At 45.6% G+C, this 121,896-nt stretch overlaps 3 protein-coding genes across 3 annotated transcripts; 1 reads left to right on the top strand and 2 right to left on the bottom strand.

The window, feature by feature from the left end:
• Positions 1 to 220: 220 nt before the first annotated feature.
• On the bottom strand, positions 221 to 74,476 carry LOC142582698 (ammonium transporter Rh type A-like). The gene is made up of 11 exons (XM_075692649.1): positions 74,296 to 74,476; positions 64,092 to 64,227; positions 52,879 to 53,062; positions 44,120 to 44,270; positions 29,166 to 29,310; positions 28,261 to 28,424; positions 26,571 to 26,708; positions 22,370 to 22,503; positions 21,716 to 21,897; positions 20,225 to 20,385; positions 221 to 975 (listed from the first exon to the last, which is right to left on the bottom strand). The coding sequence occupies exons 1-11, from the start codon at positions 74,338 to 74,340 to the stop codon at positions 907 to 909; spliced, it is 1,509 nt and encodes a 502-aa protein (XP_075548764.1). The 5' UTR covers positions 74,341 to 74,476; the 3' UTR covers positions 221 to 906.
• A 5,587-nt stretch (positions 74,477 to 80,063) lies between these two features.
• Hdc (histidine decarboxylase) lies at positions 80,064 to 115,624 on the bottom strand. The gene is made up of 16 exons (XM_075692648.1): positions 115,503 to 115,624; positions 109,771 to 109,804; positions 104,488 to 104,660; positions 104,268 to 104,381; positions 102,773 to 103,030; positions 101,832 to 101,975; positions 100,669 to 100,735; positions 97,292 to 97,454; positions 96,079 to 96,149; positions 95,899 to 95,918; positions 91,985 to 92,083; positions 91,099 to 91,200; positions 86,635 to 86,866; positions 85,503 to 85,748; positions 84,171 to 84,209; positions 80,064 to 82,239 (listed from the first exon to the last, which is right to left on the bottom strand). Exons 2-16 carry the CDS (start codon positions 109,796 to 109,798, stop codon positions 82,070 to 82,072), a joined length of 1,926 nt encoding a protein of 641 aa, XP_075548763.1. The 5' UTR covers positions 109,799 to 109,804; positions 115,503 to 115,624; the 3' UTR covers positions 80,064 to 82,069.
• Positions 113,800 to 120,600, top strand: LOC142583556 (acetylcholinesterase-like). Its single transcript, XM_075694043.1, has 3 exons — positions 113,800 to 113,878; positions 117,554 to 119,030; positions 120,420 to 120,600. Exons 1-3 carry the CDS (start codon positions 113,800 to 113,802, stop codon positions 120,598 to 120,600), a joined length of 1,737 nt encoding a protein of 578 aa, XP_075550158.1.
• Positions 120,601 to 121,896: the final 1,296 nt, after the last annotated feature.

The raw sequence follows: 121,896 nt of genomic DNA, 5'->3' as shown, positions 1-121,896 counted from the left end.
AATGCTTCAGTTTCAACACCCGGTATATCTGAGAAGACGCAATACGCTGATCGTTGCGACAATAGCGAATTTTGTAGGGCCGCAGAATATTCGGGGGGTCGGACACTTCTTTTTTTTCATAGCTTTGACAAGTTGCCAGCTTTTATTAGAGCTGTTACCAGTTAACATGACGGAACCCCCCACAGAACCAGGATCAATCTGACGAGAAACGAAGCAAGACTAAACAGAGCAAGTATTTTAATCAAATATATTGGCAATGACGCCTTCGTTTTTTTGCACACTCAGTGATAGTCATTCAGGTCGAAGTCCTTTCGCTCGCTTTCTTTAAATTCGCTTACTTGTGATGGAATAATGATTACACTAGTGACATATAGGTGGAAGTAACAAATGACATAGCGAGGTAATAATTGACAACAGAAATGATGGCAAGACACATGGCGGCAACTTCCGGCTGTTCGCATGCAAGAAAAAAAAAATATGTCTGGCGTCTCTGTTCGAACAGTTTCATCGCATTCAAAACGCTTGTATGTTTGAAGCGTGTATGTACAGAACAACACTCAAAAGCGATGTTAACTTATACGAAGACCTTAAAAAAAAGAACTACGAGATAACAGTAAAAACAGAACACGTTACTCCTCTTTATCAAAATATAGCCTCCGTTGAAAGGTATAGTGCCCGTCTTCCTGTACATCACGTCATTTTATGTGTTCGTGTACAACTACACATAATAGGTGCGATCGAGTTTCGCGTTTGCGTATTTTTACAGCGAGTTGCAGTACCATACCGTCGTGGACCGCAACCTGCACCTTGGTAACACATTTCGTACGTTCGAAGCCCATTCCTCGCACGACTGGCTCCAAGTGGAGCCTCTCTCGTATATCCGCGGCTTCACGAGGTATAGTCTATTTATTGGGCTGGCGGTGCGTCGTAGGCGCCGTTGAAGTGTGCCGGCAGCCGAGCTCTCGTGGCGCTATCCTGCATGTGGGAAAAGAAGGTGGGGCACGTATTTGCATCGGTGATCTCTGCTCAGTTCGGAACGCGCCAGTCTTATCTGGTAAGCACTTACGAGCGGACAATCATGCGTCCCGAGTGTAAAATCAATCAATCAATCAATCAATCAATCAATCAATCAATCAATCAATCAATCAATCAATCAATCAATCAATCAATCAATCAATCAATCAATCGAGTAAGCAAGCAATGCCTACCAGAAAAGCTGCACTCGCAGACAACTTTCTGTGGCAATGAAAGGAATGCAGATTTTTTGGGCCAGTTGGTTCGTTGCAATTATTGAGGTCAGCGCTGGATTCACACGGACAAGAAATACGACAGGGCGTGCACTATAAACCTTCCTATCGATAGTCAGGATAGCTAGTCAGGTAGCGCACTTCCTGTCGTCTATCTTGTCCGTGTGAATCCAGCGCTATGACCTCAATTAAAGAAAGTAAACCTGCGGGGCTTCTGCACTTGTGCTTTTAACTACCACGTTTGGTCTCCTGGAACAGATACGGAGTCGGCGTATAGCTTCTACGTGCGTCTATTTCGCATTTGCCCAAATATGGGAGAGAAACACAAAACTAAAGTCAAATTTAACGCTGCCGTAGAATATCTGTTTATTTGCCTTTCGCAAATAGATTTTTATTTTTTTTCTCTCTCCCAGCTTAAACTAAACGGGAATGTGGGACTTTGTTTCAGGCGTCCTGTGACTCGTGCGCGCTTTGCCTCCGTAGCTTACCCTTCATCTTTAGAGAAAGCTGTGCGCGAGCGTAGCAATAACCCTCTAACTTGGCGCTCTTTGGCCACACTTGGACATTGCGCCACAAAACACGAAATTTATCATCATCGTCAGAAATGACAGATACAAGCTGTGATTTGCCAACGGCCCGTTCATTAAAGGTATCGTCTCAGGCTGTATTTTAGTGCTTTCAAAACACAACACGGCATTGATGTAAAAAAAAAAAAAGATCGTTTGCCCGAAGGGCGAAGCACAGAAAACGTTAGCAATGCCTAGAGTAATACTATACATGGTTTAGAACACACTGAAAGGCATATCCCTTATAACCCGCCGTGGTTGCTTAGTGGCTATATGTTGGGCTGCTGAGCACGAGGTCGCGGGGTCGAATCCCGGCCACGGCGGCCGCATTTCGATGGAGGCGAAATTTAGGTGCGCGTTTAGGAACCCCAGGCGGTCGAAATTTTCCGGAGTCCACCACTACGGCGTGCCTCATAATCAGAAAGTGGTTTTGGCCCGTAAAACCCCATAATTTAATTTTAATATCCCTTATAGGGACCGATTATGGATATGATCCCAGAGCTTGCTTACGGCAAGGACTGATGTCAGGGAGGAGCTGTCTGATCCAGTTTACTGATTAACTTTGGTCGAACAAAGAATATCGCTGGAGGCAATGTTCAGACAATGGCGCTTGTCCTTCCTCAGCAGCGTTCATGCGCATTGGCGAGCAAAACTAGAGAGACCATGACATCAGCGAAAAATTAAAACATCTAGCAGAACCGCGCAACCTGGAATTGTCTGTGGATTGCGTTGGTCGAACAGGCAAAAGTACACGCCGATTTACGCGTTGAATAAACGGAAGTGCGTAGATTCAGTTTTTCTGACAAAACGTAAGCATATATAGCCAATGAAAGCGACGGTGCAGACAGCTGTAATCACTTCTCTCAAAAGCGCTGGTTCGACAGTTTACATCACTTTCCATGCTAATGGAAATGCTTGCACCGATTTACAGGATGAATAAACAGAAATGAGCTGATTGACATTTCAGATTAAAAAAGGTCAGCCCGATAAGATGTCCGCGCATACAGATGTATAATCACTTCTCTCAAAAGCGCTGGTTCGACCGTATACATCACCCACCTGGCTCATAGAAGTGAAATGCAAGTGCTTACATCAATTTACGGGATGAATAAACAGAAATGAGCTGATTGAATCTTCAGACAAAAAATGTAAGCCAATAAGATGTCCACGCAGACAGGTCAATAATCACTTCTCACAACAGCGCTGGTTCGACCGTATACATCCCCCACCTGGTTCATGGCAGTGTAATACAAGTGCTTACATCGATTTACGGGATGAATAAGCAGAAATGAGCTGATTGACTTTTCAGACAAAAAGGTAAGCCAATAAGATGTCCGCGCTGACAGGTGTATGATCACTTCTCACAAAAGCGCTGGTTCGACCGCATACATCACCCACCTGGCTCATGCATGTGTAATACAAATAATTACATCGATTTACGGGATGAACAAACAGAATTTAGCTCATTGACTTTTCAAACAAAAAAGGTAAGCTTATAGCTCAATGAAATGTCCACGCAGAAAGGTGTATAATCACTTCTCTGAAAAGTGTTGGGTACTTCAAATGCATTACCCCCCTTGGTCATGCAAGTGTTATGCAAGTGCTTACGCCGATTTACGGGATGAATAAACAAAAATGAGCTGATTGACTTTTCAAACAAAAAAGGTAAGCTTGTATCCCAATGAAATGTCCGCACAGACAGATGTATAATTACTTCTCTGAAAAGTGCTGGGTACTTCATATGCATTACCCCCTTGGTTATGCAAGTGTTATGCAAGTGCTTACGCCGATTTACGGGATGAATAAACAGAAATGAGCTGATTGACTTTTCAAACAAAAAAGGTAAGCTTATAGCCCAAAGAAATGTCCACGCAGACAGATGTATAGTCACTTCTCTGAAAAGTGCTGGGTACTTCACATGCATTACCCCCTTGGTCATGCAAGTGTTATGCAAGTGCTTACGCCGATTTACGGGATGAATAAACAGAAATGAGCTGATTGACTTCTCAAACAAAAAAGGTAAGTTTATAGCCCAATGAAATGTCCACGCAGACAGATGTATAGTCGCTTCTCTGAAAAGTGCTGGGTACTTCATATGCATTACCCCCTTGGTCATGCAAGTGTTATGCAAGTGCTTACGCCGATTTACGGGATGAATAAGCAGAAATGAGCTGATTGACTTTTCAGACAAAAAAAAAATTACCGACGATTACGTTACTTCCTAATGCGAAATTTGAGCGCAGCAAATAAGCTGTTTCACCTTTTCGATAGATTGAGGCAAAGAAATCGAGCAACACATGTATGCGCTATCACAGAATTTTTTTTTTATTTTTCACACGTATTCCTTTAACAAAGACTCCACTAGGTAAGCTTCTGCTTCGGCGGCACGCACCTCTGGATTCTGACGGCGACGGCGCTGGGCCTCTGCTCTGGCAGCTCGTTTAGCAGCAGCAGCAGCAGCAGCAGACGGAGGACTTCCATCGGTCGTCTCGCTCATGGCTCAGAAAGAACTGGCAGATAATTTCGCAGTGGCGAACGGCAGCGGCAATTTCGGCTCGGGCGGTGCACATATACAGATCCGCCGCCACCGATCTGGCTCTCTGATTGCCACCGCACAGGGCGAACGGCAGCGGCAATTTCGGCTCGGGCGGTGCACATATACAGATCCGCCGCCACCGATCTGGCTCTCTGATTGCCACCGCACAGGGGTTGCATTGGAGGAGGAGCGAAGAAAGGAATTAAGTTCGAGCCGGCGCTTTGACAACCGGAGACTCGCAGGAAGAGGGGGGAGGGGGGCGGCGTGTACACCCAGCGGCAAACGATGGGGGCAGAAGCGCGCGCAGCAAGCGGACAACACGATAAAGGGAGGAGGGAAGAGATAGCAGCGACTGACTGATGCCGCTGACGCCGATAGTGAGTCAACCCCAGCTGCGGAGTTGGTTTCAGGGACAACGCCGCCGATGCCGACACAAACAATATGATACCCTCGCTTCCGCAGCGCTAAGAACCAGGTCTAGCCGTGGGAAGGTGGTCACGTATTCGTCGACGTGCCGGGGCCTACGTGAAATAACCGGCGCGTCGGCAACTGAAGAGCACCCTATCCGCCACACAAGAACAGGGGGGGGGGACCCTTTCCTCCTCTTTCTGCATGGCGGCGACGGTGTTCTATGCAGTCACGTTATCTTGACTCTCTAGCGGCGTCAGCGGCATCCAGCGGTATCAGTCGGTCGCTGCTAGCGCTGGGGGGATGAAAGGGGGGCGGAGCTGGTTACGAGGCCGACGACAACGCCGACGACGACGCGAAACCCAGGAACGGACGCCAAAGAGCTGCGCTCTAAAAAGGTAAGCTTATAGCCCAATAAAATTTCCACGCAAACCGGTGTAATCACTTGTCTCAAAAGCCCTGGTTCAGCCGTATCCATCACTCCCCATGATACAAGAGGGCTTACAACGACTCACGGGATAAGTAAACAGAAATGTGCCCGTTGTCTTTTCCGACATAAAAGGTAAGACACTCGCCATGTACGCGCTGACGCCCATTTACGCGAAGAATAAACGAACAGGCACAAAATAATTTTGTCGAAAAAATAGGAAGAAAGGGAAGGCAATAGCCCATGAAAATATCGTCTTAGCCATTTCAAATAAGTTCTCGAGAAATTGCTGGTTCTTCGTTTACATCACTCCCAGTGCATGCGGCGCGGACGCCCATTTACGCGATCAATAAACGAACAGGCGCAGAATAATTTTGTCGGAAAAATTAAATAAAAGGTAAGGCTATAGCCAATGAAAATATCGTCTGAGCCACGTCAAATAAGTTCTCCAGAAAGCACTGGTTCTACGTTTATATCACTCCCCACGCATGCGCGGACGCCCATTTACGCGATGAATAAACGAACAGACTCTAAAATAATTTACAGCCTAAAAATGAAAAAGGGTGTAAATGTCTCCATAACTCACACCCTTAGGGTGTCCGTTATATAGATAACACCCTAAGGGTGTGAGTTATAGACACATTTACACCCTTTCTCACTTGTTAGGGTGTAAATTATTTTACTGTGCAGGCGCAGAATAATTTTGTCGGAAAAATTGAGAAATGGTTATGCCCATGAAAATATCGTCTCAGCCACTTGAAATAAGTTCTATAGAAAGCACTGGTTCTTCGTTTATATCTCTCCCCACGCATGCGCGGACGCCCATTTACGCGATGAATAAACGAACAGGCGCAGAATAATTTTGTCAGAAAAATTGAAAAATGGTAAGGCTATAGCCCATGAAAATATCGTATCAGCCACGTCAAATAAGTTCTCGAGAAAGTACTGGTTCTTCGTTTATATCACTCCCCACGCATGCGCGGACGCCCATTTACGCGATGAATAAACGAATAGGCGCAGAAAAATTTTGTCGGAAAAATTGAAAAATGGTAAGGCTATAGCCCATCAAAATATTTTCTCAGCCGCTTGAAATAGGTTCTCTAGAAAGCACTGGTTCTTCATTTATATCACTCCCCACGCATGCGCGGACGCCCATTTACGCGATGAATAAACGAATAGGTGCAGTAAAATTTTGTCGGAAAAATTGAAAAATGGTAAGGCTATAGCCCATGAAAACATTGTCTCACCCACTTGAAATAAGTTCTCTAGAAAGCACTGGTTCTTCGTTTATATCACTCCCCACGCATGCGCGGACGCCCATTTACGCGATGAATAAACGAATAGGCGCAGAAAAATTTTGCCGGAAAAATTGAAAAATGGTAAGGCTATAGCCCATGAAAATATTGTCTCAGCCGCTTGAAATAAGTTCTCGAGAAAGTACTGGTTCTTCGTTTATATCACTCCCCACGCATGCGCGGACGCCCATTTACGCGATGAATAAACGAATAGGCGCAGAAAAATTTTGTCGGAAAAATTGAAAAATGGTAAGGCTATAGCCCATGAAAATATTGTCTCAGCCGCTTGAAATAAGTTCTCTAGAAAGCACTGGTTCTTCATTTATATCACTCCCCACGCATGCGCGGACGCCCATTTACGCGATGAATAAACGAATAGGTGCAGTAAAATTTTGTCGGAAAAATTGAAAAATGGTAAGGCTATAGCCCATGAAAATATTGTCTCAGCCGCTTGAAATAAGTTCTCGAGAAAGTACTGGTTCTTCGTTTATATCACTCCCCACGCATGCGCGGACGCCCATTTACGCGATGAATAAACGAATAGGCGCAGAAAAATTTTGCCGGAAAAATTGAAAAATGGTAAGGCTATAGCCCATGAAAATATTGTCTCAGCAGCTTGAAATAAGTTCTCTAGAAAGCACTGGTTCTTCGTTTATATAACTCCCCACGCATGCGCGGACGCCCATTTACGCGATGAATAAACGAATAGGCGTAGAAAAATTTTGTCGGAAAAATTGAAAAATGGTAAGGCTATAGCCCATGAAAATATTGTCTCAGCCGCTTGAAATAAGTTATCTAGAAAGCACTGGTTCTTCGTTTATATCACTCCCCACGCATGCACAGATGCCAATTTACGCGATGAATAAACGAATAGGCGCAGAAAAATTTTGTCGGAAAAATTGAAAAATGGTAAGGCTATAGCCCATGAAAATATTGTCTCAGCCGCTCGAACTAAGTTCTCTAGAAAGCACTGGTTCTTCGTTTATATCACTCCCCACGCATGCGCGGACGCCCATTTACGCGATGAATAAACGAATAGGTGCAGTAAAATTTTGTCGGAAAAATTGAAAAATTGTAAGGCTATAGCCCATGAAAATATTGTCTCAGCCGCTTGAAATAAGTTCTCTAGAAAGCACTGGTTCTTCATTTATATCACTCCCCACGCATGCGCGGACGCCCATTTACGCGATGAATAAACGAATAGGTGCAGTAAAATTTTGTCGGAAAAATTGAAAAATGGTAAGGCTATAGGCCATGATAATATTGTCTCAGCCGCTTGAAATAAGTTCTATAGAAAGCACTGGTTATTCGTTTATATCACTCCCCACGCATGCGCGGACGCCCATTTACGCGATGAATAAACGAATAGGCGCAGAAAAATTTTGTCGGAAAAGTTGAAAAATGGTAAGGCTATAGCCCATGAAAATATTGTCTCAGCCGCTTGAAATAAGTTCTCTAGAAAGCACTGGTTCTTCATTTATATCACTCCCCACGCATGCGCGGACGCCCATTTACGCGATGAATAAACGAATAGGTGCAGTAAAATTTTGTCGGAAAAATTGAAAAATGGTAAGGCTATAGCCCATGAAAATATTGTCTCAGCCGCTTGAAATAAGTTCTATAGAAAGCACTGGTTATTCGTTTATATCACTCCCCACGCATGCGCGGACGCCCATTTACGCGATGAATAAACGAATAGGCGCAGAAAAATTTTGTCGGAAAAATTGAAAAATGGTAAGGCTATAGCCCAAGAAAATATTGTCTCAGCCGCTTGAAATAAGTTCTCTAGAAAGCACTGGTTCTTCGTTTATATCACTCCCCACGCATGCGCGGACGCCCATTTACGCGATGAATAAACGAATAGGCGCAGAAAAATTTTGTCGGAAAAGTTGAAAAATGGTAAGGCTATAGCCCATGAAAATATTGTCTCAGCAGCTTGAAATAAGTTCTCTAGAAAGCACTGGTTCTTCGTTTATATCACTCCCCACGCATGCGCGGACGCCCATTTACGCGATGAATAAACGAATAGGTGCAGTAAAATTTTGTCGGAAAAATTGAAAAATGGTAAATCTATAGCCCATGAAAATATTGTCTCAGCAGCTTGAAATAAGTTCTCTAGAAAGCACTGGTTCTTCGTTTATATCACTCCCCACGCATGCACAGATGCCAATTTACGCGATGAATAAACGAATAGGCGCAGAAAAATTTTGTCGGAAAAATTGAAAAATGGTAAGGCTATAGCCCATGAAAATATTGTCTCAGCCGCTTGAAATAAGTTCTCTAGAAAGCACTGGTTCTTCGTTTATATCACTCCCCACGCATGCGCAGATGCCCATTTTCGCGATGAATAAACGAATAGGCGCAGAAAAATTTTGTCGGAAAAATTGAAAAATGGTAAGGGTATAGCCCATGAAAACATTGTCTCAGCCACTTGAAATAAGTTCTCTAGAAAGCACTGGTTCTTCGTTTATATCACTCCCCACGCATGCGCGGACGCCCATTTACGCGATGAATAAACGAACAGGCGCAGAATAATTTTGTCGGAAAAGTTGAAAAATGGTAAGGCTATAGCCCATGAAAACATTGTCTCAGCCATTTGAAATAAGTTCTCTAGAAAGCACTGGTTCTTCGTTTATATCACTCCCCACGCATGCGCGGACGCCCATTTACGCGATGAATAAACGAACAGGCGCAGAATAATTTTGTCGGAAAAATTGAAAAATGGTAAGGCTATAGCCCATGAAAATATTGTCTCAGCCGCTTGAAATAAGTTCTCTAGAAAGCACTGGTTCTTCGTTTATATCACTCCCCACGCATGCGCGGACGCCCATTTACGCGATGAATAAACGAATAGGTGCAGTAAAATTTTGTCGGAAAAATTGAAAAATGGTAAATCTATAGCCCATGAAAATATTGTCTCAGCCGCTTGAAATAAGTTCTCTAGAAAGCACTGGTTCTTCGTTTATATCACTCCCCACGCATGCGCGGACGCCCATTCACGCGATGAATAAACGAATAGGTGCAGTAAAATTTTTTCGGAAAAATTGAAAAATATGGTAAGGCTATAGCCCATGAAAATATTGTCTCAGCCGCTTGAAATAAGTTCTCTAGAAAGCACTGGTTCTTCGTTTATATCACTCCCCACGCATGCACAGATGCCAATTTACGCGATGAATAAACGAATAGGCGCAGAAAAATTTTGTCGGAAAAATTGAAAAATGGTAAGGCTATAGCCCATGAAAATATTGTCTCAGCCGCTTGAAATAAGTTCTCGAGAAAGCACTGGTTCTTCGTTTATATCACTCCCCACGCATGCGCGGACGCCCATTTACGCGATGAATAAACGAATAGGCGCAGAAAAATTTTGTCGGAAAAATTGAAAAATGGTAAGGCTATAGCCCATGAAAATATTGTCTCAGCAGCTTGAAATAAGTTCTCTAGAAAGCACTGGTTCTTCGTTTATATCACTATCCACGCATGCGCGGACGCCCATTTACGCGATGAATAAACGAATAGGTGCAGTAAAATTTTCTCGGAAAAATTGAAAAATGGTAAGGCTATAGCCCATGAAAATATTGTCTCAGCCGCTTGAAATAAGTTCTCTAGAAAGCACTGGTTCTTCGTTTATATCACTCCCCACGCATGCGCAGATGCCCATTTTCGCGATGAATAAACGAATAGGCGCAGAAAAATTTTGTCGGAAAAATTGAAAAATGGTAAGGCTATAGCCCATGAAAACATTGTCTCAGCCACTTGAAATAAGTTCTCTAGAAAGCACTGGTTCTTCGTTTATATCACTCCCCACGCATGCGCGGACGCCCATTTACGCGATGAATAAACGAACAGGCGCAGAATAATTTTGTCGGAAAAATTGAAAAATGGTAAGGCTATAGCCCATGAAAATATCGTCTCAGCCGCTTGAAATAAGTTCTCTAGAAAGCACTGGTTCTTCGTTTATATCACTCCCCACGCATGCGCGGACGCCCATTTACGCGATGAATAAACGAATAGGTGCAGTAAAATTTTGTCGGAAAAATTGAAAAATGGTAAATCTATAGCCCATGAAAATATTGTCTCAGCCGCTTGAAATAAGTTCTCTAGAAAGCACTGGTTCTTCGTTTATATCACTCCCCACGCATGCGCGGACGCCCATTTACGCGATGAATAAACGAATAGGTGCAGTAAAATTTTTTCGGAAAAATTGAAAAATGGTAAGGCTATAGCCCATGAAAATATTGTCTCAGCCGCTTGAAATAAGTTCTCGAGAAAGCACTGGTTCTTCGTTTATATCACTCCCCACGCATGCGCGGACGCCCATTTACGCGATGAATAAACGAATAGGCGCAGAAAAATTTTGCCGGAAAAATTGAAAAATGGTAAGGCTATAGCCCATGAAAATATTGTCTCAGCAGCTTGAAATAAGTTCTCTAGAAAGCACTGGTTCTTCGTTTATATCACTCCCCACGCATGCACAGATGCCAATTTACGCGATGAATAAACGAATAGGCGCAGAAAAATTTTGCCGGAAAAATTGAAAAATGGTAAGGCTATAGCCCATGAAAATATTGTCTCAGCCGCTTGAAATAAGTTCTCTAGAAAGCACTGGTTCTTCGTTTATATCACTCCCCACGCATGCACAGATGCCAATTTACGCGATGAATAAACGAATAGGCGCAGAAAAATTTTGTCGGAAAAATTGAAAAATGGTAAGGCTATAGCCCATGAAAATATTGTCTCAGCCGCTTGAAATAAGTTCTCGAGAAAGTACTGGTTCTTCGTTTATATCACTCCCCACGCATGCGCGGACGCCCATTTACGCGATGAATAAACGAATAGGCGCAGAAAAATTTTGTCGGAAAAATTGAAAAATGGTAAGGCTATAGCCCATGAAAATATTGTCTCAGCCGCTTGAAATAAGTTCTCTAGAAAGCACTGGTTCTTCGTTTATATCACTCCCCACGCATGCACAGATGCCAATTTACGCGATGAATAAACGAATAGGCGCAGAAAAATTTTGTCGGAAAAATTGAAAAATGGTAAGGCTATAGCCCATGAAAATATTGTCTCAGCAGCTTGAAATAAGTTCTCTAGAAAGCACTGGTTCTTCGTTTATATCACTCCCCACGCATGCGCGGACGCCCATTTACGCGATGAATAAACGAATAGGCGCAGAAAAATTTTGTCGGAAAAATTGAAAAATGGTAAGGCTATAGCCCATGAAAATATTGTCTCAGCAGCTTGAAATAAGTTCTCTAGAAAGCACTGGTTCTTCGTTTATATCACTCCCCACGCATGCGCGGACGCCCATTTACGCGATGAATAAACGAATAGGTGCAGTAAAATTTTGTCGGAAAAATTGAAAAATGGTAAGGCTATAGCCCATGAAAACATTGTCTCAGCCACTTGAAATAAGTTCTCTAGAAAGCACTGGTTCTTCGTTTATATCACTCCCCACGCATGCGCGGACGCCCATTTACGCGATGAATAAACGAACAGGCGCAGAATAATTTTGTCGGAAAAGTTGAAAAATGGTAAGGCTATAGCCCATGAAAACATTGTCTCAGCCATTTGAAATAAGTTCTCTAGAAAGCACTGGTTCTTCGTTTATATCACTCCCCACGCATGCGCGGACGCCCATTTACGCGATGAATAAACGAACAGGCGCAGAATAATTTTGTCGGAAAAATTGAAAAATGGTAAGGCAATAGCCCATGAAAATATTGTCTCAGCCGCTTGAAATAAGTTCTCTAGAAAGCACTGGTTCTTCGTTTATATCACTCCCCACGCATGCGCGGACGCCCATTTACGCGATGAATAAACGAATAGGCGCAGAAAAATTTTGTCGGAAAAATTGAAAAATGGTAAGGCTATAGCCCATCAAAATATTGTCTCAGCAGCTTGAAATAAGTTCTCTAGAAAGCACTGGTTCTTCGTTTATATCACTCCCCACGCATGCGCGGACGCCCATTTACGCGATGAATAAACGAATAGGTGCAGTAAAATTTTGTCGGAAAAATTGAAAAATGGTAAGGCTATAGCCCATGAAAACATTGTCTCAGCAGCTTGAAATAAGTTCTCTAGAAAGCACTGGTTCTTCGTTTATATCACTCCCCACGCATGCGCGGACGCCCATTTACGCGATGAATAAACGAATAGGCGCAGAAAAATTTTGCCGGAAAAATTGAAAAATGGTAAGGCTATAGCCCATGAAAATATTGTCTCAGCCGCTTGAAATAAGTTCTCTAGAAAGCACTGGTTCTTCGTTTATATCACTCCCCACGCATGCGCAGATGCCCATTTTCGCGATGAATAAACGAATAGGCGCAGAAAAATTTTGTCGGAAAAATTGAAAAATGGTAAGGGTATAGCCCATGAAAACATTGTCTCAGCCACTTGAAATAAGTTCTCTAGAAAGCACTGGTTCTTCGTTTATATCACTCCCCACGCATGCGCGGACGCCCATTTACGCGATGAATAAACGAACAGGCGCAGAATAATTTTGTCGGAAAAGTTGAAAAATGGTAAGGCTATAGCCCATGAAAACATTGTCTCAGCCATTTGAAATAAGTTCTCTAGAAAGCACTGGTTCTTCGTTTATATCACTCCCCACGCATGCGCGGACGCCCATTTACGCGATGAATAAACGAACAGGCGCAGAATAATTTTGTCGGAAAAATTGAAAAATGGTAAGGCTATAGCCCATGAAAATATTGTCTCAGCCGCTTGAAATAAGTTCTCTAGAAAGCACTGGTTCTTCGTTTATATCACTCCCCACGCATGCGCGGACGCCCATTTACGCGATGAATAAACGAATAGGTGCAGTAAAATTTTGTCGGAAAAATTGAAAAATGGTAAATCTATAGCCCATGAAAATATTGTCTCAGCCGCTTGAAATAAGTTCTCTAGAAAGCACTGGTTCTTCGTTTATATCACTCCCCACGCATGCGCGGACGCCCATTTACGCGATGAATAAACGAATAGGTGCAGTAAAATTTTTTCGGAAAAATTGAAAAATATGGTAAGGCTATAGCCCATGAAAATATTGTCTCAGCCGCTTGAAATAAGTTCTCTAGAAAGCACTGGTTCTTCGTTTATATCACTCCCCACGCATGCACAGATGCCAATTTACGCGATGAATAAACGAATAGGCGCAGAAAAATTTTGTCGGAAAAATTGAAAAATGGTAAGGCTATAGCCCATGAAAATATTGTCTCAGCCGCTTGAAATAAGTTCTCGAGAAAGCACTGGTTCTTCGTTTATATCACTCCCCACGCATGCGCGGACGCCCATTTACGCGATGAATAAACGAATAGGCGCAGAAAAATTTTGCCGGAAAAATTGAAAAATGGTAAGGCTATAGCCCATGAAAATATTGTCTCAGCAGCTTGAAATAAGTTCTCTAGAAAGCACTGGTTCTTCGTTTATATCACTCCCCACGCATGCACAGATGCCAATTTACGCGATGAATAAACGAATAGGCGCAGAAAAATTTTGTCGGAAAAATTGAAAAATGGTAAGGCTATAGCCCATGAAAATATTATCTCAGCAGCTTGAAATAAGTTCTCTAGAAAGCACTGGTTCTTCGTTTATATCACTCCCCACGCATGCGCGGACGCCCATTTACGCGATGAATAAACGAATAGGTGCAGTAAAATTTTGTCGGAAAAATTGAAAAATGGTAAGGCTATAGCCCATGAAAATATTGTCTCAGCCGCTTGAAATAAGTTCTCTAGAAAGCACTGGTTCTTCGTTTATATCACTCCCCACGCATGCGCAGATGCCCATTTTCGCGATGAATAAACGAATAGGCGCAGAAAAATTTTGTCGGTAAAATTGAAAAATGGTAAGGCTATAGCCCATGAAAACATTGTCTCAGCCACTTGAAATAAGTTCTCTAGAAAGCACTGGTTCTTCGTTTATATCACTCCCCACGCATGCGCGGACGCCCATTTACGCGATGAATAAACGAACAGGCGCAGAATAATTTTGTCGGAAAAGTTGAAAAATGGTAAGGCTATAGCCCATGAAAACATTGTCTCAGCCATTTGAAATAAGTTCTCTAGAAAGCACTGGTTCTTCGTTTATATCACTCCCCACGCATGCGCGGACGCCCATTTACGCGATGAATAAACGAACAGGCGCAGAATAATTTTGTCGGAAAAATTGAAAAATGGTAAGGCTATAATAGCCCATGAAAATATCGTCTCAGCCGCTTGAAATAAGTTCTCTAGAAAGCACTGGTTCTTCGTTTATATCACTCCCCACGCATGCGCGGACGCCCATTTACGCGATGAATAAACGAATAGGTGCAGTAAAATTTTGTCGGAAAAATTGAAAAATGGTAAATCTATAGCCCATGAAAATATTGTCTCAGCCGCTTGAAATAAGTTCTCTAGAAAGCACTGGTTCTTCGTTTATATCACTCCCCACGCATGCGCGGACGCCCATTTACGCGATGAATAAACGAATAGGTGCAGTAAAATTTTTTCGGAAAAATTGAAAAATATGGTAAGGCTATAGCCCATGAAAATATTGTCTCAGCCGCTTGAAATAAGTTCTCTAGAAAGCACTGGTTCTTCGTTTATATCACTCCCCACGCATGCGCGGACGCCCATTTACGCGATGAATAAACGAATAGGTGCAGTAAAATTTTGTCGGAAAAATTGAAAAATGGTAAATCTATAGCCCATGAAAATATTGTCTCAGCAGCTTGAAATAAGTTCTCTAGAAAGCACTGGTTCTTCGTTTATATCACTCCCCACGCATGCACAGATGCCAATTTACGCGATGAATAAACGAATAGGCGCAGAAAAATTTTGTCGGAAAAATTGAAAAATGGTAAGGCTATAGCCCATGAAAATATTGTCTCAGCCGCTTGAAATAAGTTCTCTAGAAAGCACTGGTTCTTCGTTTATATCACTCCCCACGCATGCGCAGATGCCCATTTTCGCGATGAATAAACGAATAGGCGCAGAAAAATTTTGTCGGAAAAATTGAAAAATGGTAAGGGTATAGCCCATGAAAACATTGTCTCAGCCACTTGAAATAAGTTCTCTAGAAAGCACTGGTTCTTCGTTTATATCACTCCCCACGCATGCGCGGACGCCCATTTACGCGATGAATAAACGAATAGGTGCAGTAAAATTTTGTCGGAAAAATTGAAAAATGGTAAATCTATAGCCCATGAAAATATTGTCTCAGCCGCTTGAAATAAGTTCTCTAGAAAGCACTGGTTCTTCGTTTATATCACTCCCCACGCATGCGCGGACGCCCATTTACGCGATGAATAAACGAATAGGTGCAGTAAAATTTTTTCGGAAAAATTGAAAAATATGGTAAGGCTATAGCCCATGAAAATATTGTCTCAGCCGCTTGAAATAAGTTCTCTAGAAAGCACTGGTTCTTCGTTTATATCACTCCCCACGCATGCACAGATGCCAATTTACGCGATGAATAAACGAATAGGCGCAGAAAAATTTTGTCGGAAAAATTGAAAAATGGTAAGGCTATAGCCCATGAAAATATTGTTTCAGCCGCTTGAAATAAGTTCTCGAGAAAGCACTGGTTCTTCGTTTATATCACTCCCCACGCATGCGCGGACGCCCATTTACGCGATGAATAAACGAATAGGCGTAGAAAAATTTTGCCGGAAAAATTGAAAAATGGTAAGGCTATAGCCCATGAAAATATTGTCTCAGCAGCTTGAAATAAGTTCTCTAGAAAGCACTGGTTCTTCGTTTATATCACTCCCCACGCATGCACAGATGCCAATTTACGCGATGAATAAACGAATAGGCGCAGAAAAATTTTGTCGGAAAAATTGAAAAATGGTAAGGCTATAGCCCATGAAAATATTATCTCAGCAGCTTGAAATAAGTTCTCTAGAAAGCACTGGTTCTTCGTTTATATCACTCCCCACGCATGCGCGGACGCCCATTTACGCGATGAATAAACGAATAGGTGCAGTAAAATTTTGTCGGAAAAATTGAAAAATGGTAAGGCTATAGCCCATGAAAATATTGTCTCAGCCGCTTGAAATAAGTTCTCTAGAAAGCACTGGTTCTTCGTTTATATCACTCCCCACGCATGCGCAGATGCCCATTTTCGCGATGAATAAACGAATAGGCGCAGAAAAATTTTGTCGGAAAAATTGAAAAATGGTAAGGCTATAGCCCATGAAAACATTGTCTCAGCCACTTGAAATAAGTTCTCTAGAAAGCACTGGTTCTTCGTTTATATCACTCCCCACGCATGCGCGGACGCCCATTTACGCGATGAATAAACGAACAGGCGCAGAATAATTTTGTCGGAAAAGTTGAAAAATGGTAAGGCTATAGCCCATGAAAACATTGTCTCAGCCATTTGAAATAAGTTCTCTAGAAAGCACTGGTTCTTCGTTTATATCACTCCCCACGCATGCGCGGACGCCCATTTACGCGATGAATAAACGAACAGGCGCAGAATAATTTTGTCGGAAAAATTGAAAAATGGTAAGGCTATAATAGCCCATGAAAATATCGTCTCAGCCGCTTGAAATAAGTTCTCTAGAAAGCACTGGTTCTTCGTTTATATCACTCCCCACGCATGCGCGGACGCCCATTTACGCGATGAATAAACGAATAGGTGCAGTAAAATTTTGTCGGAAAAATTGAAAAATGGTAAATCTATAGCCCATGAAAATATTGTCTCAGCCGCTTGAAATAAGTTCTCTAGAAAGCACTGGTTCTTCGTTTATATCACTCCCCACGCATGCGCGGACGCCCATTTACGCGATGAATAAACGAATAGGTGCAGTAAAATTTTTTCGGAAAAATTGAAAAATATGGTAAGGCTATAGCCCATGAAAATATTGTCTCAGCCGCTTGAAATAAGTTCTCTAGAAAGCACTGGTTCTTCGTTTATATCACTCCCCACGCATGCGCGGACGCCCATTTACGCGATGAATAAACGAATAGGTGCAGTAAAATTTTTTCGGAAAAATTGAAAAATATGGTAAGGCTATAGCCCATGAAAATATTGTCTCAGCCGCTTGAAATAAGTTCTCGAGAAAGCACTGGTTCTTCGTTTATATCACTCCCCACGCATGCGCGGACGCCCATTTACGCGATGAATAAACGAATAGGCGCAGAAAAATTTTGCCGGAAAAATTGAAAAATGGTAAGGCTATAGCCCATGAAAATATTGTCTCAGCAGCTTGAAATAAGTTCTCTAGAAAGCACTGGTTCTTCGTTTATATCACTCCCCACGCATGCACAGATGCCAATTTACGCGATGAATAAACGAATAGGCGCAGAAAAATTTTGCCGGAAAAATTGAAAAATGGTAAGGCTATAGCCCATGAAAATATTGTCTCAGCCGCTTGAAATAAGTTCTCTAGAAAGCACTGGTTCTTCGTTTATATCACTCCCCACGCATGCACAGATGCCAATTTACGCGATGAATAAACGAATAGGCGCAGAAAAATTTTGTCGGAAAAATTGAAAAATGGTAAGGCTATAGCCCATGAAAATATTGTCTCAGCCGCTTGAAATAAGTTCTCGAGAAAGTACTGGTTCTTCGTTTATATCACTCCCCACGCATGCGCGGACGCCCATTTACGCGATGAATAAACTAATAGGCGCAGAAAAATTTTGTCGGAAAAATTGAAAAATGGTAAGGCTATAGCCCATGAAAATATTGTCTCAGCCGCTTGAAATACGTTCTCTAGAAAGCACTGGTTCTTCGTTTATATCACTCCCCACGCATGCACAGATGCCAATTTACGCGATGAATAAACCAATAGGCGCAGAAAAATTTTGTCGGAAAAATTGAAAAATGGTAAGGCTATAGCCCATGAAAATATTGTCTCAGCAGCTTGAAATAAGTTCTCTAGAAAGCACTGGTTCTTCGTTTATATCACTCCCCACGCATGCGCGGACGCCCATTTACGCGATGAATAAACGAATAGGCGCAGAAAAATTTTGTCGGAAAAATTGAAAAATGGTAAGGCTATAGCCCATGAAAATATTGTCTCAGCAGCTTGAAATAATTTCTCTAGAAAGCACTGGTTCTTCGTTTATATCACTCCCCACGCATGCGCGGACGCCCATTTACGCGATGAATAAACGAATAGGTGCAGTAAAATTTTGTCGGAAAAATTGAAAAATGGTAAGGCTATAGCCCATGAAAACATTGTCTCAGCCACTTGAAATAAGTTCTCTAGAAAGCACTGGTTCTTCGTTTATATCACTCCCCACGCATGCGCGGACGCCCATTTACGCGAGGAATAAACGAACAGGCGCAGAATAATTTTGTCGGAAAAGTTGAAAAATGGTAAGGCTATAGCCCATGAAAACATTGTCTCAGCCATTTGAAATAAGTTCTCTAGAAAGCACTGGTTCTTCGTTTATATCACTCCCCACGCATGCGCGGACGCCCATTTACGCGATGAATAAACGAACAGGCGCAGAATAATTTTGTCGGAAAAATTGAAAAATGGTAAGGCTATAGCCCATGAAAATATTGTCTCAGCCGCTTGAAATAAGTTCTCTAGAAAGCACTGGTTCTTCGTTTATATCACTCCCCACGCATGCGCGGACGCCCATTTACGCGATGAATAAACGAATAGGTGCAGTAAAATTTTGTCGGAAAAATTGAAGAATGGTAAATCTATAGCCCATGAAAATATTGTCTCAGCCGCTTGAAATAAGTTCTCTAGAAAGCACTGGTTCTTCGTTTATATCACTCCCCACGCATGCGCGGACGCCCATTTACGCGATGAATAAACGAATAGGTGCAGTAAAATTTTTTCGGAAAAATTGAAAAATATGGTAAGGCTATAGCCCATGAAAATATTGTCTCAGCCGCTTGAAATAAGTTCTCTAGAAAGCACTGGTTCTTCGTTTATATCACTCCCCACGCATGCGCGGACGCCCATTTACGCGATGAATAAACGAATAGGTGCAGTAAAATTTTGTCGGAAAAATTGAAAAATGGTAAGGCTATAGCCCATGAAAATATTGTCTCAGCCGCTTGAAATAAGTTCTCTAGAAAGCACTGGTTCTTCGTTTATATCACTCCCCACGCATGCGCGGACGCCCCTTTACGCGATGAATAAACGAACAGGCACAGAATAATTTTGTCGAAAAAATTGACAAAAAGGTAAGGCTATAGCACATGAAAATATCTTCTCAGCCACGTCAAATAAGTTCTTTCGAAAGCACTGGTTCTCTTAGTGGCATAGCCAGGGGGTGAAACACCGGCCAGGTGCCGAGCTCCCGCATCACCGAAAGATAGTCTATGTTTGCGGCTTATCTTGCACCCCAACACTCCCCCTCCCCAAACAATCTTTCCCTGTCCCCGTTGTCCCCCTACTGAACTAAATTTTGTGCTACGCCACTGCCTAGGCAGGAACGAAAACATTTTTTTTCGTGGCCACCTGGTGATTAATACTTTTGTTCGCGACTGTATAGACACACACGTATACATAAACACCGCTAAATAAACTATTTCGTACTTTGATGCATAGACAAGTAGCCTTGCCAAGCATGGCTGCAGCGATATTCCTTGTTCGACCACTCTTGATCACTTCAAGCCTCCATTCTTTCCCGCGACCTTTCCTCGTGTTTAACCTTATCCCTCGGGTTGAAATTTGGACCTTGAAATTCCATGTCGCAGACGTGTCTAATTCAGCATGCATTATGCACTGGAGTGTACACGGCGGTTTAAAAGTGGAATCACGACGTTGGTATCGCACACGTTCCCACCGGTTGCTGTTCGACCATGGCGATCTGGTTTCCCTTGGTAGGCGGTCTGGAGGCGGCCTCATCGGCGCCGGCAGTGTCGGCCTCCACTTCCCACGACGGACAGTCGTCGAAGAGCTCGTCCTCCTTAGGAGGGTCCAGCAGCGGAAGCCGCATCACCAACCCTGCGTCGACCCAGTGGGAGACAATGAGCTTGCCTGTCAGGCCTGTTTTCACGTGTAGCGCAAATTTTCTGCCCACCACACAGTTTCGGTAGCGGTTTTTGCGGAAGGAATGAGCCTTGCGTGTTGTGACAACAGTGAACTTAATCATTTCGGAGCGCACAACGGTGCGACACACTAAGGACGGAGATGACAGAGCTTTTGCATGAACATAATGATATGAACTTTAGGGCTGTGCGAATGTTCGAAACTTTCGAATAGGCAATCGAATTGTCACCATTAGTAAATGCGAATGTTTTCCCAATATCTTCCGAACATTTTACAAGGTGACCTGCGCAACATGAATCATCGAATTGGAGCAAAAGTGCGGTTTATATGTTCTCCCCCGCGGGCGTGGTATAGACATGAAACATGAGAAGTTGCGTAGTGGAGCAGGCTATACTAGGTAGCCATACTTTATTGGCTATACAGCGATCATTCGCGCTTTCTGAAGAGTCCTCTGCCTGCGAAGGAAATACTTGTTTGTTCCTAATTCTCCATTTATGCTTTTAATAAACGATCGTTCATAACCTACTCCTTAATGAAAGAAACTTGCTAACTTTAAGTATACTAGCATGTGAAAATTGTGATAACTGGTATTCATTATTAGACAAATATTGGAGAACTCTTCGATCCAATTCGATTCGCTTCTGGCAGTTCTCGATTCGTATAGAATTCGGTTTCAAAAATCCCTATTCCCACACCCCTTATGAACTTAGGAGACCTTTAAGAAGAGAATTTCTTTTTCGAGAAACGACATGCATGTCATGATGCTAGTTTCATTAATCTAATGTAATTTGCCTCTATGTTCTTTTGTTTTGTCATGCCTTATCTCGATGAGGTGGTCTTGCTAAGACGTAGATAGCACCCGTGGACATTCCTTCCAGCGGAGAACCTTTATGCTGTCGTATAGATAACATTTTATCTGTGCCCACGCTCCATTGTTAAATCTATCTATCTATCTATCTATCTATCTATCTATCTATCTATCTATCTATCTATCTATCTATCTATCTATCTATCTATCTATCTATCTATCTATCTATCTATCTATCTATCTATCTATCTATCTATCTATCTATCTATCTATCTATCTATCTATCTATCTATCTATCTATCTATCTATCTATCTATCTATCTATCTATCTATCTATCTATCTATCTATCTATCTATCTATCTATCTATCTATCTATCTATCTATCTATCTATCTATCTATCTATCTATCTATCTATCTATCTATCTATCTATCTATCTATCTATCTATCTATCTATCTATCTATCTATTCACTGACCTGTGAGCAGGCCTCCGACAACGGCAATGGCGAGCGTGGACGCCATGGCGGCCAGCTGGTAGAGCGCCTGCGTTCCCGCCGTGCGCCCTTCTCCCGCCACCACCTCGACCGTGTAGTAAAGCACCTGGCTCAGCTCGGTCGAGTTCTCCGGGGGCGCCCGTGCCGGGTACAGCGTGTACAAGCTGCAACGGGTTTAGTTTTGATTCAGTTTTAATTTTCGCTAATACACTCCGTTATACATGTGCAGTATAGATGAAATTGGAGGCAAAGTTACAACTGTGAGGCCTTCATTCTGTGGTTTTGATTGTACGCTCATGCTTCTCACTACTCGTTGTGATGTTGGCACTGTTTTCGTTACCATATTCTGAATTTTTATTACACTTTCAAGGATTACCTTACGTGTCGTCAGAAATTCCTAAATTCCCAAATCATGAATTGATGTATTTGTAGCCAGATTAGCTAATAGCACTTAGTAGGTTAGGTTGGAAACCAATTTGTGAAAGCATGCTGATGTAAAGATGGGAAACAGCAATTAACGCCAAGTGGCTTTGCTGCAATTTCAAAAGTCCGTTTTCAACGCTATACTTCCTGAATAAGTGTTATTGTTTAGTGCATGTATACAGCGTGTGCTATATGCGTTGCGACCGCGTGTACCTGTAGTTGTACTCATCCTCGGTGGCGCTGGCGGCGATGACGGCACTGGTGATTCCTGCCAGAATTCCGGGCATGCCGTGCAGGTTGTTCACGCCGCAAGTGTCATGGATCCTCAGCTTTCGGGACAATAGCGGCTGCAATTAAGTTCAGGATGTACACACCTCACTGTTAGTGTGAGCTCCATATACTCATCAATGTAAGGGTTAATATAAGGCCAGTGAATAACTATTGCGGAACTTACTCGGAATTTGTTGGGCGGATAACTTCCTATCAGAAAAAAATGATGCCGGACGGGATTTTCTTCAACTTCGCGCCCAAATAACGGCACTGATTACGTCGCAGCAATGCCACGAATTTTTTAGTTTTTTAGTGCATTCGGGGTGCTTTATGTGCAACAAGAGTTTAGCAAAGCTTCGAGCCTGATCTTTATCTTCAGATTGAGCGTGATTGTGCTTATCATTGCGAGAGCAATTATACGTGCATCCCAGACAAATTTTCGTCGTCGTCGTCGTGATGTTCCGTATCAAGTTTAGCTGCGATAGCACTGCACTTGGACAAAAGCTCCGCGCGACCAGGAGGTGGCTGCACCGTGCTGGCCGTTCGCGTTTGCGCCTCCGGTCATCCGGCAAAACGCCCAGTCCGCTTGCGTTTCCCGTAATACCGTACACGCTAACTCTGTCTATTGGCTTCGTGCCTCCTTGCTCCACTCGCCGGCACGGGCACCGGCATGGGTGCCACAAGTATACAAGTGGCTTGGTGCAGCTAGCAGCGCTATGTTGCGCGCAGGCCTTGCAGGTACAACACTGTGCCTTCGAAAGTATCAAGCGTAAGAGTGCAAACGTTCTGCAGAGACTACAGAGGTATGCGATGCGCACCGAAGCCGCGAGGAAGGAGGCCAAGCGACGGGCCGACGAGATACGCGCGGCAGTGGAGCGCGGGCGAGAAGACGGACGGCCAAGCGGACGGCAGCCGAACAGGTCGCTGAGGCCAAGCCATCAAGCAAGCGCTCATTGGGGCACCGCCGCTTGCGGGACGCGGACGCGTACTTTCAAAAACACTTTGTCAAAGCTCAATGTGTTGCGGCGACTGCGACCGGGTGTCGCAGCTCGCTCCTTTGGCGGTCCTGAGCTAGCGTTTCCGCGGCAGGACGTGAGTTCGTTCGGACTTGGCGCCTCGTGCAATGGAGAAATGCATCGCATTGACTTAGATGATCATCGAGGATTGTTTCTGTCGTAATTCTTTTGTAAGGACATTAAGCGACATGCTGTTCAAGCGGGGATAATTTCTAGTTATCGAAGGTTTTGCAAATTTGGAAAAATCCACTGAGACGGAACGTTGCGAGCTTAAAAAGACGTGCAGGCACTTCAAGCATTCTGTACGGCGCCACTCGAGGAGCAGGCTTAAATTTTGAGGGTGGGAGATTAGACGATGGCGAGGAATGTTTGTCATAACGACGGCATGTAAATCATCATTTGCATAAGAATGTGATTATCAGTGGGCAAGCAAGAGGAGACTCGGGTTAGAGCCAACATTTCCCATGGGAACTTGTTTTCGTCCGGGCCTCAACTGCAGTCTGCAAGATCACATAAACCTTGGTGCGGGAATATGCTTGTCGGGCTTTTGTTCATATTTACGGTCAAGCAATTTTTGCTTGTTTTCCCGACTCATCTACCCAGCTTATGCTAGCCAAGCTACTCGAAGAAAGAAAAAAGTATATCACGGGCGGTATACGATTACATGACCCACGGTGGTCGATCGTCAGACCTCGAGATCTGACGACCGAAAACCGCAGGCCTTTTAGTCGTAGCCTGCACTGTGACTTTTTTAATCTTCTTTCTTTTCTGGACAGATTGGGTAACGTTAGCTCGGGCACCTATACACTCACCTTTAATTGTCATTTTCAAATGGCATTGACAGTCCTGCCATCGGTAGTGTGGTTCAGTTTGCTTAGAAACTGATTAATAATTTAGAAAATAACAATGAACGAGGTGCCGAAACCGAAACGGGTAGCTGCTTCGTGTGACTTCTACGATGAGTCGATGCGGAAATGATGAAGCTCATTAGGGCCCAAGACCAGACCTCTCAAATCTTGGCAGTCCAGAGGGCTCACGAGAGGGCCGTCAGGTTTCACCTGATGGTCCCCGAGTGGGCCTGGCTAGGTTACGTTGAACTTACAGCGTTTATTGTGGACAGAATAAAGTTGTTTCACTCACTCACTCACGTCAGATCCTACACTGCCGCAATCTAAACACCTTGTAAACGTGGTGCCAATTAATGCCAAAAAAGCGAAGCTAAGGATATCTTCTGACGATACGGGGAGCTTTTCCAGCTCTTTCGGGCGAGACTTCGACGATTTGTCTGACATTGTGAGTGCTGGAGGATCGCCATTTGCTTTTGACCCACCGCTGTCGCGCGAGGCAGCCAACGAGCCCCACGCTTAACTCAGTGTGGTGCGGCAAGAGGAAGAGAAGCACCGGTCCTCAAGTTCAAAACGACGATTGTCGGCTGTCTTCTCGTAGCAGAAGGATCCAGCTTCGTCCTTTCTGGGCGAAGTGGTGGTGTCGACTTTGACGTCACAAACACAGGGTGGCCAACAAAAGGTCATACATTCGTGGGAATGAGTCGGGAACATGCAGCCAATCTTTAAAATTCATGTTCAGGAAAAATAAATGACTTGCGGTCATAGCGTTCGCCACAGATAAACAGAGTGCAAAAGAGAATGCATATATGTGAAATTCTGTTAAGATCTATGGACGTGGAAAAATCGCCGGAGTTGATCTTTAAGTCACCCGCAATCAGTCCTACCGGAGAGGCGTAGAGAACAGAGCAAGATTTCAGACAGAAATAACCGTGCAAGTACGCAGTCAAAACTCAAACAGAATAACACACATTTGTTCTTGACCTTCGAGACAACGTGCAACGTGTGTGCCTCGTGAATGTCATCGAAGGCCGTTAACACTAAAATGATTTGGCCGATAGAGACGTATCGGCTAGTCGTTCGCATCACTTTTAGTGGAATCGTTGCGAAGGCTCATCATTTACTCAGTTCCCTCGCATTCCAAACTAGGTCGACAACGCTCTTCAAAATGCGAAGTTTTAAAGAATTCATTACTGCGTGGACATTTGTCCTGAGCGCGGTGGTCCTGCGTGTCCGCAATCGTCTGAGACTTAACGGAGAGAACGATGGTCCTCAGAAACTTCATTCGGTGCTGGAAAACGCTATCTTATTCACTTGCGGCGGCCTCTATGCCTTTCAACTTTTCCTGGTACTGATCATCAGTATCGACGACAATCTAATCGATACTGCGTGCGTGCTGTTCGTGTTCGTCTTCATTAGTTTAAGGCTTTATTCACGAAGGAAGAAAAGCAAAACACAACTGATTCCTTATTTCAATATGGCATAGTTGGTTAGTTTATGCTTGCTTATGCGTTGTTGTTTATGAAAAGAAGAAACATGAGAAGGTATATCCGAGCACCTAAATGTGTTCGCCAATAATGCAATAACACATACATGAAAAACAAGGGGGAAATGAGAAGCATACAAACATTACACATGATAACACAACCACAAGCACGCTCTGATCTGATCAATCGCCTGAAGAACAATCCAGCACTTAACAAGCAGCCACCGCACAGACACATCGGAACCAGACCGAACAAATTGCTCTACACGGAGTGGTTAAATGTGGAAACTAACATCGTTCACAAGCGGGACACCAATCACTTCTGTTTCTTTTGTCGGGATAACAAATAGTAACATGCGTAGATACGAATATCTATGCTAGTTTTTATCTATACCAGAAGGCCCACCAGAATGGACCTCTCTCGCTTTCTCTCTCCATAATATATATATATATATATATATATATATATATATATATATATATATATATATATATATATATATATATATATATATATATATATATATATATATATGATCTGCAGTAATCTTTTCTTCATTTCTTGTATTGTGGCAAAATAATTTAGTAACACCACTCAAATAATTTATCTTTAGTGCGCCTTTACTGTAAAGTGTGTGTGCTCACACGCGCACTTTAAAAGTTACAAGTTAAAGGTTGCGCGTTTCTATTGGCGGTATACGTACAACACAAGAACCTCAGGCAGCCGTAGCTCTAAAAACTGAGGGGCCTGAGTTCGCGTTAATGCGGCATATAGCCATACACGAGTATACACCCACCGTTACGAACTTGAAGCCGAAGACGGACAGTGCCCCGGCCAGGGAACCCAGGATGAGCGCGCCGTAAGGGTGCAGCATCATGTCAGCCGTGGCGCCCACAGCGACACCGCCGGCCAACGTGCAGTTCTGCACGTGCACCTGCACGCAGGTCGAGTCATGTCGAGTCATGTCGAGTCATGTCGAGTCATGTCGAGTCAGGCTGATCACTGCCACGACAGGTTTTTCAGCGCCAAGCGCTTCAGAGGCTCTTTACTCACACCACTTAAATTACTGTCCTTCCTTTTCTACCACGATGCTCTTCCGCATTTGAATAAAAGCTTCAAGCAACAATCAGCACAGGAGTTTGCGTATTATCTCTTCTTTGTGGCTGCTTTTTGTTATACAGGGTGTCCCAGCTAACTTTAGACAGAGTTTAAAAATATGCGAATACCGCGTAGCTGGACGGAACCAAGGTAACATTGTTTGCTGTCGCTTGGAGATACTTAAATTATATTTTTCAATTGGCCTAATTAGATAAATAGTCTTAATTAGTTAGTCAACTTCGCAAATATTATAGTTAGGTGAAAAGTACGTGTCAATTAGAATATTGTAGAGCGACATTAAAAACTACCGATACAGCTTTCTGTTGCTCGATGCGTCCTACATAAAAGTGTTTTTTCCGAGCGTGAAAGAAGACCGCAAATGCACTAAATATTGCCGCGCGCGGACGCACGCGCGCATACGCTATGACCCTTTCGAAGCGCTGTATTTTGAAGTTATAAACCAGCTTGGTAGTTCTGCCTTGTACGAAAGCTTATTCGCCTATAACACACTGTCCATTCTGAGCGAATGGCTGGATGGGGCCTGAGTGGAGAGGAGGAGGGAACTATAGCCTATGAGCCACTTATAAGTATGTCTTCAAAACACGAAAATTTAGCTAGATGTATACAGGCTGACCTAAAACCTTGTGCCAGTGCGACTGTGAATAGCTGAGTATTATTTTAATTTTATCTCCTTATCCGTTCTTCCCCTTTCCCCTCCCCAAGTATAGGGTAGCCAACCGGGTACGTCTTTCGTTAACCTCCCTACCTTTCCCTTTCCGTCTCTCTCTCTCTCTCTCTCTCTCTCTCTCTCTCTTATACCAGCGAATATTTGTACGCTCTTGTGAGGACGACACTGCGTTTCCGCTGTCTTGATCCGATGCAGAGTCAAAACAGCTTACCTTTCAAGGTGGTTCAGTCCTATAAGAGCCTATATTTCAGCGTTGATGAAATCGCGTCGTTATACGAGCTTATTTCTGCTTAGAGTTAATGCAAAAGTTCATAGTGATAAAATGCCTGGTCGTTATGTGCAACATACGATTATATTTGGCACCGTTATAAAGCGATGGCATTGTTAGTAACGCGTCGAATACCCCGATAACGCGAGACACTTTCTATCGTGATCGAGACCGATCGGTATCGAACGTGTCTCGTGTAAAACGTGTCTGTGATGTGATCTAAAGTGTCTGTGTGTGCGATCTTAGCAGTACAACCATAGACTATACAGTCGTGTCATACCAAATAGCCCCCGCCGAAATACTTCTATATGTTATTATATCTGGTGCACTTATAAGTGTTACATTGTTGTTAACCCGTTTAAGATATTAGGATAAGGCAGTGTTACGCTTTCAAACTCTATACGAATGTACTTCGACTCGGTAGGTACTTGCCATCGTGAAGCGGTTCTTCGGGTCGACCAACGCCGACACAGCGTATGAAGTGATGGTGCAGGCCACTAGCGCCAGGAATGTGTTCAGCACCGCGCGGTGCCTGGCATCACCGTATGCAGCCACCGCATTGAAACTGGGCCAGAACACCCACAGGAAGAGCGTTCCTGCGCGCGCGAGAAAGGAGATAAAGGAAGGAGTGCCTTGAGCGATTCGCAAGCTCGGAGGCATAGGTCTGTGATGACGCTGGGCTCGAATCAAAGCTAGGTTTGGTCTCTGAATGTTGTCACAACCTACAATTTTGACTTACCAGTTAAAACGCTCTCGTTCTTTGAACTAGCAGCATGTTGTCACAAAGACTCATCCCACGTTGTAATCACAAAAGAGAGCGTCCTAAACCGTGCTTATACGGTTTTATCATTTTAACTTTTTTGTATTCTATTTTCATTTTTCTCTCGCGATAAGGTCCAGTTGGCAGAGTTCACAGGTCATAGCCTCTTATCTACTCACGTGAGTTATACAAGAACGTTCACCCACAAAGAAATGCCCGCTCGAAGCCGTTCAGTGGTCAACAATGCAAATTCGTGGAGTAGTTGTTATAGGTTGCTAATTAAGTCGCATATACATGTTTTCTTGTGCCTTTAGCTGATCAAAGTTTTCTAGAAAGCATTTTTTATAGATATGCTGCAACAGAGCTTTCTAGAAAGTTTGAGAAATAGTATTTGCCATGGTACACGAATTGACTACTCGCACGTGTTATTGTTTCAGGTATCTCGCAACGAGACCATCAGTAAGACGATAACACAATCGGATTTGTGAGACGTGCGACGAGATCATATTACTTTTCTTGTCGTTTCGTCATAGTTAATTGCTTGCCTTTTTATATTTCATTTTCGGTAGTGCCTCACCGATCATGGCGAATATGTCCGAGTGGTAGACGGAGCCCTCTTTGCGGTGATCGCAGTGCTCCTTCCTGTTCAACACGAACGACACTGCCAAGCCGAAGTAGGCGCCGAACATGTGTAGGAAGATGGAACCGCCGATGTCGACCGCCTGCGAGTGTTTGCACAATAGAAATTTCGGCCATGCCGTACGTGACCGTACGGCATCTTACCCGACCCTACGGTAACGCGGTAATCTGCTGCGTTGTACTTGCTGAATTTCACCGGATTGAAAGGTTTACTGCATACGGCCAAGTTTATTACTGTATAGTAAAATGCCATGGCTAGAATTCTATAGTTGCTGCTCCGTAGAGACATATAAGGAGTACTAAGTTCCACATATCTTGTCCTTCGCCCTGACGAAGTCCCCTCGTCGAAGGTACCCTCGTCCTGGCCTGATGAATCTCCTGTTGGGCCATTGTTAATTACTTAAAATCTCCATGTACCTCTAAATCCTATGTCTTGTATGGACGTCGGACACATCCTGAGCCGTGCAATACCGGTCTTCAAGTAGCATAGGATCTTTTGCAACGCAGTAGCGTGCGGAACCCACTAAGTACAACAATCGCTTAGCGTTTCACGAGTACATTTTACGCAGTGCCAAAGGCCCCAGAACCACAAATGCACTACTGAGCAATGAAATTGCATAAAATAATGAGTAAGCAACCAGGAGATTAACAGCATTCAACACACACGAGCACGTCATAAACGCACTATAGAAGTGCCACCACAGGCACGAGAACCGGAAGCCCGGTCTAGTATTTGGGACGATCACCGCATCCTAACATGGGGAGGAGCCCATACGCCCTTTGATATACGTATATATCTATATATACGTAGATATGTATATATAATATATGTGGCATGCCAACTTTCACATAAACCCACTTTTAAGGCCGCATTTCTGCTTCGTATACTTTCGCAGCGTTGCGAGTTTCCCAACTGCTATGCGTACGGGGCAGAGGTCCACTCCCTTACGCGTCCGGGCGCCAACCACTTGGATTTTGTTTTTGTTTTTTAGTTAGTGCTCGGAAAGCCTGCGCGGTGTCAAGCTACGGCACGCGCCGTGGAGGCGCAATATACAGATCCGAAGAGCGGATTCGGAGAACTCGGTCTTGTAAACACCGAGTTCGGATTCCGCCGACGGTCATAATTTGTTCCCGCAGACAAACCTCGAGCGAGACTTGTATGTGCGGTGTTGCGACATCATCTTCCAAATTCTTTGCCGGCTGGAGACGCCGCCGCGGATTGGAATGGCCTATAGCGATATTGACCATGTGTTGATTGCGTGCGGGGCAGCGGTCCACTCCTCCACGCGTCCTGGCGGGAACCGCTTGGATTTCCTTTCCGTTTTTGAGTTCTCGGAAAAACCGGCGTGATCTCGTGCCGTGTGACGAGTCACGTTCTGCGCCGTGGAGGTGCGGTACGGACGCGAAGAACAGATTCGGGGAGCTAAAACCGAGTTGTTAAAAAAAAGTTGTTAAGACCGAGTTCGGATTCCGCCGATTGTCATAATTTGTCCCCGTAGACAAACATCGAGTGAAAACGGTGTAGGCAGTGCCGAGACGTTGTCTCCCGAGCTGTATTTGCTGGCTAGAGACGCAGCCGAGCATTGGAATGACCTAGCGGTAACTTGTGCGGGCCTAGCGCTCCTCGCCGACGGCGCTACTGACTATACGCGGGAATGCGAGAGGGAATCGTCGTTGCAGAAAGAGTGAAAATAGGGGCGCTATAATGTAAAGCTATTCCAAAATTTTCTGTTCCCATTCGCCAATCAGCCCTCCACGACTGGTAAAAAAAAATTACGGCCAAACTCAACTTCGCCTGTCTGCCACGCAACGCCACGAAAACCGCGATAGCTCCCCATCTGAAATGAAGTGTACACACTGATTAGGCATGATTAAACAGAACGAAAAGTTATTATTCCTGATTCGACGCCTTTCCGCCATTAGCTCTCTGCTATTGGTCAAAAGTTTTCGGGCTGCGCCCCCCTCAGTTGTCTGTCACGCGACGTCACAAAACCACGAAAAGTCACTGTGTCAGAGTGACGTGTACGGGTTAAAGATGCATTAAAATGCCGAACAAAACTGATTTTATTTTTCTGAATAGCCAGAGACAGCCCCGTTCCGAAAGGAATAGATGATGACTGCCCGCCGATCGCTCAGGCACTCGCTGCTCGCACTTGCCTGTGAGCATGAATTTATTTCCGTACAATAAACATTTTGCATCGCAGTAAAACGTTATCGAGCCCTTTCGGCACGTATGCGACATCGCTCTGCCAACTCTTCCTTGCTGAGGATCCGTTTTAGCGGCATTCTTAACCTCCTGTTGAACGCCACCGTGATTTTCGACCAGTCACCGCAAGCGAAGGGAAAGCAGACCAATCGCCGACGCCGGCACCACCCTCTTCACCCACTTATCTATTTTCACCACGTTGGCTCGGCCCCATCGAAACCCTCTCCACTTTAGCGTGTTGCTCGCCTCTTGTCAGCCGATTTGATAAAAGAAATCGCTCAGCGCATACAATGGGCCTTATAACGTAAAACTATTCCAATATGTTTTTATTCCAATCTCCTGACGTCAAATTTGCGTAACCGCCGACGCAAGCATCTAGCGGTTACCCACAGGGTTGTCTGAACAGACCAATCAAATGCTCTTTTCATCCATAGAAGGTCACTTTTGTTTGCTTGAAAAACGAATAACATTGCCTGCACTGAGCGGCTTGTCGTATCTAATTGGCTCACAAGAGGCGAGGAGCATGCTCAAGTGGAGAGGGATTCGATGGGGCCGAGCCACTGCACTGAATATCGATAACCGGATGAAGAGGGTGGTGCCGGCGTCTGCGATTCGTCCGCTTTCTCTTACTTAGCTTACGGTGGCTCGTCGACAATCGTGGCGACAGGCAACGGAACGTTAAGAATGCCGCTATAAAGAATCATCAGCAAAGAAAAGTTGACTGAGCGAGGTCGTAAACGTGCCATAGTGCCCATAGTGGTTACACAGCCATGCAAAAAGTATTATTGTACGCAAATAAACCCATGCTCTCGGCAGGTGCGAGTAGTGAGTGCCTGAGCGATCAGCGGCAGCCATCTTTTATTCCTTTCAGAATGGAACAGCCTGCGGCTATTAAAAAATTTCAGTTTTGTTCGGCATATTAATGTATCTTTCACGTGTACACGTCACTTTGACGCAGTGAGTTTTCGCGGTTTTGTGGCGTCGCGTGACAGGCAGGTGAAGTGGGTGCAGCCCGAGAACTTTTGACCAATAGCCGAGGTGTAATGGCGAGAAGGCATCGAATCAGAAATAACTATCTTTCTTTTGTTCTTTGCAGTCATGCATAATCAGTGTGTTCACGCCATATCAGATGGGGAGTTACTTCGGTTTTCGTGACGTCGCGTGACAGACAGACGAAGTGAGGGTGGTTAAAAAAAGTTGCTGGCTGATGGCGAAGGGATGATTGCAGAAGTGGAATAGAAAAGTTTGGAATAGCTTTACGTTATAGCGCCCAATGTTATTCGTTTTGGAAGAGAACAAAAGTGACCTCCTATGAACGAGGAGAGCGTTTGAATGGGCTGCTCAGACAACGCTGCTGTTCCCCGCGCGATGCTCACGTCGGCGGTTACATAAATTTGACGTCATGTGATTGGAACAGTTTTACGTTATACGGCCCGAGGTTTATTTTCCAATATTTTCATTTTTAAGTGTGAGCCCATACCTGCGGATTGTGGCCTACGAAAAATTTTACTGTCATTGGCAATTGCATATTTAGGACCAGCCAACAGCGCTACCGCCCTTTTTTTTGTCCGTCTGACCTATGTTAATCCGGGTGATACCTTGGCCCTTAGTTTGGGCAAAATTGTTGATAGATCAGTGAGGCTCAGTATAATGTAAGTAAAAAGGAGTCTGGGCTCTAACAGTCATTGAGACAGTTGAAGAATCAGACAGTTCTACCTCTAATGATCAAGTTGTAATTCATTTGCTTTACGTCTCATGTATCTACGTACAACCGTTTACGTTTTTACACCCCTGAGCAAACGTATACGGACCAGGGATTGTGCGATAAAGCTCATTTTCTCCTGTGTTGTGTGAATTCAACTTGAAATTAAAGATTGCAGTCCAATTTCCGCATTGCCAATCTTCTAGTGCATTCGTCAGTTTCCATTTATACGTGTTAATTTACGAAGAAATTCTGTTCTTTCGGCAACCCTGTGGTCGATACACATTTGCTCGCGGGTGTAGGCAGAAGCTCAAAAAGTTTTCTTAAGTGTGTAACGGACGCAGAAGAGCTGTGTCTGGTGCCTCTTCTTCGTATGTGTTTGTTGCGCTGGATTAAGCATTTCGAAGCACTGAAGCGCATTTTCTTTGTTATTCAAAAAGTGACACGTTTGGATTTTTTACAGCGAAGCTGTAGTATACCTCTACCGTCCAAGGAAATTTTCGTGTCGTAAGCAAAAAACTCCCCATACGTAGGCCGATCCTGGAGGCAGTGCAATGCCGGGCCGACCCGTGGCGGAGGTGAAGCAGGCGTTAAGCACTCCCTATACGTGGGCCTATACGAGGGTGCAGCGGTGGCGTAGACGTGTGACATCCGCCTCGCGTGCAAGAGGACCGTGGTTCGAATGCCTAATGACCTCAAGCGTGTCGGAATCTTGGAAGAACGCTAACATAATCCTAATCCATAAGAAAGGGGACGCCAAAGACTTGAAAAATTATAGACCGATCAGCATACTGTCCGTTGCCTACAAAGTATTTACTAAGGTAATTGCAAATAGAATCAGGAACACCTTAGACTTCTGTCAACCAAAGGACCAGGCAAGATTCCGTAAAGGCTACTGAACAATAGGCCATATTCGCACTATCAATCATGCAGGTGATAGAGAAATGTGCGGAATATAACCAACCCCTATATATAGCTTTCGTTGATATACGAGAAAGCGTTTGATTCAGTCGAAACCTCAGCAGTCACGGAGGCATTACGGAATCAGGGTGTAGACGAGCCGTATGTAAAAATACTGAAAGATATCTATAGCGGCTCCACAGCCACCGTAGTCCTCCATAAAGAAAGCAACAAAATCCCAATAAAGAAAGGCATCAGGCAGGGAGATACGATCTCTCCAATGCTATCCACAGCGCGTTTACAGGAGGTATTCAGAGACGTGGATTGGGAAGAATTGGGGATGAGAGTAAATGGAGAATACCTTAGTAACTTGCGATTCACTGATGATATTGCCTTGCTTAGTAACTCAGGGGACCAACTGCAATGCACGCTCACTGACCTGGAGAGGCAAAGCAAAAGGGTGGGTCTAAAAATTAATCTGCAGAAAACTAAAGTAATGTTTAACAGACTCGGAAGAGAAGAGCAGTTTACGATAGGTAGCGAGGCACTGGAAGTGGTAAGGAAATACATCTACTTAGGACAGGTAGTGACTGCGGATCCGGATCATGAGACTGAAATAACCAGAAGAATAAGAATGGGCTGGGGTGCGTTTGGCAGGCATTCTCAGATCACGAACAGCAGGTTGCCATTATCCCTCAAGGGAAAAGTGTATAACAGCTGTGTCTTACCAGTACTCACGTACGGGGCAGAAACCTGGAGGCTTACGAAGAGGGTTGTAATTAAATTGAGGACGACGCAACGAGCTATGGAAAGAAGAATGATAGGTGTAACGTTAAGGCATAAGAAAATAGCAGATTGGGTGAGGGAACAAGAGCGAGTTAATGACATCTTAGTTGAAATCAAGAAAAAGAAATGGGGGCAAGGGCAGGACATGTAATGAGGAGGGAAGATAACCGATGGTCATTAAGGGTTACGGACTGGATTCTAAAGGAAGGGAAGCGTAGCAGGGGCGGCATAAAGTTAGGCGGGCGGAGGAGATTAATATGTTTGCAGATACAACATGGCCACAATTAGTACATGACCGGGGTAGTTGGAGAAGTATGGGAGATGCCTTTGCCCTGCAGTGGGCGTAACCAGGATGATGATGATGATGATGATGATGATGATGATGATGATGATACGTGGGCCGTTACCAAAGGTAGTGCAATACCGGGCCGAACCGCGGTGGAGGTGAAGCAGGCGTTAAGCACACCCTATACGTGGGCCGTGGAGGAATTAGAGGGCAGTAAATGGTATATAATAGGGCTCAGTGAAGTTAGGAGGACAAAAGAAGCATATACAGGGCTAAAAAGCGGGCACGTGCTGTGCTACTGGGGCTTAGCGGAGAGACGAGAACTAGGAGTCGGATTCTTGATTAATAAGGATATAGCTGGTAACATACAGGAATTCTACAGCAATAACGAGAGGGTGGCCGGTCTTGTTTTGAAAATTAATAAGAGGTACAAATTTGAGGTCGTACAGGTCTCATTTTTGACTTAGGTTGTCAATTTTTTATTAAAGATTGGTAAAAATCAAAAATTTTCGGCAAACTAAACTATCAAGTTTACAACTGTGTGACTCATCAACGAAACATGATAATACAATTCTGTGAACTGCACTTAATAGTACATCTAAAGTGGAACAAATTAGTATGTTACACATGAATCTCAAAAAAATTAGTAACATGGAAATACAGCTTTTGCAGAACCCTTGTAAACAGCGTAACAAATTTACGTAAGATGAAAAATGACAAATCGAATTTGTCCGCTTTCAATGATTTATTGTATGCCGTTCCCAGAACCGTGATATCTGTTCTTGATACAGAGCTATAAATTTTTAAGCTTCGTGCTTCTATGTTCTTCAAACATCCGAACATTTAAAATTCTTGTAACAAAATTCACGCCCTAAATCGAAATTACGCTTCTAACAGTCACTAGAATTTAACTTTCTCTCACAAATACAACAAATTTAATTAAAATCGGTCCAGGGGTTATCTCAGAAAAACGTTTTTTGCGTTTTACGTGTATTTGAATAGGCCGCGTCGGAGTTGGGGCCGAGCTAAAGCTTCCTCTTGAGCACTCCCCATACGTGCGCCGATACCGAAGATAGTGCAATGCCGGACCGACCCGCGATGGAGGTGAAGCAGGCGTTACGTACTCCCAGTACGTGGGCCTATCCCGAAGATAGTGCAATACCGGGACGGCCCGCGGTGGTGGTGAAGAGGGCGTTAAGCCCTTCCCATACGTGATCCGATCCCGAAGTGCAATGCCGGGCCGACCCGCGGCGGAGATGAAGCGGGCGTTAAGCACTCCCCATACGTGGGCCTATCCCGAAGATAGTGCAATACCGGGACGGCCCGCGGTGGTGGTGAAGAGGGCGTTAAGCCCTTCCCATACGTGATCCGATCCCGAAGTGCAATGCCGGGCCGACCCGCGGCGGAGATGAAGCGGGCGTTAAGCACTCCCCATACGTGGGCCGATACCGAAGTAAGTGCAATGCTGGGCCGACCCGCGGCGGAGATGAAGCGGGCGTTAAGCACTCCCCATACGTGGGCCGATCCCGAAGTAAGTGCAATGCTGGGCCGACCCGCGGCGGAGATGAAGCGGGCGTTAAGCACTCCCCATACGTGGGCCGATCCCGAAGTAAGTGCAATGCTGGGCCGACCCGCGGTGGAGATGAAGCGGGCGTTAAGCACTCCCCATACGTGGGCCGATACCGAAGTAAGTGCAATGCTGGGCCGACCCGCGGCGGAGATGAAGCGGGCGTTAAGCACTCCCCATACGTGGGCCGATCCCGAAGTAAGTGCAATGCTGGGCCGACCCGCGGTGGAGGTGAAGCGGGCGTTAAGCACTCCCCATACGTGGGCCCATCCGTGCAGCGGTGGCGTAGAGGTAGAACACCCGCCTCGCGTGCAAGAGGTCCGTGGTTCGAATCCCGGTGCCGGCAATTTTCCACCGGATTAAAAAAAAACAATCCGCGTGTTGATAAAATTGCACAAACAGGCCTGGAGTGTGGCCTGATCCCGGTGACCAGAACCGGTAACGCACTCCCTCACCAGAGCAGGGTTGGCCACCCTGGTGCAGTACTTGGCCACAACCTCCTATGAACACAGCAATCAAACCCCGGCCCTTAGTCCCCAGCAGCTGCGAAGCAACTGACCACGGCGGCGGTCAGACCTGCGACGCAGCAGAGGGTGCTAAGAATCACTGGCTCCGGACAGGCCGCCATTGGAATATGAACCTGGCAACGTTTAACGCTAGAACGTTATCTAGTGAGGCGAGTCTAGCAGTGCTATTGCAGGAATTAGAGGGCAGTAAATGGGATATAATAGGGCTCAGTGAAGTTAGGAGGCCAAAAGAAGCATATACAGTGCTAAATAGCGGGCACGTCCTGTGCTACCGGGGCTTAGCGGATAGAAGAGAACTAGGAGTCGGATTCCTGGTTAATAAGAATATAGCTGGTAACATACAGGAATTCTATAGTATTAACGAGAGGGTGGCAGGTCTTGTTGTGAAACTTAATAAGAGGTACAAAATGAAGATTGTACAGGTCTACGCCCCTACATCCAGTCATGATGACCAGGAAGTCGAAACCTTCTATGAAGACGTGGAATCGGCGGTGGGTAGAGTGAAAACTAAATACACTATACCAACGGGCGACTTTAATGCCAAGGTAGGCAAGAAGCAGGCTGGAGACAAGGCAGTGGGGGAATATGGCATAGGCACTAGGAATAGTAGGGGAGAGTTATTAGTAGAGTTTGCGGAACAGAATAATATGAGGATAATGAATACCTTCTTCCGCAAGCGGGATAGACGAAAGTGGACGTGGAGGAGCCCGAACGGCGAGACTAGAAATGAAATAGACTTCATACTCTGCGCTAACCCTGGCATCATACAAGATGTGGACGTGCTCGGCAAGGTACGCTGCAGTGACCACAGGATAGTAAGAACTCGAATTAGCCTAGACCTGAGGAGGGAACGGAAGAAACTGGTACATAAGAAGCCGATCAATGAGTTAGCGGTAAGAGGGAAAATAGAGGAATTCCAGATCAAGCTACAGAACAGGTATTCAGCTTTAACTCAGGAAGAGGACCTTAGTGTTGAAGCAATGAACGACAATCTTCTGGGCATCATTAAGGAGTGTGCAATGGAAGTCGGTGGTAACTCCGTTAGGCAGGATACCAGCAAACTATCCCAGGAGACGAAAGATCTGATCAAGAAACGCCAATGTATGAAAGCATCTAACCCTACAGCTATAATAGAACTGGCAGAACTTTCGAAGTTAATCAACAAGCGTAAGACAGCTGACATAAGGAAGTATAACATGGATAGAATTGAACATGCTCTCAGGAACGGAAGAAGCCTGAAAACAGTGAAGAAGAAACTAGGAATTGGCAAGAATCAGATGTATGCGTTAAGAGACAAAGCCGGCAATATCATTACTAATATGGATGAGATAGTTCAAGTGGCTGAGGAGTTCTATAGAGATTTATACAGTACCAGTGGCACCCACGACGATAATGGAAGGGATAATAGTCTAGAGGAATTCGAAATACCAAAGGTAACGCCGGAAGAAGTAAAGAAAGCCTTAGGAGATATGCAAAGGGGGAAGGCAGCTGGGGAGGATCAGGTAACAGCAGACTTGTTGAAGGATGGTGGACAGATTGTTCTAGAGAAACTGGCCACCCTGTATACGCAATGCCTCATGACCTCGAGCGTACCGGAATCTTGCAAGAACGCTAACATAATCCTAATCCATAAGAAAGGGGACGCCAAAGACTTGAAAAATTATAGACCGATCAGCTTACTGTCTGTTGCCTACAAAGTATTTACTAAGGTAATTGCAAATAGAATCAGGAACACCTTAGACTTCTGTCAACCAAAGGACCAGGCAGGATTCCGTAAAGGCTACTCAACAATAGACCATATTCACACTATCAATCAAGTGATAGAGAAATGTGCAGAATATAAGCAACCGTTATATATAGCTTTCATTGATTACGAGAAAGCGTTTGATTCAGTCGAAACCTCAGCAGTCATGGAGGCATTACGGAATCAGGGTGTAGATGAGCCGAATGTAAAAATACTGGAAGATATCTATAGCGGCTCCACAGCCACCGTAGTCCTCCATAAAGCAAGCAACAAAATCCCAATAAAGAAAGGCGTCAGGCAGGGAGATACGATATCTCCAATGCTATTCACAGCGTGTTTACAGGAGGTATTCAGAGACCTGGATTGGGAAGAATTGGGGATAAAAGTTAATGGAGAATACCTTAGTAACTTGCGATTCGCTGATGATATTGCCTTGCTTAGTAACTCAGGGGACCAATTGCAATGCATGCTCACTGACCTGGCGAGGCAAAGCAGAAGAGTGGGTCTAAAAATTAATATGCAGAAAACTAAAGTAATGCTTAACAGTCTCGGGGGAGAACAGCAATTTACAATAGGCAGCAAGGCACTGGAAGTCGTAAGGGAATACATCTACTTAGGGCAGGTAGTGACGGCGGATCCGGATCATGAGACGGAAATAATCAGAAGAATAAGAATGGGCTGGAGTGCGTTTGGCAGGCATTCCCAAATCATGAACAGCAGGTTGCCGTTATCCCTCAAAAGAAAAGTATATAATAGCTGTGTCTTACCAGTACTCACCTACGGGGCAGAAACCTGGAGGCTTACGAAAAGGGTTCTACTCAAATTAAGGACGACACAACGAGCTATGGAAAGAAGAATGATAGGTGTAACGTTAAGGGATAAGAAAAGGGCAGATTGGGTGAGGGAACAAACACGAGTTAATGACATCTTAGTTGAAATCAAGAAAAAGAAATGGGCATGGGCAGGACATGTAATGAGGAGGGAAGATAACCGATGGTCATTGAGGGTTACGGACTGGATCCCAAGGGAAGGGAAGCGTAGCAGGGGGCGGCAGAAAGTTAGGTGGGCGGATGAGATTAAGAAGTATGCAGGGACGGCATGGCCACAATTAGTACATGACCGGGGTAGTTGGAGAAGTATGGGAGAGGCCTTTGCCCTGCAGTGGGCGTAACCAGGCTGATGATGATACGTGGGCCCATCCCGAAGTAAGTGCAATGCTGGGCCGACCCGCGGCGGAGATGAAGCGGGCGTTAAGCACTCCCCATACGTGGGCCGATCCCGAAGTAAGTGCAATGCTGGGCCGACCCGCGGCGGAGATGAAGCGGGCGTTAAGCACTCCCCATACGTGGGCCGATCCAGAAGTAAGTACAATGCCGGGCCGACCCACGGTGGAGGTGAAGCGGGCGTTAAGCACTCCCCATACGTGGGCCCATCCCGAAGTAAGTGCAATGCTGGGCCGACCCGCGGCGGAGATGAAGCGGGCGTTAAGCACTCCCCATACGTGGGCCGATCCAGAAGTAAGTACAATGCCGGGCCGACCCACGGTGGAGGTGAAGCGGGCGTTAAGCACTCCCCATACGAGGGCCCATCCCGAAGTAAGTGCAATGCCGGGCCGACCTGCGGTGGAGGTGAAGCGGGCGTTAAGCCCTCCCCATACGTGGGCGGATCCCGAAGTGCAATGCCGGGCCGACCCGCGGCGGAGGTGCAGTTCGCCTTTATGCGCCCACATACACAGCTGGTCACTGGTCATCCTTCTTCACAAAGTGGAAGGGCACTGATTTTATTTTTGTACGCGGAAGCTCGAAGAAGGTACACAGAAAGAAAGCGCGATGTCTGCAGAATAAATAACGAACAAGCCAGTATCCTGGAATAGCAGCCACGCGTGGCTGGCCACTTCGCGCTAACGGAAGGCAACTCGAGGGAAGGAAGTGATTCTGTGCTCGCTCAAAGAGGCGCGGCGGGAGCGTACCGAGTGCTGCAAGTCCGATTCGCACTTTTCACGGTCGAACGACTACGCTGGCAAGGGAACTGCAGAAATGCACGGGTGCGCGCGTGCAAGCGAATCCGATTCCTTAGCTGAGAGAAACGGTCAGTTTTATTATTTTTACTAGTGAAATTTTTCTCTGTATTTGGAGGAGAAGATGGCACGAACAATTTCTTTACTTCCCTCCCTTTTTTTTTTCGTATTGGGATGGTTTGTTAACTGGGCGTTAGCAGGCTCCTGAACAGGTGACCAATTCTCCCATAAACCTTTGATTACCAAGTCCTAGCTGTGCCCCTTCTAGCTGTTTGTGCTAACATCGCAAAGGAGGAGCCATACTTGCTCAGACCGCAGTTTCATCCGCTTCGCTTGCCGGAGACGAGCCGCGCTCGTCTACTCAGTTCGCGTTGTGAAGTTTAATTTCGGCACTTGCGTGGGGGATCCTGCAGTGCTTTCGGTTCCTTTCGTTTCGATACGTTCACATAATTACGCTGGAACATTAAGCCTGTGGTGAGGGAAAGCATCTTTTTCAGGTCCGATGCCTCTAATTCATATTTCGGGTAATTATGAGCGATAAACCGGACGTGTAAATGTATTTTGCAAATCCTGCAGTAATGCTCAATGATTTGCTGCCCTAAGAAAAAATATCGGCAAATTTTGTACAACTTTTCACGAAAGAATGTGGGAGTTAAGTAGATAAACTGCCAGTCTATCAGTCAAAAAAAAAAAAAAAAAGAAAACGGCCTCGACGACAACAAGGACATCAAATGGAAGTTTTGGCAACGATGATAACAAATCCTCTAAATGACACCATAAGCCCCCGCCACACTAGCTGAAAAACGCGCGTGGCAGCTTATTCTTGCCGCCGCAGGGATCGGTCCTGGACCAATTTTTCGCGGCTTACTGTGCCGCAGACAGAGGCGACCAATCAGAGCGGCCCCTTCAGTGACGTGCGCGCGGGAAATTGGTTGCCATGCCGACCCGCCCAACCGCTCGATTGGCACTCGCGTCTGCTCCCGTCAGCTCTCGTTCGCGCCTGTTTAGGTTGGCTTGCTTTGGGATTGTTTCTAAAATAATGAGTCCAACCGCACACGTCCTGATGGAAAGGTTTTTGGACAGTGAGCGAATATCCGATGTTGTGCGACAAGACGGACATACCTAAATACAAGTACACGGAGGCCACTCCCAGTACCTCCTTTTAAGCTCGTCTTTTGAACGCGACGACGCCATGACAGCAGGGAGCATACCAGCATGCTTACACTCACAGTGGCAAAGGCGTTGTAAACGTAAACACAGCGCCAAGCTATCAGCAGACGAAGTAAAAATGTGCACGAAATATATCGCCGTCACGCAGCGAAAAAGAGAGGAGGACAGATTTTCACGTCCACACCGGCCGGCGACGCACCGCCAGGCGGTGTGGACCCCCTGCCTCGACAGCATTTTACCGATGCACCGCGTGCGTTTTCCCGAGCGTTACTGGTATATTTTTATGGTGTGGGCAGAGGCTTTCTTTTTATTATTTGACGCCTCAAAATAACGAATGTGTAAGCTCCCTTTAGTTGGTCCCTATAAAGTGAGCATATACAGTAACTATAGTTTTTCCTCCCGTGTGGATGTGTTTTAGAAGAGGAAAAAAAAATATTTTTGTTGCAGAAGTAACTGAAGTTTGTTTGCTTTCTTACTTCGATAGCACGTCGGCCACATCTCTTTTGCCAGAGTGAAGTTACACCGAACGGTGTCGCAGGAGATCTTTGGTATGTTTGTTTATGAGGAGTGCGAGAGCTTAGAGCAAATAATAGAATATTTGCCGTGCTCGGCTACTAACGGTTTTTTTTTTGCAATGTGTCGGGAATGATACTGGGTGATCAATTTGGAATTGAGGATACCGTTTGAGAATTGGACAAGTAGGTTACAAGCATCGATGTTGCCCTTAAAGATCCGTCCGAGAATACTTATTCCGTCAAGCTCATCTGCAACAAGTTCACTGCTTTCACAACTTTGCTCCTTGCCACCACTAAATCGTGTGTCCTGACTGGCGGGTGTTCTGCCCCGTCTTTCTTAACTCGCGCCTCCAAGATACCAGCAAGTGCTTCTGCCATGCTGCACACTTCCGCATATTTCTTATCAAGCACTTCCAGTTCACGAGAGGCAGCCTGCGGTCGCCGTCAAGTGGGCTTGAGTGGTTTCTGTTTACTGTTGTCTCAAAGCTCTTGAAGATAACCCGCACGAAGTGCTAGCGCATGTGGTGGAACGATAGCTCAGTGGTTACAACGTCCGGTGTTTTGTTTACCTGGGTTTTCCACAGGCGTAGTCTTTAGAATATCGTCTGCGGGTTCAAAATATTCGAATTTCCTTTGGGTGACAGCTGCGTATCGTGAGGTCAGAGGAATGCTAACTCCTTAAACTGTATTGTAGGCTGAGCATTTCCCGACCGAAGCATCTGTATCTTTGGGAAGGGATGCTTATGCTCATGCGCTTGAAAAACTTTCATGGCTACTGTATTGAGCGAGGGATGGTGACACCTATACCCTGTGGCACGCGGGATCCGTAACATATAGGACGAGGCAGATACAGGCTGTAGGAGAAAACCACGATTATTTTCTGCGATAAGCCGAAATTACCTAGCAGGCACCATAATCTGAAGACTCGTCTCTGTACGACGTTACAGCTCTGAGTCGTGATACCTTCGATTTATTGCTTTTGAACTTCTGCTTGCTATCGTTCGTAGATTGTACTTATTTAGTTGAGTAACTACTGCCAGAAAACTAAAGAACCATCTCGAGCGAGGGAGAGAGGAATAGGTATCTACTAATGGACATGTTGGCTTTTCAATGGAATCGGCTACATCAAAGCTTTTACACTTTCAAAGAAAGGCATCTATACTAGCTCTGAAATAAATCACGTGTGGGAGACAAAAATCATGTAAAAATCAAACGAACACACGCTATGCTCTCAGAGTCCGATTGCAGAGAGGTACACGGACACTAAGCACACAATTTCAGGTACACGAACCGATACAGTGTGCGTGGCCTACTGTACGTACACTGTGGCGAAGGTGCAGTCTTTCTTTATGCCAGGGTGCTCTCACGCATGCAAAACGCTGTGCGCGTACGTAGAAGTGAATGCAAGACCTGAGGCAGGATGCGCCAGGATAAATTCGGAAGGGAAGTTGGTGGGATGACGGTGCGCTTACCTTGAGCTCGCCAACGCCGAGGTGCTCGTTGCAGGCGAAGAGCACCACTTCTACGGCGGCCATGACGACCAGCTGCAGGGGGCTCGTCTTGCCCAGCACCGCGCCGAACGAGATGAGCACGCTGGCTGCCGCGAATTCAGCGCCCACCAGACTGCGTCGCACGTAAGTAAGTGGTTAGATTGAGCGCACTGCGAGTCTATATACATCCTGTGGCAGCCTGAGGATGGCTATTATAGACCCTGTCTACGAAACATACAGGACGAGGCGGGTACAAGCTGTAGGAGAAAACCGCCAATGTTTTCTGCGATAAGATGACATTATCTAGCACGCATCATAATTCGAAGACCCGCTTGTGTGTGTGTCCCTTAATGCGTCCGTGTGAAAAATGTTTCCGCGCTGAAACACTATACCAAAGCTGTCGCTGAGAGTCTCAAAGGGCTTATGTCTAAGCCTTCAACTTGCTGCATGTAACCCCGTAATGGACAAACGCAGTTCCACGTCAACGAAAATCAAAACAAATTGTGAAGCTTTGTTTTTGGCCTCGGAGAGTACGTTTGTACAAAAGAGAAATACAGGCCAATGAAATGTTAATCTACTCATAACCTTAGTACTGTAATTGTTAGTAATTGTTTGTGGAAGTATCCACAACAGAAAACTGGACCCAGCGTATAAAAATTGCCAGTATAGGCCCCGCGTTAAGTTTCCCATGCTTAAACTAGAACTTTGAGGGATGGAAACAGCGCAAAATGTATGATAAGTTGGGCGTTACAGGCTTAAGATGCGTGTCCCACGATGCACACCTCGATTTTACAATATTGCACGTCTTTTTTTTTATTACAGAAGTGACAGAGGAAAAAAAAACAGTGAGAGGAGAGGCTACCCTGGGAAGTAATTTGGTTTTCTACCCTACACAGAGGAATAATTTTGAAAAGCTGAAGAAAAGATCGAAGAAACAGGAGAGTTGCTGCTAGCGTGGGATGACAGCCTTTCAAATAAAGGCTGTCGCTTTTTTTTTTCTTTCTAAAGGGAGCAGGGCTTGAAAAGCCTGTTGGGTAGATAGATGTCTGCCGGACCAGGAACCTGGCACTATATAGCCAAAAGTAAGAAATGAAAGAACATAACTCTTAATGTATATAGTGGACAGGAAGCTAGCTATGGTTGTTGCTACGTTCAAGTAAGTTGAGGCCTTGCCTTTCCCACTACTCGATTGCTATTTCCTTTACAGAATTGCTACTGCCCCTCCTCCCACGTCTCCACTAGAAAAAAAAATAGATAGGAAACGAACAAGATACGAGATGTTTCTCAGGTAAAATTTTTTACGAGCTTTAACAAGTACCTACTATAGTTCAAAGAACCCCTTACCTGACAAGTAGTTCCTCGCAGCTCCTTTGATAACTACTTAATGCCGTTCTTCTAACTGTATAATGATTCTTTTTCCAATGAAGGTACAAAAAAAAGAATAGTTGAAACAAAAAGGGTGAACAGATTGTTTTTCTACCACACTGTACACTGTATTTACATTCATTAGCTGAAGCACGTGTATGCTGACATAACCGCAAAAAAAAAAAAAAAATGGTTAGTGTTGACATGAACTTCGGGAGAGTGTCCTATCTCTCCAACGTCTCCCCTGCGTTTAATGGTGCCAAATATTATTACTATCAAGTTTGTAGACACCAAAAAGACATTAGGCAAGAAGGAAAAGTAAGAAGCTGGCCACTGCCCTTGGAAGGAGCGCAACCCATTCTTGCTCTTCAATTACCGTGCAGCCCCTGAATGTTCAGGGTGCTTGTGTATCTGTTTTTCATTTCTCTCACTCTCCTTCTTTTATTGCTCGGGATCAATACACCTGTAGTAGCGTGCCGTAGGCTACTTCCCGCAGCGTTTATTAAGAGCGTTTTTTTTTTCTCTCTCCAAAGGAACAAAGCTATACTCGCGGACAACTTTCTGTGGCAATGAAGGGAAAGCTACGGGCGCGTGGCTGCTGCACATGTGTTACTGCGCCAAGTAGTCCGGCAGCGTTTAACAGTGCTTTTGGTTGCTCGGAACAGACGATGAATCGACGCAGCTTCCACGTGCGACGGTTTCGCGGTTCCCCAGACCCGGAAGGGAAAAGCCGCGAAATAAGTAAATCTTTGCACTCAGTGGTGTGTTCTGCCTCATTGAACTGTTACTAATAGGGTGCTTATGTTTTGTCTTCCCCAGCCTAAACTAAAGTGGATTAAAACACGGAACTCTTTTCAGAAGCGCTCTCACTTGTGCGCGCTTTGCCTGCGTAGCTTTCCCTTCATAGCCACAGAAAGTTGTCCGCGACTATAGAGCACTCATTTCTCTATTCCACTGTCGACACGAGTTCAAGGTTCAGCTTACTTTCAAAGTGATTTTCGCTGCCAGTGCTGTGTAATGAGAAAATTCCATCTTTAGATGCCCAGGGTGCCCCGTCGTTGGGGTTGGCGGTTCAAGAAAAGGTCTGACGAGTCTCGAGGGGGATGGCATCGTCACACGAAAGGTCTCGTGGCCCCGTGGTTGACCCATGCGCGCTCCGGTTGCGTCGCTTAGCGCAGCTAACGATGCCCGGTGATCGATGGCTGCGCGATATTTCGATCGGCAAGCCTCGCGTCGCGGCTGTACCGGTCAGTCTCGCCGACCCAAGCACAAGCGCGTCCGAGGACTTTGGTCAAATTCGAGGGACAAATCAATTGTAAACCGCCAATCGTGGACGACGATCCATAAGGTTTGCAATAGGGCGTCGGAAGCCTCCCCGTAATTTGCCGTTCCTAAGCATGCGCTCCCTGTTTTCTGCCCCGTCGTTTGCCTTTTTGCTCGGTGGCCCTAAAATTCAGGGCTAATGTAAAGTAATTAAGATATGATTAAATGACAGATTAGCAGAGATGTCCTGATACACTTTGGCATGGAAAATTTACAAGATTACATTTTGGTGTTCAGCGTCCAGAAACTGATAGGCGGGCTACAACTTATGAGGGCCGCCGTATAGCGGAGGGCTCTCGGTTTCTTTCTCCCTTTCTCTCTCTCTTTTTACCCACCTGATGTTATTTAACCTACACATAAACTTAAGTATACGCGAGCATTCTTGCATTTTGTCCCTCATCGATATGCAGCCGCCGCGACGCGGATTCGAACACGCGATCTCTGGCCCAGCAGCAGAACTAAAAAAAAAAAATCATGGAGTTTTACGTGCCAAAACCACTTTATGATTATGAGGCACACCGTAGTGGGGGACTCCGGAAATTTCGACCGCCTGGGTTATCTAACGTGCATCTAAATCTAAGTACACGGGTGTCTTCGCATTTTGCCCCCATCCAAATGCGGCCGCCGCGGCCAGGATTCGATCCCGCGACCTCGTATTTAGCAGTCTAACACCATACAGCAGCAGAACTGCATAGCCGCGCTGATGAAAATAAAAATGAGCTGATAGCGATAAAAAAAATGGTGCTTATCTCGATACGGGCGTTTGACTGGGATTTGAGAGCAAGTAGTGGAGGCTTACTCTAAGGCGCCGCTACCATGCTTGGATTTGTCTCGAACATATTTGGTGAGGAATCTTCCATGCAAATCGCGTGGAAGATTCTAGCTATTATACTTTGTCTTAACGGTCCACAAAACAACTTGCGAAGCCCCTAACTTTCATAGAGCAATGTGAAAGTTCTTTGTGGTCTTGCTGCCGTCTAGATCATGAGCAATGATTTTCCAAATACCGATAGTAGAAACGAGCAGACTATGGCGTCCTTGGGTAGATTCACCGTGGTGGATATCGAAGACCCTTTGTGGCATGCGGTCTTGCGAAATACGAGGCAGCACAAGTCGTTGCACTGAGACTCGACTCATCGGTTCTGACAAGCGTTCACCGGGATAGTCAATGGATTTACCGTAAGTGACTTTTCGCTTCTTTTATATAAGCTGTCGTAGATACCAAACAAATGTCGTTCGTGGGATTTCTTCTGTACCACAGATTTGATATATCGTTCACGTATTGGGAGATCAATGCTTGCCTTTGTCGCGGCCTTACTTGCGTTCTCTTGGCATGACGTTTGGTTTTCCCGATCCATGCTATGCTGCTCCTTTTTTTTTTCCAATGAGGTACGCCATCAACTGCTACAACGCAGGCATCATCGCATATAAAAAGAACGCATCATTAATACTACTCACTGCTCGAATCCTTACTGATCCAAGAGGAGCATCACCCGGGCAGAAAGCACTGTCAAAAGCGTTTCAATACGAGCATGTTATAGGGCGTAGTTATGTCATTTTCGTATACTTTGCGACCTCCGTTGAGAGCCTGGAAGAAATAACCACCTTATATGTAGCCTGGTGTTTATTGTAGCGTCGAGAGGAGGTGGGTGTTTCTTATCTGTACGCACTATCTACGTTTTCCCTCTATATATATGTTTCCATTTCTAGTGTTAAGGGTCACAAATCTAAATCGAAAGGTTCTTCTCCTTTCTTATCTGTACGCACTATTTACGTTTTCCCTCTATATATATGTTTCCATTTCTAGTGTTAAGGGTCACAAATCTAAATCGAAAGGTTCTTCTCCTTTCTTATCTGTACGCACTATCTACGTTTTCCCTATATATATATGTTTCCATTTCTAGTGTTAAGGGTCACAAATCTAAATCGAAAGGTTCTTCTCCATGCAACGTTTCACTTTCTACAATAAAAACGCTTCTACTCTAGGACAAATATAAAGAAGAAGTATCTGTGCATATGATGCTAACAAGCTGACTAAGCGGGTTGTAGCAGGGTGTTAAGTTTTTCGAGACATACACCGACAATATGCCGTCATTAGTGGCGCCCGTCTACGACCGTGCCACTTTATTTTCTAAAAAGAAAGTCCACAAGTTACGTGGAACCTTCCGTACGACCGTACTATTTAAGTATTCCAAAATAACCTCTATAGCATGAGGTTATGCCGGCATGTTAAATTATTAACATGTGCCGGGCACATCGTTGACACTAACTGTTGAATTGTTTTGCTACATGCGCAGGTGTATAGCTTGCGAGTGTGACATATACGTCTTGTGGCTTCTGCGAGACACTTCAGCACCTTATATTTGAGTGTCCCGCTTTCAGTGCGTGGCGCATGTCGCTAGCGAGAAACTATCATCTCGTTGGCCTGCGGTGTGCGACACTCGACGAATGTTTATAGCCCAGTGGTTGTGCGCCTAAACGTGATCAGGCTTATCGCGCTCTACCTACTTTTCTAGAGTCAACTAACTTAGGTTCACGTTTGTAGCGTCGAAACTATTCTATTCAACATTCTGTAGCAGCGTGACCTTCACTAACCGGCCCCTACTGTGTGTGATCTGTCCTGTGTTCTACTTTAGTCTTTAGATTTGCCCTGTTGCTCTTCCTTTCCTCTTTCCTCCCCTCCTTCCTATCTTCCATTTCTGTGTTGCTGTCACCTCCCTTCAGAATAGTAGGCCGGCGTTGTGCCCCTTCCAGTGGCAGTTGCCAGCCTGCTCCTCGCTTTCCCTTTCCTGTTAATTGTGTATATGTGTTCACAACAAATAACAATAATGTCTCTCGGCTATGAACTACTGTGTACGTAAGTAAGTCGCGCACTGCACAAAGCGTGTACATTACAGATTGTACACATCGCTCACGCTCACTGCAGGGATGGAAGCGGCCAAGGAAGCTTTGGAGCAGCTCTAGGGGCAGCAAATTTTGCACTGTGGAGCAGGTTTGAAGCATGAAATGTCTGTTTTGGAGCAGATTGGTAAATGTCAATATGAGTGAAATACAGGCATACGATGAAAAAATGTCCTTTCCTTATTCAACTTTGCAGAACAGTATTATGTTACGGCACATCAGTTCCTGCGGAAGCCTGCAAGGCGGGGAAAATTCATGACAGGGAAAAATTGTCATCCACATGTCTGTAGCATGAAGCTACAAGGAAGACCATACAGGTTTCCCAGAAGCCACCACACAGGATGTGCCAACTAAATTTGGCCAATAAAAAAATAACAGAGGGTTTCCCGTTCATAGGCTTGTGTTATGCCAGTCTTCTTTCCTTCTCAAGCAATTAAAATTTAATTTTAATGAACTAACATTTATTACTTTACTTACTCAATAAGGTGCCAATGAAAAGGTTGTGGAATAGGTCAAGAAATGACCGATAACAACGTATATAGCCTAAGCCTCATGTGGTCCTTATTTTTCCGCCCCCAACCCCCCTAAAAAGATCACAAAAAACGCAAGGAAAAGCCTAAGAATTTTTTAAAAATTCAGGCCACAACGCGTGCCCGCACCAGTAATATATGTGGTCTCAGACGTAAAGGTCATCAGTGCATTGTGCATATTTCGAACGTGCAAAACTGAGTCACAGTCTTGTGAGTGAGTGAGTGAGTGAGTGAGTGAGTGAGTGAGTGAGTGAGTGAGTGAGTGAGTGAGTGAGTGAGTGAGTGAGTGAGTGAGACTACTTTACCCAGTCCACAATAGACGCGAGTAAACTCAACGTCAACTGGCTAGGCCCACTCGGGTCACGGTCTTGTAACAGTTCGGAAAGCGAACCGTTACGAGATCGCGCTACTTCGCGTGTGATAGGGAGCGAAGCTGCGTGCCGAAAAACTGATGAAGCGGGGAGAAAGAAGTGCGGCCGCTCGTTCCCATACCATTGTTTGACGAGGTTTGCGTAAAGATTGGTGCGATCTTTGGTGCGCAGAAGCGTCGTCAGGGTCACAGCATTTTTTTTCTTTGTTCTTTTTCATTTACTTTACATTTACTTTACTTTTTCATTTCTTTTTCTTTACTTTCTTTCTCGTTAAAGAAGAAAGGTCTTCACGAATCCCAGTCTTTTGCTTTTTAATGCCGTTATCGGTCATTCGTCAACCTCATCCACAACTTCTTTATTGACATCCCATCGATTAGGTAACTTTATAAATTCAGCTAATTAAACGCATTGGTGCACAGTGAACGAGAACTATTCACATTGGCCATCATGAACAACACCCACCAAGGTGCAGTGAACGCCATTCTCGTAGTTCCCTCTGGTAATTTTTAATTCTCGGCGACCTCCAGTCAAGATAGCAGAATACTGCAGAATAAATGTAAAGTGACGTACTGGTCATTTCACGTTTGCCAGTATTTCACATCGCTTTCCGAGAAAATACTTTAAGATCCTTTCATACATTTATTCATCCCCTTAAGCTTTTTTATATGTATAACTGAGTTTACGTCATTCATTACACTGCATTTGCCATTTGTATGTATTGACAGTTCTTTTTTATGCACTGTAGGTTTGTATACGGACAATTTGTTCTCGTTAATTTAATTTTTCTATGTTGTATTTTCGCTATTGTGTTTGTTTCTTTTAGTTAACTTGCTCTTCTTTAATACATCTCTCCATTGCTCTTATTAACCGAGGATCCCGTTGCAGTCTTTGACTTTGGGTCCCTCGTCTGCATATTTTCTCTCACCCATTCGTTGTATTTAAAAAATAATAAACTGAAACTGAAACTGAACAAAGGGATAAAGAAATGTTCACTGGCTTTCCGGACTGCGTCATTGAGCAACATTTTGAATAAGTTCAATTATTCTGGATTATTCGCGGTTTCGCTACAGGAGCCACAAAGCCAGTGTAAAATGACCGCCGATATTTCGTGCGCCAAACATTGGTTTAATAAAATTCTTGCGCTCGGTCTGGGCAAGTCGCATCGTGAACATCGTTGCCACGAATGCTATTTGGAAGGTTTGCGGTTTCGCTGAACGTTTAATTTCGACCACAGTTTGGCCGCTGAGGTTGACCAAAAATGGAACCTTACACCCTCGGCTTGTGTTCTGAGGTGGCAAGATCCTGATTTTGACTGGTGTGGCCTGGCATACAATAGTGTAGCCTGAGTGCAAATGTGAGTGACGATTGCCTTTGCCATTGGTTACTTGTGACCAAGAAGCTTCACGAAAGGAAGCAGATCCTTTGTCGGCGTGCCGCACTATCGTACTAATAAGCGGACGTGGTGCACGGGTGAAATAGATTTATAACGTCACACGCGCGGAGTTCGTCCTTAAGTGAGGCAGATGTATCAATAGGGCGCAATATCGAGTGCTAAAATGTGTAACGAAACTGATGAACTACACACTAAGGAGACCGCACGACCTTATTCATTCAGCGAGGCTTTCCTTCCCTACCACCCGATGAAATGAGCGCCAATTCAAATGATGTTTAGCTGGTGCACATATACGCAAATGCGTAACACTTTTATAAAACCTTCGTAATGCCTTGTATAGCACAAAGCGGTTTTCATTTTCATTTATGGCCTACTTACAATTATGCCACCAAACGAACCCACACTCCGAAGGCGCCGACGCTGAAACGGATTGCTTAGGTTTGGATTGAAGGGCTAAGCGCAAGCCAACGCACGTCTATGGGCTTATATGGGCTGTGTGGTTGCCACTGAACAAGCACATCCTGCTAAATTTGGCAATTTCGTTCGAAATGATTGTTTTGGCGCAGGTTGGTGCAGCTCGATGGCTCGGCGCAAGAGGGCGCATTTGGCGCAGCACTTCCATTCCTGTCACTGTAGTAACTCACCGTCAGTTATATCGAGACGAATGGGGATATCTCCCCATCTCCCCATCTCCCCATCTCCCATCTCCCCAGATATCTCCCCAGTAAGCCAGAGGCATGCACTTGCAGCCGACCATGGCCATTCTTACACAAGCAAAATTGTCATTTCTCTCTCAGCATAGTAACGTGTCTTCACGTTCAGTGAGATCGTCCTCAACCATGCAGGTTTGGCTTATACCTGAGCACGTCGACGAGGATCCATCCTTTTCGGGCGTGCCAGACGCCGCGCACGATCGCCGCCCACTGGATGCTGAGCGCGGCGATGAGCAGCGTGAAGCCCACGGCACCGTAGCCGTAGCGCTTGAGAAACGTCATCAAGAATCCGAAGCCGACGAACAGCATGACGTTCACGTCCTGGAACACTGCACACCGGATACAAGCAAGCAGCAAGCGCGTGAATGAGCGGTACACGACCGAATGCCGGCGCACACGTGTCTGTGGCCGAGATGGGTCTTCAATAACGTTAAATAAGAGATGCAATGATACTATGGAAAAGCGTATTTGAGTTCTTGGGCCCTATAACGCAAAACTATTCCAATATGTTTTTATTCCAATCTCCTGACGTCAAATTTACGTAACCGCCCATGCAAGCATCGGGCGTTCACCCGCAGGGTTGTCTGAACAGATCAATCAAACGCTCTCCACGTTCATAGGAGGTCACTTTTGTTTGCTTTAAAAACGAATAACATTGCCTACACTTAGCGGCTTGTCTTATCTAATTGGCTGACAAGAGGCGAGGAGCGCTCTCAAGTGGAGAGCAATTCGATGGGGCTTAGCGAGTGCACTGAAAATCGATAACTGGATGAACAGGGTGGTGATTGGTCCGCTTTCCCTTATTTAGCTTGCGATGGCTGGTCGAAGATCGCGGCGGCATGCAACGGGAGCTTAGGAATGCTGCTAAAACGGATCCTCAGCAAAGAAGAGTTGGCAGAACGAGGTCGTAAACGTGCTGAAAGTGCTCGAAAACGTTACACGGCCACGCAGAACGTTTTATTATATACGAAAATAAACCGATGCTCTCCGGCAGGTGCGAGTAGCCAGTGCCTGAACGATCGGCGGCAACCATATTTTATTCCTTTCGTAACGGGGCAGCCTGCGTCTATTCAGAAGAAAATTCAGTTTTGTTCGGTATATTAATGCTTCTTTAACGCATACACGTTACTTTGATGTGGTGAGTTTTTGCGGTTTTGTGACGTCGCGTGACAGGCAGGTGAAGTGAGTGCAGCCCGAAAACTTTTGACCAATAGCCGAGGGGTAATGGCGAAAAGGCGTCGAATCAGAAATGACTAATTTTCTTTTGTTCGGTCAATTCATGATAATCAGTGTGTACACGTCATATCAGATGGGGATCGCTATCGCGGTTTTCGTGACCTCGCGTGACAGACAGGCGAAGTGGGGGTGGTTCAAAAAAGTTTTTGACCATTCGCGGAGGGCTGATTGCAGAATTGGAATAGACTAGTTTGAAATAGCTTTACGTTATAGCGCCCCTTCTTCATGATTAGCCGGGCAGTACTTCTTTAGCCGAAGTTAACAAGTTATCTGAGAGGCATGGTTAGAGGACAGTCGGAAAAGTTCCACGTCGTTGCTGTTATAGCATGCAACTTCAGTGTTCGTACACTATCGTCATCCAAAAAGTATGATGTTGCAACAACATCCACGGAGGGAACCTAAGGATGACCTTTCCCTGCTACTACCTCTGCTGTGACCCATCCGACGCCATTGTATAACGTGCCTCACCTACGTGAGCACGGCGTCATCAGTGCTGCGCCCGTCAACCAAAAGGGCGACCCTACTTATGCAGCTCGGTGTAACCCCGTTATGAGCCTACCACGCTGTCCAAGTTCACGTTTAGAGTATTGCTCTGGTGTTCAAGCTCGTTTGCGCCGCGCCATGGGCTCGACTCCAGAAAGCCGATGCTGCGCAGGGTTAAGGTGTGCGCACAATAATTCATATGCTTAGATGCCTGTGAATAAAATTATTCAAACGCTTCCCGTCAACACTTCTAGTGCTGAACCTCGCCCGCCTGTCAGTATGAATAAAATTATTCAAACGCTTCCCTTCAATACTTCTAGTGTTGAACCTCGCCCGCCTGTCAGTGGGCTAGCATAAGCGTTCAGTACTGCTGGGAACTTAATTTCGCGAGTGTTCGCGTTGAGTTGGGTGATTACTATTAATATTCACTTTGCGAGCACACTTTTAGTGAAGAAGTTCGAAGCGTGCAATGGAAAATTACATCAGTGTTTTCTGAGAAACCCAATTAGTTATTTTTAAATTTTAGATGTATAAAAATTCAAAGGTAAGTTACGTTCAATGCCAAATTCATTACTCAAGCAATAATAAAAAGAAAAAGCAAGCGAGAAATATCAACGAGCACTATGCACATACGAATGAGTCACAAGCACCCAAAAGGTGTCTGGCACCGGCACCGTGAGCACATTCCAGTAACTGCAGGATGGTCACCGATCACACAGAAATGAAAAACTACACGTAAGTCCTTCCACAAACACATATACAAGGACAACATGTCCATGACATCTAAACTAAAAAAAAGAAGAAAAGGGAGCACAATGTAGAGAGCACAGAAGACATGATCTGAGTTATAGGCAGTTCATAAGATTAGCCTCCACTAAAAGAAATCACGAAGGACACTTATGGCACGCTTCTGCTTATCAGGGCATGAATACGGTCCGCGAACTTTCTCATTGTGAAAGATGGGTCAAAGATGTTCAAACTAAGTTTCTATAAATTTTTGTTCACACGGCCATGAGGAATAACCCACGTTTGGTCATATTGAGGACATTATAGTATACTCCATAGAAGCGTCAGAGTTATTGCAGAAACTACAATGCGATTCTTTTGGTGTGACCCAAGAAGTGATGAGTGTAGGCCATGTCTAAGCGTAAACAATAGAGGAGCGTGTCGAACAAGTGGCAAATCTGGTTCGGCGAAAACCTCAAGAATGAATAAACTAACTTTGTACAGGAGTGAATTAAGGCATGGGGGTTTATAACATAAATACATTTCAATCTGCTTCTATTCCATTTCTGTGACTGTGACATTGCTCTGCCATCTCTTCTTTGCTGAGTATCCGTTTTAGGCGGTATTTTTTATCTTCCGTTGCATGCCGCCGCGATTTTCTGCCAGCCACCGCAAGCTAAGAAAAGGGAAGGTGACCAATCGCAGACGCCGGCACTGCCCTCCTCGTCCGGTTATCTACTTTCCCCGCTATAGATCGGAATTTCAGACCCACCGAAACCATCTTCACTTGTGCGCACTCTTCACACCTCTAGCCTCTTGTCAGCCAACCATATAAAAGAGAACCTGCTAAGACAGGTAATTTTATTTGCTTTCAAAGCAAATAAAAGGGAGCCTATAGGCGCTGAGAGCGTCTGATTGGGCTGGCAGGGTAGCAAATCGGAAACTCACCTCTAAGTTACCTCCCAGCCCTTGCGCTCTCTCTCTCTCTCTCTCTCTCTCTATTGATTGGGCTGTTCAAACAGCACTGCGGTTCACCACCCGAAGCTTGCGTCGGTGGTTACGTACATATGACGTCAGGAGATTGGAACAAAAGTGAAAACGGAATAGTTGAAAGTTATGCGGCCCATGGCCTGTTCGTCAAAACACAAACCTAACTAGCGTAATTTAGTATCATTTGACTTGAACCAGTGTGCGGACACTTCGATAAATTGCAGATGAGGCAGGATTTCGCAAGTTTCTTTCGGAATACCTCTCTAAAGGCGGACATAGATGTATGTGTCACAAAGAACCATTTTCCCTGGAAATCATCCAAAGCATAGCTCCTTTCTAAACCTCTCATGAGCTGCATCTTGCGCAGGCAGCTCCTTTTACTTGTGCGCTTGGCTGTCCACACACGCGAGGTCAAGTTTATTTGTCAGCTAAGCTGCGTGTTCGGGCGCATAGCGCACGAAACATTCTACATGGTGCTGCCAAGGCTGCGCTGGGCGCGTGCCTGCATTCGTTCGTGTAGGCCGTCGGCCACAGCCCGCGCACGTTACAAGTGAGCTCGTTTTCAACGCGCGTGCAGGAGCGGAACAAGACCTTCTACACAGGCATTCTTTTCGCCGCGACAGCGTAATCGCGCCGTGTCACGAAATCAACAATCGCTGGTCACTCCTGGCATCTTCGCTTGTTTTGAAGCCTCGCAGGTGGGACGTTCGGCTTGGCTGCAATTCCATGTTAAACCGTGAGAGGAAAGATTTTTCTGCGCGCTCCTAGCAGGAGGTGTCATCCACGAAAGGCTGAAATTGTCATCCATCCAGGGTAGGGAGAGCCTACAAAGAGAATCCATACGGGTTTCTCAGGGTGAAAGCAATTGACAGTTGAAGAAAATTTTATCCTGTTTCGGGAATCGAACTCGGGACCTCGTGCCTTTCCGTAGCGGCCGCTCTAACATCTGACCTAACCAGAAAGCTAGCAGATCGCAAAGCGAAGCCCAGTCGATCTGCAAGACAAATCGCAGGGACACCGAATATGGGTGGATGACACAAGGGGACATCCACTGCAGGAGGGTCTGAGTGTAACGTCCACACGTCCTAGTCACTTTATGTCACGTCGCCGGTGGGCAGCTGCGTCCAGAAACAACTGTATTACCTCACTTATTCACTGACTTAAGATAAGTAGCAATATAAAAACAGTTTGGATCTCGTCCATCTGAAATGGCAGTCCTCATTACCATGTAAAGCCCATGAATGCATTGCGCATGCCATGGCTAAATCAGATTGGCATGCCAATCTTTGCTGGAATGGGCTCACAAACAAGTTTCTCTATGTCTTCGGTGTGATTGGTGTATCTATTAACGCGCCTCTTGCGATATTGGCAATCGCAGCACCCCGCAGGCGAATAATAGTTATTATTAGTAGTTATGGAAACATACAAGTACACAAAGGAAACTGGGAGGGAGCAAGCTGACATCTGCCACCGAGAAAGGCACAACGCCTGCCTATACTCTTTCGGGAGGAGGGAATGCAAAGAGGAGAAGAGGAGAAGAAGATAGGAAACAAAGAAATAGGAAAGAATATATGAAATAAACAAATGACGGAGACACGAACAAAAGAAAGTAGGAACACGGAAATAATGTCTGTAAACGGGAAGCCAAATCAGTTTTCTGCATGAAAGTTAGCGAGGCTCTATGGGCCTGGTCGCGTTGAGCAGCACTCCCTCTCGGAAACAGGCAATCGTCGAGGGTCGTACATTTGAGTCCAATCAGTCCATATTCCTTAATTAGCAGTGCACGTTGTGTGAAGAATGCGGGACACTCCGGTATAAGGCGTTCAAGTGTCTCACAGGAGCCACGGTACGTACACGACCGACTGTCTACACGTCCTTGACGATTCAAGCGTTCGCGCACCAACGCAGAACCAACACTTAATTGCACTAACAGTGTTCTAGCACTACGAGGCAAGCCAAGACCACGAATAAAAGAGCGCGCAGACAATGCATAGGCAACAAAGAGAGCCTATCTATTTTTAACAGAAATGAACCGCTTCTAAATAAACGTGCTAATAGTTGGTGCAGTTTGAAGTTCATTTCCATGGCTCACACGAAATGCGGCCTACTATAGATATATAGTTAGCCGCTCGCATTACATTGTTCGAGCAGTCATTGGCGATGCCCTCACTTCGGTCTTTTTCCTCTGTAGTGCACTTTTTATTCAACTAATCACTTCATGAGGAACGAGAAGTACACTATGAGCAAGACCTATATGGTGACCAACGGATAAATGCGTATACAAGCACCATTGTTGTGCAAATCGTATTCGTGTCTACCCTCTATTTGTCGTGTGGATACACACACGCACACAAAAATCGTCGTGCTTCGACTCAAGTCTGATATTAAGAGGAGAGAGAGAAAGGCCAAGGCTGCGTTTTATGTCGGTAGGCTGGCACGCGTTCTGCAGACACGGCCCGTGCGTGGCGTAATAGCCGGACACCGACAATGCGCGAGTAATTGGCCAGACGGTATAGCTGCGGGGCAGGCGGGACAAAGGGAGTGCTCCCACTGCAAAGAGGCCACGTTTAAGCGCCACCGTCGCACGCGCGGCGACGACACGAAAGCAAAAAGAAAAATGAAAGAAGAACAGGAAGGAAGGCGAAATAAAAAAAAAAAGTGTTCAGCTTTTCAAGTTGAGCAGCACGAACTACCCTTACTTAGCTACAGTGCCTATTCTGTAGCTGCTGAGGTTCATGCTTCAGCCCCACAGGCGCCGCTCAGTGTCGCCATCGCACTCCTCGGTGCATCTTTCAATGTCTCCTACGAGGATGGTACAAGTTAGGTGTTCAATGATATGTGCGTTGCGACAGCCGTTTCTTTCTTTCTTCTGCAGAGTTTATTTTTGTAACTGTCAACTGTACCTCTCCTTCCTGCCAGAGAAACATCTCCTACCTCACCTCAGAGAGAGAGAGAGAGAAGGATGCATAGAAAGGCAGGAAGGTTACCACAGGTAGTTTCGGTTGGCTACCCTGCACGGAGGGAAGGAGTAGGGGGATAAAAAGAAAAAGAAGAGTGGAAGCGGATAGAGATAGAGAGAGAAAAAGAGAGACGAGTAAAAACAAACTGCGTGCACTATAGAGCGGTATGGGGCGGCGTTCTTAAAGTCTATCGTGAAGGCCCGTAGACCTCAGCAACTCACCTATACGTATTACACACACAAAAAAAGAAGAAAAGTAATCACCAGTGCTGCATACCAACAGCAGCGTTTCTTGAAGCTCGTATCGCGACTGAGGAATGTAGTGATAGCCTGATTGAACGACTTATTTAGAGGACTGATAATAAAACTGCACCTAACATACTGCGATGCACAATTAATGCTTCAACGTGCGCGCCACAGGCATGTCTATTAGAAAAAAAAATGAGAGATAGTATATACGCAATGAAGATTAAAGACCACGTTTCGCAAATTTTCTGCCACGTAACACAAGAGGTTGACTACCAAGAAAATCAAGCAAAAGGCGAAATCATGCGATAAATAATGCGCCTACAGTTGCTATCAGAACATGAAGGAAACAAGCAGCAGAAATGCGCGCTTACTTTCATCTTCTTTTTGCTCGCAATGTACATAAGAACTCTTATAAATGGAGTAGCCGAGGGAGAGAGAATCGAGATTGAAAGATGGAGGTTAGCAGAGCACAACTTATTTATCCAGAATTAAAAATTAGTAAAAAAGATTCCACCGGTTCCTGTAGTACGCGAAATAGATAAGGAGGTTGAATTAGAAGACAAAAAGAATAAAAGAAACATAAAGCGGGAGAACAATTTTTGGCAGAACAGAATGATACCCCCTCCCCCTTCTTTTATGCATAATATGAATAATGCAGCGTACAATATTTGTCAAGCACTTCGAAGCCATCCCGGGTGTGGCAAGCTTTATCGATAGGCTCCGCGGCAGAGCCCCCCTTCATCCGTGAAAAATTCACTGAGGCCCGTCGAAACTTTTGACGAAGACTGCGCATTAGTTGGGAACGCCACAACGCCGGCGGCCATCATGCAATGATGCCACGAACATGTATTAGCCCGCCCGAGTGATTCGCTGGAACGAGTAATCGTTTTCGACCACGCCAGTCACGGCCGCTTTGTTTCTTGGCCGGTGGGTACAATTAGATGCGCGGAATTTCGGCTTACTCTCCCACTTCACCTGCCTCCCTCACGTTGTCACGGGATGCGCGCCTAGCTGCTGACGTTTCTTGTGGTCGCAACCGGCTGCAAATCAATAGACTCGCCGCTCGGTGCTGACGCGCATGGGTGCACAGCTTGTGCGTTCAAGCTTTTACCTATTCAACGTTCGGACAGGTTTTCGCTGTTTCCTTCGTAGTAGATCTGTGTAATTTGGGTCAGCTGCTGACGGCGGCCAAACCATTTATTTGCGAGCGAACGCGTTGTGTAGTTGGCGCTGATACAAACGTAGCGCGTTGTATCGTGACGTCTTACACTCGTGATTTCGTCTTGGCTGTTAAGAAGGCGTTTGTTTCGTAATGCCGACTTTTTTGAATCCGCCTGTTGCGGTAACGATCGAACGACGTAATTTTTTTTTGTAACTCTAACATAAGGTGTCGGACCATTGTTACTGCGGATTAAAGCCTGAAATGTTCGTCTTTCGACGCATGATGTCGTGGGTTGCAATATCTGGGTAAGGAGGACTAGTCACATAATAATGAGAGTGGCCTGTTAACACTTTTGGATACTTGCTTTTGTCTAAAAGCATGCGCATGCAGAATATTTGGGTGTTAATTGTGTGCGCTATAAATGAACTGCCTTTATTCATTTGTGGCTCAGCAACGGTGCAGCAAGCACACTTTCAGCCACTGAATGGGAAAGTCACAGAGCAGGGCTGCGGGACTGAGACTGGTGTCAGTAGATTCCAGCATTTGCTTGTGCTACCCGAACACGTTTACCTTGCCCTAAAGAAAGAAAGAGTGGACATACTTTCGCACCAAATAATAGTTCCGTCAGTATCGTTAAAAACGGCTTATGCCTTTCTACCGAAGAGGACACGGTCGTAAAAGTTCGCGCGATGCAGAGTAATCACCTTGTCGACATCGGCACTACCGCACACGCACGCACGATCGTGTTGAAGACGCCCAAAGATTTTGTGCGGTTAAATAAACATTCACAGCATACTCGAATAAACCCGCCGGACTTGTGAATACCCGGTTCTGAAAGCCTAGCGTTCGACTGCCCGGCATCGAAGGAGGACGCGTCTGGCATTTGCCGCTGAGGTTGACCTTGGCTCTTGGCTTTAGCACCGTTTCAATTTCCGGACCCTACATGTCTGCTACGAGGGCGAGTGCATAGATGGCGTAAACAGGTGCGTATATATAGCACGCGTACATCGCTCTCCGAACTCATCGGCTTGATCATCTGGATTACCCCTTTTGTTTTGTTCCTCACCTTCCTGTGCACAGTATAGCAAGCCGGAGAGACAGACTCCCCTTCGCCTCCACTACCCCCACTCCCTCCCTACCAAGCCAACCTATCCGCGCCTCCTTCAATGAAAGTATATCAATATCTCGAGTGACTTTTGGCACAGATGGGCGTTGTGTATCGCGATGAGTGAGTGTCATGCAGTATTTTAAATTTCAAACAACAACAACGACAACAACAATAGAACAACAAAAGAACAAGGTATTCTTCATAAAATAGCTTTGCATGTTTCCAGTCATCATTATTATATTTTTTTCAGCAAGCACCGCCGTGTAGTTGCTCCGACCATAAGCGCTTGTCCCGAAGAACTCTCTCCCGAGAAAAGCTCTTTGCGTCCGCCTCAGTCGATCGACTTCCTGGTACGAAGCGCCGTTGACGCGCAGTCTCACGGGTCGAGTATTTTGGTCGCGCAGCCTGGAGGAAACGGACGTCTCAGTGACGGGCCCGATGTCGTTGACAGATGTCCTGCGAGGCCCCTCGTGCCACTCGAACCGCGTTCTCTAAGCCGGTCGGCTCGCGCTTATTGCGTCGACACCGGCACCCGCTCGGCGTTCGAGAAACAACGCCCATCGTCCCGGTTGCGCTTAAGTGGCAACGACCCGTGGCTGCGTTCCAATACTCGCCGTAGGTGACGAAATAGACAGCAAAGCGCGCAGGCGGATATCTTTACCCCCCTATTCAGAAATGCAACTTATGTCGAAGCCCATGCTTGACTTTATTTAGATGACGCCTGGCGTTAACGTGCCCACAGACGCTCACTGTGTTTCCTTCGACGCGTTCACGATAGGCGTCACTTTAGATCAAGTCAAGCATGGGCTTCAATTAAGTTGCATGTCTGAATGCGGGGGTTAGTCTCGTTCAAATTTTTACGAAGCTGGTAAAAATGCATCGCAAATGCTGCATTGAAGTCAAAAACGAAGTAGGCGTCACTTTGCTGCCCAAGCAAGACGGTGACTGAGGCGGTAGGCTTGGAAACTCGACGGTAAGGTCACCTACTCACACAAAAAAAGAGAAAGTAGCCACGCTCATTCTTATGCGCTTAATGTAAGCTAGGTTATGTTTTAGAGTGAAACTGTTAGTGCGACTCCAGAGGCGCTCGGAAAAGTTATATACGTGTTTTCAGGGTGTCCTGAAAAAAAAAAGAAAAGAGAACTACCTAATTCACCACGTTTATATGTTAAAGGAAATGAAGGAGCACATTAACTGGAAAGGGCGGGCAAATTTTGAAGTGTGTGGAATAGTTAGCATCCAAATGAAATGTGCTACACCCTCACTTATTGCCTGTTTAGAAGCGGTATATGAAACCCTTACGAAGTTTTCCCGCTGTTCTGAGAAAAAACCAAAAGCGGCCGCACTTCTATATGTGAAGAGAACTAGAACCATGCTATGGGTGACCAGTACGCAAAACTTGAACTGTGTAGATTAATTACAGTGTTTGCAGCAAATACTGTTGTTTAAGCATTCTATGGGTTTAGAAACGTATTTTACGAACCGCATAGCAAGCTTACTCAATGTCACAAAAGAAGCTGGCATCCCACAAAGTTTCCACTTCAAGAAAACGGGGGTATCTTATACATGATGTGTATCAAAGTTTGAAGAGCGCCAGTTAAATGAAAGCATTGGGAAAGACTCCTCAAGAAATGGCTCAAAAACATTAAACGGCCGTTGAACAGTATGTTTCCCAGAGTCCTGAGAGAACTGTACGTAACACCAAGTTAACATACAGCGGGAATAGAGAACGTGTTAGGGGCGAAGTGTGGTAAAGCTCTCGTTTCAGGATTAATTCTCGTTTTCTCTCTATATTTTCTATTGTCTCTTTTGTTATGCGAGGTTTGTGTAGTAGGCTTCACCGGTGTCCTCAATAAGATAAACGAAGCAATTTGTATATATTTGGTGCAACTAAGGGACATGCTGTTGATTACGACCTTTTCAGTACATTGCGTATGTAAGCGCTCCGGAGCATTATGAGTGTGTTTTATGAACACCGCAGAATTTGTCCAACTGTCCTGTGAGAGCTATATTAGCCACTGAGATTAAATTTAGTGAAAATGGGGGAAGTATGTCTGATAGGCATGCAAACGTAAATGTGTGTAGGTAAATTAGTCTTTTTCTTTTAAAATAGTTAGCAGGTACTGGAAACCGTTATATATACCGCCGTCACAGCACCACATCCTTGACCAATAACGTCCGAGAGGGTTCCTTTGCTCTCGCTTTAAAAAAAGTTACCATCATTGCGTCGCGCTGCTCCAGCCGCGACATTGGGCACCTACGCTACACCAACTGTGGCCGACCAAAAATACAAGAAGCGCCGCCGCTCAAAGGGGCTCCGCGCGCAGACGGCACTCTCTTTTCCGTAATCTCGTCACGACGTCGCGGTGTTATAAGGGGAGCGCGCGAGCGGTCTCTCTTTCTCTCGTCCACCCTGTTGACAGAAGGCGCGGGGAGGGCACTCACTGGAGTAGTACTTCTCGATGGAATTATCCTTGGGCGCGTTGCCCCCGAGTGCCTCGGACATGCTGTTGAGGCCGTTGGAGGCGTCGGCCGCCACCTCATACTGCACGCACAGCGCGTACACGATGATCAAGGACACCTGCGAGAACGAAATCGGGAGATGAAGAGAGTGGTGAAGCTCACAGGTTGAAGGAGCTCGACGGTTATTTGTGCATTCCTTATGGCAATATTAGAAGGGAGGCCATTTCAGAATCTACCCATCACAGATTTTTATCGCTTATAATTAACGCTGCGCACAAGTGAAAAAAGAAGGTGAAATGGTTAGAACATTAATGAGTATAACACTAGACATTGTACAAAGAAAGCCCGGAAATCGCACTGCATCACTGACACGTGTAAGGGTCGATATGAGCGCCCCGGAGAGGGCTAAAGCTGCGCTCTAGTGGATCTTGCAACGCAAAGTTAAAAAACCAAGGCGTTCAAAAGGAAATTCACACTTCTACCTAAAACGTGGAGCTAAAAGAGCGCGTCGGCTATCCAAAAGCATCGTCGTTTACGAGCAACGCTACTCACGAGTGAAAAATATGAGACATGCAACCGGAAATAAAGCGAACACGTACAATTCAGTCGCATGTGCCACAAGAGCTTAGAAGTCTGCACGCAACACTTTCAGCCTTTGATGTATTCGGCACCCTCAAGCACATGCAAGAGAGAGGCGTTGTGCACATCGAAGGTTGTCATCCTTACGGGCTCCAGCGCTGTCCTTACAGCAGACTACGCTGATGACACCCAGTTGTGCGTCATCGTTGAGTCTTCCAGCAAAATTACATCTCGTGGGGTATTCCCTGTTGGCCAGTGGATGCCTTCGCAGGTTGGCATCGCCGGACATGAAGAGGCTGATGGACTCGCTTCCGCTTGTGCTCACACCAAATGGGACAACCCGGGAATACCATATAGGCTTGACGAGGCTCGTCTGTTGATTTGTCGCCACCTCCTCACGCAGCACCCAGATCAGCATGTTGCAAATTGATAATTTTTCCCCCGGTTTCGTGGTCGATGCTTGCCTAATGCTAGAGCTCCATTGCTGAAGTTAACGGTCGGCCCTGACCTGTTGAGTGAATGTTTATACCCACAAAGGTACGCGGTGGCGTGATTCTTTTTGTTCCCCTGAGTACCTGATATTACCTGATACTGGGAGTGTCATGCTTACCTTGCGCAGCGCACGTTGCTTCTGAGGGACTGTAGTCTACTTGGCCTGCAGGTTACGGCCCTCGATGATCGCCTGTATTCGACTGGCTGCGCTCCTCGGTGCGACCGGGCTCCATTGCGCCCCGCTTGCTTTCTCACAAGAAATTGACTTGTCTTCTCGTTTCTAAAGCATTCTTCTTCTTTGTTAGGGGCGAAATTTATGGGCTATTCTTTGTTTTTATTATTAGGCTGTGGCTAAAGGTACGTCCCATCTTTCTTCCATCTTCCATCTTCCCGCCATCCCATCTTCCCGCCATCTTTCTTTACAGGTACGTTAGACCGATTGGCATGTTTTTTATGGAAGTACGTTCGATGATTCTCGTTGGGTTTGCAATGTTTTACGTTTGGATATGTCCGGCATAAGCCCGCTGAACAGCTAAATAAATGCTCCCCTCGCGTGTGCGCCTATCTTGTGGCTCGTGGCGCAACGTGCCCGTTTCGGCGCAGCTCGTTCCGGTCAGCGTGCTCATCATGTTTGTAAAAACTGCCGCGCACCTGCTTCTATAGCATTGGTGCGCGCTTTCACGCCAAGAAAAACGCACTGCATTCGGTGCCCCTCGATGCGACACTGTGACAACGTATGCTTATCGCCGATAGAGCAATGCTGAAATTACGCTTCGCTACCGATCCACTAAGTGATTCACGGAAAACCATTCGTATTGCAGCAATTCGTAATTGGGAAGATATAAAAGTTGAAACTGCAATCAGAAGTAACAGAATCGTTAACCAACGAAAGCAGAAATGCGCAATTGTTCTCCGTACAGTTGCGTTGTCGCTCAAAGCAGTTATTTCTTTATGCTTCTTCGGGAGCTTGCTTTAATCCTATTTATATAAGTAAACCCTTGATAAAAATTTGAAAATTGGTAGCGCGACATGCAGCGTCGTGTTAGACGTTATATCGCTCTGCACAAAACCATTTTTCTGCTGTGTATACACACTTTGATGCTGAGGAGTCGGTGGTGCATAGATAAGATTCTGCGCAAACGGGAACGATAAAACACGAAAAACAGGTCACTTTCATGGTAATCAGGGCCAACGCGGCTGAGAGCTCGGTTTCTAACGAAACATGCGGAGGCTCTTTGTGTTCAGTACGATATAGACTAAATCTCAGACGTGAACGTACGTGTAAAACACACACGAATAAATATCTTTAGAAACGTCGAGATGAAAAAATATATGCTGAAGAAAGCTTGACAGGTTGTAGTCAGTGGTTAATATTGCATGTAGAGAAACTATCAAGTCATCCATTTTGCTAGCATTGGAGTAACATCACAAATTGCTACGTTGGGTACATGGGTTTGATGCCAGTTCACGAAACTTTTTGTTATTTTGTTTCCTTTTTCTGCAGCGGAGGTGCTAGCGTGTCGGTGGTCGGCCTTTTTCGTGTCCGCGTCCGTTAGCAATAATGTGGGCCGATACCGGCGGCATGCAGTGCAAGTCACGAGCAGTGGCTCGCGCCCCTGTAAGGAACATGCTTCACGCACTCAGAAAGGTGAAGCGAACAGTGCATACGTTCTTTGGAATCACGAATATACCCGCCGTGGTTGCGTAGTAGCTATGGTGTTGGGCTACTCAGCACGAGGTCGCGGGATCGAATCCCAGCCACGGCGGCCGCATTTCGATGGGGCCTAAATGCAAAAACACCTGTGTAGTTAGATTTAGGAGCATGTTAAGGAAGCCCAGGCGGTCCAAATTTCTGGAGTCCCGCACTACGGCATGCCCCATAATCAAACATGGTTTTGGCACGTAAAACCCCAGAATTCCATCGCGTATGCAACCTACAGAACAGCGTGTGTTTCAATAAATAACAAGCAGGAAACAAGCATTCGAACGATATAATTGATCACTATGCGCTCCTGATAAGAATACGAAACACGTAGTGCTCGCGAATACGTTTCCCGGTAAAGATTACTGTTTCGCACGCTGCCGCGGCGACAGCAGCTTGTGAAGTGGGGAGTGACGTCCCTAGCCTTTTGTTTATAAAAGAAGCAGCCCACCAACTGATTTCAGTGTTGTTGCAGCACCGCAGTGGGCGAAGCCGCGCTATGAAAATTACCATTACTACCATTACTCTCAATTACCGTCACTACCACTACTCCAAAGCAATAAAGCATTGCATCCCCCCCCCCTCCGAAGTTGTAGTGGTGGTTTTCAACAGCTCCGCTGGACATCCACTTTCGTAGGGCCGGGATGGCGAGCCAATATACTTTTACTGTATTTGTTTGAATTTTTTGGCAAGTAATTAACGATGCGTTCTTGAGAATTGGATTAAATTGTGCTTACTTTCTGCTGTCAAAATATTACGTTAGCACAGAAAGCGTTGGCAACATGCAACTGGATTCCTAGCCATAGGCTGTCGAACCAGGTCGATCGAACAGAATAACCGAGCGGAAACGGTAATTCACGTGTTGCACTTTTATAGCTACATACGTGACGCACCAGCTTTAAGGTCGTCGGCGCCGAGCGTATTGTTGGCTTGTTGTTTTCAAAAGCTTCCGTGTTGCATTAACTGAAGCCCCGTTTCGCGCAACACTGCGTATAGAGAGCAAGAAAGTGACAGTCACTTAAGTGTACTTACGTGATTCGAATGCGAAAGCATTAGAGCTCGAATTAAATGGTTACGTCCGTGATACGTGACGTCATACATTGTCACGTGTTCTTCACAACTCTACTTCAATCGTCCTTAATCCACTTTGCTCTAATTTGTACCAGCCTTAATCCATCTTAATCCACATTGCTCTAATTTGTGTCAGCCTTAATCCCCGTTAATCCGTCCCGCTCTATTGTGCACGTACCGACCTTAATCCATCTTAACCCACACTAACGTCGCAGCCAGATGGCTGCCACGTGACGTGTGCAACGAGGCACGCACTAGGCACACATACAGTCAGCCAGAACCGTGGAGCCGCCGTGGCGTATAGGGTCAGCGTGCTCGTCTCGAACCTCCGAGACCCGTGCTTGATTCCCACCCAGACCCAGATGTACCAAATTTTATTTTCAAAGCCATTAATTCACTTTGCTTACAGGAACCTTATGAGAAATTTGACGTCATTCCAAACATTTTAGACGTGTTTTTAATGTTTGCGCCATCGGCCATATCTCTGCGACCATCGCTTGATCGGGCGGGACATTCGGCCTCACGGGACATATAATGCTTTCGCAGTGATAAACAGATGTGCCGCACGTCCTCAGACTCTGTAGGGATGCTTCTCACAGCGCAGCGGACTGGGACAACGTGTGCGGTCCAATGCCATCCACAAGCTGCTCTTCCCGACGTAGCTTCCTGGTATACATAATAAACATTTTTTCGTGCGATCGCTTAGGGCGTTGTTACACCCTGAAGCGAGCTGTTCTGCAGGCTTTGCAAGTATTGTGTTTGCTACACTGTAAATATATATATAAAAGAAACGCCAGACCTTGAGGATAATTACTTGGACGTGTTGGCATATGGTATTGTTAACACTGTATACATAGCGTGAAAGCGTAGGGCGAGCAGGCACAGAGGACGCTACTCATCGCTCTGTGTCGTCCCTTCAGTAATGCTTGTTCTGAGCTTTTCGCGGTGTGCAGTGAATTATGCCCTGGAACCCGCGCATACCTTAGGCGGCAGCAGGCCAGGCACAGGGGCCTGGGGGGTGGGAGAGGGGAGGCACGCGCAGGTCACTTTATATGTGCTCATGCAGGTGCTGCTTCTGTCATCTGCTTTTGATATAGTTTAATAAAAAAAATGGGTGCCCCACATTTGTAGCGTAGCAATCGTTAATGAAAACGAACTTGAAAAGCGAATATGCTTTTGAGCTGTCTTCAGGTCTCAGAAGGACTTAAAAATTATGGCATATTTAAAAATTACGTAAACAAATTTATACGGAAATCAAAGTATAGGTTGGTTAGGTTGAAAAGGGGAGAAAGAAAAAAGTGAGAGTATCAAAGACTTTTCACTGTGGATCTTCCTATTTCCTTTCCTGGCTTTCATTTTGTGTATTTCAACAGTTGTTTAGGAAAGTGGGTTCACAAATACTATATTGTGTAGCACGCAGCCTTGAAGAGTTGAAGCACATGACAATTGTGTGTACGACGGTTGTCCGATGCGTATTGATCTATTTGCGCGTGTGGGGCCTCCTGACTTCATCACGCTTAATGGTAACTCTGCGCATATCTGCCGAACCACGTGCATTGACTACACAGCAAACACACACCCATCCATTGAATGTAATGACTCTGGGCTGACTGTTCGTTTTTGACGCTTAAGGCGTAAGTACCCGGGTACGCTGCTCGAAAAAAAGAAGGAAACGATGATTCCCCAGAGAGCTACAGACAGATAATGGCACAATAAACTGAACGGCTATCCTAGCGTCACGCTTGGCCTGCTACTCCAGGTGCCACGAAAAATTGTACCAACATGTTAGTAACGTCGCGTTTCGCTTTTCACTGCCATGATCTGAACGTCCCGACGGGTCGACTCCACAGCCGGTGATGTAAAACTTCGCCGGCACCGACACGGATGCCAACGCGCATGCACACACGTGGACGCCGACGATTATCGGGTGCTTAATGAGCCGTCGCAGCTATCGCTTTTTTTTGTGTGGCAGAGCGACCGACAGAACATTGTTTGCAGACGTTGCTGGGCAGTTTGAAGCCCACCATGACGGCGTTCTTAGAGGAACGTCGTTCGCACAGTGGCCACCACCCCTGTGTTTCCCTGATACAAGCGCAGCGCGGATGTCTGTTCCCCCACGCGGCATCCGTTTTCTACCGCGCCGGGAGGCTCACCTTTCAGCTCTGTTGTCAGTCGACGGCCGACACCCGAGAACGCGTGCGCAGACGCCGGTAGCGCACGAGTAAGGAAAATGTGTGTGCGTGTTGAGCATCCGCAGCGCTTGCTCGTCACTGGCGTTACGTCCGCACCATCAAAAGCGTGCCTTGACTCTTGAATGAGGGGTGAGACAGGCAGGCACTCCACACCTCATCCTCAGTAGGTGCGTAGAGTGACTGCCACCGCCTCGTATCGCGAATCCGCGCACTTACTCCAACACTGCTCCGTTCCCATGGTCCTTTAGGCAGAAATCGCGCCGTGTTTACTCGCAGAGATGTAGCTTATAAAATATCACCTAAAATGCCTTACTTCTATAGATTTTTTTAATGGCAGTCTTAAGGCATGAAGGGAGGTGCAAGAGCGGAAACACTCAGAGAGCACGTTCGACTATCCCCTTGAGCTTGCATTTAAACTAGTAGGTACCTGCGAGAATTCAAAATTGCAATTACAAATGGATGTCTTTGCTGTTTTATTTGCACTTTATCCAAGAAATGACTATTCGAAGCTGTCGAACATTCCTTACTGATTGAATAAAAGGCTAACAATACTAGCTGCAGTCTACATAGAGAAAGGTGCGAGTGGGCGATACTTCCGAATTATTCTGCATCATGGGAATCCTGGTTGCAGGGCAGGCACCAGTTGCTGAGCAATCGCATGGAGTGGGTTCAGTACTTTCCTGTCAACTGATAAGGAATGCCCCTCCTTTACACAGGTAATGAACTTGTTCTATCGATCTAGACAAAGCACTTTATCATGTGTACAATCCAACGTGTTTGCATCCCTTGAAAACGATGTGCGGTGCTGTGCAGTATTGCACTTTGCTCCTTCGATGCAGCGCTATACGCCATCTAGTCACGTGCTGTTCCCGTGTTTCATCACTGTCGTTGTGCTGGTGCATCAGATACCGGTCACCTCTCAGTTGTTCCTCATTTACGAGTGCCTCACTTGACTGGACGTCCATTTGCGAACGACATTACACGCATTAATCGATGTAAATAAGTCTTTGTTTCTGGCCAGAAGGTCTCCACATAACTTTTATATTTCGCTTTGTTTAGAACTAAGATAATATTTGCTTTACATTTTATATTCCAATGTAATCTCTTTTTTTTCACATATTTGTGGTCGATTTGGTTTGGAAATTTTACGCCCCTTTAAAACAGATAATGTTGCTTTCGAAGTGTGTAGAGTGTCCCTTCAGCACACGCAAGAGAACAGTAGAGGATATTAGCAGCGGCACTCGTAACTAGTGTTCTCATCAGGCGCTATCACTGTTTCATGAGAATATCTTTTCCTATATTTTTTGCCTGTTTTGCGTGCTTATTCACATATCGACAGAAGGGTTCCGGCAAATGTCTGCTTGTTGCAAGCACATCTGAGTATGTCGCGTAGTGAACCTGGCTCTTCTAGGTGGGCCGCTCTTAAAGAAGACAACCTATCAGCAATCAAATTCATATTAACATAAGTTTCACATGAATGCCTCCAGATCTGCCTCCAAGCCTGCCTCCAGACAGATATATCCTTTCATAAAGAGACATCTACGTTAGGTATCATATCGCCTTCGCCCCCCCCCCATTCCCCCACCTATCTTCGCTCCTTAAATAAGAAAAAAATGTTGAAGGTATGTTAGACTGAATATAGTGATTAGGTGACTCATAAATGAGAACACAATAATGTACTTACATCTATTCCTACTTAAAAAAAGAAACCGTATTCCCTATAACAACTATATCCAATAACCTCATATGACATATGGGGGAAAAATGGGCTTTTATATGGCATCCTATATATTTCATACGGGATGATCGGATATGGAAATTATGGGGCATATGAGTTTTTTCAACAGGGATGGTAATATTTTGGTTATAGTTACGGGAAATATTGTGTCATGCGAATTTTGCGGAGAATATCTCTTTGAAAACCTTGTGTATTACTCTTTGCAAGAGGTGGAGAAAGTAAGTAACGTTTCCACCTGAGCACTCCTAACCGTTATACTTAGCAATTTATCTCCTAAAACTAGGGATCACAGGCGCATTCCAGTCGACAGAAGGGTGACTTGTTCACCGTTTCTCAGCTACCACCTAACTAACCGTACGCTGTTTTTTAAAAAAAACATTGTGTGCCATAAAATATTATACGAGCGCGTTGCTACAAACTCAAGGACAGAGTCTTCTGTAGTTGCACACTCTCTTCTTCCTTGTTGCATTTGTATTCGCAGCTGTATTAATCACAGCTGTATTCAGTGGAGCGATACGATCCTAGGTGACATCTACATTCCCCAAAATTCACTGACTCATCGAAAGTTAAGTGGCATCACATTCACAGAGACGGAACAACACGCTTTCGTGGATCGCCCACTCCAAATATCTGTATTCCCAGCTGTATTAAGCAAAGCTGTGTTCAATGAGGCCATGCGGTCATAGGCGCCATCTACACTCCCTTAATTTCACTGGCTTGTCGAAAGATATCTGGCATGACATTTACAGAGCCGGAACAACAAGCTCTCGGGGAACGCCCATTCCAAATATTCCTCCCCCCCCCCCTTCCTTTCTTAGACACTCCCGCGTTGCCATTCAGTCCATATTTGAAGATTCATGCAAGAAACAGAAGGCTACTAAAGAAGTCACATGCGTGCCGTGGCAAGCGTCTGCTTTGCAAGACGACTACGCATCCCATGCTGTCACGGCGTGCGCAACTACGGACGTGACCCGTTTTTGCGAGCTGTGTGCAGTGGGTGGCAAGAGAAAGACCACGAAAATTTAACTCTGAATATGTAGTGAACTCCCTCCTTCCCTGGTGTGGCTTCGTTTCGCTAAGGTGGGAATATTATTCCTGCACAGGTGAAATTTACTGACGGAACTATCGTATTTAACGGCGAGTTTGATGCAACAGGCTCATTCAGCAATGGCGAAAGCGAAGTTCTTTTGTTTTCCTACGGACAAGAATCTCCTAGCTTATCGATCCTTGAACCAGTGATAGTCATTTTTATGAAAAGCATAAGAAAAAAAAAACGCGACATGACTGACTATATACGCTTATTCGAGATTTAAATATTCAGTAGTAAAATAACTCACCCACAACATGCACAATTTATCATTCTCCTTACCGAATTTTCTTCCAATGGAGCCTGCACCACCGTGACCTTAGATTGCGGAACTTTGGGACGACGGTTCACCATAAGTAATTTAACACCCATCTCACGATTATCTAACCGCACAATTGGAATCTATTGAGAACTGAGCCACCCGCTTCATCAGCTGCCAGTACTGGACTTACGTCAGCGTTACATCACTAAAATATTCACTCAGCCTGCCTTTGCTCGCGCTGTGACCTGACATCCGGCGCTTCTGCCTGCTTCGTTCTTTTTACAACATCTGAATCACGTCACGTGCTGTTAAAACCATAATCAAGAGTATCCACTTGCATTAACCATAGCCATTGCTGTGAAATGTCTTCTCCGATCACATAGTTTCACGCACCGACCCCAGGAATTCTGCGATAAGCTGTACATTTTACTTCGCATAACTTCCGACGCCCCACTATTGAACAGATATATCACGCATACCTTGTAATCATGTCCAATGCTACATTCCTGAATATTTTGTTTATTTTTTATGCCCTTTTTATGTTCTCAAGAAGCGCCGCGCATTTTCCTTTTTTTTTTTTGCTACTGATGTTTGCCATTGCCTGCTGTTTTATCCTCTGTATTCGTCCTGAATGTAGATTTACTGTTGTTGAAAATTCTTATATTTATCTTTTATTGTAATTGCCGTTGGTAACTGGATATGTCCCCCTTACTTAAGCCCTTGGGCCTTTCAGGAGGACATCAATGAAATTAAATTAATGGCTGAATAAGAAATGCATGGGCATTTTTAAAGGACGACCACCGGGTAATTATTAACCGCGCGCATTAAAAGTAGGAAGAAAACTTTGCCGTTTCCACTGCCGCAGGAGCATCTTACGTCCAACACACTCCTGATCAGAGAATAATCTTTGCACTTCAGCGAAGCGAAGCTATAGATCGTAGGCAAGGGAAGATCTAAATACACCCACCAGCTCGATTTCCGCGGTTTTTTTACGTGCAAGCGCAACACATTCGCGCTACCGCAGCAACAGGACACGCCAAAGGTGGTTTGCGGGACAAAATACCTGTAGGAGCAGGAGGAGGAAGGCTAGCTTTCCCCGCTTCCACATGACTGCCGGGGCGATCGGTCCTGGGGCTCGAATAGCTCGAATCGCTCAAATCCAGGGCGCGGAGCTGTGAGCACAAGCGGGGGGCGCCAACACCAGAGCAATACACTCCGCGTTCTGCCCGCTGGCAGTGGGCATCACGTCGTCACTTGCCCACGGCACTACCAAACGGGAGGGCGAGGGGATCTCGGAGGGGGCGGGAGGGCGGGCGCCGCCAGGGTTTGACGAAGAGTGGGTTTAGAGGAGGGGGGGCGGGAAGGGTCCGTCGTAACGGAGAGGAAAGGACTTTGTCATGTCGCACGCGCGCGCGCAGAAAGACACAAATGGAGACTTGCGTGCGACCGAGGCACCGACTGGGAACGAAACGACATCTGTCGTGGTGCCGTTGCAACGCGACGTCCTTTTTCGGTTCGGGTCCCCCCCTTTTGTTCTCTTGCACGACGGACGCCGACCGGCCTTCGCGGTTGATTGGTAAACGACGCGAGTTTCGCGAGAGTATGGGACCTTACAAAAGTATAAGCGTCGGTGCCTTTATTTCTATTTCTGGCACACACGCAGGCCAATCCGAAATTACAGTGCGCTTGGCCAATGGGCGGAAAGGCATTATAAACAAAGGAAGGGAGCAGTAAATAACGAACAGTGAAGACGACTGTTGTAAACAACAGCAGCAACAACAACAACGGCGGCGGCGACGACGACGACGACTAGAGGAAGTAGGCCGATGCTATAGGTTTACGTCGAGCTATCACATACGTTTGCGAGTCGTGTGTGCTTAGTGATCAAATAACGCGCATTACTGCGCAGGTTTCTGATACTCGGGCATTCTGTCGTTTGGCACTGTTTACAGCAAGTTGTCCCATCGAAGAATTGATGCACCTTGGGTGTAAATTTACAGCTTTGTACGGCAACGAACACAACTGATAACTATACAGGCGGACTACTCACTTCACCACAGTGACAGCATATGGCTGGATTGAGAAACGTTTATTGTAAGCACGAACAAAATTGTGTAATGCTATGTACGGACAGATAGATGCAGAGGATGACAACAGCTAGCGTTAACTTGACAACATGACACGACATCGTATTGAACAGTTGGAAGCTGTTTAAAACAGAGACGTGCCACTATTTAATTTTGCATCATCTTAGACTTTTACCTCCGTCGTGAAAATGGACGCTGAAGTGCTGCAAGATAAGCTATCGCTCTGATATTTGTGCGGGCCACAGTTCGCGCGTTCACCTCTCGTCGCTTTTCTATCCACAGAGGAAAACAATTACATCATACGTACATATCCCACGCACTGTGGTAGAGTTGTTGTGCGCGAAGCTTTCATCAGCCAGCAAGGCAACGTAGCGCATTACAAAAGGAGACGCGCTGCAGATTTCAGCGCAAAAGCGTCCCGCAGAACTTGGTGAGAAAGCAGAAATTTTATTCGGCATTAGAACATGCTGAATCATAATGCGCGGCGTGCTTGATTTCGCAGAAAAGGGCCACAGTGCAAAAGAGACGCGCAGCGAATTTCGGCGTCGAAAACATCCCGTATGCCATAGGGTCCTTGGTTTTCGAGTAAAACCCGTTAATTTCCGATTTCTTTGTATTTCTCAACGTCGGGTTAACCACGATTTCTACCTGAAGCGGGCCGTTTGGTAGAGGATAACAATAAATGCAGGTGTTACAAAACTAATGAACGCCGCCCATCTTTTATGAGCAAGGGGTCAAGGTATATCATATTATTAACATTATTAATTGATGAATGTGGTACGTGTCTCGTTATCGGCTATACACTCAAGCGAAAACTGGCATACATAAACATGTAATATATTCAACACCCGCTGGCGTTGAGAGAGCGAAATCTTGTTGCTTTTCTTTAGTAGCCGCGTCCAGAAGACATGGCGCATAGCGTCGCATTTGCCGAACGTCGCGTATCCGCGTAAACAAGGACAAGGAGCTATAGCGTGTGAATTAACGCACCACTGACGTTGCTCCGCATTGTGAATAGTAGCGGTGACGTTGAGAGGATGTTATACTCAGGGGCGTTAAGTTCGAAGAAGAGTGACTAATTCGTCCAGTTGGTATTCCATTAACTTTGTCACGAGAGCGTTTATTGGGAACAAGTAAAGCAGGAGGACAGCAGACAAGGTTGACAGGTTGGACACAGAAATCCTTCCAATGCGTACGATTATGTACGTCAGCAAGGCCTTGTGAGATACGGGAAAGCGTAACACCACCTGCAAAGCATGCCCGTGTGCACTACATATTGCACTTTTATTTCTTTGTTGAAGAAGCGCATAAGTCAAAGTAAACAAGATATGGCCGAACTCGTCTCTATTTGTTGTTTTAGTTAATGTGGTTTATTTGTTATGTATAATGTATTAATAATGCCTTACAACGAGGATTTGTTAGACGAGTTCATCTCAGTCACGTCTCATTCGCGAGCAGCTATCATTGCTATTATGTTATCTTGAGAGAGTGGTTTTTGCACGCAAAACCACATAATTCAATTCGAGAGCGTATTCGCTTGTTAAAATAGAAACTTTTCTGTCCAACATGAGTCAACTGATTGCGTTAATTGTTTTTTAAGACTTACCAGAAGAATCCCCCAGGTTTAGACCACCAGAAAGAAAAATCACCCGATTGCTGCCCGGTATTCCCCTTAAAAATAACAGATTTTTATCCCTCGAATATATATATATATATATATATATATATATATATATATATATATATATATATATATATATATATATATATAAACGAAGGGCCATACGTATACGTTCTGTGTTCATCGTCAGCTATAAGATGCGTGCGCTTTCATTTTGTAAGTAAATTGTTGATATATGACATGGCCGAAAGCACCAAGCATACCAAAGCGCTTGCTTGCACGAGCCAACGCTTTGAGATTCACTTGAGAATATTCGCTTACTAACTAAATTAACAAGCATAGTGTCACGCGCGCACAAGAAAACAAGAACAGATATCACTCGATGAATGGGGAAGCTCGCTGTCAAAACGCTCAAGTGAGGAAGCGCGGCAGCAGCAGCGAGTGAATTAACCTTCGTGCTGCCTCTCGCTTCAACTAAGCGGTGAAAACACAGCGCACCCGAAGCTCTGAGCCATCGGCGCACCTAGACTCTGTACTTATCGCAAATCGCTTTCAAGATAGGGCCCGCGCGGCCGAGCCACACACAGCAGCCGCCGAAGTATACATATATATATATATATATATATATATATAGAACGCCCCGCGCCTTCCTTCCCTTCCTCCGGTGCCTTGCGCGTGACAGAAGACGGCGCGCTTCCTCCCCGCTTTCCTACCTTGCGCGCGCACGATTGAGCCGTCATCGATAAAACCCCTTAAGCTCCTTAAAGTAGCGCCACGCTTTGAAGAATGCCGCCTCCTCCTCGCGCGCTCTGGCCGAGGCCGACGCCACGTCGCTATTGGCCTAATAGCATCACGTGGGCCCTGGCGCCGGCTTCGTTTGTTTACAATCGTGCTTCAACGCAATTTTCGCTTGAGAAGCGTCTACGGAGTGGCGAGGAGCGAATATTGGCGCCGTTGCTATTCTGGGTTGTTTCGCATGCTACGCTCGAGCGATGTAGGCGGCGCCATGGTCGTGAAGGGAGCGTGAAAGAGAAGAGAAACGAGGAGTGAAGGTGGATGAGGAGAGTGTCGCTAATTTGCGATGCTGTAGTCATCGTCAGCTCACCCTCGCACGTCTTCACTCGCACATACGGCATACGGCGCGCGGTGACGACGTTTAAAGACCTTTAAAGTTTAAAACGACGAAAGCTTATAATTTATTTATGAATTTTTGTTAATTAGCGACGAATTACCACGTATCACCCATCACCCAGTGGTCGCCACCTCTACATGACGGCATGCCTCCGAAGGAACCGTCCTCTTGTTTCAAAACTCCTATTTTTAAATATTACCTAATGTTTTCTAAGAAACCCGGTATACTTAACGCAGTACCATCACATATGTAGTAAATATAATCTTATAGGCGAACCAGCTGAGGCTACCAACGTAATAGTGTCCAAAAGCGATACGCCCACATTGTAAAGATATGTAGCAGACTTGCGCGACTTTGCAGAAGCACAACCAATTTCCAGCGAAGCTGTCTCTTTTGTACAGTTGCAATAAGAATTTTAATTGCCTGTAATTAAATCACATACTTTAAAATGTTGCCCGTACACGACGGGTCCAATGGAAACCTTTGTCGCATATAACGCTTTTGAGCACTTCTTGCGGAATTTTTACGAAGACAGTGGTTCATACATACACATTTTAGTACGCCAGAACATTGATCATTGGATTACACATGGCTCATAACGTGCCCTTTTTTTTTGCCAAATATAAACAAGGCGCGTTGTTTGGTTCACCGAAGAAACCGGAGAAGCCAACTACAAACTTCTTATGACGCATGAGAACAGCCAAGAAACGAGGGTTCTGTGATTATTTGCTACACTTTAACTTAATCGAGGAACGGGAACGTTTCATTACAAATTAAAGTTTTCACTGAATTTGAAGTTGGTATCCTTCACAGTCGTCCTGGGGCTCTAGGAAACATTGCGGATGGAAGTGGCATGACACTGTGGAACGCTAGAATAAGTAACTTTCTACAAAGGCTGTAATTAACTTACATAGTTTAAACATTTATCGCTCGTCACTCACTGCATGCTTCCTTCTTCAACGAAATACAAACACTTTGACTCACCTAGTTAACCGAGAAGCCCGGGAAAAAGCAACTACATGCCTCGTATAACGCTTAAAATTCGGATCAAGACGAGTATTCGGCAGTTATTTTGAACGCGCGTGGTTAAGGTACGCACTTCAGCCTTTCAGTGCACGTCACCCATAGCGTGGTTCCCATTTAATGCAATAAAATATTTGCCGTCTTTGGTCCTCCTAGCTAGAAAGTGGGGTAACTTTTGCAGGATTTTTTTTTCGGCAGGCCTAAAATAAGAGCTTAGTGGTTTTCATTCAACCCTCAACCTACACACACTTCAAATTTTGCGTACATATTGCCCTCAATATTTCCCACGTTTCCTTAAGATATAAGTTTCGTTAATAAAATAGTTCATTCTTTTTTTCAGTAAAAAGTGAAAACTGGCATTTAACGTTTTTGAGCGCTTCTAGTCGCATTAGCAGCTTAGCTGCAAAAAAAGAAAAGATCTATATATAAATATATATAGACAGAGAGAGGTGCTGATTTTAATAAAGGCTTTAAATCCTACACCTCACCACAGGCCTGGCACAGTGCTACCAATGACGAGCCGTGAAAGGTATGGCAACACATATTGCAAGAACACTTGCACAATAGGCACGTACACACTTCAACTTACTTAAAAGGTCTTGTTAAGCGAGACGGACATATATATATTTCGATGAAGGGTGGGGGGGGGGGGGCGAGGTTTAAAATTAGGGCACTGTTTCTTCGTCACGAGGCAAATAACTTTGTGCGTCTCAAGCGGTTTTCGTCACAGGACACAAGCGCAGTGGAGCCGCCCGAAGCGCACTATACGCAAGCGGTGGCAGAACAGAACTGCAGACATAACTGTAGTTTCTCCGCAGTAAGGCCGCTGGTCTTCAACAGCAACACGGCATTTGCTCTAGCACAGCGTGCACGCCTTTCGTCTTTAAATAAAACGAAACTTGTCATAGGAAGGAAAGGAACAGTTAAAAAAAAACGAAACAAAGCACCACGTTGGTACCCATGAAGTTTTCAATTTATTTAACATTTGTGTCAACAACAAATATCCAATACACAGGCAGATTGTTCGCTTCAGCTTGACAGGTGCGCTTTTCTATTATATCCACAGGTTAGGAACAAAGCACGACAGGCTACGGTATTCGAGGGCCCTCATGGCAAGTGGAAAAATCCGAGGACACCTAAGCACTTCTTAGGGGTTGTGAATGCGACGGCATTAATGTCCAATTGAAAGCCGCTAAGCGGTCCTTTAAGTTATGAACTCCTCCCGGAAGAGCGAGCGCGTTGAGACATTTGGCCAACGCCTCCTATAGATAGCACAAGGCCGGTGCGTATCGACACGCGGCGTCACGCTACCTTGCCCTACTGCAATAGAACCTAATGGCGATGCTCCCGATTAAGCCGCGGTGATATTGACGACATCACTTTCGTCACGCCGGGCTTCGCAATGGAAATTTCGGTCCGAGTAGCACGATGTCATAAATCAGTGCACAGGCCTGCGCTGGCTCAGCCCAGTGGGTAAGACACTCGGCTTCTGAGCGTAGGATCGTAATTTCGAAACTCACTGCCGCCAATGTTTTCCCTTTAGAATCTGTTGTGCTCTTTAAGCAATGATATTCTTATAGTGGTCACCGAGGCGAAGTTGGAAAGCAGGCGAGAGCTTGCGCGGACAAGGAACGCGCGGATAACACAGGCTGCCGTGAGAAGTGGCTCCTTGTAAAGAATGGGAAAGGTTAGCACTGTCTTCTGCAGCCCCTGAGGGAGCACGGCTCAGCGCCAGAGCCAGGTTCACGTGGCGTCGTGGCGATGCCTCACGCAACGCCTGGCGCGGCCGCAAGCCTTCCCTTTCGCTCGCTCTGCCCCGTCGAGGCGCGCACAGGACGTAGCGTCGCAGCCAATCAGAATTTAGGTGCCGTTTTGCAGCTACATACGCCGTTTTTTTCTTTCACTCAGTGAGCCATTTGATGCCTTCGCATCAATAACTTTCGTTGCGCTGACGTAAGTGGAAGTGCAGGTGAGAGGAGGTGCAGGAGTTGAAGTGTGTTGCAACATGCAATTTACCAGTGTACGCGATTGAACTTACTTTCTCTAGGTACCAGTGTATTCACATTGACTTACGCACGACAAATTAGCATAGCTAACTGAGCCCCAAGCGAAGTTTTGGCTGCCGGGAATAAAGCTGGGGTCTGCTGGGCCAGTTAAAGTTCAAATTTGAACTTAAATGGAAACATGTAGCATTATTCACACCAGCTAAGCTCTAGCTGGATTCAGCTAACTTAGCGTGGGACGTTCTATCAACTTCTGTGTTACGTTGGCTCTTGTCGACTGCCTTTATCGGTGTTATGTGAGCTTAATTTCCGCTTGATTACTATGCTTATGCGGCAATGTTACAGTAACGATGCTAAACTGCTTATTGAAAGCACCAGCAGGATTTAACCCCCTAAGCATGATTGATTTAGATGATAATTACAGCCAGCCATTTGTACATGGAACCAGTAAATCAGACATAAATGAAATCAATAGACCATACCCAAATGGAGCAAGTAGTCCAGCCGGAACTGGCGCCATTTGTGATTGCGACCAATTCTAACCACTCCCAAAACCGGTCATAAGCGAAACTAGTTGTTTCGACTTGGGGTCCAAACTGAATAATCGAACATCTTCACCTGAGGCGCAACAGCGAAGAAAAATGTTATTGTAGTGACAATGAACGCGCACTATTCTGGTACCGCTTCTGTATGACGCCTGGAACCAACACGGTAACGGTACGGCCAATTGCCAGAAAGAGCCGGGTAAAACGTGAGGATTGTAAGCTCTTTACGGCAGAGAACTACAAGCAGCAAGTCTGCACGGCGGAGGTGGAAGGGGGTGGGGGGGTCTTGGGTTGGAACGTGTCGTGTAGAAGTAAAATAACTAAACCCCTTGGGCGGAACAAGTACATTAACACGCGGACAGGTAATGGAGGCAACGTCACTGCTCTGACGTCGAAAGCTATAGCACGGCCCACAGGGTTGAGTCATCACTCGCTGTGTCGTGAGTCGGTTCTGGCCAGCGGGCGACTGCAGGAGACGCACGACCCAGGCTGAGCCAGGGCCCTCTGGGCCGTTGTTACGCCCGAATCCTCGTCTCCCTCGGCGATAGATTCGCTGTCCTTGCAGCTGTCCTCGCTGCCACCGGCCGCGTCCACACCTGCGTCCGCGCGAACAATCGCTCGTGTGGTTAGCTTACGGTGCAAACATGGCATCTTGCCAGCTTGCTTACGAAATTTAGCGGATCGCCGCACTCTTGCAAGAAGCAACTGTAGGCGGCACCGTTCAGCTTCACAACGCCAGCTGTTAAGGACTCACGCTTTGCGGCGTCCATCCAAAGTCCGTCCGTCCACCCGGTCTTCGGTGTGCGTAGGAATGATTTTCAAAGAATCCGTACCAGCAGGTGAATAGATGTCGCTCGATACTTTGCAGATAGTGCTAGTGGCACTTTAAAGCTTGTCTGGTAAAAGACTAATGCCTGCCATTAATTAACGAATTTCCAAGGAATCTGGAATGCGTGCGCGGGCAAAATCTGTTTAACATAACCTTCCGCGATTTCTTAGGGAGGATTATGTCACCCACTGGCCTTTCTCAGCCAATTACATCTTTCTAACAATTTTCATTATCAACTCGACTCTCATTCATTGAGACATCCGTTGCTTTTGGTATATTTTCTAACGTATTTATTTTTTTTCAATATTATTTTTTATTTCCTTCTCTAGCATGATGTTACAGCTCTCTGTGCTACGTATTATTTGATATTGTTAGCATTTCCAGTCTATTTATGTTTCTAGTTTACGTAAATTGGGTGCTTAATCAGTTTTTTTTTTTTGCCACCGTCTCTGTTGGCATTTCGACAGCGCTTTTTGTATTTGAGGAGGGGCCACAGGAAGCAAGATCTGTAACAACTTTCCATGTGTTCTTACTCCGGGGCGTAACATAAGTTATTGCTAGTGATTGTATTTAAGAAGAATCGTCACAGATAGAATAAAAGGGACGTCGATGTAGTGAGCTACACATTGTATGTAGACCCATCGTACATACTAGTGAGGTCTTACAGATCTTGTGGTGCAATACTTTTGTGTTAAATATGGTGCAAATAATTTAAATAGTCGCGAGGAACATTGAAATGGATTGGGAAATTCTTGCGGGCATTTAGAAGGTTTGTTCTCCGCCGACGTGCTACTTAATGTATGCCTGCTAAAAGCTTTCAGAAACCTGCCCAAGTATTTGGGAAGCGCCTGAGTAAGGTAATCAAACGAAATAGCACACAATCATCGGTTGTCATGTAATTAACCTGACGCACGATTGTATCTAACAGTGAAAGACAGGGAAAGAATGACGCAGAATTCAAGGTATTCACAATTATGCTTTTCGCATAGCGATATCAGACGTCGAAGTAGAGGTGCGACAGATCGCTTTTACCCAATCGAATATACACGAACACGTTACGAGCAGTGCGGGTTAGGGCGTGGCAGCATCGGTTGGCTACCTGTGCGGTCAATCTCAATAGCGTTTCCGGCGTCGTCGACAGCGCTAGCTCCAACGTGGACGCGTTTCTTTCTCCGCATAGTGTAGCCTGTCATTTTGTTCTATTCTTTAGGCCGAAAGTACTCATGCGGTAACTGTTCTTGATTAGTTCCTTTGCTTCTCCCCGTCCTGTTTCTACAGTAGCTTCCGGTTCCGATGTGACGTCTTGTAACTTCTTTAGTTAGCCACGTTTGAGCAGTGACAGCCAGAATCAGTTACCATTGCCGCCTTGGCGACGTACCTCTCACATGTTCTCATAACGGCGTAAGATGATCATATTACTCCGCTTGAATCTGTCCGCAGCACTGACCCTCTGGAGGATGGAGTTGTTTAGATCGTTTCTTCACACGCGTTAATGCAAGCAGCAGCATCAACCGTTTCTGGTATTTGACTAGAAAAGCTCCGAAACATGCTGAGCATCACAGAAAGCAACTAAACAGTTATATGCGCCATACCAGCAATGTCATAACAAAAAGTTAAATTCATTCCAAAAAAAAAAACTTTACACAACCCAAAGTAAAGCTAAACTATCAGCAAACAAAATCAAAACGTCGCACTCACATTTATCACAGATGGCGGCGGCTATTAATGCCTGGAGGCCTGAAAACAAAAACAGTGCAAAAAAAGTGTTTTCAAACGCTGTGGGGAGGAGGAGGAGATCGCCTGCCGAGGACACCGCAACTGTGTCGTTCAAAGCGGTATAGTTGAACTCTCCCTAGGCAGAAGAGAAGACATCGGCGCTCAGCCTTCTCAGGTGGCCTCTACCCTAAGCACTGTCTGAGTGCAGGACTGCTTAGATTCGGTGATCTGAACAGCACCAGCGCATTCAACATGATCTGTTCTAAATATTGATTTCGCTGGTTGTGATTGTGACATATTCAAATTTACTAGACGGTTACTTTCTGTTTCAAATCGGCATATTTTCCCCGGTAGTTTCTCCATGGTCGGTATTGGCTCATAAATTAGGATTAGCCATGCCTAATTGCGTCTGCACGTAAAGAACGCATTACGTATGCGGACGCAGTTTTCTCTCGTATTTCATCTCTGAACAGATAAGCTAAGCGGCACTAATTTAGTACCGTGCTGCAATTATTTTCTTTTCTTAGATTCAACGCTCACTTTTTTTCTTCTATCACGCTGTCGCTATTCCAACGTAAATAAAGCGACCTGAAAATTACTTATATAATAAGTGGACTGACTTCGACGCAGAAAGCGCTGCTAGCTAGAGGTTAATTAGAGAAATCAGTGCAGCATATAACGCAACAAAGAAAGAGCGAATAGCGCAATTAAGGCACGCTCGAAAATCGTTTCACTTCAAGCGAGCCCGTGTCAGCTGCCAGTGCGGTGGAGACAGCGCATCATTGTATTTGAAACGTCTGGGACAGACGTATCACGAAAAGTTAAAAAAAAGAAAAGAAAGAAAAAACTTTTCTAATTATGGGAGATTACTTCGTGCACGCCGAGTGCCTGCCCATTTTCTCCAGAAAGGTGATTCGCTATTGACGAGGACTGACAATATTTGCGTTTCACGTTTCTGGACAGAATAACTATCATCGCCATGGTAACAGCTCTTCCAGCTGTATTCCAGTCGTCGTTGTCGTTGTGTTCTATAAGTGAACAACGGGTGGCCTATAAGGGAAAACAGGGGGAAGGCGGGAGATGGAAATTCAAGACGATGAGCAAAACGAGAACAATTGGTGAAAGCGGGAGCCAACGCATCAACAAGTGGACTTGTCTTTTTCAAGGTTTCTTTTTCAAATTTTCAAGATTTCTTAAAAAAAGACAAGTCCACTTGTCGAAACGTTGGCTTCCGGCTTTCACCCTGTTCTAGTTCTGCACACCGGGTGGTCTATAAGTGGTTTATAAGCGGTCTCTACGCTCACGCATACGCACCCCTGGAGGAGGCGATGAGCGAGTTGACGAGGTCCATACGCGAGTCGAGGCTGAGCTGCTTCTGGGAGAGCATGAAGCGGCGCACGCGGCGTCGCAGCTCGGGGCTCTCCTTGCTCGTGAGCGAGAACTTGTTCGAGTAGCGGCTCACCAGCTGCCGCAGCGCCTCGTCGCCCTCGAAGAGCGCCACGTAGCTGCCGTTCACCACCTTGGGCGTCATCGGGCTGTTGGACAGCAGCAAGCTCGACCCTGCGCGCGCACGTTCATTGGGTCGTGAGAAGGTGTGCGCGACTCATTCAAGTGTCACCACATTCGTATACCGTCGTCCGAGCTATAGGACCAGTGAACCCGCCGTGGTTGCTCAGTGGCTATGGTGTTGGGCTGCTGAGCACGAGGTCGCGGGATCGAATCCCGCCCACGGCGGCCGCATTTCGATGGGGGCGAAATGGGAAAACACCCGTGTGCTTAGATTTAGGTGCGCGTTAAAGAAACCCAGGTGGTCGAAATTTCCGGAGCCCTCCACTACGGCGTGCCTCATGATCAGAAAGTGGTTTTGGCACGTAAAACCCCATCATTTAATTTTCTTTAGGACCAGTGCAGTAGAAAGGCTCCAATTGACCTCCAATTCCTGATTTCCTTACTTATTTTTTTTGGCAAATTTCCTAAACTGTTAGTTCCGCGGAATGTCGTGTTACTCCGGTTACGCTTGGCGTCCCTTTTGCTGTTCTCATAGACGACTCGTCGTGCTTTCTATGTATATCACATGTTTTTTTTTTTCGACCTATCTTTTTTTTTGTATAAGTGGCATCAAAGCAGCTTGATGCTCAATGAACGTTTTCATGTTGATCTGTGCTGCGACGCTCAAATGAAGCACACCAGGGTATTAAACTACAGAGAAGAACTCACTCCCCTTTCGAGAGGAGCGCCCAACACGATGCAGTCACTGGAAGCATCCGAACGCACCGCGACATTAAAAATGAACGAGGAATAGCACTGGTGTACGCACGCAGCGACCGTATAGCGTACCTGTCTCCTTTCCGTCGCCGACATTTGGGGGCGATAAGCTTAGCGTATTCAAGTCCCTGAAGGACGCGAAGCCCTCGCTTCAACGTCTCCTACACGGCTGCTCACTCACCGAATTCGGGATCCTGCTTCTTGAGCTCGGCGAGAGTGATGCGGTGTGGTGCCAGCTCGCCGGCCGTTTGAGAGATTATCTCCCAGTCGCGCAGGATATCCTTCTCGTTAGTGTGCGTCGACGTCACCACGTAGCGGATCACGTACTTGCCCTTGAAGGCGGCCGGCACGCAATGCAGCTTACCACCCGCGTTCAGGCGCTTCAGCAGTTTCTCCGTGGTTGCGTTGGGGCCCTGCATCATCATGGCACAGGAAGGGGGGGGGAGGTACTTGGTGTTAGTAGACATTTCGTCTTATATGTCTATCGTGGCAGCCCTCCTGCATCTGGTCGCCCTCTTGATTAACCCTGCATAGAGTGGAAATTGAGTTTCTAGATTTTTTTTCTTTTTTTTTTTTACGAAGGCGACACAGGATTCCGACTCTAAGAAGCAGCTCAGTCCGGTGTGGTATATACTATGGACTACTCGCACTAGTAGCGGCGAGAAATTGCAGTGGCGTCCTATAGCGAGTGACGTCACGGCCAGGATGCCGCCCGCTCCGTCTCGCTCGCTTCATGCATGCCATAGGCACTAAGTGCGCGCGAGCTACGAGACCTGAGGGATGCCTCTGCTGTCTGTTGTCAAGCCTGGAAGGCAGTTTGATTTTCTCGAACCAGCGCGACCCGTGAAAAACTGAGGCTTAGATATTAGAAGCTGTGTAAAGCTGAAGGGGTCTACTGCTCTTGCAATGCAGAGGTGCACCCTGCATGTCGATAAATATTGCTTTAAAAAATGCCCGTTAAATCAGCGTGTAAAAACTCGTACGATAGTCTGATCAAAGCGCGAAAATTTTCTTTATTACATGGTTAAGGCAAACATAATATTTCACACAGAACAGCAACCTTTCACACAACAGCAACAGCAAAGAAGAGTTTGGCGTGAACATTGTAAATGGGCATAGAAGACGGATATCCCCTACAAGATTTCCATCGACCTTCTATTGGTGTGATTTGCTCCAGCCAAATGTAAGCACTGCAACAATGCCTAAAAGAAGAGTTAGGCGCACATTTTTTTACGGATTAACTTGCTACAACTGTCTCGGTGATCTGGAACAGCCGCTCAGAAAAAAACACCATTCAGTGCTCCTATAGCACGACTTCGTGTCATACAGTATATACTTCACGAATAAATGACAGAAATCACCTGGCATAAAAAAAAATGTAGTAAAGAATAAGCTTCAATGCATGAGACAACCGCTGGACCTATTTGATGAAAATTGATGCATTCGAGTTAAACTCTACCATTGTAGTGCATACAATCAAGAGGGCATTTATTGCAGCTTTCACACACTAATGCCTGCTAGCCTAATCACTACCCACACAACATGCCGCGAGACAAATCGAGGACGTCAGACTCACCGCGACCGGATAGCGAGCGAATGTGTTCGCTCCCATGCTGGACACCCATGTCTAATCGCTCGCGTGTACAGTCGCGCGAATGGTGTCCCGTTCGAAGGATCGTGTCCGTCCATTCCGGCGTCCTGCTCCTAAGCCTTTCGCAGGACGGTGCCACGAACGGTGGGCGCACGCTCGAAACATCAGCGCCGCCCGCCGACCCCAAGCAAAAGAGCAACAGGCTCCCTTTTGCGCCCGAGTAACCCCTCCCTTCGGTGGCGTTAGCAACGCAACATTCGCGCCATGTCTCGCAATATGCTGCCACCACAACGGCCGCCGCCGCCGCCGCCGCCTTGCTATGCGGACAAGCCGGATTACAGGAGACGTGAGAGCCATGCGGTGAAAACAACAAGTCGAGGATCCCCACAAACTATGCACTAAAAACAGGTATCGTGTTTCTGTAAATTGCATATTTTATGCTATCTCAAGCGGAAACATGTTGTCGATGAGTTCACAGGTAACTTATAGTTGTTACCGTGCTTAGGAGGTTCTGTAAGAGTCCTACACAAGTTACCGGTATATTTCAGATCCATGTCTAATACGACAACTGTGTATACCTTACATGTATTATTAGATGCCGTGTAAATAATTGTCATATCCTTTCTTTTTTATTGCATAGATGTAGAGTTCGCCCCATGGTATTTGAGTTTCTTTAGCTCTTTCCGTTATAAAGTATACTTGTAAAAAATTGTGATATAAATTGAAAGTTCACTTCCTATTGTTATTGCTTGCTACGCTTTCTTTTAAGTGCAACAAGCATTATTAGAATTGCTGCATTGGTTTTCGGAAATATCTTCCCTCTCCCACACATTTAGATACGAGCTCGCGTGCTAAAAAAAATTCATTTTGATATCGAGGGCCAAGATGTTTAAGGCAATGGGATCGATAACTCACATAACGCAGCAACCTTTATTCGATGATGCGGCACACCCTTTTCACGACGGCACCAACGTGACGTCATTATGGCAAAGTACTCACTCCTCGCTAAACACACCCATTAATTATAACATCGAACATAGACCAACCACGAAGCAGTCCTTAACAGCGGAAGCCGGAGTGCCTGCACAATACTCCAGGCAGTAAGCTGAGCTTGTGCTGCCTTAAAGAGCAACTCTAAATTACCTCGTGCAGCGCGACGTTTTAAGCACAAGCAGAAATGTTCACTTCATCAGTCCACGACTCAGCTCCGCATAAAGAAGACACCACAAGCCTCCTTGAGTGTAGTCGATTTTAAACACTTCAGTGAATTATTATGACTTCAATATGTCCCGCACAGATAATGTGGCTTCGAGTTGTTGGCGGCAACCGCGCGGTCGAAGCAGTTGGGCCCTGGCCATCTGCGTCAGATTTGCAAAACAATCCTGGGGCCGTATAACGTAAAAATATTCCCATACGTTTTTATTCCAATCTCCTGACGTCAAATTCGCGTAACCGCCGACGCAAGGATCGGGTGCTCACCCACAGGGTTGTCTGGACAGACCAATCAAATGCTCTTTTCATTCATAGGAGGTCACTTTTGTTTGCTTGAAAAACAAATAACATTGCCTACACTTAGCGGCTTGTTTTATCTAATTGGCGGACAAGAGGCGAGGAGCATGCTCAAGTGGAGAGGGATTCGATGGGGCCGAGCCACTGCACTGAAAATCGATAACCGGATCAAGAGGGTGGTGCCGGCGTCTGCGGTTGGTCCGCTTTCCCTTATAATTAGCTTGCGGTGGCTGTCAAAAATCGCGGCGGAATGCAACGGAACCTTAAGAGTGACGCTGAAACGGATCCTCAGCGAAGAAGAGTCGGCAGAACGAAGTCGTAAACGGGCCGAAAGTGCTCGAAAACGTTACACGGCCCCACAAAAGTTTTATTACACGCAGTTAAACCCATGCTCTACGGCAGGTGCGAGTCGCCAGTGCCTGAGCGATCGCCAGCAGCCATATTTTGAAAGGGCGTAGGTTAGGGCGTGTTGGTATTCCATAACTGAGGTTTTTTTAGCGCACGAAAAGGGACGAAAGACAGTGGCAAGACGCGGACACAGCGCTAACTTCCAACAATTGTGGAATAAAACAACTGTTGGAAGTTGGCGCTGTGTCCGCGTCTTGCCACTGTCTTTCGTCCCTTTTCGTGCGCTAAAAAAACCTCAGCCATATTTTATTCCTTTCGGAACGGGGCAGCCTGCGTCTATTCAGAAGAAAATTCAGTCTTGTTCGGCATGTTAACGCATCTTTATCGCGTACACGTCACTTTCACGCGGTGAGTTTTTGCGGTTTTGTGACGTTGCGTGACAGGCAGGCGAAGTGGTTGCAGCTCGAATACGTTTGACCAATAGCCGTGGGCTAATGGCGAAAAGCGTTCGAATCAGAAACCTCTACTTTTATTTTGTTCGATCAAATCACGCACAATCAGTTTGTACACGCAATATCAGATGGATAGCTATCACGGTTTTCCTGTCGTCGCGTGACGGACAGGTTAAGGGGGGGGGGGGGGCGTCCAAAAAGTTTTTGACCAATCGTGGAGGGCTGATTGCAGAATTGGAATAGAAAAGTTTGGAATAGTTTTACGTTGTAGCGCCCCTGTTCATAACTGTTCCTGAAGCAACATAAATCTGTAATGTGTTGTAGGTGTAGCATAAACACTGGCCACTGCCTTTCTGTGTACTGACAACTGACAGCCTCAACTCCTTTCACTTCAGTTACTTATATTAGTTATTCTTATAAACGGCGTCAAGCATCCTACATTTGGTAAACAGTTCCCAGACCAAATGGCGCTGGCATAATCGCGATTTCAGTGTTAGTTCAGTCCCCATGTTACTGCCGGACGTTTGAGTCGACAAGTGCGAATATTGGGTGTTTTAATATGTACTGCTGGTCGTGAGAAAACCAGTTATCGACGGTAGAGGTAAAGTTTTGTAAAGATATATGTATGTAGCAAAGGCGGCACACACACACACGTGCATGGACAGCTGAGGAAGCTCTTCGTAGAAACCGCAGACAAGCCAGCGGTTGCAAAACGGCGAGGAATGAATTCCTGAAATAAACTCACCTTGAGCCTGAAGACAACAACGCCCAGGTGGCGCTTGGCGGGAATCTCAAAGCGCTTGTCCGCTTGCACGAGGCTCTCAAAGATCTCAGCCATGTGAACGCTCTGTGGAACAGCCAACGACGCGCCCCATTAAATGTAACTACGTTCATTGTTTCAATGCGCAGCACTTATTGACTAAAACCGCCGCTGTTCCTCGGCAAATCACAACTCGGGCGGTCAGCTGCAGTAGCTTTCACTTTAAAAAATTCAACATACTTAGCTGTTAATTTCACACAAAAAAACACCATGATTATGACAGACGCTGTGCTTAATGCACGTAGTAATTTTCAGGCACTTGTGCTTCATGGTGATCCACAGCTCTAGACCCAAGAAATTAGATGCCTAAACAAAGTGACGTGCTTTCATTAGTCCGTAGACTTAGCTTTCCGTCAAGTGGAACGAACCTCAGCAAAATCAGTACAATGAATGCCGAGCAAGACGATCGCTCCTCTTCAGCGTATTCGTACAAAATTTCAGGAAATAACGCCTTCACTTACGGTAGACGATGTTACGATACCTCGGTGCGTGTCGTTGAGCTATGCTATGCTATGTTATCGCATGACGCGTAATCCAGTGTTGTGTTATGTGCGTCATGGTTTGCATTATTGCGGTAATCATAAGTTAATGATGGAAGGATCCAAGAGCCATGCCCACAAGTGGAGCACAATCAAATAGCTTTGCGTGTGCGCAGAAAGGCAGGTATCATGTTGACTTACACTCGGCAAGGCATGCAGCTTTTACAGCTAACGCTGTGTCGTCCTGGTGAAAAGGAGACATGCACGCACCCGCACGCGTTTTTCAAAATAATAATTTTAGAAAATCCCTGCAGATTTGGCGACAGACTCACCCTGCGAATGTGGTCCTGAATACCAGCCACGCCGTAGTTCCTCAGGACAAACCACAACTTGAGGCTGCGGAAGCGACGACTCAGACCCACTTGCCAGTGCTGTTGGTGGTACCGAAACAAATTTTTTTCTATAAAGTTTTAAAAAAAAGTTCTTTATATATCCTGCTTTGACTCAGCGTACCGCACTACGACCACTGGAGGGTTTAAATGCTGTTATAGTAAATGTAGAGGCTGTTAAATGGGAATTTCGGAAGTTCTCTGACACTGAAAAGCGGATAGGTTCCCCTTTGCAGCTGTCTTGAGCTATGTGGGTGATCAAATTCAGATTTCATCATCGCAAATAACGAGTGCAATCCTATTAGCAAACCCTCACTAATCACTGATGCACGTTTTAATATAACATCGTAATGTAAGCAAAACACGTATAAGAAGCGTACACGAATATACGGAAGGCGCTAGTAAGTTGTGTGCACATTTTACTCGTGCTACTCCATTGTTCCAAGATGGCATACCAACAGGCCCATGTCTATACCATAGTTGACTTACATAATTTTACCTTCCAGAGCAGAAAACTGCATTTTCCTGGGCTTATTCGTCCCGAAAAATTCTAACGTAATGTCTGTCGAGGATTGAACGCCATATTGGAACGTTTCCATGCACTGTTTAATAATTTCACACGTTTCGCTCTGGTTTCCCGTAGGAGTCTGTAAAAATGACTAAATGTGTCCGTGGGAATGACATAAAATAAAGACTTTGCATTTATTATGTTTTACGCGGGAGGTTGCAGTAGGGCGCCATCTGCTTCTTTTTTGGCAAACCATTGTACCCACGTGCTTTGGCAAAAGTCAGCGGTGGGTAACGCATGTGCACGGCGGCGTAGGGCTCAACACCGGAGATGATAATGGTTTGTGGTGAATGGGCGCGTTTGCACGTACGTTCAAACGATAAGCGCCCTCAGCGAAGGCTCCGTATTGAGTGAATATACAGGCCATTTAAATCGCAATTTAGCAACAGGTAAATCAAAATAAGGGCTTCGCGAGGATGATATAAGAACTGAATTAGTATCTGAGGTGCTATTGCTGCTAATTTCGCCGTTTAAACATGTGCGGCAAAATTAGTACGGTAATTAATGAGGTTCGTCACAAACAACCTCACCGGACTGTATAAACCAAGTACAATAGCAGCGTTGTGTTATATACCACATGATAGGAAGGGCCTTAAGAATACAATACCAACAGCGCGTGCAGACAGTATTAAAGACTACACCTGCGTTCATGCTACTCCTAAATAGCTTGCACTGGCAGAGCTTGTAGGTACTACGCATGCTACGGAATGAGGTTCGTCGCAAACAACCTCACCGGACTGTATAAACCAAGTACAATAGCAGCGTTGTGTTATATGCCACATGATAGGAAGGGCCTTAAAAAGACAATACCAACAGCGCGTGAAGACAGTATTAAAGACTACACCTGCGTTCATGCTACTCCTAAATAGCTTGCACTGGCAGAGCTTGTAGGTGCTACGGGGGCTACGCAACTACATACGCCACTACACAAATATGCCTAACAATTTACAACTTCGGTACGCAACACTGCGAAAGTATATGTCATGTTATACGTTCAGTGTCATGCGGAGAACGACTCGTAATGGCCCAGTTCACGATGTGACGTGTTGAAGGAGGAACTCCAGTATGCGCCCAGCTTTGCCACCTAACGCCCCCTGAGCACTACGACGCGAAACCGCCACCTGCAGCTGCAACTTCCACCAATCAACGGTGCATGGGCTAGTCGTGGAGCATCTACGCGCACATCCGGCCAACACAAGACAATCTCAGTTGCCCAGTTACGATGCCTGGTAATGTTTTGTGGAGCTGTTGATGTATAGGCATGCAAGCGTAAAAGCTTAGGGACCGCGGGATGTAAGACAACATTGAATGTCCGAGCCGCTTGTGACCGCAGCCGTTGAAACTGCACAGCAATATGTTGTTCGCATATATTAGTGCAGGGCGGATATCCGAATACTACGTTACGTACCCTAGCTGTGTCAATATACTCAGCTTCTTCCCGGCTCCAGCGGTCCGTAAGCGTTTGCGCTTCACTATACATAAAGCGGCTTGCGAAGATTTAGAATGCATTTTGACTGTTTCCAATTTCTTTCTACGTGCATTTGAGGCTGAACAGCACGTGTTTCCTACAGCGTTCTATCGTATTACGTGTAGACTCACATCGCAATATTCTCCCGAACGTCGCCTATAATTAATGGCTCCTCCAGTAAAACGACAGCAACACCAACTGCTACAAACACCATGATAGCCTAGACCTAATTTTGCGTGCGCTATCCTACACGTATCTAAGCGAGAATCGTAGACCAAATTACCTTCAGGAAGCTAACTCACTTTCCGGCAATAAACGGTGGCACGCTTATTCAGTCGCATATTCGGTGCCGGTGTTGCGAAAGGCCGCCGCTTCACGAGAGAGGTGCACTCCGGTCATGACTTGTTTGCGATCGTTCAGGTAAAAACATGCGCAAACGGCCAGGAATCACATGGGGTGGTGAAACTTAAGTTCTTCTCACAATTGTGGGCTCCGATTAGGGTTACGCTGCATGCATTAGCGTTCGTTGCCCCAGGCGATAGAAAATCTGTTTAGGCGATAAACAAAGTGGCTGGATGTATACTTCATTGCGTTTTGTTTATTGTGAACTATTTGGTGACATGACGCGGACGCACGGCAGCTCCAACCAGAATCCCACACACAAATACAAAAAGAAAGAGAAAGAAAACGATGGCACAAATAATCTGCGATGATTATCTGAGTTCATGCGAAGCATTTCTGAATACTATGAAGGCGCAAATGCAAATGTGTAAAATTTTTATTTATTTGAGCTATTTGGTTGTTTCTTTTCCTTTTTCAGGGGTAGGCCGGTGCTGGGTCGCTTGCGACGTCCCATGTCACGTGATGCTCCCAGCTCTATTACTGCGCCACTGCAACGCCAAGCGGGCGAAGCGAAGCCTGGTAAGCGCGAATGCACCTTTTTACGAGAAACCGCTCCGAGACGCTAAGTCACTGCAACTGCGCTGTTGTCACCCTTTATTTTTTAGGAGAGACTTGCGCATTTGGTTAAAATTTATTAATACGTTCAAGGTATGCCCACGTAGCCGAATGGTTAAGACACTCGGCTATTGAGAGGGTGCGGTACCCTCGGTTTGATGCGCGCCGCCGCCAAGCCGCGGGATTTTTTATTATTTTTTTCCCTGAGTGTGAGCCGTTCGAGGCTTCGGAAACGATTTTCCTGCAGCGAGTAGGCAAAGAAATGCTTCGCATTTAAAATAATATGTTAGACTTCCGAACACCAAATCTGGGTTGTTGATCATCACAACTTGCATCGCGTTTGTAGAAGTACGTATACTATTTTGACAGCTCCACGAAAGTACAAGAAACAATTTATAATATGTCTATATCCGGTGCGTTGCGCAAGAAATCGCACTTGGTCGAGGTTGTAGTGGTAAAAAAAAAATGGTTAATGATGACCTTACAAGTGGGACACGGTGCTGGAAATCGCGGCTTTATGTAATGGATGCGTTTTCGGATGGGTTTTTGAAGTGCTGTCTGCGGTTAAAATAAACAAACACTAAACGCGAGGCTTTGTTATGCCATGATTGCAAGTGCATCAGTGCCACAAGATTTAGGTATGTTAAAGGAATGAAAGTATGCGAAATAAAAATTTATGGGAAATATAATCTCAATAAAGGAAGACATTCGGAATATTGCCCAAACTGTGACTGAAAAGCGCGAACATACGCTCAAAAAGGAAGAAGATGTTTACAGTAGCAATACTTTTGATTGCACCTGTTATACAAAGGAGCCGTGAAATAGACCAATGAGATAAGGAATATGCGATCGCTGCGTACGTACCATGAAGTCCACAGCGTAACCTGAAAAGAGAGCAGTCGTTGTTGAACAAACGCATATTATATATATATATATATATATATATATATATATATATATATATATATATATATATATATATATATATATATATATATATATATATATATATATATATTACGTGAATAGGGGCTCATAACCAACCTGAATTCTCGTGTTGAAGATACAGGGGCTCCACATTAAAAGCGTGATGAACTGTGCTGCTGTTTTTCACCCTGCGATGAGACGGCGACGAGCACGTCTGAGGTCTCTTATCAAGCAAGCAAAAACCAATAAATATATTTTCGTAGACTGTTGGTAAACAATATTTTCAACGCTGGTTCTAAAAAATGAAAGCAATCATTTGTTGATGCGTTCGTTCGCGCGTTTCTTACTTTCGTCAATAAGTGGACAGGCCCTTTAATTTTCTTGAGCTGGAAACGTTTTGTTATGCTTCCAGAGATACGACCACCAGCTACAGATACGGCTTCGCGCCGGTTAAACCATTTCTTATTGGCTCGCTCGTTCATGTGTTTCATTACATTTTTACTTGCTCAATAACTGATATGCGCCTATTTTGTACACGTACATTCACGTTTGTGTTATTGAATGTATGAATGAATATTTACATCCTGACGAGACTAAACAGAATAGGCTCATTCCCGCCCCCCGACAACACATACAATTACAAAAGAAGAAAACTGTAGACGGAGGTACATTAAGCATGTACGAACGACGCTTAGCAAAAAAACTCAATTTATATTCACTTTGCAGGGCATGACGCTGTTGTATAGAATATTTGCGATATTTTCGATCAACAGCTGAAATTTTCAGCGTTATACACAATACTCAACTATTAATCCTTTGTGTATCCAAAACAACAACAATGGCCATCGTTGCACGCGTGTTGCTGTCGTACTAGAGGCCTGGCGGGCGAAGTTAAACATCGGAATTTCAACAGAAAGGTAAGTGACTCATCCATGCTTTGAAAAACTTTCCCTACCATCATGTAATAAAGACAGCCAAACATTTCTTTTTATTTTCCGTGAAATTCTCGTGAGTATAGAAGGGGTAAGCCAAAAAGAAAGAGATATATACGATAAAAGCGAGAAATGTATGCACTAGAAGGGTCATTTGGTGAGTTAAGTTACCTCACCTTGCTAACGAAGAAAACGATATTTCTCAACGTAATAGCGCACAATTACAGCTAACATTCGCGCTGCGGTTCTCAGGTTGCAAGGTCCACTGTTATTCGACTTTTCGGCATTCGCCTTTTCGGCGTTTTCGGAATTCAAGTTTTCAGCATTCGAATTTTCGGCATTCGAATTTTCGGCATTCGAATTTTCGGCATTCGAATTTTTGGCCGGGTCTGTCTCACCAGAGGCAGCTGCAGTCGAAGTTGACCATCATCCACTTGGAGGTGTTGACGACGATCGAGTCGGCGTATTCGATTCCGCGCAACCAGTGTCGGTACTCGGGGCAGATGAACGAAGAGCCGGCGTAGGCCGCGTCCACGTGAAGCCACACCGAAAAGCGCTCACCTGCATTCGCACGCACGTACAAGTAGCATTACGAGGATAGAGAGAGAGAGAGAGAGAGTCAAGACATTCGCACGCCAGGGCACGATTCCGTTCTTAGGTCGTGGACTTCGCCGCTTCTTGGCCAATTTCAGCGAATAGCTGCTTATGCTACATTGCATGTTTATTTGCACATAAGAAACACAGAACGTGGGTACGTGGCTACAAGCGCGAAGTCTCAACCGCGCCCTTAAAGACACAGAAAAGAAAAGAAAAGAAGAAAGATCTCCCTTAGCTGCAGGACTCGAGCCTGGGTCTGCCGCCTAGGAGAAGAGCAATCCACCGTGAGGTCTCGGGTCGCGGAGCACAGCCCTAATAGACGCAACTAGCTACGACATCACTTCAGAAGAGAGCCGTTGATGCGCGGTAGTGCCATGAGCCCAAGGCAGCACATACATGTATAGGACCACTAGGGCACGCCCCACAGAGGTGCTCGAATGCCACTTCATGTGTTTATGAGTTGCGCCGCGCTCGCTGGTTGTCACGAAGATCGCACCCCAGGCTTTAACCACAGGAAAACACACCAGAACGTCGAGCAAAGAAGCGCTCAAGCAGCGCCTCCGTTTCATCGTCGCGATTTTAGGGAGGTCTTATAGGTAGCAAGAGACCGAGAGAAAGCCAAGGCGCGATGGAAGAAATGCGAGAAAGTGCTATTCTCTGTGCAGATCCTGCGCAATCTGCGAGAAATGTCTCGCATCGTGAGCGACCCTTGGCCGAGAAAGAAACATAGTATGAGTGCAAGCTTTCAGCAACATTTCTTTAGGAAAGATCGCGCGTCTTTCACTCTCTCGATATTGTCTTGCAATCGGCTTCAATTCGTTGAGATCTTGAGTGCGCTCTTCCTGCATACTTCAGTGCGTCGCTTTTCTCAAATTAAGTCGTTGAAAGTCAGCGCTAAAAAGCGAACGATTTGTTCCAGTCGATATTTCCCCGTCACTTGTTACAAATGTTCGTTCTTTGAAGAGCAGTAACCAGATCGCGCGCTTGGCACACCTACTGTAGCCACCGTTATTCTGCAAACGAAAATCTTGTGGGTAAGTGCACAGTGCAGCGTGTGCCTCTGACAGGAGTAGTAATTCACAGAAATAGGGGTCTTCGAATAGCACATTTTTTCTACTGAGTCGACAACGAATATTCGATAGAATATCAATCTAAATACCTCAATAATTGCAATCTCTAAACAAAGTGAAATACAAAGGTTGTGCCGAGTATACATTTGGCAAAATACGCTTATTTCGGTTGACTGAACATGTTCTGCTGTTAGCAACTAGATATTTGGTCAACCGAGGAGCTTGTAAATGTGAAACTTCTGAAATGCGATCGTATGTGTATCCCGGTGCGGCATTGTTGGAGTCGGCGAAGCACCGATCAATGGGTGCCAAAAGATCGTGGAAGTAGGAACCTGCGATCAAGACCAGTATTGCCGGCCACTCGGGCAAGTGGCCGAAAATTACGAAGGCATGTTTAGAGATTTTTTTTTAAATTTAGCGCACAGGGAACTAGGGAAAGGAGAGGTTATTTAAACGCAGATTTTAGACGGAGCTAAGCAGTCTAGAAGATGTGCATGCAGGATCTGCTGAGGAGCGTCGAGGGGTTAGTGCCGTCCAATATCGCCTGGGCCGCCTAGCCGCGTCTGAACTGTCTGCAACGAAGCTCACAGTAGTTTCCCTCAAGTTAGCTCAACCTGTTCGAGGTAAGTCGTCAGATCTAGACTCCCGGGAAACCCAGCTCAACAATCGCATCCACCGCAACAACATCGGCTCGCCAGCATTCTTCGGGAAAGCCCTGCCGCCGACTCCACGGCTTATGGACTTGCTGCTGCTTCCCGGCCATGAGAATGCCATCATTTGCTTTCTTTTGAACTCTGTTTTGGTGGACTACTGCTAAGTGTGTTCTTGTGTAGTGTTAGTTTTTATATCCACTGTTTATTTCTCGCTGTATTTATTTTGTCGTCATCATTGATCTATCTTAAGTCCATGTGTGTTAGTGTTCTTGCGTAAATTTTTTTAAGTTTGTGTATTGCCGTTCGATAAATATATCTATCTTTTTTTCTTTCTTTCTTCTGACTCTGACCCCTTGACTGTGTTCGCTTGAGTACGGGAGGACCAACCGGCTCTTATACGCCGTCGACGACTTCGCGCCGACGGCGGACGGGTGAAAAGCCGTGACAATATGGTACACCACATAAATGAAATTATTGCAACAAGTGAATAGCGCGTCACCAGACACTGTTAGTAGAGTGCCCTGCTCGTTGAAGGAATTGCATGTTTACGGGAGCAGCGCGCATCGTTCTTGAAAGTATTCCAACGCGCTGAGTTAGGCCAAATAAAGGTTGCATGATTTGGCTAAATTGAGACAACCAATTTGTGGGCGGCCTAAGACAAGGCATGCATATTTAACGACTGCAAGCTATTGAGGATAAATGATTAACTCGGCGTGGTCGCTTAGGGACTCATGCATCTGCGCAAAAAAAAAAAAAAACGCGATTTTTCTACAACAGAATCACTCGGGAGTCTCCATTTATGATGTTATTTCTCTCTTTAGACTGCAAGTGTTGTTTCCCATATCGTATTCGAGCAAAAATGAATACTCTGGTACTTAGGATCAAATTGTACAATATTTGATTCGTATTCTAAACTTCGAATATTGGCGCACCCCCTACAAAATAATAATACTGATGTTTCGCCTAGCGGGATGGAAGCTAAATACAGTTTGGCTGCAACATCGATGAAGGAAAAAAACCAGTCACAAAACACAAAGGACAAGAAGAGAGGTTCACACCACAACGACTGGACTATCAAATGAGCGTACCACATCAGTTTATTAGGCGACAACTGCATTAGTACAACCCCGGTGCGCTTTCTAGAAAAAAGAATTTTTATTTCTAGGTCGGTCACGATAGATGCGATATCTTGTCTTTTCATGCTCTGTGATTAGTGACGCTGTGGTTGCGCATGCTCTGCTGGCCTTGCTGGGACTACGCCGTTTCTAATAAAGCTCAGCTGATAGTCCAGTCGTTGTGGTGGGAACCTCTCTTCTTGTCCTCTGTGTCTCGTGACTGGTTTTTTTTCCTTCAAATATGTACCAACTGGCCCGGACCCTTCTGCAACATCGAAACGAAATATACCTTCGAAGGAATCACAAAAATCGTCTCTTCATGTTTGTCTTGAAAACTCACATATTTCTCCGACTTCTAGAAGGTTGTCAAAGGCGACTGCGCCAGTAGTCCCGAGCGTGGCACACACCTGGCGAGAGAACGGACAGAAAGAAAAAAAAACACACAAATGAGACGTTCGGTCATATTTTAATCCGAGCTGCTACGAGCAGGTGGCAATAAGTCATCACAAATTATTTTTACATGACTGCATCTTAGATTTATTGGTGTCCCCATTACTATCTCATCTTCTGCCCAAAATTATTGCTGCAACGTGTAAGAGGCGCTTCGTTACAGTGACAGCTACACCTCCACTTGAGTCAAGCCATCTTATGACGCCTACTTCAATATCGCCTCCAGTGTATTAACTGCGCCTTGTTCCGTGCCTTGTTTCCTGTCAAAGCAGTTTCCATATTTTACCGTTCTCCCAGAGAAGGAGAGAAAAACAACTTTATCGAAATAAAAACTGTGCTTGGTTACCATTCTCCGAAGCATAGCAGCGGTCCCGTTACGTTCTACAGTCATAATGCAGCACTCACTGACTTCTTTATGTATCTCGCGGTAAAAAACAGACCTTGCTTTGACAGGGATTAAGGCACAGTTAAGACATCATAGGCACTTTTTTAAGTAGTTGTAAAATATAGCTTCCCCCATGTTGCCTAGGCTTGGTAGAAAAGATGGTACGAGTGAATTTAACTTAATGGGGATCATAAAGAACGTGATAAAAGTTCCGATGAGTAATATTCAGAAATAAAGATTTCGGAGCATCAGTCGAAGTCCTTATTGAACAACCCTCGTTTAAATGAATGACAAAAATCCGAAGTTAGTAGCTTAAATTGTACGCGTAGCTATACATTATATGTATCAGCTACATGTATGTATCTGGTACTTGCCAAATGGCGTTTGCGATTCATTGGGACATTGCACATCCACCGCCATAAAAGAACGAAGGTTTGAACAGTGAATAGAAGCGTGGCTTTCTTATTTCTAGAAAACATGTCTAAAAGTGTGTACTCAAAGTTATTCAAGCGTTGGAGCCACCTCTACATTGCCAATGGTTTTAAAATATGTTTTTGCATACCTATAGAATAGCGCATTCAACCTACCGAATAACGCTGTTGTTGTTTATAATGTTCCCGTAAAAATATATGTAAAGGTGGTGAGCAATGAAAATAAGTGGTACTCACGTAAAAAGGAATGAGTCCCTTTTCCCGATCCTTGTCCATGGCTTCCTTGAGGGCCCAGCCGCGCATACTGAGGTCGTCGTCGGAATCCACGTAGTGCATCTTCACCATGCCGATGAGTCCGGCTTTCTCCACTGACGAGTGCGCCTGTGATTGAACGCACGTGACAGGAGCGTTGAGGCCAGTGATTACTTGCGCCAGTAGCACTAAGATGCCAGTGACCGTTATATTGATCGTGTGAACTGGTGGCACCAAGCAGGACGACAATGTCTCCTAGAACCGCACTATGGCATAGCACTTAAAAAAAATTTCGAAGCGACCGAGCGAGTACAATAGCCAACGCCCAGAAGGGTTCCTGTGGCCAAACCGACGTTCATGTGAGTGATGATTGACACTCTCAATCTCTGCGGATTTGCGTAGCAGCGAAAGGTTAAAATCGCCTGACTTCCTCGACCGCGAATCAGGATGCTGAGCAATGCAATTTTAATAGTTGAATAAGTTGAAGAAGTACTATTTGTCGGCCTTGTGAGGATACGAAAGGATCTAAGGCTTGTATTTATGTGGCGAAAATACTACAAATTATATCCAACTTCCTGATCAACAGCGGTCGACCTTGTTCGACCACTATCGAACAAACGTTTGAATCGCATTTCTCAGAGCATTGAAGCCAAAGGGTCACTCGTGTCACCTATACACCTTATTCATACATTAGGAGCATTCGATCGACTATGTCAGAAGTTCAGCCCAGTGAGTGTGCATACGGAGTACTCAATGCTGTGAGGCATGTCGATCACCAATCCTCTCGCCTCCATTCTCTGTCGTCGCGGTCAGATCGCCTATCCTTCCTCTCGGAGCAGAGCAGGCACGCAAAATAATCTGCACGTGTCAAGCCGGCCTCTACCACTCGCAATACAACATTTTCTCCGCAACCAACGTGGCCCCACCTGGTCCGAGCAATAGGCCACTAGGCGCGCGTTGATATCACAGTCGTCGGTGTCCGGGTACTCGTGGCGAAGGAGGCGAATCATCTCCGATCTCGCCGCCAGCAGCGCCACCAGCGTGCCCTCGCTGGTCGTGGTCTGGATGACGCCGCCGCCTCGGCTGTGCTGGTTCGAGTGCAGGAAGTGTTCGGGCAGTCCAAGAGCCTTCGCCAGCCAGTCCAGCACAATCGTCTCGAGTTCGGTGCTCGCTGGGCTCGCCGCCTGCGCGGTACCACGGTTTGATTTGCCATCCGCCGCATGCAAAGTCGATGGGCAATCAGTTTTGTGGAATTGTGTACATTATTGGCTAAATGCGGCTCAAACAGTTCGAACCAAGCCACTGAGCGCGAGACTGGCGCGGCTGCTGTTTATTCCTGTGCGTCTGTGCTGGCGATACTGTATCCTTAATTAAAGTTGCTGTGGAGGAGGACAAAAGCTTCACTCACCCTATCGAAGTTTTGATCACGATTGAGGGATATCACAACAGCGTCATCACACAACCCAGCATTAGCAGTTCCTTTAAACAAAGTACGTTGAACATACTATATCGCTGCGCATCTTGATCCTCCTACGATCATTTGGTTTGTCCTGTCGTTCCGTAAAAATAATATGCATATACTCGTATATTTAAAACTACTTTTTGTTTCCAGGATACTGCAGAGGAAAGTGTCATGAAAACTGCTCTATGTCAGACACAAAGAAACCGGTACTAGAAAATTCACCGATGATTACGATACTACTTGATGCGAAATTTGAGCGCAGCAACGTGGTGTTTCTGGGAGACGGGAGTATTAGATGGAAACAAAGGCAACTTGTTAAAGAAGCGCATGAGGTTCAATGTAAAGCGAGCTACGCTTTTCAGACCTCTGGCGCAGGTGATCGAGGTACTGAAGACAATCTGTGTTTAACGGCTAGAAAACGGCTTATGCGGTTGATATCTAGCTTGATCTGTTTCACTTCGGGCCGTTTTGTAGATCACATCTTGTTATCACGACTGAGATGATGGTGCAGACCGTGTAGGCTTCCTCTTTGCATCCATGTCACAAAATGAAGGATACTCGATGGACTGCTTCTTTTTGGAACAGCTGAACTGTTGCACCACCTTTTACACCAATTCGCGAACTCGTGGTGACTATCGTGTCTGTTTTCTATTCCTTTTTTAATATTTCTTCCTTATTTTTCATCTCAGTATCGCTTTCGAAATTTTCTTGCAGACGTCTCCTTAAGACGAAGGTACAGGGTGCTTAACAATGAAAAATTGCTCAGCACCTATTCTACAAAGGCCCACCAATATATTACAGAAACACGCCTGGGACCAGGAGTCCTTTATTAAACAGCAGTTTTTTCCCCTGTGCGAATGTTCCTGAAGCTTCGGCTGGCCTCCAGAGAGCTGGTGAGAAATTAAGAGTCTATGCTTTATCTCCATCCTCCACACCTCTGTTTAATAGTGATCGCTTACCCAGGTGAAGCCGAGGCAGGTGATGCCATCGGATAACATGTCTCCTAACAACGACGGCGGTGAATTGAGAGAAGGGAAGTAGCCATGCATGTATGGGCTCTGCCAATGGGTGACCTGGAGAAATAGCACCAATCGAAATAGAGCAGTTTAGGGCTTACGTCACTTCGGGTAGACCACAAACTATAACAAATAAGGGGGCAGGGCGAGGGTCAATTCTCACCCCGGGCATGATCACGCGCTCGATGTCGTTGAAGATGTTCTCCCACGGCTCTCCCTTTTCGGGTGCGTGATCCGGTACGAGCTCTCGCATGTAGCCCGGCTTGACGTTGGGGAAGACGCGCCTCTGCCTGATGTTGGTCAGGTAGTCGGCGATGTAGTCCACCATCTCCTTGCCTGCGCGTACGGGCAGCGCAAGGGCGGCACTCGCGGGGTTCGCTTCATACAGTTGCACAAGGACCCGACCCTCAACGAAGCATTTTTCTCGGCATCAGCGGAGCAGCGGGGCAAGTAAAAGTGGTTGGCAACCAAAAAGCTATTTCCACCGCATAATCCACATAGGAAATATGCAGACCTTTCATGAAACTTCCCGTACGTATGAGGGTAGGGTTAATTGGCACATGTTTCTGAGCAAGAGGGGGAATGCCATCGAACAGAATAGAAAATATGAAAAGTGAGAGGAAGCCAAAGACAAAGAGAAGGTATGGTGCTGAGAGCCGTACCAACGCCCTACCTTCAACTTCGTCCTTGGCTTGCTCTCGGTCTCCCTGTTTTCTACTTTGTTGGATGGCAGTCCCTTGCACATTGTCGTATGCAGTTCGATAATTTTACATACATGCCATACTATCCTTTTGTAAATTCAAGGATTTGACACGGACAGTTTATCGACTCTGCAAAACATGTTAAGAAATTGCGTGGAAAGCGATAGAATTATTGAACTGCATACTAAAAGGTATCAGCAGGAACATGCACAAGCCCAAGGTTCATGAGAATAAATGCTGTCATCCACTTGAATTTAGTATAATGTTTCAATGAAGGGTGCCCACATAGGTCCCTTGGAAAGAATACTTAGGCAACTGATCAAGTATTTCTACCAACCAAGAACCACAGGGGAGTATGCTGGGACCGCTTCTGTTTAAAGTTTATATTAATGATGCCATACACTTAGACAGTAAGGCTAAATTCATTATATATGCTGACGACAGTACTGTTTTTAGGTACGAATTATCCCTTGAGTATACACGAATTATCGTGCTGACTTAACGTGTTCTTAATGAAATTATCCGTGTGGTCCAAGGAAAATCAAATAAAGGTCAATGCAGTCAAGACGAAGGTGATTTTTACGCGAAGAATGAAACAAGAACATTGAACAATACTATAACTTCTGACGGTCGACAAATACAGATAGTTGATAACTACAAAATTCTTCGAGCCTATTTTAAATCTACATTAAACTGGGACACACACGTTAACTGTTTGTCCCGAAAGCTATCTTCTGTGACAGGTATTCTATCACATTGTCCCAGCATGTTCCCGGCATCCGACAAACTACAAACATAAAATGCGTTGTTTAATTCGCACCTAAACTACTGTACATTAACTTGGTGTACAACTACCAAAGCTAACATAAACAGATTTCTCACCTCACACACAAAGAAAAATTATTCGCAAATATGGAATCGTTGTCAACGACGAGAGTGTGTACAAATTGTTTAATATTATTCGAGTCGAACATACTTGTATATACCATTTATTATATGGGATGAAATTTTTACACACACACTTGTAACAAATTTCATATGTTTAGAATACCGTAAACCTACTGTAAACACAAGAAATCCTGACATATCAGCGATTCGGCGTTTTCGCATATTTTGTTATCCACATCCAGTCACTAGGTACAATCTACCTATGACTCTGAATAAGTACGCATATGTTTGATGTTATAGTCGAAAGGAACTTCGGTTATATTTTGTTTAGTTATGAGTTTTATTACAATGTCTTTTTTTTACTCTTTAATGTTGTGTAACACTGGCAACACTGCATGTGAATGTTTAGTCATGCTGACCTTATTTGAATTGTTGCTAATTACAGTTTTTTATGCGGAGAAGCGCTTGCTTTCGTTTGTTTATGTACTGCTGCCACTTTTGATGCCCGGTGATATTGTCTTTTTATTGTTTCCGCAACCATAGTTTTATTGACATTAATAATCTTTGTATATATTTACCATCTCGTCACACGATGTATATTTGTCGTACTATGTACTCGCTGACGTTGCTATGTAAGGTCTTTTGTGCCCCGTCAAGCTACTGTCGTAGCTTTTAGCCCAATATGAGCGTCCAGTTTTTGTTTACTGGAAAATAAAGGGTGACATGATTTCGCTTTCGGCAACCTTGTGACCTAGGAAATCGCACTTCCGACAAAGCTAACCATGAGACACGCGTTTTTGTAGCACTTCACAACGCTTTAGGTTCATAAAACGCTCCTCTTGGGCACACAATTTTTATTATTTCGTGAAATCTCACCCATATGAATAATGTTTCGTCAATGAAATATGTAAAATTTTTGACAGTGCATTGCAGGATTGGCGTGCACGGGTACGTTAAGTGTCAATAGAAAGAAAAATATTATGGTGTTTTACGAGCCAAAACCACCTTCTGATTATGAGGCACGCCGTAATTGAGGACTCCGGAAATTTCGGACCACCTGGGGTTCTTTGACTTGCACCTAAATCTAAGTACACGGGTGTTTTCGCCCCCATCGAAATGCGGCCGCCGTAGCTGGGATTCGATCCCGCGACCTCGTACTCAGCAGCCCAACACCATGGCCACTGAGCAACCACGGCGGGTGTCAATAGAACGAAGTTCTTTTTATTTGAAAATATTTTTCTCTAGGGTATTAATATTTAAGAGGCGACGAAATTCAATGTTAATGCGCGTCTAGTTGCCTACTGAGGCGCCATGACTGTTATGGATACGCAATATTCAGCTGAAATGTTGCTGAGGGGGTTCTTTCTTCGAACGAATGTACTTGCACGCCGAAAAAAAGGCTTTCCCTCTTACCCTAATAAAATAAATGTTACACCGACCCGCTTAATCATTTCAAATGCCTTTTCTGTCGTTTCCTAGAAAAAATTCATTTCACCTATCGCGATAACCATAATCTTTATTTAAATACTTTTTAGGAAAGTCGCAGTTTAGCACGAAGGGCAAAGTATCGATTGCGATAGCAAATTAGTGCACAGCTATACGAAGTAAGGATAGCAGTATTATCGGCCGTATAAACGTGTAGGTGTAGGCACACTAACTAAATTAAGAAGCATGGTGTCACGCGCGCACAAGAAAACTTGAACACATCTGACTCGATAACCGCGGAAACTCGCTGTCAAAATGCTGGCGTGAGGAAATGTGGCAGCAGCAGCGAGCGAAGTGATATTCGTGCTGTCTATCGCTTTAACGCAAAGTGAGCACCGAGAGAACACAGCATGCACAAAGCTGTGGGCCACCGACGCACCTAGACTGTCCCTAACGCAGATCGCTCTCGAGATACGGCCGCGCGAACGCGCGCTGCCGCACATGCGCAGTTGCAGCTGGAGCAGAACGCCGCCCCCTTCTCCCCCCTCCACCCAGTTCCTTGCAACGTTGGGTGCCTCGCGCACGACGGAAGACGGCGCGCTTCCTCCCCGCTTTCGTTTCTTTCCACGCGGGCAAGCTTGAGCCGCGATCGTCGCCTCCCCTCAAGCGCCTTCATTCGCACATACAGCGTAGGGCGCGTGCCGACGTTGTTATCGCCCTTGGACTTTATACGGAACCTCACGACGACGGCGACGGCGGGAATGCACTTGGAGTGTCCATATAGTTATTATAGCAATAAAATAAATTATCCCATTTTAGCTAACGGAATATGTTATAACATTTACAGTGGACACATTTCAAATCTTAGTTTCCACTTACTGCTTATCTGACCCGTTCGCCTCTGTTTTCCAAACGGCTATATTCAAGAAATACTGGAAATTTGGTGGTAAAATGTCACATATCACTTCGGACTACTTTTAGTTCTAAAACAGACGCTGTTTGCATAATGATGATCTTTGTACTAGCTGTGATGTTACATGCTTCTAAATATGTTGCACAATTTATGATTATTTCATCCTCGTGATCTTTAAGCATACATTTCTACTGCTAACAGCCACTGAGATGCAACGTTTTATTACTTTCTTGTTTTTAATGCATAACATTTCATTCATGTTTGCTTCAGCCGTTGCATGATGTAAGCGCTCATACATTTCACATATATTGTAACTCGCGGCCCGAGCTACAGATAGCTTCCTCTTAAATAAAAGTTAACAAAGGAAGAAAAAAATAATTACAGAATAAGAACGTACAGACAACTTTGTGCATCTCGTCTGTTCGACGTATTGGTCCCAGTCTGTTCTAGCAGATCAGACGCGTTTAGAATTGCAAAGGACAATTCATTCTCCTTGCAGGAAAAGATAAGCGTAGCTGAATCGTTACAAATGATACACACAAGATCAATTAGAGCCATAAAACGCCTCTCGTAACTCAGCTTTAGCTTCAGCGCGGGTTGAATTTGAAACAGTCGGGCAGAGCAATGGCTGGGAGTTGAGCCATTGTGACCTTACTCCGGGGCGCAAGCAATAAAAAGTCCGCTCAAAGGTCGTTACGGTATTGGATCATTTTAAAGCCTGCAGGGCTGCACGAAGCTCCACGCTATTGCCGGAATGTGAATGAGGGCCCGTTCTTTCATTCTTCGCAGACGTCGTGCACGAAGCTCTTGCTGTGGTCTAAGGACTCGTATTTTATTCTAACTTCGCAAACGACTTGCTTTCCTTTAAATATCCGTTTTGCACCTCCATTTCAACGCTCCTTTGCGTAATAAGAGAAATTCTCAAGTTGTGCAAGAAATGTGACGAAGAGAATAAATTGCGAAAGAAAAAGAAGGTCGCGAAGATACTACAAATGCAACTAATAGTTAAAACATAATATCAACATCGCAAGATCTAGTTCTACGTTATAGACAGGGCGAAACCACTGTCGTCGTTTCATTATTCCGTTAAAAGGAAAAAAAAAGAAGGGTTTCTTAAACAGCAAGTCAACTAAATACCGGTTTTAAGGATACTAGAGCCTGTTGCTGAGGATGCTGTCGACTTCTGAATCTTTGTGAATCGTGTATGTATCTTTGTGTGAAGCAGTAATAGAAATGTGTGAAAGGCGCGTCTATTCAATAAAGAACCAGAATGCACGGGCTGTTGATGCGACAGACGCAATCAACTAAATCACAGACTTGAACTTTCTCTCCATCATGTCGCCTCTTGAATTTTCTCTTCGGACTCACACCGTTAAAAAAAGAACACCTAATTCTCATCTCATAGAGCTCGAGTGTTAACAACTATGATTTACTACTCAAATTTGCCAGTCTGCATAAAAACAAAACTTACTTGTTAGTAAGATGAAACAACAACAACAACCAACAAAACATTGCTTACCTCTCTTGCGGTATTCTTCAATGTCCATGGTGACCTTGGAACAGAAATGAAATAATCAGATGGTTGCATTACTAAAGTAACCTGGCAATTCGCGTTATACGTGCACTTACTAGTTACAACGACGTAAATTCTCAAAGGTGTGCCCCTAATAAAACGGTCGCTGAACCATGAGAGCGATCAAAATACGGGAATCAGGGCGAATGCGGGACTACTACTATATATGGACAACACCGACACTTTTTTGTATTTGCTCTGTATTTCGCTGTGTTTGCTGTATTATGTTGCCATAGCAACAAGCGCGGCTACGTAACCATATTGCTGCACGAAAACCAAACCCCGCAGCATGAAGCTTGTATTACTTGTGGTCACATAGTAAACCAAAAACATCGTGCTCAGATTTCGTCTGCGTTCTATGAAAGTGGCGAGGTTCAAGGCTTTGATCAACAAAATTCCAACTATGAGTAGAAGCACCGTCCACTTTGCAAAATTTAACAAGATGAGGGCGAATGTTGCCCACTATTTTGTAGGCGGCGATCTTTCTCAGGCGGAAGAAATCTTTTTGCAGAGACTTCACGCTCGAGTGGCCCTGACATGTGCAATCGCCTGAACTTGGTTCCTATGCCTGAAGAGCCCGTGAGCTGTTCAAAAGTGTTCTGTTCAAGCACCTACAGCACTCATTCATAATCTATTGTGGCTCTACCCAGAAACGCAGTCTACACGAGATAAAAGCGCAAGTGTTGCCAGCTTACGGACTGATCAAACTGAACGTTACCCCTTGGCTCAAGGACGGTAAATTTTATAAACAACTCCCCGTTTTCTTACACGAGGAGCCACCCCAAGGCTTTACTTCTAAATAGCCATATAATGTGACACAACAAATCGTTCCAATTGAAAATAATTATAAGAGATGCATAAGAACGAAAAAGCTTTAAAAAAAGAAGGGTCCCAGTTTTTCGCCAATGACGCGGTTTGTTCATTGTTAACACAGCTCCTACTGCTACATTACATTGGGCGCGTAAAAGCATCCACTGTCATGCTTATAGCTACAGCAGGGATGACAATCTGGGAACGCTTGATAATTCTGCCACTCGCCACACATTCGCGGTTTGCCATGCCAGAACGTCTGGCAAGCGTTGTGATAAAGGTTGCGAAATCTTCAGCAGCAGTATTATATTTCGCTCCTCATGTTGTATGTCTTATTAGGTGCTAGGGCGCTCAGTGTGACTGAAAACAATGGTAAGTGGCAACAATTGCACTGGCAAACCGTGTTTTATCATTGTAAATGTATCGGCATTAAAGTATCTCAATGTTCTCATATTTAACAGTCTTGCTGTCTATCTGTATACCTTGCACTTAATTATCCACTAGGACGGAAGATCGAACTACAATTCTTAGCTGGACTAGTCTATTAGCTATGTGACTCTTCGAACGAGATGGCGTTTGTTCCAATTCCCGCCATCACTTTAATACGCCCAACAGAAGTTGGTAAGACTGCTTCAGTAGAAGATGAACCCCCAAGGCTTTTTCAAATTCACAGGCAACATCCAACACAGTTATGTTTTCTTTTTTGAGAACATTGAGATTTATCAGTCAATTTCTCTCCTTGCATGAACTAACTGAGAGAGAGAGAGAGAGAGAAACAACTTCATTGAGCCGAGCTCGACATCTTCTTAGACACCGTCGATGCAAGTGGTTCCCTCTTCACGACACATTTCATAACAAGCTGAGCTGAGCTTGAAAGTCGGAGTTTCTGAAACCGGCAGTGGTTGTTGCTTCGAGGATGCCCAAAAATTATCTACCAATAAGCCCGAATGGGTAACATAGGAGCTCATCAATCATCTCACGAAAATTGCTGACTCACCTGGAGAATCCGTAAGAGCACGACCGTTGAGAACTTTACTTCAGACACGAAGCCTCAAGTAACGAAAGGCTAAATCCACGCAGCGAGAAGCGAAACCGACTGCTCACTTCTGAGCACTGCGTTCCGGGGGACTCGTCTAGATCGGATGAGAACTTGGGGGTGGCACAGCGGACTGGTGGGGGCGCGGGAGGGGCGGGTACAAGGGTGGGTAGGGGTGCGAGAGCTAAGAAACGTGCCCGCTAGAAAGATACACGCTAACGAATGCCCACAAAAGAGGGAGAGAGCGCCTGCTGCCGTACCCTGTAGACCTAACCTGGCAAGAGTCTTCCCCACAGCGACGTCTTGGTCCCTAGAGTCAGAGGGCTGCGTTAATGGCATGCCACTAGTTCGTTTGAACAGAGAGTGCCTTTCGTGACCTGTCCTTCTGCCTGCTCGCCGTACTTCAGGTCAGCAGTAGCGCAAGACTTGACGTATTACGACGCGCGTATAGCATCAGACCGGGGGGTCAGGTGTCTTCCACGGCTTTCCGTCCCTTCTTTGTCTGGCTTCCGCAAACGTCGCTCCGTGTTTGGAGGCCTAATGCCGCGAATAACGGCACGGCGCTCTCGGATGTCGGCGGCTGGCGCAAAATAAGACGTGTGACGGAGCCAATCAGACATGCCTACTTCACTGCGAATGTCCTCCACCCCTTCACATCCTCCCCCCCCCCCCCCCACGTTTCTTCCAATATAAGTATCAAGAAAGGAAGGTGTGAAAGCTGCGAAAAATAACAGTCAATGAACCCAAGTAATTTGACGCCTCTTTTCTTTGACCTTACATTTAAGCCCGTTGCGATAGAAAGAAGATAGATAAACGGGTGTTATCTATTCATGAAAGCTCGGGCGAATTTTACGTACCTAAGAGGTTGAAAACCTATCGAACATTTCGAAAGAAGTAGTTTTATACGGAAGACAAGAAAGGAAATGAAATTAGTTTAATAATCTTCACGTGCACTTCTGATGAAATAAGAACGACAGTTAGTGACATGTTTTGTGGGGCATTGAACTAGCAAAGAAAATACGATATTGTCGTAGTGAAAAAATTTATGCCGACGGTATCTATGTCACATGGTTGTCTGCTACACGTGTTTGACGAGCAGCGTGACGCGCATGCATGTGCCATGTTTTTCAGTATATGTTGCCGTGTGACCAGTGTCCTCTTTGTGATATATATATATACATATATATATATATATATATATATATATATATATATATGTATATATATTATGACCATTATTCTCGCAAAGTAAAATGCGTGTGAATGAATTATGGCATTTGTAAAGTTCCTGACCAAGAGCCCGAATAGGTTATATGCTGGAAGGTTTCAACTTGACCAATCATAGAGGAACAGCGTTCTACGGTCTGTGATTTAATTACAGGTAACTGAAATTTTTATTGCATCTGCTCTAAAGAAACAGCGTTGCTTTAAATTGAGTTAATTGTGATTATGTGGGGCCACAAAAGGTCTGCACTGTTTGTCTTTTTATCTCTTTCTGTCTCTCTCTCTCTCTTTCTCTCTCTCTCTCTCTCTCTCTCTGAGTGCGCTATTCCTTTTGCTATCTTTCTGCCTCCCCTTACCACTTCCCCAGTGCAGGGTAGCAAAGTGGATATTTATCGCCTTTCGCATCTAATTTATATATCTTTACCTGTCTCTGAGTATAATCTTTTCTCCTGAATAAGGTTGATAAACATGATTAACTAAAAGGATGCTTGATCCATCCGTATGTGATGCCATATTCAATTTTGTATGGGAAACGCGGAGTTTGACATGCTGATTTTATTGTTTTACGCTCCTCAACATGAAAACAAAAAATATTAACTTCAAATTTGAAAACAATAAAAATTGATATTAACGGTTAGTATTCATCTAATATCTCACTCTCAAATTACAAAATCCTATTTAAGTATTCTTCCCTTCTTATCTACATACTGCCGCCCAATTGCTGGCCGATCCCCCGTAGTGGGTAGCTCCACATCCATAGCCATCAAACCAAACGAACCAAAACCCCATCCGCTATCACCATCACCACAGGCATTCATCTGAGAACGAGAACGATCCGCGCGCTCACGTTCGACGCTCGCGTTACAAGCTTGAGAAGACGCACAACCAGCGCTGTGTCGAGAACGATGCCTTCCGGTGCGCGGCCGTCCCAGGACAGGCGGAATGTGGACGACGAAAGGCCCGTCGATGAGAGCCCCGAGTTCTGTGAGTTAGCCCTAGCATCGCTTTACAGTCATCTCCCCACGCCTCTGGGAGGTCCGAAGTTTTACGCTCTCTCGCGAGAGTCGTCCTAATAAAGCCGGGTGTCGCGACAGTTCGAAAGCCCAGACTATGTAGTACTGTTTAGCGCATGTTGAAGTGGAGTGGCAATGTTGCCGGGGGAGTTGTACGCCGGGCTTGTTAGTTTTTCGTTGGACATTGCGAGCCGCACAGGCGACGGAACGAAAGAGATACGAACAGGATATGCGAGTTGTTACCAACAGGAAATCTGAAGACGACGTACGCGAACAGGGCAGTTGTATTTGCCCTGCTGTTCGTATTCGTTTATTTAGGAATTCTTAGAGCCCTCAAGAGTGGCACCGATTGAGATGATCAAAACTGCGCAATTTATAGTACAGTGACAACTACAATGTACAAGATATTGTCCAGTAGAGAACTAGTAACAGGGTACTTAACAAAGATGGAAAGACCAGCCACGAATGCAAAAAGAACAGGATGCTATACAAGAACAGGAAATTAAGCACGCCAAATAAAAAATAGATGCTATACAAGAACAGGAAATTAAGCACGCCAAATAAAAAATAGAAGTAGAAAATCATATGGCGGCACACTGTTTGCGATAACACTGCCCTTGTCTCTCGTCTGGTCAGATCTCTTGTCTAGTAGTTTACCATGTTCGTCATCTCGAAGGCATTATGTGGACGTCGCCTAAGGATTACGCTCATCAGCTGTGTGTTTGATCTGCCCAATTCGAATTTTGCTCATAATGGTAAGAAATCCATCGCTGCAGCGACCTGCCAGGGAATAATTATTTTTAATATCGATAAACCGTAGTAGTCGCGTTCTCGCGCTATTGTTGTGCCCATTGAAATTTGCTACAGCTAGTACGTGCATAACCACTCCTTGTGCGCTCTTTACAAGCGCGATAAACCTTAAAAATTTACCTTCTTGTTATTTTGCCGATTATATCTCTTTCCATTCCTCCAGAGAAAAAAAAATGTGCGCATCCCATCCTAGTAGTGTCCCACGATCAAATTCAGCGCATGACTGTGAGAGCTGTCAATTTCTGCAAATGGCTGTAAGCCTGCGTGAACGTTCCTTTTTTTTTCGTGTACTAAGACAGAAGACAGAAGACATTGGTCGTTGTGGCTTCCGAAAAACATGCACGAACTCTGCCGCCCTCAGAGTCTGTATACGGCGCGCGAATGCGCTCACGAATTACGCTCATTCGCACGCAATAGATCTGGCTCACTCAGTGCATGTTGTACAAGGGACGAGCTTTTGGCTAAACTACTTCCGGTGTGGATCGCAGGTCTATCCGCAGATCTCTTGCCGTGCAATTTCCTCACTACGTGAAATATAACGAGTTCGGGTGTTGGTTTTAGTAAGCGCGCGTAATTTTAAGAAAAGTGCTTAGCTTGTTCTCAGCAAGTTTCACTATAGGCCCGTTCATGTTTCAGCAACAAACTTATTAGACAAAGCAGCTATCTTTATGCCCCATGCATAGTACGGTCCGCACGAGTATTTCACGTTTAAACATATTTAGCATGCGCTCTATCCTCTGAGTATGTAGCACGAAGTACGGTGGTACTTTTGCGACGCAACTCACTTCTCCTGGTAGGGCGCAATGAGCTGAGGACTCTTTAGTCGGAGACCAATCCTTGGTAGCCTTTGCACCTCGATGTGCCGATGAGAATACTATAGTGATGGTAGGTCTGGAGCTGATTGAACGATGAGCTCTTGAACTCACTTCACGACGCCACAATGCAAGGGGAATGTGAATGCATGAACTACTACTGCGCCGCCTAGATTATGCCTTTTGTTATCGGCAATGACGCTAAGCAGGTGGTAGTTCATTCTCAGAACAAAGCTTTTCATAACCCGCTTCAGCAGTCGTGGGTGGGCTTGGAATAATTTACTAGCAGTGTACAATCTAATTATTTCCAATCCAATTGGCCATCACGAGAGCTATAATCGACGCCACTTTAAGACATGCTTCGCGCCAATCTAAATGACTTCTTGATAGTATTTAAGAATAGTTGAACAAAACGCTACCGGATCACTTCAAGCTATCCTCCAAGAATAAGATAACCAGGGACACGTTAGGACGGGGCTTGTTTCCTCACAGCCACACTCAACCACTTTCAGACACTTGTAGTTTCATCCGGAAGTGGCACTTCGTGAGCAAGAAAACGGTGGACTCAATAAATTGCTCGAAGAAAAAGAGAAAATTGGTAGCATTCTATTGGCGCACACGTCCTGGGGCCGTATAACGTAAAACTATTCCAATATGTTTTTATTCCAATCTCCTGACGTCAAATCTGCGTAACCGCCGACGCAAGCATCGGGCGGTCACCCGCAGGGTTGTCTCAACAAACCAATCAAATGCTCCGCTCGTTCATAGGAGGTCACTTTTGTTTGCTTGAAAAACGAATAATACTGCCTGCACTGAGCGGCTTGTCTTATCTAATTGGCTCACAAGAGGCGAGGAGCATGCTCCAGTGGAGAGGGATTCGATGGGGCCGAGCCACTGAAGTGAATATTGATAACCGGAAGAAGAGGGTGGTGCCGGCGTCTGCGAATGGTCCGCTTTCCCTTACTTAGCTTACGGTGGCTCGTCGACAATCTCGGCGGCATGCAACGGAAGCTTAAGAATGACGCTAAAATGGATCCTCAGCAAAGAAGAGTTGGCAGAACGAGGTCGTAAACGTGCCGAAAGTTCTCGAAAACTTTACACGGCCACGCAGAAAGCTTTATTACACGCAAATAAGCCCATGCTCTCCGGAAGGGGGCGAGTAGCCAGTGCCGGAGCGATCGGCGGCAGCCACCTTTTATTCCTTTCGGAACGGGGCAGCCTGCGGCTATTCAGAAGAAAATTCACTTTTGTTCGGCATATTAATGCATCTTTAATACGTACACGTCATTTTGACGCGGTATGTTTTTGCGGTTTTGTGACGTCGCATGAGAGGCAGGTGAAGTGAATGCAGCCCGAAAATTTTGGCCAATAACGGCGAAAATGCGTCGAATCAGAAAGAACTACTTTTGTTTGTTTTGTTCGGTCAAATTATGCATAATCAGTGTGCACACGTCATATCAGATGGGGAGCTATCGCGGTATTCGTGACGTCGCTTGACAGACATTTGAAGTGGGGGTGGTCCGAAACAAGTTTTTGACCAATCGCGGTGGCCTGATTGCAGTATTGGAATAGAAAAGTTTGGAATAGTTTTACGTTATAGCGCCCCTGGTGTTCTCAGGATTCCCTCTCGCAGCGAACATAGGGCGATTAATAGTAAAACCGCAAAGAGGAGCAACGCCAGGCAGTCTGATGTTTATATGGCTGTAGCTCTAATGATATTGCACATCTTTTGGGTGCGGTCTGATGGCATCTTATGAGCAATATCTTAGTATGAGGAGCTTCTCGTGGTCATTGTGTCAGATACGAATTCCATCAACAACTTATGCAGACGACGTGAAGGTCCGGTGGAAGTACTTTTTGCTTTGTCCAGTATGAACTCTCGCGAATTCGATTAATTACGCCCATCTTTACTCGAGGCTTAAACAAAATGTGCATCCCTATTTGCAGTGAGAACGCAACTGAATAAAAGCCGGTATTTTATGATGTTGCTTTTGCGCTGCTCATCTTTACGTTCACTTACGCAGCCATCCTCGCTATCCGAACTCTGTTCGCGGTGGTGTGGATCGCCGCCACGGCCGTCGTCACGTTCACAACGGAGAAAGATCACAGCGCCCCCGTGTCATACCCGCACTGTGGGCCGCTGCAGGGTGTCGACGAGATTTTCGAAGAGCGGAGGCTTCACGTTTACTACGGCGTTCCATTCATGCGGCCGGCGCTGCTCCACAACCGATTCGAGAGGCTCCCGATCCTGCAGCGACCCTGGCCGTTCCTGCTAGACGCAAGGAACCAGCGCAGCTCTTGCCCGCAGCCGTCCATCAACGTCGGCAAGATGACCCTGTACAACACGAACACCACCGAGGACTGCCTGTACCTCAACATATATTTGCCAGCGCGAAAGCTGTCCGAAAGCATGCCCAAGTATCCTATCATCGTGTTCATCTACGGAGGCGGCTACTACTCCGGCGGCAACTCGTTCCCTTTCTACAGCGGCAAGTACCTGGCCGCGCACGGGAACGCCATGGTCGTGGTGCCTAACTATAGGCTGGGAGTGTTCGGCTTCCTGCGGTCGTCCATTCTCGGCTTGAAAGGAAACCAAGGCCTGCATGACGTGTACGCGGCATTGCTATGGGTGAAAAACAATGCTGCGGCCTTCGGCGGCGACGTTCACAGTGTCACGCTCATGGGCCACCAGGTTGGAGCTGCTATGATCGGTCTGCTTCACTCCTTAACCGGAGCCTCTGAGCTTTTTCACCGCGTCGTCATGATGAGCGGGTCGCCTTATATGCGCCACTGGAAGGAAGACGGCAAGGCCAAGGCGCGCGAGCAAGAGCAGCTCATGCAAAAGCTGGGCTGCCGGGTAGACCCAAAGGCTCTCCTCGACTGCCTGCGTGGCAAGACAGCCAAATCTGTGCTCGACTTCGTCACCAAGCTGAAAAACTGGAAGACGATGTTCATGCCCAGCGAGTACGAGGAGATCCGCGATGACGCCAGCGTCGATCTGAAAGCGACGGCCGTTTCCAGGGACCTCATCATCGGCACGACGGTGAACGAGGGCTCGTACTACGCCAACCTGTTTCTTGAAATGTTCTCCAAGTACGACGCCTCCAAGCTCACCCGAGTCGAGGCTATCAGGTATCTCGAGAACGTCACCGCGAGTCTGGGCTTACACGGATACAACGACTTGGTCTACTACTACGACCAGAAGTACAAGGACCACAGCCCGGATATCTTCTTCGCGAATGCCATTGGCGACATAGTGGTCAACTGCCCCATGAAGCAGTTCGCCCAGGACATGACCAGTGTGAACACCAAGGTGTTCATGTACGTCTTCAAGCACAAGCCCTCGTACTCGACTAGCCGTCTCGAAGGAGCGGCTCATCTCGACGACATCTTTATTTCGCTTGGCCAAGCTCTCGATGCGCCGGCCCTGAACGTGAGCGAGGTTGAGAAGGAGCTCAGTAGGGAAATGCTCCGGATGTGGGCCCGCTTCGCTGCGAACGGGTGAGTCCCACGCGTATGTGGCCTCTGCACTCACCCTCTCTTTAAATGTGTTCGATTTGTCGTTTTATAGACTGCCCAGGACTCCACTATCGAGGCGCTGCTTTTAGCCAACAAGTGTTCGTGTATACGCAGCGTCTCGGGATCTAATCGTTACGGTATCTAGCCTTTATGACAGAAGAGCTAAAAGAATCGCGTTATCCTTTGTGCTTTACGTTGTTTTGTTGCGTTCGTCAAGTTTACAATAACCGACGTGCTTTTGCGATTTGATGAACTGCGGCCACTGTGTTCCAGCGAATTATTAATGGGATGGAAATTTATGCATTTGTCACTGCTAAGTGAAGCAATGCCTTCTAACAATTTATGAAAAAATTTACCCCGAGGCGGTCATCATGCCTGTCGCAAAAGCTTGCGCTTCTAAAGTTAATCATAATCCATTATTTGGGTCCGTATTGTCGCAGCCACATCGTCACTCACTGCAGGCGAGCACGTCTCTCGCGTACACCGCTCAGCCCTGATGGATTTCCATTTCACAGCACTCGAGCATAGTGTAAGAATGCTGCACAAGCTGCGCCCTCAAAGACGCGTAGAGCAGATGCACTCTGTTGTATCGAACTCTTCGAGCCCCGAGACGTTCTTCCCGAGAGCCACCGATACTGAAACCCGTTCATGTCTACCGAGACGTCATTGAATTGCGCTACCGACACGTCATTGAATTGCGCTAACGTAATTGGCTGGCTCATCTGTACAGATTCCCTTCGATGTGAAAGGCGGTGCATTTTCCACTGTATTCTTAGGTTGTCACCGACTGCACTGACATCTGATTGCGCATATTCTCTGTGCAGAAGTCATCGTATGAAAGAAACATTCGCTCTGGGTAGCCACATCGTTAACAAGGGTCACTGCCTGCTCTGTTGTTCGAAATACTTTATTGACTCGTGTAAGGGCGGCACTTTTTTCTAAATTTTTACGAGGTGCGGCCCTTGCACTGGACCGAACCATTTCGTAAAAATTTTGCACACTCCGCATGCACCAGTGCATCAGAAGTCAACGCGCAGCTCTCGCCATCTAATAGCAGCACGCGAAAATTCGCCGACGAGCACGCGCGGCGTCGGGGCGCCGAACACGATTCCTTCTCCAGTGGAAAAATTTTTTTTCCAGATTTTGGGCTTTCAAGTTGGGGGGTGTGGCCCTTACAAGGGTGCTGCCCTTACACGAGTCTACACGGTATCCCGAATTGCGCAGAGAGTTGCGCATCATTTATGCCAACATTTATAGGCTGTTACGTGGGTATTAGAGGACACCACGTAACACTATGCAACAAGGAGGTCAAATGGCAGCAAAGGTTGCCCAGCTCTGGTGGTGTAATATTTGCGGAAAACGCCTTTCCAGTGATTTTGAAACGAAGGCGAAACCACCGCTCCGCAGGGATCCCGTCTCGCTGCGTAACGTGACATGGCCGCAGTTCACGAAGAACGAGGGAGTCTATCTCAACATCGGCCCCGAACCGACGTTGGCCAGCAGGTACCTGGAGGGCGAGTGCGACAAGGTGGCTCGCGCTCTCTTCAACTAATAAACGCCCGCTGACGTCAGCTCCCTCCTCCTGCTTTGGTCATCTGTGCTTAATTTTCAGCGTTTGCATCAGAGCGCCAGTAGCCAGTGCTGTGTCAGCACAATTACTACTGATTTATTGTCGGTACGACGTACTGACATGGGCGTAATAAGGTACTTGCAACACTCACGTATTGTCAGTAGGTCGCTACTTCATATAAGTAATAAATTATGGGGTTTCACGTGCCAAAACCACTTTCTGATTATGAGGCACGCCGTAGTGGAGGACTCCGGAAATTTTGACCACCTGGGGTTCTTTAACGTGCACCTAAATCTAAGCACACGGGTGTTTTCGCATTTCGCCCCCATCGAAATGCGACCGCCGTGGCCAGGATTCGATCCCGCGACCTTGTGCTCAGCAGCCTAACACCATAGCCACTGAGCAACCACGGCGGGTTAGGTCGCTACTTCAATGACCTGTTTAACATCCAGAATCCTCAGCACTTGCTACGTGCTCGCTGGACAATGTGCTCCAATGAGGTTATGCAAAGTTTATATAGGGTCTAAAACCTGTGATTGCGCATACCGCTCACCCCTGTCCGACTATGTTTAATAATGTACTCATGGTAATGATCACATTGCGAGTTCTTTCTTTTTGTTACTACTTTTGTTTATTAGAACGTGCATTTTTCTATGGTAGCATATTCTGTAATCAGTGGCTATCTCTTACTGTTTTGATATAAATACCTAATCTTGATGACTATCCTATTCCGAAGCAACACTGCGTTTGCTAATGAGTATGAGTTACTCGTTAGACGAATTAATTCGTCATTTCGAGTTATGTTTCTTGCTGGTTGCTGGAGGTTTTAACCGGTACGACTGAGTAATGGCGCTTTGCTCAACTCGGTGGAGTCGACGAAGAATTCCCAGGTTAGGATCGCTAGTGAATACGGGGTTAGTGCCAGACGAGGGAAGAACGCTGCAACCTATAGAGACTCATGTCTAAAAGTTTTCAGATGGAAGCGTTTGTGTTCCGCTATCTTTAACAAGCACGAATTTTTTTACTGTCAGAATTTGCTTAAATGGAGAAAATTGGGGAGGTCCAAAGCGCATTTTGTCATCTATGAGAAGCGAAGCTTTCATGTAGCCTTTAATAAAATGCAAGAAGTTTGCTCATTTCATTTCTGCCTCCTTCGCGTATTGGAAACTGGCAAGCACGCGTGTGCTCTAACACACCACAGCGCTAAGGAATGTGTCGACTCATATATATTGACTTATAATTCTACACTTCTTCATTTTGAACATATACAACTCACTT

Source organism: Dermacentor variabilis, chromosome 5 (genome assembly GCF_050947875.1).
Source record: "Dermacentor variabilis isolate Ectoservices chromosome 5, ASM5094787v1, whole genome shotgun sequence".
NCBI lineage: Eukaryota > Metazoa > Arthropoda > Arachnida > Ixodida > Ixodidae > Dermacentor > Dermacentor variabilis.
Note: the sequence above shows the minus strand (reverse complement) of the source record. Positions and strands in the feature narration are given on the sequence as shown.

Excerpts from the sequence above, each read along its gene's own strand:
- LOC142582698 (XM_075692649.1), bottom strand. The coding sequence starts at position 74,340 with ATGTGGAAGCGGGGAAAGCTAGCCTTCCTCCTCCTGCTCCTACAG. Across the intron at positions 21,898-22,369 it reads GAGGATGAGTACAACTACAG|CTTGTACACGCTGTACCCGG; the intron begins GTACACGCGGTC and ends AACCCGTTGCAG. Across the intron at positions 976-20,224 it reads CCATGGTCGAACAGCAACCG|GATAGCGCCACGAGAGCTCG; the intron begins GTGGGAACGTGT and ends TCCCACATGCAG.
- Hdc (XM_075692648.1), bottom strand. The coding sequence starts at position 109,798 with ATGGACATTGAAGAATACCGCAAGAGAG. Across the intron at positions 86,867-91,098 it reads TTGTTGTCTTCAGGCTCAAG|GGCCCCAACGCAACCACGGA; the intron begins GTGAGTTTATTT and ends ATGATGATGCAG. Across the intron at positions 82,240-84,170 it reads CGCCGCCATCTGTGATAAAT|GTGTGGACGCGGCCGGTGGC; the intron begins GTGAGTGCGACG and ends GCGCGGACGCAG.
- LOC142583556 (XM_075694043.1), top strand. The coding sequence starts at position 113,800 with ATGCCTTCCGGTGCGCGGCCGTCCCAGGACAGGCGGAATGTGGACGAC. Across the intron at positions 113,879-117,553 it reads CGATGAGAGCCCCGAGTTCT|CCATCCTCGCTATCCGAACT; the intron begins GTGAGTTAGCCC and ends TCACTTACGCAG. Across the intron at positions 119,031-120,419 it reads GCCCGCTTCGCTGCGAACGG|TGATTTTGAAACGAAGGCGA; the intron begins GTGAGTCCCACG and ends ACGCCTTTCCAG.